Source organism: Delphinus delphis, chromosome 15 (assembly GCF_949987515.2).
Source record: "Delphinus delphis chromosome 15, mDelDel1.2, whole genome shotgun sequence".
Lineage (NCBI taxonomy): Eukaryota > Metazoa > Chordata > Mammalia > Artiodactyla > Delphinidae > Delphinus > Delphinus delphis.
The window spans coordinates 78,321,717-78,462,799 of record NC_082697.1 but is presented as its reverse complement, the minus strand read 5'-3'; the positions used below and the strand labels follow the sequence as shown (position 1 = coordinate 78,462,799).

General features: G+C 48.9%; 4 protein-coding genes and 2 non-coding genes across 9 annotated transcripts; 4 read left to right on the top strand and 2 right to left on the bottom strand.

Annotated features, from left to right (window-relative positions):
- The first annotated feature begins 8,241 nt into the window (after positions 1-8,241).
- Positions 8,242-33,118, top strand: LIMK1 (LIM domain kinase 1). The gene is made up of 16 exons (XM_060033136.1): positions 8,242-8,469; positions 10,174-10,270; positions 16,730-16,868; positions 17,224-17,333; positions 18,810-19,016; positions 23,677-23,782; positions 23,870-24,036; positions 25,127-25,310; positions 26,146-26,232; positions 26,558-26,689; positions 27,997-28,056; positions 28,429-28,494; positions 28,847-29,003; positions 31,252-31,307; positions 31,529-31,686; positions 31,764-33,118. The coding sequence occupies exons 1-16, from the start codon at positions 8,415-8,417 to the stop codon at positions 31,924-31,926; spliced, it is 1,944 nt and encodes a 647-aa protein (XP_059889119.1). The 5' UTR covers positions 8,242-8,414; the 3' UTR covers positions 31,927-33,118.
- A 17,826-nt stretch (positions 33,119-50,944) lies between these two features.
- Positions 50,945-51,017, bottom strand: TRNAG-CCC (transfer RNA glycine (anticodon CCC)). The gene has a single exon. It is a non-coding gene; the product is annotated as a tRNA-Gly (tRNA).
- A 19,581-nt stretch (positions 51,018-70,598) lies between these two features.
- Positions 70,599-95,052, top strand: EIF4H (eukaryotic translation initiation factor 4H). Of its 2 annotated transcripts, XM_060032228.1 has the most exons (7): positions 70,599-70,741; positions 85,753-85,940; positions 87,969-88,033; positions 88,117-88,213; positions 88,530-88,589; positions 92,892-93,029; positions 93,120-95,052. In XM_060032228.1, the coding sequence occupies exons 1-7, from the start codon at positions 70,683-70,685 to the stop codon at positions 93,257-93,259; spliced, it is 747 nt and encodes a 248-aa protein (XP_059888211.1). In that variant the 5' UTR covers positions 70,599-70,682; the 3' UTR covers positions 93,260-95,052. The 2 variants fall into 2 exon arrangements, with proteins under 2 accessions (XP_059888211.1, XP_059888212.1); XM_060032229.1 differs by lacking the exon at positions 88,530-88,589.
- A 6,481-nt stretch (positions 95,053-101,533) lies between these two features.
- On the top strand, positions 101,534-117,493 carry LAT2 (linker for activation of T cells family member 2). 3 transcript variants are annotated; one of them, XM_060032226.1, is made up of 13 exons: positions 101,534-101,677; positions 106,064-106,192; positions 106,655-106,694; positions 110,247-110,290; positions 110,474-110,534; positions 110,762-110,799; positions 111,090-111,125; positions 111,206-111,236; positions 111,797-111,852; positions 112,928-112,990; positions 113,275-113,346; positions 113,803-113,923; positions 116,107-117,493. In XM_060032226.1, the coding sequence occupies exons 2-12, from the start codon at positions 106,093-106,095 to the stop codon at positions 113,904-113,906; spliced, it is 645 nt and encodes a 214-aa protein (XP_059888209.1). In that variant the 5' UTR covers positions 101,534-101,677; positions 106,064-106,092; the 3' UTR covers positions 113,907-113,923; positions 116,107-117,493. The 3 variants fall into 3 exon arrangements, with proteins under 3 accessions (XP_059888209.1, XP_059888210.1, XP_069397521.1); XM_069541420.1 differs by lacking the exon at positions 101,534-101,677 and adding an exon at positions 104,313-104,501; XM_060032227.1 differs by lacking the exon at positions 111,206-111,236 and having other exon boundaries at positions 111,090-111,105; positions 111,827-111,852.
- Positions 117,494-117,640: 147 nt separating this feature from the next.
- RFC2 (replication factor C subunit 2) lies at positions 117,641-140,425 on the bottom strand. The gene is made up of 11 exons (XM_060032225.1): positions 140,289-140,425; positions 137,571-137,640; positions 135,346-135,387; positions 134,940-135,046; positions 131,303-131,404; positions 129,906-130,006; positions 122,605-122,762; positions 122,290-122,355; positions 121,485-121,565; positions 120,175-120,288; positions 117,641-118,595 (listed from the first exon to the last, which is right to left on the bottom strand). The coding sequence occupies exons 1-11, from the start codon at positions 140,393-140,395 to the stop codon at positions 118,485-118,487; spliced, it is 1,059 nt and encodes a 352-aa protein (XP_059888208.1). The 5' UTR covers positions 140,396-140,425; the 3' UTR covers positions 117,641-118,484.
- On the top strand, positions 124,674-124,746 carry TRNAG-GCC (transfer RNA glycine (anticodon GCC)). Its single transcript has one exon. It is a non-coding gene; the product is annotated as a tRNA-Gly (tRNA).
- Positions 140,426-141,083: the final 658 nt, after the last annotated feature.

Sequence of the window (141,083 nt, the reverse complement as noted above, 5' to 3'; positions counted from 1 at the left end):
GTGCTCCGCAATGGGAGAGGCTACAGCAGCGAGAGGCCCGCGTACCGCAAGAAAATAAAAAGTTTAAACTCCCTGCTTTCATTAGTTATACACCCTGGTAGAAAGATGGTAATGGCAAGCAAATGTGCTAGGCTGATAATAGCTTCAAAGATATCCAGGTCCTAATCCCTGAAACCTTGTAAATATTACTGTTATTAGTCTGCTCAGGCTGTCATAGCAAATTGCCACAGACTGGGAGGCAGAAATTTGTTTTCTCACAGTTCTGGAGGCTGGAAGTCCAAGATCAAGGTGTCCACAGGGTTGGTTTCTCCTGAGGGCTCTCTCCTTGGCATGTAGGTGGCTGTCTTCTCCCTGTGTCCTCACACGGTCTTTCCTCTGTGCATATAAGTCTCTTACTCTCCTCTTCTTATAAGGACGCCAGTCATAGTGGATTAGGGCCCATTCTGATGACCTTGTTTTAACCTGATTGCCTCTTTAAAGATTCTATCTCCAAATACAGTGACATTCTGAAGTGTTGGGGGCTGGGACTTCGACGTACAATTTTAGGGGGGATGCAGTTTAGCCCCTAATAGTTACCTTATATGGAGAAAGAGTCTTTGCAGATGTGGTTAAGTTAAGGATCTTGAGATGGGAGATTATCCTGCTGGGCCCTAAATGCTATCACAAGTATCCTTAAAAGAAGCTGGAAGAATTGTATGCCAACAAATTGAATAACCTAAAGAAATGAATAAATTCCTAAAAACACACAACCTGCCAAGACTGAATTGTGAAAAAATGGAAAATCTGAAGAGACCAATGACAAGAAAGGAGAATGAATCAGTAGTCAATCCTCCCAACAAAGAAAAGTCAGGACCAGATGGTTTCCACTGGTGAATTCTACCAAATATTTAAAGAAGAATTTATACCAATTCTCCTGAAACTCTTCCAAAAGATTGAGGAGGAGAAACAGTTCCAAGTTCATTCCAAGAGGCCAGCATTACCCTGATAGCAAAGCCAGACAAAGACACTACAAGAAGAGGGCTTCCCTGGTGGTGGAGTGGTTAAGAATCCGCCTGCCAATGCAGGGGACACGGGTTCGAGCCCTGGTCCGGGAAGATCCCACATGCCGCGGAGCAACGAAGCCCGTGTGCCACAACTACTGAGCCTGCGCTCTAGAACCCACGAGCCACAACTACTGAAGCCCGCGCACCTAGAGCCTGTGCTCCATAACAAGAGAAGCCACCGCAATGAGAAGCCTGTGCACTGCAACGAATGTAGCCCCTGCTCGCCGCAACTAGAGAAAGTCCGTGTGCAGCAGCGAAGACCCAACACAGCCAAAAATAAAATAAATTAATTAAAGAAAAAACATCAAGACACTACAAAAAGAGAAAACTACAGAGAAATGACATTAGTAAGATGGCAGAATAGGAGGTCTTCAGTCCATATCCTCCCACAAACGATCCTAAATTTCATGTAGAACCACAAAAGACCTAAAATAACAAAAACAATCTTGAACAGGAAGAATAAAGCTGGAGGCATCACACTTCCTGATTTCAAAATATATTACAAAGCTACAGTAATAAAGAGAGAGAGAGACCAATGAACAGAATAGAGAGCTCAGAAGTAAATCCATGCATTTACAATCAACTGATTTTCAACAAGTGCACCAAAAACACACAATGGGGTAAGGATAGTCTCTTCAATAAATGGTGCTGGAAAAACTGAATATCCAGATGCAGAAGAAGGAACCTAAACCCTTGTCTCGCACCATAACACGAAAATCGACTCAAAATGGATTAAAGACAAACATAAGACCTGAAACTATAAAACTACTAGAAGAAAGCACAGGGAAAAAGCTTCTTGACATTGGTCTGGGCAATGATTTTTTGCATATGACTCTAGGAGCACAGATGACAAAAGTGAAAATGGACAAGTGGGACAGCATAAAACTGAAAAGTTTCCACCGAGCAAAGGAAACCATCAACAGAGTGAAGAGACCACCTATGAAATGGGAGAAAATCTTTTCAGACCATACATTTGATACAGGTTAATATCCAAAACATATCTGGAACTCAAGAAACTCAACATTTAAAAAGAAAAAGAACTAATTTTAAAATAAGCAAAGAACTTAGGCAGACATTTCTCAGGAGAACACATATGAAGGGCCAATAGGTATATGAAAAGGTGCTCAGTATCACCAGTCACCAGGTCATGCAAATACAAATCAAAACCACAATGAGGGCTTCCCTGGAGGCGCAGTGGTTGAGAGTCCGCCTGCCGATGCAGGGGACACGGGTTCGTGCCCCGGTCCGGGAAGATCCCACATGCCGCAGAGGGGCTGGACCCGTGAGCCATGGCCGCTGAGCCTGTGCGTCCGGAGCCTGTGCTCCGCAACGGGAGAGGCCACAGCAGTGAGAGGCCCGCGTACCGCCAAAAAAAAAAAAAAAAAAACCACAATGAGATATCACCCCCTACCTGTTTAAATGGCTATTATCAAAAAAAAAAAAAAAAAAAGATAAGCATTGGAGAGGATGTGGAGAAAAGGGCACCCTTGTATACTGCTAGTGGGAATGTAAGTTGGAGCAACCATCATGGAAAACAGTGTGGAGGTTCCTCAAAAATATTAAAATAGAGCTATCATATGATCCAGCAATTCCACTTCTGGTATATAACCGAAGGAAATGAAATCACTCTCTTGAAGAGATATTTGTACTCTCGTGTTTATTGCAGCATTATCCACAATAGCCAAGCTGTGGAAACAACCTACGTATCCAACAACAGATGAATGAATAAAGAAAATGTGTTGTATATCTACAGTGGAATATTATTCAACCTTATAAAGGAAGGAAATCCTAAATAAATAAATAAATACAGGAAGGAAGGAAGGAAGGAAATCCTGCCACATGCTACAACATGGATGAACCCAGGGGACGTTATGCTAAGTGAAATAAGGAAGTCACAGACAAATACTGTGTGATCCCACTTATATGAAGCATCTAAAGTAGTCGAATTCATGGAAACAGAAAGTAGAATGGTGGTCACCAGGGCCTGGGGGAGGGGAAGAAGGGAGTTTGTTTAATGGGTACAGAGATTCAGATTTGCAAGATGAAAAATTTGGGGACTCTGTAATGACCTGTATGGGAAAACAATCTTTTAAAAAAGTGGATAATGGGGCTTCCCTGGTGGCGCAGTGGTTGGGAGTCCGCCTGCCGATGCAGGGGACACGGGTTCGTGCCCCGGTCTGGGAAGATCCCACATGCCACGGAGCGGCTGGGCCCGTGAGCCATGGCCACTGAGTCTGCGCGTCCGGAGCCTGTGCTCCACAACGCGAGAGGCCACAACAGTAAGAGGCCCGCGTACCACAAAAAAAAAAAAAAAAAAAAGTGGATAATGTATATGTATAACTGATTCACTGTGCTGTACGCCTGAAACTAACACAACACTGTAAGGCAACTATATTCCATATAAAGGAAGAACTAAAGAAAAGGTTAAAAAACAAGTTTTGGAGATCTGTTTCACAACAGTGTGAATATACAGTTTACCCTTGAACAACGCTGGTTTGAACCGGGAGAGTTCACTTATATGCAGATTGTTTTTCAATAAATATAACACTTGTATTTTCATTTTACAGGTCTTTAAGTGTGGGGAAAAGTTTGTGTGTGATTAGAGATCACAATACGTAGAATCAAAAGAACGGGGGGTTGAGTCCTGATTCTCTCCAAACGGTTTCTGCTTCCTGGTCTTGGGTGAGTCATTTATCAATTCCTTTGTTTTTGAGGCAGAGACAGCAGCGTTCAGATTTTCCACTGTGTGTGTGTGTGTGTGTGTGTGTGTGTGTGTGTGTGTGTGTGTGTATGTGTTGAGGGCAGCGGTGGGAGGGGAGCGTGTGTTGGTTCCCTTAACCCCTGAATCATTCAAAGGTCAACTGTACTTAACACTATTGAAACGTACACTTAAAAATGGTTAAGATGATAAATTTATATTATGTGTTTTGATGACACAGTTTTAAAAAAAAAAGAAGCCGGAAGGGAGAAGGAACTGATTTCTCCTCTAGAGACTCCGGAATGAATGCAGCCGTTGTTTTTAGCCCAAAGCCACTGGGTTAGGACTTCTGGCCTCCAAAACTGTGAGCAAAATAATTTGTGACCACAGCCACAGGAAACGAATACAGTGAATAAATGATTAATTCTAACATCAGGTGAATCAGTGCTATGAGGATTAAAAGCCAGGGAAGGAGACGGAGAGTGAGACAGGATGTTAAGTTAGCTGGGATGGTTGGGGACATCTAATGTCAGGTCAAAGGCCCTGTGATGAACACATGCTTGGGAAGTTAGAAGAGCAGAGAGGTGCACCGTAGTTAACTAGAAAGAGCAAAAGAGAGAAGAAATATAAGCAAAGAAGTAGCGAGGGACTAGGTCCCATAAAGGTTGCAGTAAGGGCTTCGGGTTTGAAAGCTAGGAAATGTCACACTTTGACCCTTCAGAGGCTCTGGAGGGTCACAGGGGTGCATGACTCAGGGGCTGTCATACTGTACACCCAGCTAGACCAGGGAGGAGAGAAGAGTGGAGGGAGAAGTGGTAGAATTCTAGATCTGCTTTGTACAGGGAGCCAATAGGATCTGCCAGTAGGATTTGCTGATTGATCGATCAAGCACAAGGAAAAGGAATAGGGAGAGAGGAGAGAAGTCGAGGATGCCTTCAAATTTTGGCTGAACCACTAAAGGACGGGGATGTCATTTACTGAGATGAGAAACACTGGGGGAGGAGCAGATCCAGGCACAAATTAAGAGCTCTGATCTGGATGCATTAAGTTTGGGGTGCCCGTTTGCCATCCAAGTGGAGATGCCGAGTAGATATTTGGGTTCTTGCATCTGCAGCTCAAGGAGAGGGCAGGGGAGTCAACGAGCCACGTGTCTGGGTGATGTCACGCAGAGTGGGCAAGGAGGGGGCAGGCTGCATCTGACAGCAGGGATCCCGTGATGCCAGCTCTCTTTTCCTCCTTAGGCTAGGACAGTTCAGGCTCTGGTCCCTGCCCTGGGTCACAGTCTTGGGCTAATCCAGTGAGTATCCCCACGGAGCCTCTTGTCACCAGCCTGTGTTCAGCCAGGTATCAATTTGGCAATTTGGACAAATCCTAACCATTGACCTGGAATGAGTCTTTCCCAAAGGGCTCTGGACCCCTCATCTAGAAAACTTGTATCATGAACCCCATCAGTAAAATATTTTTGAGCAAATATCACATATATTTGCCACTTGGATGGCAGACAGGCACCTAAAACAACGCATCCAAGCCAGAGCTCTTAATTTGCACCCAAATTATTATTATTATTTTTTTGCGTTGCGCGGGCCTCTCACTGCTGTGGCCTCTCCCGTTGTGGAGCACAGGCTCCAGACACGCAGGCTCAGCAGCCATGGCTCACGGGCCCAGCCGCTCCGCGGCATGTGGGATCTTCCCGGACCGGGGCACGAACCCATGTCCCCTGCATCGGCAGGCGGACTCCCAACCACTGCGCCACCAGGGAAGCCCACACCCAAATTATTATTTGTTCCCCAACACACACATAGACACATTCACTTATAAATTACATACATAATTGACTATACAAATAATAAAAAATGTTCATCACATAACAATGCAAAAGCAGAGTTTAAGAAGAATGTTCGAAAGATGAAATGAACAACAGTTGAATGCTTTTATTTATTAAAAGTACAAAATTGCTTTTTTGCTTTCAGTTAAAAAAAGACTTAATAACTTGGATGAGCAATGTGACCGAATATGTCAGATCTGATGAGTTGGTCTTTGGTTTCACCAGGAAACGGGAAACGTGTCTGACAAGGAGCTCCGACAAGAGAGGGAAGTACCAGCTCTGTCTTTTCGCTCGTCTTGCAGTATCAGCATCATCTTCAACCTGCTTTCTTTTCAAGACTCTTTTGCAGCCACAAGTCTACTCTGTAAGGGTTAGTTGTGTTATAAAAGTGGGTGAGAGGGGCTTCCCTGGTGGCGCAGTGGTTGGGACTCCACCTGCCAATGCAGGGGACACAGGTTCGAGCCCTGGTCCGGGAGGATCCCGCGTGCCGCGGAGCAACGGAGCCCGTGCACCACCGCTGCTGAGCCTGCGCTCTGGAGCCTGCGAGCCACAACTGCTGAGCCCGCGTGCCACGGCTGCTGAGGCCCGCGCACCTGGAGCCCGTGCTCCGCAGTGGGAGAGGCTGCCGCGGTGAGGGGCCCGCACGCCACGGCGAGGAGTGGCCCCTGCTCACTGCAACTGGAGAGGGCCCACATGAAGCAAATATATATATAAATGAATAAATTTTTTTAAATAAATAAATTTTAAAACAAAAAAAAACCTGTGTGAGTTCCTCTACCTAACAGGCACAGGCCCACAGCCCCTCTAGGTCCACTCAGTATCCCCCCGCACCCTGCACTGGGGCCCTCTCTCAAGCCCCTTCACCCAGGGGTGCTACCTGCTGCCACCTCCTGAGGCCGTGAGTGTCCTCATGGGTTTCCCTTAATGCTGCCCAGTCCGTTGTAAAATCCCCTTTATTAAACTCTGCTCAGTAATCCCTGCTGAGTGCTTCTCTGTTTCGTGCCAGGACCCTGCCTGATATATACCCTATAGGAAAGCAACAAACAAGCAAAAAACGTTGCTGTCCAGCCTCCGAGGACCTCCACACCTCCTTGGGACACTTTACTATAAGTGCTTTAGGGCCATCTGACCAGCAGACAGAATGAGGGCACCAGCATCAATCTGAATATTAAGAAAGGAGGGAGTGGGCTTCCCTGGTGGCGCAGTGGTTGAGAGTCCGCCTGCCGATGCAGGGGACACGGGTTCGTGCCCCGGTCCGGGAAGATCCCACATGCCACGGAGCGGCTGGGCCTGTGAGCCATGGCCGCTGAGCCTGCGCATCCGGAGCCTGCGCTCCGCAACGGGAGAGGCCACAACAGTGAGGGGCCCGCATATCGCAAAAAAAATAAATAAATAAAGGAAGGGAGGGAGGGAGGGAAGAAAGAAGGAGGGAAGGAGGGAGGGAAGGAGGGAAGGAGGGAGGGAGGGAGGGAGGGAGGGAAGAAAGAAGGAGGGAGGGAGGGAGGGAAGAAAGAAGGAGGGAGGGAGGGAGGGAAGAAAGAAGGAGGGAGGGAGGGAGGGAGGGAAGAAAGAAGGAGGGAGGGAGGGAGGGAGGGAGGGAGGGAGGGAAGAAAGAAGGAGGGAGGGAGGGAGGAAGAAAAATTATATTTTGTTCCCTCCCCCAGGTAATTGTTTTGCACCCAGGGATGAATGCCCACCTTGTAGGCCACTGGACCCAAGCCCTGACTAGAGAAAAATCTATACAAACTTGATGGCTGGAGCTGGAGTGTGGGCAGTTCTGTCCCTTGTTCACTGGGTGAACTTAAGCATGTGGCTCAACCTCTCCCCGAATAGGCTCCCAGGCAGTAGGACGACGAAGTGGGCGGTGGGCCTCGCGGAGATAGGATTCTCCACTTGTTGGCAGGGTGCTCCACGCTTCCAGTGCTGGACTGAGCACCTGTGCGTTGGGGACCACCCAATTCCTCTGGCCACTTCCCTCAGCCAAAACCCCATTCAGCCTTGCCTCCTCCGGAACGCCGGGCAGGGCGGCGCCAGCTCCAGGTCTCCAGCACTGGGAGGAGCAAATCCCTGAGCAAGGTTGCTACAGTCTCCCCCAGAGGCTGCTCCTTTAGCGCCCTGCCTAGCTGGTGAGAGCCTGAGACGTGGGCCATCGCCTTCCCCCGCAAACCCTGCTGGGGCCTGCCCTCTCTGCAGGCCTCAGAGAAGGAGAGGACCTGGCCGGCGCCCCTGCCCAAGGCAACCACTATTGTCCTCAGGGTCCATCCACAAAGTCTCCTCCGGGTCGGGTCTCGGTTCTTGGCCCCCATCCAGCAAGCTTGGGTCTAGGGGCTCCCCGCAGGGAAACCGAGGCCCCTAATTGTCGCTTCTACACCCCCTAGGTTGCCGCATCAGAGCACGCATTCCACCTAAGCCGCAGCTTTGGGCTTAGGCGTCTTGGCCAAGTGGCGCGGAGCAGAGTGTTGTCACTCCAGGAAGAATGAATGAAAGGAGGAGCTGAGCGGGGCGGGGCGCCGCCGAGCGCGCGGGGCGGGGCCGCGCAGGGCAGTTCGGCCGCTCGCTCGCGCCCCGCCCCGCCCCCGTGCCGCAGCTCCGAGGCCCCGCCCCGGCCCGCCCCTCCGCTTGCTCCCCAGGCCGCCGCGGCGCGGAGCCGGTGCCGGAACCGGTGTCTGAGAGGCGGCGGCGGCGGCGGCGGCGGCGGCACCGCGAGCCCCGAGCCCATCCCTGCCCGGCCCGCGCTCTCCGCCCCCGCCTCCCGGGCCGGCGGCGGCGGCGGCGACTGCGGGCGAGCTTGCGGGGCCCGGGCCGCCCCCAGCCCCAGCCCCGCCGGGCCCCGCCCCCCGCCGAGTGCATGAGGTTGACGCTACTTTGTTGCACCTGGAGGGAAGAACGTATGGGAGAGGAAGGTGCGCGGGGTGCGGGCCGGCGGGGCGCCGACCAAGGGGCCGGGCGGGCGGGCGCACCGCGCTTGGGGGAGAAGGGGAAGCGGGGAGCACGGGTGGGGGCCGGGCCTGGCCGCCGCGGAGGCTGGGTCTGCCGCGAGGCCGCGCCCCTGTGTCCTCCGGGATGAGCTCGTCCTTCCGAAGCCCGCAGGCCCCTCCCTGAAAAGCTCCCACCCTGTTTCCCCCTCCTCGGCCCCGGTGGGCTGCCCTCCCACAGTCGGAGGGCCCCTCCTCCCTTTCATCCCCGCCTTCTCCCATCCCCCGACCGACGACCACCCGGGAGGAATCCCAGGCACAGCTCGCCCAGTCTTGGCCTCCATCCGCGAGCTGTGTCCACCCGGGGCTCGCCCTTATCCCTTGGAACAGGCCTTGGAAGAAAGAGTCGCTGGGAAAGCCTCAGCCCTGACTCGCAGCCCAGCGTTTGGCCGGCTCCGTGACCTTGAGCCAGGTGCTGCCTGCTGGGCCTCAGTTTCCTCGTTTGTACAGTTGAGGGCCACATAGTTGGCCCGTGGTGCTGGTGTTGGGAGCCTGGGGGCAGAATGGACAGAGCAGAGATGCGCCTCTGGGGAACTTTTGGATGTATGCTGGGGCCCCCACCCCCTCTCCCTGCACCAAACCCAGTGCCTGCCATCAGTCTTGGCTGGGAAGATGACTCTCATCCTAGCCGCCTCTTCTGCCCCTTCCCCCTACTGGGGCCCAAGGCTTGGGTTTGCAGGACAGTTAGGGTTATGAAGACCCCCAGATTCTCTCCCTGGGGTCTCCTTTCCTGGGCTTCCTCATCCAAGCAATCTCATAGGTCCACCAGGTTCAACAAAAGTCCTATTATGCCAGCTCCTCCAGCCCTGCCCTCCCCTGGGGCTACTGCCAACCCTCCCCCAGGTCCCTGAAGGCCCACTTGGAGCAGGGGCCCACCTTATGGTAGCTCCTAGGTCCCTGGGTCCTCATGGAGGGGCAGACTGTGGCCTTGGAGCTTGGCTGGTGACCCCGCAAGCCTTACCTTCTCCAGGGCTCAGTCTCCCCAACTGTACAATGGGAAGGGGCAGGCTGGGAGATCTTCCAGGGCCCACCCAGCTCCAAGGGTGTCAGGCCCCAGGGATGACTAAGCATGCCTAGTGGCCCTCTTGAAGAGGTGCCGGGCCTCCCTGGAGCAGGTGTCTGGGAGCCCAGTCCTACGGCCCTGGCCCCATGTTAGGCCACGGCATAGCCAAGCCTTCCAGGGGGCTTCAGTACAGGACGCACCAACCTAGCCCTGTCCAGTCCCTGCCCTTTGAAGGGACTGGGCAGGCAGGAGAGGAAGGGGGGCTGTGACAAGAGTGTCACCCACTGCCTTATTTCCAAATCGTGCTGCTTTCTTTCTCCGCATTTACCGTGCCAGACCCTGAGTTGAAGGATGCCATTGCTGGGGGTTGGCGGACATCTGCTCCTCCTCTTCAGTTTACAGAGAGAGAAACTGAGGCCCAGAGGAGCTTGGTAGTTCAGCTGTGGTCTCAGCAAGACTCTCAGACGTGCATTCTCTCTCCTGCTCTGTACAGCGACTGCTCAGCCTGGGCGCTGCGTGTGTACAGGAGGGTTTGTGGAGGTGCATGTGGAGTTGGCGCAGGCCAGCGCAGGCCTGCAGCAAACTGCGCCTCCTGAGAATGGTTCCTAACGCCCTTTCCACCCCTGCAGGAAGCGAGTTGCCCGTGTGTGCAAGCTGCGGCCAGAGGATCTACGATGGCCAGTACCTCCAGGCCCTGAATGCTGACTGGCACGCAGACTGCTTCAGGTAGGGCAGGCTGACCTGAGCTCGGGTGCCCTAAGCAAGGCCTGCCAGAGACGTGGCCATCCCTCCTGGTGCCATCTCTGGTTGTGACTTCCAGCAAGTCCTTGGCTTCAGTTTTCCCCATCTGTGAAATGAAGCATCTGGACTAGAAGATCTCTGGAGGCCTTTCTTTTTTGTCATTCTAGACAGAAAAGGAGAGAAAAGGCGAGACTTGCGTTTATGCTCGTAATACCAAGGCCTGTTGGCTCCTTGGTGGGGGAGGAGTGGAGGGTAGTGCGCCCCTGCCTTCCAGGTGCTGGTGCTCCACAGAGAGGCCTTGGGAGGAGCTGGGCCTCCTTCATGGGCCCCAGGCTAGTTTGGAAGATGCATATCCAGTAAGACCGGTCCCTTCCCTCCGGACACCAACTCCCAAGTGTAGGAGAGTAGGACCAGAGCTGTGGTGGAGCACATGGGGACCCAGAGGTGGCCCAGCAATCCAGGAGCACCGTCCTGAGAAGCAGGGGCAGGGGGTAGCCTTAGATAGCTCTGTAGGGCCAGAGCTGGGGATGTGAGATTTCCCACATGGAGAAGTGTGGTAGAAAGCAGCTCCAGACAGAGGGCCCAGCAGGTGCAAAGGGTAGAATGGTGACGGGGCCTGGCCCAGTCAGTAAACGGCAGCGTTCAGGCAGGAAAGCACCCAAAAGGAGGGAAGGTAAAGTGGTGAGGCCCAGCTGGGGTCAGGGCATCAACCACCGGCCGAAGGAGTTTAATTTGGGCAGTGGGAGGCTCCGACAAGGATTTTTTTTTTTCTTTTATAAAAATGTCTTAACATTTTCTACAATTTAGGAAGGGCCAGGCACTGTTTTAAGAACTTTTTATAGTTGGATACGTGTTGTCTCCGTGAATCGGAACACGGAGAGGTTAATTCTCTTGACCGAAGATACACAGCCAGTGAGCGAAATGAACACACAGTACACACACTGGCTGGGGAGCCCAGAGGAGAGGCGGGCTCCGTGTCCTGGGGTTCCCAATCAGGTGTTCAGAAGGAGGCCTTCAGGGAGGAACGGGCCTCTGAACAGGCAGACAGGGAGGTGGGACCGTGCAAACCGTTGAAGGCCCGGGATCAGCTCATCTAGTTGGAACAGAGTGAGTCGAGAGACATGATGATGAGGCAAAGTTAGGATCGATTCAGTGAAGAGCCCTGAATGCCAAGATCAGTAGCTTCTGAGGGCAGTAGGGAGCCAGCAGAGAGGGTAAGAAAGCAGGGGAGGGATGTGGGCAGAAGTGCTATTGAAAAATGCCATCCCGGTGGGCAGATGGTGGTAACATGGCAGGGAAGGGACTGTCAAAAGTTCGGGGCTCTGTGCCCATAAGACCTGACATAGGACAGTGACTAAGAGTGGAGAGAGTTTCAGATCTAGAAGGGACGATATTTGGCAAGGATTAGTCATATTAGCCACTATTCATTGGTGACTCTTGTAATGTCATTTCATTAAACCTTCACCATAACCGTAGGAGGGGCCGTTATTCGCTCGATTTCCACGTAAGAAATGGAGGCTCGGAGAAATCAAGTAACTTGCTGAAAGTTGCAACAGCCAGAGCTGGGACTTGAACCTATGTCTGTCTCACTCCAAGTCACTGCAGAGCTGAAGAAGTCAGGGGCTGTGGGGTGGAGCTGGGGGCTGGTGAGTGGCAGGGGCAGAATCTACAGCAGAGTCTGGTTTTTCACCCCGGGTGCAGAGGAGGCCAGTGGTCTGTTGGCTCTGGTGGAGCTGGGGGCCGTGTTGGTGAGGAGTTGTGCCCTGTCCTTGTTGAGGTACAGGTGCAGTAGGCTAGCCAGGGAGGCAGTGCCCTCCCGAAAGCTGGCCGAGGTGATCTGAGGCCGGTCAGAGGTGGGAAGGGCAGAGACAACAGCCTACTCAGTGCGGGGGGATGGGATTTGAGAAGAGGCCAAGAGAAATCCAGGGAAGAACTTTGGGGGCCCCGGTGCATGGAGTGGGGAGGGAGGTAGAGCCTTGGGAGACATGGGGGAGGGCCAGGCGTGCAGCCACAGAAGCCACAGAAGGGCAGCAGTGGGGCGGGATGCGTGGAACCTAGCTTTGGAGGGGTCCCTGCCCTGTTAACCAGCAGAGGGCTGAGGCCCCGGGAGGGGGCGGTAGGGAGGGGGCATGTTGGGTTAGGCCCCGGTGCGGTGGGGACACAGGGAAGGCTCCCACAGTGAGGGAGGGCCCACAGGCAGTAAGAGCCATGGCTTCCACATGGTTCCACGACTTACACAGTGTTTCTGGCCCCGTGGCGTGTGGTCCTCCCAACAGCCCCCAAACCTGGTTGAGGCCAACGGTGTCCTCACTCCCCTGACAGTCAGGAAAGCAGCTCAGAGAGGAGTCGCTGCTTGCTGGGCCCCTGGAAGCATCTCAGTGCCGTGAAGCGGGGCTGCCACCAGCCCCTGGGCTCCGAGAGCCTTGCAGCGACAGAGTTGCTGTGGGCCCATTGTCACCGCAGAGCCAGCCCCTTTCTCTGTTCCAGCCTCCTGGGAGGTCGTGGCCAGGCTCAGGGGGGTCCAGGCTTCCCTTTGCCCAGCTGCTGCCTCTGGGAGGTCCCTTCCCAGAAGCCTGCAGCTCAGGAGCCCTGGGGCTGCCGTAACTCGGGTAACATCTCCCTGGAGGCTGGTTGGGCTGACCCTGGATGAGGAGGGCTGAGTGCACAGCTGGCACTGGGGGCCGGAGCCTGGGCTGGGATGCCCCCCTCTTTGGGGGACTTGCAGGCAAAGAGGATGGACTGTCCATGGAAGTCAAGCTCTGTTCCCTCGGGGGCAGCACCAGAAGAAGCAGCTGCTCCCTGTCCCCAGAGAGGCTCCAGTGCCTTTGTTACAGCAGAGGCCGGGGGGCACGGAGGGTGCCTTTCTCGGGTGTGCAGGGCTGAGGACACAGTGCCGGCCAAGCTTCCCCGCCTGCACCAGAGCCCAGGCAGTAGGCCCTTCAGCTGCTTCCTGTTGTGAGCTAAGACCAAGTCCTCTTGCACCCACATCACTGCATCCTCCTCCCCTGCCGTGTGGCCACGCTGGCCCCTCCCTCTGCAGCCTCCAATCCTGAGTGCCTGGAGTAGGATAGGGAAACAGCCTGTCCGGCCCACCCCTGCACTCCCCGTAGGCCTCTGGGGCCCCCCTGCGATAGGTAGCAGCAAAGGATGCTGGCCTCGAACCTGAGAAGATGCTGCTTCCTCCGAGGGGCTAAGTAAGTGGAAAGCCCCCTCCCCACCTGTCCCAGGCCTCAGGCGGGGCCCCTGGTGTGAGGGCTGGGGCTGGAGGCCATGGCGGGACAGACCCACCTGAGGCCGGGCAATGGGGCAGGAGAACTGAAACTCCTTGGTCACTGTTGGCCGCCTGTCGAGGGGAAGCAGGCCACCGCTGAGACTCCTGGCCCTTCTGGTACAGGTCTCCCTTAAGGCTGGTCCCCCAGCTGCTCTTTTTCACCCTTGGTGTCCAGGGATGTGGCTCTGGGTAGAGGGCACCCCTGGGAGGGAAGGACCTGTCGCCGTAGGGGTTTCCACTGCTTCCCAGCCTGGCCTGTTCATCCCCCCTCCAGCCCCACAGTGCCCTCCTCTCCTGCTCAAGCCTGGCTCTGCCTTTGCTGCTCTGGGAGAGGGCTACGCTGTACCTGGTATTACTCTCTTGACACCCTTTGTAGGGGCAGGGGCATTGGGGGGCACCCCAAGAGCCAGGCATGTCCTGCCCCACCTGCCTCCTCTGGCTCCTGGCCCGATGCGGGCCTGAGGGGTGAGGGGATGCACAGAGTCAGGGGCGCCTGTGTGCCTTCCATCGGCAAAGGTCCACTGAGGCCCCAGGCGCCAGCCACCAAACTACTATGTGAGCCTGGGCTAGATCCCCTATCTGAGATGGAGGCTGAGCCAGGGCACCCTGGAGCAGTTCTGAGGACGCTGGGGGTGGGAACTGCTCCTGGTTGAGTGCACAGAGTGAACCAGTCTGGCAGGAAGCACTTCTGTTCTCTTCGGGCACCAGCGTTTGTAGGTGCCTGGTCTGGGACCTCGGGGAGCCGGCAGGTTAATGGCAGAGGCTGGCGGTGCAGGCTGCGTGGGGGGCCATGGGCGCATCTGATCAGGCTTCAGGGAAGTGGTTATCAGGGAGCTGACTGCACTCACAGAGCCTGAGTGAAGCAACGTGGGGTCTTCCAGGGCTGCTACAGTGACGAATGTTTGTGCGTGAGAAGGACTAGGAGTTTGCAGGCAGAAGAGCATTCTCTCCCCGGGGGGAAGGCGGCCGCTCCAGAGCCCCGACTGACCCGCCCACCGAGGTGGGGGAGGGGGGCTGCTTCCTGCAGCCTGGGGCTGTGGGGGAGACTCCCGCGGTGACACTCTTGTGACGCGCTTCGTGGCTGGTGGGTCTGGTCAGCGGAAGGGCGAAGTGAATCACCGATCCGCACAGGGAGTGGGGTATCTCCCCAAGGTCACCGTGCGCTGCCTGCGCCCCGCCTGTTTGCGGAGCCTGATCTCCTGCTGCGCACCTTCCTGCTAGGTTAGAGCCCCCTGGGGGCTGCGCCGGGGACCTCCCCGTCCCCGGGTGTCCTCCCTCCTGGCTCGGTGCCTTCCTTGCCTTGTCGCCCGCCCCGTGGTAAGATGCCCACCCACTGCAGTCGGCAGCGATTGTGGGGGCAGGAAGGGCTGCAGGGGCAACAGATGACGTCATGGCTCCCGTCCAGCCGCTGCTTCCGCTGCAGCCTCCCGCATCCCAGCGCTGCCTCCAGAGGCTTTCCCTCCCCACTCGCCATCCCTTTGAGAGAGCTCATCAGACCCCGCCTTCCTGGCTTCCAAAACCCGGGCATTTTGTGTTCCCCTGCCCGCCCCCTGCCCAAAGCCCCAAGCTGTGGTCCCCAGCCCCTTCCCTCAGGCTACCAGACAATGGGGAACTGGCTGGATCCTCTTAAAGGGACAGTGTCCCAGCAGCACTCTTGCTGCTCTGCGCTCCCTCCTTCTCCTCCCTCCTCCCCCTCCTCCTCCCCCCTCCCCTCCCCAGTTCCCTAGTTCAGGAGCAGTCATTGAGTGCAGTCAATGAGTGCTGCCCTGTGCAGGCTACGGTAGAGCGGAGGCTTTCCCGGCTGCCTGGTGCACAGTGCTCTCTGACCCAGCCCCAGTCTTTCCTGCCCTCCTGTCTCCTGGTTTGTTCCCCCACTGAACCATGCGCTCTGAGCCTGGGCCCTCCTATCCCTATGCGACCTTGGTACCTCACCCAGAGCACCCAGACAGCAACAGAGCTGGACGGGTCCCCTAGCCGTTCTCTGCGCAGTGTGTACTCCGGCCCAAACGTACCTGTGCATGCCAGGACCCTGGGTCAGGCTTTGCAGAACCCAGTGGGGCTTGTGCCCGGGGTTGAGGAGGGTGTCAGTCTCTGGGGGTCCCACATTTTAGCATTTGCTTATTACCCTGGCTTAGCTGAGCTGCTGGTCCCCACCCGACCAGGACACTTGACGGGAAAGACGTCAGGCATGTAGGTCTAGCTCCTGGCCTGGGGGGGTGGCACATAGAAAGAAGCCTGTACATCATTTCTCCCCATCTGCCCTTCAGGGGCCCCACCAGCCAGGCCTTCCCGCTGCCTATGCTGAACCCCGTTCTTGTGCCTGGCAGCACTCGTGGGGCTGGCTGAAGCCTAGGGAGCCTGGAGATCCCCTCTCTTAACTGACTGACTGGTCTATACTGAGCTGAACTCCTGCCTTGTATCTTGGTGGAACTGGGAGTATCTTCATGGGGCCTATGGTGCCCATCTCTGTGACCTTGGGCAGGGTAGACCCTCCTAAGTTCATCTGCCTCATCTCTAAAACGAGGGTAGCCATGCCTGCCTCATGGTGGCCTGTGAGAATTAGTAAATTTATTAAGCAAGAAAATGGGAAGGTGCCAGCACTTAGTAGGTCTTCACAGCGCCGAAAGGTTACCACCATCTACATCAGCTGCCAGAGCTGCCTCCACTTTGCTGGGAGTGGGGGGAGGGGGAGGGAGAGGAAGCCGACTAGACTGGAAGAGTGGGGCTCACAGTGTGTTCCAGCCCCGCTCCCCCAAACCTGAATCCTGGGCTCCCAGGTTCCAACCCTCCCTGGGCCTGACTGGTGGGTGACTGAGAGTAACTTGCCTGCCCTCGCTGGCCATCTTCCTTCACGACAAGGGACAGGGGACTCAGATGAGTAGCACCTCTCAGTCCAGGTCTAGCAAGTGGGCCAGACACCCTGGGTGCAGAACTGCTGAGGGTGGTTGTTCAGGCTGCACATAGTACCAAGGCTTCGGGCTGAGGGACCACGGCAGAGGGGGTGGGGGTGGGCGCTGAATCCATCCCCGGCTCCACTTGCCAAGCCCTGTGCCCCGGCACAGGCTGCTCCCGTCCAGAGGGTACACCTTTCTCTAGTGCTGCCTGTAGACTGGAAGGGCCCAGGTGTGTGGGAGGGGTGGGCCCCTCTGAGCCCCAGCTCCCCTTCCACCCAGGTGTTGCGAATGCAGTGCCTCCCTTTCACACCAGTACTATGAGAAGGATGGGCAGCTCTTCTGCAAGAAGGACTACTGGGCCCGCTATGGCGAGTCTTGCCACGGGTGCTCAGAGCACATCACCAAGGGGCTGGTCATGGTAAGCACCCCTCCCCCACTCACACACCTCACGTGTGTGGTGTGTGTGTGTGTGTGTGTGTGTGTGCGCGTGCGTGCACGCGCGTGCGTGCATGTGTATGTGTTTTCACAGGTTTCCCTGCTCCAGATCTCTCTCCCGTCATCTCTCTTGTTCTTTTCACTAGTTCTCTGATTCTCTGTGCCTCCTGAGCCTGTTTCTCTGTCTGTATCCCTCAGCCCGCTATTATGGAGGCAACTCTGTCTGCCCCGAAGTTGGTTTGGGGCTGCCCTTCTGAGAGGAGGCCGAGGGGAGGAGCTATGGGGGCTGAAGGGGCTGCTGAGGTGGCTTGTCCCCACCCCCCCAACTCCCCTTCCAGGTGGCCGGGGAGCTGAAGTACCACCCCGAATGCTTCATCTGCCTCACATGTGGGACCTTCATCGGTGATGGAGACACCTACACTCTGGTGGAGCACTCCAAGCTCTACTGGTGAGTGCCCCGCCCCTCCCTGTGCCTGGCGTGCCCCCACCGTGTCACACGTCTCCCACGCCAGGGCCCTTCCCGTTTCCATGTGGGGGGCAGTCATAGTGACAGTGTAGAAACCACTGGGAAATATAAGACTTAGCAATCAGGTGGAGAAAGCCTCAGACATCAGCTTTCTTTTCTCTTCGTTTTTTTTTTTAATATTTTGGCTGCGTCCGGTCTTAGTTGCGGCACGCGGGATCTTTTGTTGTGGCGCGCGGGCTTCTCTCTAGTTGTGGCGCACGGGCTCTCTAGTTGCGGCGCGTGGGCTCAGTAGTTGCAGTGCACGGGCTTAGTTGCCCTGCGGTATGTGGGATCTTAGTTCCCCGACCAGGGATCAGACCCACATCCCCTGCCTTGGAAGGCTTATTCTCAACCACTGGACCACCAGGGAAGTCCCACAGACATCCGCTTTCTTACTGACATCACTGCTGTGCAGTTCTGGCACCAACCCTCAGAGTTACCACCAACCCTGTGAGCTCAGGACCTGTCCCCAGCAAGTTCACCCTGACTTCAGTCACCGGCCACAAGTTTGGGAGTCCCCAGGCCGCTCGCATTTCTGACCGATTGGCTGCAAAGTCAGGGGTTCCCACAGCTCTCTCAGCTTTGATACTTCGCTCAATGACTGAGAGCTCAAGAGAGCACTATACTCACAATTATAGTTTTTTACTAAAGGCTGCAAATCAGGACCAGCCAGATGAAGAGACGCAAAGGGCGAGGTCCGGGAGGGTCTCGAATGCACAGCTTCTGAGCATTCCACCCATGGAATCAAGACGTGTGACCCGTCCTCCCTGGCATCACCAGAGTTTTTATTGGGGTTTCATTATGTAGCATAATTGATTGAATCACTGGGCATGGATTGAACTCAGTTTCCCCGAGGTCAGGCTGGGTCAGAGCCATAGCCCTCTCATCACGTGGTCAGTCTTTCTGGTGACCGGCACCCACCTCCCTGCTGCCTGAGTCATCTCATTAACATTAGCTCAAGTGTGTGAAGGGCTCAAGAAAAAGGAAGATACTCCTGTTCCAAGGATTTAGAGCCTCTTTCCCGGGAGCCAGGGACAAAGACCAGACAAATTCTTTATTATGGCAACACTGATAAAGCTGGATTTGAGGGCAGCATGACTTTTGAGGATCCCGAATGGACTCTTAATGACTTCCTGCTGAACTGGACTTATCCCCAGGCCTCATCTTGGCTAGCTGACGGAGCATAGACAACCTAGAGTGAGCCCCGGAGAGGGGCAAGGCTGGGCTGAGCATGCCCAGTTCCTGCTCCCAGCCCATCAGGCGGCCAAGCTCCTCCTCTTCCCTTGGGGAGCAGTGAGGGGAGGGTGGGAGGAGAAGAGAGCCTGGGGCTGAGGGATCAGGGTGGGGGTGATGCTGGTGACTGTCCTGACACACTTTTCTTCCCGCTCTTTGGGTCCCCACCGCCTGTGGCTCTTGCAGCGGACACTGCTACTACCAGACTGTGGTGACCCCCGTCATTGAGCAGATCCTGCCTGATTCCCCCAGCTCCCACCTGCCCCACACAGTCACCCTCGTATCCATCCCAGCCTCGGCTCATGGCAAACGTGGTCTCTCGGTCTCCATCGACCCCCCTCACGGCCCGCCAGGCTGCAGCACAGAGCACTCCCACACCGTCCGCGTCCAGGGGTGAGTGGCTGGCCTGCTGAGGCTGCAGCTGGTGCAGCTGTGGGCACGGATGCTCTAGGTGGGTGGCTGACCCTGGGGCAGGGGGGCCCTGAGAATGGGTGAGCACATGGGCCCAGATGGAACCCAGCTCTGACAACTGGTATACCAGATGCCTGGTTCAATCATTCCTCCAAAAAAAGTAACAAATGTTAGATAAAATATTTTAAATGTTTTCTTTAATCCCTGCATGACGCAACAAGAAAGAGAAGTAACCAGGTCAGGAATAAGTGAAGGAAGGAGCCCAGGTGTGTCAGCAGAGCACGGAAGGCAGCCATGACTTAAGGGCAAATCTGAATTGGGTGAATTAGGCTTCAGTTTTCGAGTCTTCTCATGGCTGAGTCTCTCAAAGCCCTGACTTGCTCAAGGAAAGTGAGACTAATAAGAGAACGCCTCCCCACCCCATAAAGCTGCAACCCCCAAAGGGCTCTCAGGGTGAGGAAGAACAAGAAATAAACCACACCTTCCACCAGCCGCCCACCCCGCCGCCCCTGGCAGCCAACTCCCAGAACTAGAAAATAAACTGATTTGAACCTAAATGGAAGGGGAGAGGGGATCTCCCCTGAGAATTCATACACTTGGGTTTGCCAACCAAGTTCACATGCCTGGGTGGTTCAGAAAACCTCCAGGCAAAATTGTAAAAGTTTAAAGTACTTCTCCGCTAGGGGTAATGTCCTCAGGCCATGACAGAATCAGATGCAGATCCTTTCTGGAGGAACCCACCTCCAGGCTTCACAGAATTTCTCGAGATAAGCGTCCCAAGGAAGGTGAGCCATTTGGTCAAAAATCGCAGAGAACAAGGCACTGTGAGCGAGAACCAGCGGAAACAACAGGTGGCAGAAGCAGACCTGCAAAACCTGCAGATAGTAGGATTATCAGAAACAATACAAAATTATGCTCCATATGTTTTAATAAATAAGAGATCCTTGGGAAAAGTGAGTAAAGAGCAAATGAATTTGGAAAAGAACCACATAGAACCCCTAGAAGTGAAAGATGGGTTTAGCAGTAGAGGAGGGTTTTAAACAGCTGAAGGGAGAAGCAAAAACACAGCAAGGTGAAAATAGGGAAAGAGAGGTTAAGACGCACGGAGGGCAGAGTGAGCAGCTCTAATCATCCATCTAGAATCACAGGAGGAGAGAATGGGAGAGAGGCAGTATTTGAAGATACGATGGCGGAGAACTTCCCAGAGCTGATAAAAGACACCAGTCCACAGACTGAAACCCAGTGAATCCCAAACAGGAAAACTAAAAAGAAATTCACCCATAGATTCCCCCACCTGGTGAAACTCTGACACCAAAGGCAAAAGAAAAGACTTTAAAAGTAGCCATAGGGAGGACTTCCCTGGTGGCTCAGTGGTTAAGAATCTGCCTGCCAATGTAGGGGACACGGGTTTGAGCCCTGGTCTGGGAAGATCCCACAGGCCGAGGAGCAACTAAACCTGTGTGCCACAGCTACTGAGCCTGTGCTCTAGAGCCCGCGAGCCACAACTACTGAGCCCCTGTGCCAGAGCTACTGAAGCCCTTGCGTCTAGAGCCCATGCTCCGCAACAAGAGAAGCCACTGCAATGAGAAGCCTGCGCACTGCAATGAAGAGTAGCCCCGACTTGCCGCAATAGAGAGAAAGCCTGCGTGCAGCAGCAACAAAGACCCAACGCAGCCCAAAATAAATAAATTTATTAAAAAAAAAATTTCCTTCAAAAACAGAACAGGCTGACACCTGATTTCTCAACAGAAACAATGAAAGCCAGAAATAGTGAAATGATATATTCAATGCACCCAGCAAAAAAGAACCGTCAGCCTAGAATTCTATACTTGATGTAAATATCCTTCAAGTATGAAGGTGAAATAAAGACATGTTAAGGCAGACAAAATGAGATTTGATACTAGCAGATCATCCCTAAAGAAAATTCTAAAGGTTGTAGAAAAGGTCTGAGATGTAAGAAGAAATGAAGGTTAAGGGGCTGACGCAGTTGATAACATGCTATGAGACGTTGAGCAGTTCCCTTGTCCTCTCGGGTTTTTGGGGTCTCTGTCTGAACAATGAGGAAGTCAGATACCTTGGGGCCTTCTGAGATTTCTCCTGGGCCTTCATGGACCCTTGAGAAATAGTTTTAAACGTTCCCCGTGTCTGGGTGTGGGAGCCACATGCCAGCTTTCTTTGGATTCAGTCAACGTTTCTCACATACCTGCCAGGTACCAGGCCCCATGCCTAAGCACTGGTGAGAAGTGAAGATGGTACTGGCGGGGGGAGGAGGAAGTTGGGCTTGACTCTGCATCTCCACCCCCATCTTGAGCATCAGCCAGGCCAGCAGCTGCCTTCCATACACAAGTGAACAGACAGATTGGTGAGAGAGATGGGGAAACTCCCAGACCAGCTGGTCCCTGACAACTGGGCAGAATTTTAGGAGTAGAGGGTCCACAGCACCTCCTCCCTGCCTCCCTCACTGGGTGAGCATTCTTTCCTGCTTCTTTTCCCCCCTTTGGCCACACTGTGCAGCTTGTGGGATCTTAGTTCCCCCACCAGGGATCGAACCCGGGCCACAGCAGTGAAAGCACCAAGTCCTAACCACTGGACCACCAGGCAGTTCCCTAAGGAATATATATATATATATATATATATATTTTTTTTTTTTTTTTTTTTTTTCCGGTACGCGGGCCTCTCACTGTTGTGGCCTCTCCCGTTGCGGAGCACAGGCTCCGGACGCGCAGGCTCAGCGGCCATGGCTCACGGGCCCAGCCGCTCCGCGGCATGTGAGATCTTCCCGGACCGGGGCACGAACCCGTGTCCCCTGCATTGGCAGGCGGACTCCTAACCACTGCGCCACCAGGGAAGCCCAGGAATATATTTTTAAGGCTATATCCATAAGAAGTCTTTATCCATGAAAATATATTCACTATTTTTTAACTTTTTTAATCCTGAAAATTTCAAATTTACAGAAAAATTACTAAAATAATAAGTATATTGAATACCTGTACACCTTTTACCTAAGTTCACCAATTTTAACTTTCTGCCACACTTGAGGCATGTGTGTCTCTCCCTCTATGTATTTGTGTGTATGTACATATATATACTTGTATATACACACATGTACATATTGCTATTTTTTTACTAAATCATTTGAGTGGAGGTTGTAGGCACCATTGACCCATCCTCCCCCCACATACTTCAGACCTTCTCCTAAGAACAAGGACATTCCCTTACATAATTGTCCATTGTATCTTACAGTGTAATGATGATATTTAGGAAGTTTAACATTGACACTTGTATTCAGTGTACAATCCACATTCGAATTTTGCCAGTTGTCTCAACACTGTCCTTTATGGCAGTTTCCCCCTTGATCCAAGATCCAATCCAGGATCACACATTGCATTGAATCCTCACGTCTCTTCGGTCTCTTTTAATCTGTGCCAGTTCCTCAGCTTTTCATTGTCCTTTATGACCTTGACATGTGTGAAGAGTGCAAGTCAGTTAAGGAAGCATGCCCCTCCATTGGGGTTCTACAGAGGGTTCCTCTTCCTTAGGTTTAAGTCATGCATTTTAACCAGATAACTGATGCTGTGTCCTTCTCTGTGCATCTTACTGGTAGACACAGGATGTCAGTGAAGTGCTCCCTTTATTGGGGATGTCAACTTCGATTATTTGGTTAAAGTGCAGTCCACTCTCTCTGCTGTAAAGGATGTTTTTTCCCCTTTGCAATGTAAGCAGTTTGAGTCATCTGTGAGATATGAGTCTGTAAATATCCTGTTTCCAGCAGCCTTTCACTGACTCTAGCATCCACAGATAATTCTGTGATGGCTACAAAGTGGTGATTTTCTGTGTTCTTCCTGCTGTTTTTATTACCTGACTTTCCTGTGTAAGGAAGCACTTCTCCCCCATGTGAGAATATACTCTCGATAATTGAAAAATTGCTAGCAATCTGTTTTTCTTAAAGCTCTCAGTCTCCTTTCTGTCCTGCCCACCCTCCCCCAGCCCTTCCCCATCTCAGGTCAGAGACAAAGTGACCATTCTTTGCAAAGCTTTTACAAAGACAAAATGACAATCAGACAGTTAACACCAAGGAGTTAAAAGAAGCAAGTAAATTTGGCAAGTTGGCCATTCCGTGAGTTAGTTTATGGCCAAGTAATCCAGGGCACCAGCCCCATCTCCACCCTGCAGCTGTGGCCCAGCCCAGGCTACTGGCTCCTTCCCGCCGATCCCAGAGGAGTGGGAGCCTTAGCTTCATCTTGCAGGGCAAGTTTGGGGGTCAGGTAGGAAGCAGTGGGTCCAGACCCTCTTAGGACTCTTTGACGCTTGTCTGCCCCACACGTACCAGCCAGGTAGAAGGAGAGGTCTGTCCTCCATGGCAGAGACAACGCTCTGTTGAACAGGAGCCTCCGAGCATCTAGTATAGGGGGGCAAACACCTGGAGGGCATGCCACTTTTCTCCAGTTCCACACCCATAGGGGGCAAGCATTGTAATTACTATAGAACTCTTCCCACCAAACCAGAATTCGGTGTTCCCGCCGGTTGCCACCTGCCGATCACACAAGATAGAATGGTTTGCCCCACGCTCCTGATCTGATCCCCTTGGCCTTGGTTTCCTAGTGGGGTGAGCAGGGGTCTGACCACCGCTCTATGCCCACAGAGTGGACCCAGGCTGCATGAGCCCGGATGTGAAGAATTCCATCCACGTTGGAGACCGGATCCTGGAAATCAATGGCACACCCATCCGGAATGTGCCCTTGGACGAGGTATGGGTCCTGAGTCTGGTTGGATGTGGTGCTCCCCTGAGAGCACCACCCCTGAGACTCACCTGTCCACACTCCTGCTCTCCCCAGATTGATCTGCTGATCCAGGAAACCAGCCGCCTGCTCCAGCTGACTCTTGAGCATGACCCCCATGACGCACTGGGCCACGGGCTCGGGCCTGAGTCCAGCCCCCTGGTCTCCCCGGTTCACACTCCCAGCGGGGAAGCGGGCAGCTCCGGCCGGCAGAAGCCTGTCCTGTAAGTCAGCCCTGCACCTTGATGTACTGTATCTTGGTACTTTCACTGACGCTGGGCCTCAGGGGGCATGGGACCTGGTCCCTACCCTCCGGTAGCTCACAGTCTGATGGGGGAGTCAGCCCTGCAAAAAGAAGGAGGCCGGCAAGGGGTGCAGGGGGCTAGAAAGAGGAAGGAGAATGAGGAGCAGACGGGGAAAGCAGCACCCCCAGCTGGGGATGACAGCGCTTCCAGGGTGGACCAGCGCCCTGGCTTCGAGGAGCAGCTGGCCAGCAGCTCAGGATGCTGGGGCATCGGATGTGTTGGGGAGTGACGGGCTCTGAGGCAGAAACTCGTGGCTGGGGTCTTCGGGCTTTGCCCATCCCGGGGCGCCACCGAAGGGTGTTGCAGCACAGTGATGTGTTTCACAGAGACCACTCTGGTCCCCTTTGCGGGGAGGTGCCCAGTACCAGAGACAGCTGGGGGACTGTTGTGGTGGTCCAGGCCAGAGGGGCCAAGTGCCCTGTACCCTCTTAAAGAGAGGTGGGGAGGCACCAGGAAGAAGCCCAGAAGCAGGCTGGTCCTCGTGCCACTCACTGCAGGGGTCTGCTCAGGACTCCTGGTCAAGGCTTTGAGGGGGACACCTGGGATGACAGCCTTTACGCTAAGAAACAGTGATACTGAAGGCATGTGTTTCCTCCTCCCCTGCATTTGTCTGGAGCTCAGGCTACCCTGCAAGGCCACCTGTGGGCATTCTGGGCAGGTAGTCTGCCTCTGCACTCCAAGGCCTGGGACTCAAATGCTGGGAGACAAAGCGTCTGATCCAGGGTCACCAGGCAGAGAAGGCCTAGGGCAAACATTCCTACCTTAACAGGAAGTCCAAGCCAGACAGGGCACTGGGTGCTGGCATCAGGATGGGGCAAGAGCCTTATGACTGCCCCAGAAGAGCTGTCCTCTGCCGCCCTTTCTGACTGTACGGGTGACTACATAGACTGGCATCGATGGGGCATGGCAGGTAGGGGGAAGGGGGCAGGGCCAAGACCTGGCCTCCCCCCAAGGGGGCCTCGTCCGGGTGCCCACCTGGTGGCAGCGGGCACTGGGTGTGTCCCCCCAGGAGGAGCTGCAGCATCGACAGGTCCCCGGGCGCCGGCTCGCTGGGCTCCCCGGCCTCCCAGCGCAAGGACCTGGGTCGCTCCGAGTCCCTCCGTGTGGTCTGCCGGCCGCACCGCATCTTCCGGCCTTCGGACCTCATCCACGGGGAGGTGTTGGGCAAGGGCTGCTTCGGCCAGGCCATCAAGGTACAGGGCACGCCAGGCAGGGATGGGGCCGTGGGTGGGAGCAGGGGGGCAGCCTGTGTGTGACCCGTTGGTCCTCCACCCTCCTCCCACCAGTGTCCCCAGGAAGCCCCAGTGGACGGGTATCTGGCTTCCAGACTCGCTGGCCAGAGCTCTCCTCCACCTGGACCTCCCTGAGCTAGTTAGGGGGAGGGGACTTACTATAGATAGACCACGAAAAGTGGCTCCTCGGGGTGGGGGATGGGAGGGCAGCCCGGACTGACCCTGAAGGCTCCCTCCCCCAGGCCCCCTTACTGAGCCCAATACCAGCCCCCTCCTGGCCTCTGGGCTGCTCACCCCCTTCACACTCTCCCACAGCAAGACACGAGCCCTTCCCTGGCTCTGATGTCACCTGGCTATGACCAGACTGGAAGGTTCAGAGTTATACAAAAGGCACCAGCCAGGTTGCCCACGTGTGCAGACAGGCCCCAGCCCCTGTCCCTCGTCAGAATCTCTGGTAGAGCTACCATTTGACTTCCAGGAGACAGCCCAGCAGAGCAGAGGAAAGAGAACTGGCCTCTGGGTCAGGCGGTCCTGGACCCAAGCCCTGGCCACCCCCCTTCCTGCCACTTGGGTGACCGTGGACCCTGGTGGGAAACCTTCTTGAGTCTCAGTTTCCTCACCTGTAAAAGACTTAAGCCCCACCCCCTCGGGGGCTGCGAGCATCCCATGAAAAGTTTGCGAAGGGCTTGAAGCCGTCTGTCCATCTGCCTGGGGTGGGGATGGGCCTCCTGCAGGGCGGGCCTAGAGCAGAGCACGTGCCTGTGCTGAGTCTCAACCCCTGGGCGTCCCCACGCAGGTGACACACCGGGAGACAGGCGAGGTGATGGTGATGAAGGAGCTGATCCGCTTCGATGAGGAGACCCAGCGGACGTTCCTCAAGGAGGTGGGTGAGGGGCCTGCTGTACCCTCTGCACCAGACTCCTAGGACCTGCCCCACCCTTCGCCATTGAGAGGGGATGGGGTGGCAGAGGGCTCCAGGAGGATGTGTCGCTCAAGCCCACGCTGGAAGAAGAGAAACTATCTGCCAGGAGGGCGAGAGGGGCAAGGACGTCGCTGGGGGTGGGAGCAGCCCAAGCAAAGAGCACGGCAGCCGGCAGGTGTGACCCCGGGGGCTTGAAGGCTCCTCCATCTTTGGAACTGTCCGTGGTGGCCTCTGGTGGGAAACGGGGAGAAGGAGACATGGGCCCAGCCTGTTTGCACCCCACCAGGTGAAGGTCATGCGATGCCTGGAGCACCCCAACGTGCTCAAGTTCATTGGGGTGCTCTACAAGGACAAGAGGCTCAACTTCATCACCGAGTACATCAAGGGTGGCACGCTCCGGGCCCTCATCAAGGGCATGGTGAGTGCCGGGCAGAGCCCCTGCCTGAGACCCGTCCCAGCCGCTCCTGCCCTAGGACCCTGGGCCCAGCGGCTCCTCTGTTGGTCCCAGTCTCCTCCCAGGCTCTTCACTGGGGATCGGCCTCTGGTGTCAGAGGCCCTCCAGACCCTGATTCTGAATCAAATAAGGGAGCAACTGACTCCATCTAAGGTGGGGGGGGGAAGCTGGGGCCCAGAGAAGGGTGGCAGCTTTGCTGAGGGGATGCACAGGCTGTCAGGTTAACCCCGTGCACCTGCCATAGGTTACCTCTCCCAGAGGGTCTTTGTTTTGCTTCTAAGCAAAACCAAGTCACTTACTGTTTGCCATGACGTATAAAATTCAGAACTCGCTGTGACAGCTTGGATGAAATTACCGATCCTCCTCTAAAAAAGAAGCGTTTGCGGGGGAGCTTCCAGCTCTCCTGGGATGCTGACGGTGCCCCGGGATCCGACGCTCAGCATCACCACCCCAGCATCACCCTCAGACCCGGAGACCCTGTTCCCTTCCGTCGCCGCTGAGTCCTCAGTCCCTTAGGTTGGATTACCTGCTGTCACCAGAGTATGGTCCCTGCGGGCTCCGGACAGGTGTAACTTCTCAGAGGGATTCTATGGTCCAGTGCAACTCAGAAATGCTGGGCTGCACCAGCGCAGGCTTCCTGGCTGCACCTGAATCTTTAATACGTTCTGATGTCCTTGCTCTCCCACTTGAGGTCTCCAAGGAGATGGGGGGAGAGCATGGGGTGTTTCCCCAAATGATTTGAGCCAGAGCCCTGTTCTCCAGAGTGACTCACCGCAGCTCTCTGCAGGTGACCTTGCCAGGCCCGTCTCTGCTGGACCATGAAAGCAGGTTCAGGTTTTTTAAAAACTCGAAAAAATGGGATTTAGTAGAAGAGAGTTTTTGTTCTCAGAGGAGGTGGGTCAGGAACTATAGAAGAGTATCTCCCACCCCGTCACTGTTTGGAACCAGTTCTGTTAGAAAATTGTTTTGAATTATTCACCCACAGCCCTTAGAGGGGACAGTTGTGAGGGACTTCCTTGGCAGTCCAGTGGTTAGGACTCAGCACTCTCACTGCCGGGGCCGCAGGTTCAATCACTGGTTGGGGAGCTAAGATCCCACAAGCCACATGGCAAAAAAAAAAAAAAAAAGAAGGGACAGTTGTGGGTGTAGAAGAGAGTTGGGGGTGCGTCATCAGACCCTACAGGACAGTCGCCCCTTCCTGTCTCTCTCTCACCCAATGTCCTGCAACTGTGGCCCCGTTGGCTCATCCTGGTCATTCTCCCCACCTCCAGGACAGCCAGTACCCGTGGAGTCAGAGGGTGAGCTTTGCCAAGGACATCGCTTCGGGGATGGTGAGTAGGCTCCGATTGCCGCGGGGCGTGTGGGCTGGGTGATCAGGCCCCACTTATAAAAGCATCTCGGGGCTTCCCTGGTGGTCCAGTGGCTAAGACTCCGCGCTTCCACTGCAGGGGCGCGGGTTCCATCCCCAGTCGGGGAAGTAAGATCCCACAGGCCACGCGGTGCGGCAAAAAACGAAAACCAAAACACGTTCTCCAGCGCTCACCTAAACTTCACAAGTTTAGAAATGGAAGGCACAGGAAGCTTTGAGAGAGGACAGAGGGGATCCAGTGGGAGGGGGGAAGGTGGGAGCCTTGGGGTGACCAGGGCGGGGCTGGGGGCCCTCAGCACGGCTGCCCCCTGACCCCCGTGCCCCCCACCCTCAGGCCTACCTCCACTCCATGAACATCATCCACCGGGACCTGAACTCCCACAACTGCCTGGTTCGTGAGGTGAGCGGGCCGGGCCGGGAAGGGACAGCAGGGGGCCCCGCCCACCACGCCGCTAGACGTGCGGGGGCGGGGGCTCTGCTGTCAGCGTGGCCTTGACGGAGAGCCGCCCACACCAGGCTGCACCAGGGGCTGCGGGCCCGGAGGAGGGCCCGGGTGTGTGGACTGGGGTGGTCAGGGCAGGCTTCCTGAAAGAAGCTTTTGGGGGGGATGTATTTCAATGGGGGACAAGTGGGCCCAGGGAGCCCGGCTCTAAGGGGCAGTGACTGAGGGACCACAGGCTGTGGTCGAGGAGGGAGTGGGCAGGTGGTGCCAGGGGCGTGTCTCAGTGTGGCTCTACTTCCGGGTCACCCAGAACAAGAACGTGGTGGTGGCCGACTTCGGGCTGGCGCGGCTTATGGTGGACGAGAAGACGCAGCCCGAGGACCTGCGGAGCCTCAAGAAGCCAGACCGGAAAAAGCGTTACACGGTGGTGGGCAACCCCTACTGGATGGCGCCCGAGATGATCCACGGTGAGTCGGCAGCCCCGCCTGGCACATCCCCCAGGGCCCCGCGGTCCCAGGCGGAGCTGCAGGAGGCGGAGGTCCTGCCCTGCCCCTCTTTGAGTCCTGTCGTTGGTTTCCTTGTGCTGCTGCAACCAGTCATCACACACTTGGCTTAAAAAACACAAATTAGGGCTTCCCTGTGATGCAGTGGTTGGGAATCCGCCTGCCAATGCAGGGGACACGGGTTCGAGCTCTGGTCCGGGAAGATCCCACATGCCGCGCGGAGCAACCAAGTCCGTGCGCCACAACTACTGAGCCTGCGCTCTGGAGCCCGCAAGCCACAGCTGCTGAACCCCACGCGCCTAGAGCCCGTGCACCGCAGCAAGAGAAACCACCGCAAATGAGAAGCCCGTGCACCGCAACGAAGAGTAGCCTCCGCTCACCGCAACTAGAGAAAGCCTGCGCGCAGCAACGAAGACCCAGTGCAGCCAAAAACAAAATAAATAAGTAAATACATTTATTTAAAAAACCCCACAAATTATCCCGTAGTTCTGGAGGTCAGGAGTCCAGTATCAGGCTCACTGAAGTCTGAAGTCTGGTGTCAGCAGGGCTGCATTCCTTCTGGAGGCTCAAGGCGAGAGGATCTGTTTCCTTTCCTTTTCCAGTTTCTAGAGGCTGCCTCATTCCCTGGCTCCTGGTCCCTCCTCCAGCAAGGCCAGCAACGTAGCCTCTTCTCTCTGACATCTGTGTCCATTGTCACGTCTCCTTCCCTGACCCTGACCCTCCACCCTCCTTCATAAAGACCTTTGTGATCCCATAGGGCTCAGCTGAATGATCCAAGATAATCTCATCTCGAGATCCCTAACTGAGTCACACCTGCAAAGTCCTGTATAAGGCAGCGTGTTCACAGGGTCCAGGAGTTAGGATGGGGACACCTCCAGGACCGTTATTCAGCCTCCCACAGATCCCCTTTCTCCCACTCCATTTCTTTTTTTTTCAGGCCTGTTACACAGCGGTCCCATGTGTGCCCAGACTGGGGCTTTATAAAGCCTCTGCACAGGCAGGGGACACGCAGACACAGGGTCAGGGCAGCAGAGCCAGGGTCATCTCAACGCCAGCTCTGACCAAAGTTAACCCCCCCCAATAGCTAAACCTGTAAATTGGGGTTAATGGTCCCTATCTCTAAGGAGTAATGTGAGAATTAGATAAGGTTTGTAAGCTAGTCAGAATTCAATAGAGAGTGGCTGTCCTGATTTTTTTTTTTTTTTTTTTTTTTTTTCCGGTACGCGGGCCTCTCACTGTTGTGGCCTCTCCCCGTGCGGAGCACAGGCTCCGGACGCGCAGGCTCAGCGGCCATGGCTCACGGGCCCAGCCGCTCTGCGGCATGTGGGATCCTCCCGGACCGGGGCACGAACCCGTGTCCCCTGCATCGGCAGGCGGACTCTCAACCACTGCGCCACCAGGGAAGCCCTGTCCTGATTATTTTTAAAGTCGTCAGAGAGAAGGTATTGTTTCCATTTTACAGCTGAGGCAACTGAGGCTCAGAGAGTCTGTATCAGTCCCTGAGGCTGCTGCAACAAATTTCCACAAACCAGGTGGCTTAACAACAGACACTTATTCTCTTATAGTTCTGGAAGCCAGAAGTCTGAAATCCAGTAGAGCCGTGCTCCCTCCGGGGATTTTAAGGGAGAGTCCATTCCTTGCTGCTTATAGGTTCTGATCCTGGCGTGTCCGGACTTGTGGCCACATCAGTCCAATCTCTGCCTCTGTCTTCATGTGACTGCCTCCTCCTCTGTGTCTTTTCCTTTTCAGTCTCTTTTTTAAGGACAACTGTGATGGCATTTAGGGCCCACCCGGATAATCCAGGATTGTCTCATCTCAGGATCTTTAACTTAATCGTAACTTCAAAGACCCTTTTTCCAATAACATTCACAGGTTCCAGGGGTCTGACGCAGTTCTCTTTCGGGGTCACCACTAGGTCCATGACCTGCCCAGAGTCACATCGCTGGTTAGTGACCGAGCTGGGCCTGGAACCCCTTGCCCAGGGCTTTCACCTTTACCCACTGCCTACCCCCGCCAACAGGTTGGCTCAGACTGGGTGGGCTCGGGTAGTGTCAGAGCCTAAGGCCTGATGCTACAGAGGTTTCCAGCATCTGCCTCCTGTCCTGACCTGCTGGCCAGGGCATCCCCCCAGTGGGCGGGTCCCTGGCCCGGCACCCTCACCAGCTGACATCCCTGGCCCCATGCACTTGCTGACAGTGGTCTCTTCATCCAGGCCGCAGCTACGACGAGAAGGTGGATGTGTTTTCCTTTGGAATCGTCCTGTGCGAGGTAGGTCCAGGGTGGGCTCACACTCCCAGGCTGCAGGCTGAAGTCTGCAGGGGCCCCAGGCCAGGGAGGCTCTGGGAACGGGGCTGCCCACAGCCACCTGCATTCCCAGGGGTGTGGTGGTCCAGGGGGCGCCAGGCCCGGGTGTGACCTGCCCTCGAACCCACCTGGGTGGTGCCCAGTCCCAGGGGCCCTGGGTAACTGCTGGGCTTCGTGCTGGACAGATCATCGGGCGGGTGAACGCTGACCCAGACTACCTGCCGCGCACCATGGATTTTGGCCTCAATGTGCGAGGCTTCCTGGACCGCTACTGCCCCCCAAACTGCCCCCCAAGCTTCTTCCCCATTACTGTGTGCTGCTGTGATCTGGACCCTGAGAAGAGGTGAGTGGGTTGGGGGCTTAGGGTGGGGTGGTCCCCAGCAGAGCCCGAACCCACCATTCCCCTGCCTGTCTCCCCAGGCCCTCTTTCGTGAAGCTGGAGCAGTGGCTGGAGACGCTCCGCATGCACTTGGCTGGCCACCTGCCACTGGGCCCACAGCTGGAGCAGCTAGACAGGGGCTTCTGGGAGACCTACCGGCGCGGCGAGAGTGGACTGCCCGCCCACCCCGAGGTCCCCGACTGAGACCGGCCCGCCCAGCTGCCCCTGTCCCCGACTCGGGAGAATCCACCCTGCACCAGATTCCTCTGTGTGCGGTGGCCAGGTGTGGCACCCTCAGCGGGGCAGCGGACACCCAGACCCCTCCCCAGTGCCAGGCCCTAACTTGCCTTCTACCCTGTGGGCCGTGGCCCCTGCCCTTCCTCTGCCCCCGGCCCCAGAGCTGGCCTGGCTGCACAGACACCATCACCTCGCCCTGCCTTACCTCTGTCTTGGTGGGACCACCCCCTCACGCTTCTCCTTGCATGAGCTGGAGGACCCGTGTGAGCTGTACCCCATCCCATACCCGGTACCCTACCCCACACCCGCTGCCCCGGCTGTCCTATGCACACTCTACCCGTCTGCAGCTCCTCTGAGGCTGGGCCAGAGGACAGACAGCCTCAGACCGTGGCTCATCACTATTCCCAGGAGCCAAACAGGGAGTCTGGGGCCCATCACCCCCCCAGGGGGTGTCTAGGTAGCGTCAGGTATTGATAATTATCCAAACCCCCAAAGCAGAGAGAGGTCGTCTCCTGTGGAGTGGAAATCCCCGTGGCTGGGCAACAGCCCTCCCTCGCTTTGGGTCTTTTTGTTTCTTTATTGAAGCCACTTTAGTGAGAAGCAGGTACCAGGCCTCAGGGTGAAGGGTGGGTCCCTGGAGGGAGAGGGGGGCTGTGGTCCCAGGGCCAGAGCTGCTGGGAGGAGCAGCAGAGGGAGGCTGGGCAGAGTGGACGAGGCAGTGTCCACCAGCATCCCAGCCCCCTGAAGTTCATCTCAGCACCATCCCGGGACTCTCCCCGAGGCTCCCTGCCAGTGGCCAGAGCAGCCCCTGCCCCTCCCCATGCCCCTCTGTCCTCTGGGTTCTTTCTGTGTAATCTATTTTTTAAGAAGAGTTTGTATTATTTTTTCATACGGCTGCAGCAGCAGCAGCTGCTGGGGGCTTGGGGTTTTATTTTTTTGGCGGGCGGGGGTGGGGGGGCCATTTTGTCACTTTGCCTCAGTTGAGCATCTAGAAGTATTAAGACTGTGAAGCCTTCTCAGTGCACTTTGAACCTGGAAAGCAATTGAAACAGGCCCATGGGACTATGACTCAGGGAGGTGGGACACAGTCACCTCCATCTAGGAATCACGATGTCTAAGGAACAAAACCCAGACTCAGAATAATAAAATAAATTCTGTACTCCCCACCAGATCCCGCTTTGTGACATGTGTCTGGGGGCCCTGAGGAAACAGGAGGAGAGAGGAACTTTTTGGATTAGAAGCCTTGTGGGAAGACAGGAATGGAGGTGTGGGAATGGAGGTGTGGACGGAGGGCCTAGAGGGTGGGGATGGAGGTGGTGGCCCAGCTGGGACAAGTGAGGACTTTCCAAAGCTGGGTTTGGTGGTGGGGGGAGGATTGGGGAAGAGTGGGAGAGACTAGGGAATGGATTGCTCTTATATCATGCTTGCTTTTTTTCTAAAATGTAAAGGGTCCAATCAGGAAAGCAGAAACCACGCTAGTTATTTCAAATATAGGTCATTTAATCCAGGGAATTGTTTATACAGGTGGCGAAAACACAGTGGAAGGGCGAAAAGTGGATACTGAGATAACCATTTCTGAGGAACTGCAGGAAGCAGCTGCTACCCCTTGGCTGGGGCACTTAAGGAAAGAGGAGGTTAGTTTAGTTATCTGGTGTCGGGTAACACTTCATCCCTTAAATTTGGTGGCTTGAAATAACAGTGATCACTCATGGATCACAACCGCTCTGTCAAGGATATGGGAGCAGCTTGGGTGGGTGGTTCTGGTCTGGGTTCTCTCCTAGGGTTGTGTTGGTGTTTGGGGTCTGGGGTCTCTCCTAAGTTTGTGGTCAGATACTGCCTGGGGCTACAGACATTTGAGGGCTCGAGTGGGACCAGAGGGTCCACTTCCAGGGGCCCTCTGTATGTGGCTCACACCCGTGGCCGCAAATTGATGCTGGCTGTTGATGAGAAGCCTCAGTCCCTGTCAGGAGCCTCGCCATAGGGCTCCTTGAATGTCCCTACAGCATCCTCTAGGCGTGAGTATCCCCTAGGGTGAGCGCCAAGAGACGAAAGCAGAGGCTTCACTGCCTTTTAGGACCTGCTCTCAGAAGCCACACAGGGTCACTTCCACCGTACTTCACTGGTCACACAGACCAACCCTGATTCAACGTGGGAAGTGTCTACACAAGGCCACAAGTAACGGTCCAGGAGATACCACTGGGGTCTTCTTGGACACTGGCTAGAGACGTGGAGGGTGGAGCCCCAGGAGACCAGTGCTTGGATTTTTGATTTTATGGGGGAAAGGGTTGGATTCCAGTTGGTGCTGGAACTTCTAAGAAGGTAGATGCAGAAATAGTGCTAGAGCTAAACATTTGCTCCTGCTGGACTGGAGGGCATTAGAAAGTCCCTCCTCCACATTCCAGTCTCCCTCAGCTGGTCCCTATTAGCAGGCCCACCGCAACAGGAATCCAGTTGCAAGGGAGCCTGGGAAATGTAGTTTTCAGTGGTCCAGCAACTGTTTCACAGAACAGAAAGTGGACTGGGCTTGAGGCTGAGATACCACAAGCAAGCAGCACAACCCACCCCTTTGGCTACTCATCACCCACGCACATCTTTCTACCATATTTGATATCCCTACAACTCTAACAGCTTCATGCCTCCACCTAACAAGACGCAAGTATCCTTTGTGCACAGATGTGTCATTCTCTTCCTAATACTGAAATCAGAAATAGTACAAGAAGAGGAAAATCACACACCATTATCATTCTAGAAATATCTAAAAAGAATAATATACTATGACCAAGTAGGGTTTATCCCAGGAATGTAATAGTGTTTCAGTATTTCAAAAGTAAATCCGTGGAAAACCACAGTGAGATACCACTTAACACCCACAAGGATGGCAGTAATTTTTTTTTAATTTTATTTATTTATTTATTTTTGGCTGCATTGGGTCTTTGTTGCTGTGCGTGGGCTTTCTCTAGTTGCAGAGAGCGGGGGCTACTCTTTGTTGCAGTGTGCGGGGCTTCTCATTACGGTGGCTTCTCGTTGTGGAGCACAGGCTATGGGCGTGCAGGCTCTAGAGCACAGGCTCAGTAGTTGTGGCGCACAGGCTTAGTTGCTCCGCAGCATGTGGGCTCTTCCCAGACCAGGGATTGAACCCGTGTCTCCTGCATTGGCAGGCGGATTCTCAACCACTGTGCCACCAGGGAAGTCCCCATAATTTGTAAAAAGAAAGAAAAAATGTGTTGGTGAGGATGTGGAGAAATTGGAAACTTCATTCTCTGCTAACGGGAATATAAAATGGTGCAGCTGCTGTGCAAAACAGTCTGGCAGTTCCTCAAAATGTTAAACAGAGTTCTGACCCAGCCATTCCACTCTCAGGTATATAAACAGGAGGAATGGAAACGTACACACAGAAACTTGTACATGAAGGTGCATAGCAACATCATTCATAACAGCCCAAAAGTGGGAATGACCCAAATGTCCACCACCTGCTGAATGGATAAACAAAATCTGGTCTGTATGCACAATGGAATATTACTCAGCCCTGAAAAGGAATGGAATACTGATACGTGCTACAACATGGATGAACCTTGAAAACATTATGCTAAGAGAAAGAAGCCAGACAGAAAAGGTCACATGTTGATGATTCTGTGTACATGAAATGTCCAGAATAAGCAAATTCATAGAGACAGAAAGGAGATTCGTTGGGCGGAAGAAGGGTGCATAGGGAGTGATTGCTAATGGGTATGGAGTTTATTTGGGAGATGAAGAAAATGTTCTGGAATTGGGCAGTGGTGATGGTTGCACAACTCTGTGAGCATGTTAAAAACCACTGAATTGTACATTTTAAAATGGTGAATTTTAAGGTATGTGAATTACCTCAATTTTTAATCCATCAATGAAATCCATCATATGACCAGATCATATCACATGATGTTGATAGTGTCTGACAAAAATTCAACATCCATTCCTGGTTTAAAAAAAAAAAAATCTCAGCAAACTAAAAATAGAAGGTAACTTCCTTAAGCTGAGTGAAGGCAGCTACAAAAAAAAAAAAAACAACCAAAAAAACCCCACAGCTCACACTATACTTAATGGTAAAATAATGCACGCTTTCTTCCTAAGATCAGGAAAAAAGGCAAGGAGGTGTAGCCTCACCACTCCTATTCACCATTGAACTGAAGTCCTGGTCACTGCAGGAAGAGAAGGAAACAGACAAGAAGTAAGATGTGTACAGATTGGGAAGGAAGAAATAAAACTGTTCCTATTTCAGAAGACATGATTGTCTAGGTAGACAATACTAACAAATCTACCAAAACAAACAAACAAACACCCTCCTAAGAACTAACTTCAGCAAAGTCAGAAAATAAAAAGGTCAAAGTCAGCGTGAAAAATCAGTCTACATACTACCAATGCACAATTGGAAACCAAATTTTTTTTTTTCATTTATTTTGGGCCATGCCACGTGGCTTGCGGAATCTTAGTTCCCCAACCAGGGATCGAACCTGTGCCCTCTGCAATGGAAGCGTGGAGTCCTAACCACTGGACCGCCAGGGAATTCCAAAATATTTTTAAAGCACCATTCACAATAGTCCCTCCCAAAAGGAAATAGATCTAACAAAATCTAAAAGTTACAGATCTAACAAAATATGTGTAAGATCTGTATGCTGAAAACTGTAAAATGCTGAAGAAAGAACTCAAAGAAGACCTAAATAAATAGACATAGTGCTCATGAACTGGATTACTCAATACAATTAAGATGTTAATTCTCCCCAAATTGATCTGTTGATTTCACACAATTCCAATAAAAATCCCAAGAACATTTTTTTGTAGAAATAGACAAGCTGAGTCTAAAATTTATATGCAATAGCAAAAGGACTAGAAAAGTTAAAGTACTTTTGAAAAAAGAAAAAGTTGAAAGACACACACTACCCAATTTCATGACCTGTAGGAACTATAGTAATCATGACAGGTTTGGTGAAGAGATAGACGTGTGCACCAATGGAACAGAAGAGAGTCCAGAAATAGACCCACGTGTATATAGCCAATTGCTTTTTTTTTTAATTAATTAATTTCTTTACTTTTGGCTGTGTTGGGTCTTCGTTGCTGCGTGCAGGCTTTCTCTAGTTGTGGCGAGCGGGGGCTACTCTTCATTGTGGTAGGCAGGCTTCTCATCGCAGTGGCTTCTCTTGTTGCAGACCACGGGCTCTAGGCATGTGGGCTTCAGTAGTTGTGGCACATGGACTTAGTTGCTCTGCGGCATGTGGGATCTTCCCGGACCAGGGATCGAACCCGTGTCCCCTGCACTGGCAGGCGGATTCTCAACCACTACACCACCAGGGAAGTCCAGTTGCTTTTGACAAAGATGCAAAGGCAATTCAGTGAAGGAAGGCTAGTCTTTCTAACAAATGGTGTTGGAAAAGTTAGACATCCATAATATCCTAAGTAAATAAAGATCCCAACCTAAACCTCAAACTCTATAGAAAAATTAACTCAAAATGGATCATAGAGGGACTTCCCTGGTGGTCCAGTGGCTAAGACTCTGCACTCCCAATGCCGGGGGCCCAGGGTTCGATCCCTGGTCAGGGAACTAGATCCCACATGCCACAGCTAAGAGTTCACATGCCGCAACTAAAGATCCCGCATTGCCGCAATGAAGATCCCGCATGCAGCAATGAAGATCCCACTGAGACCCAGCACAGCCAAATAAATAAATAAATATATTTTAAAAATGGATCATAGATCTAAATGTAAAATGTGAAAGTATAAAATGTTTATACGAAAACGAAGAAGAAAATCTGCGTGACTTGGGTTAAACAAAGATTTCTTAGACGTGACACCAAAAGCACAATCAAAAAAAAAAAAGGTTGATAAATTAGACTTCATCAAAATTAAAACACTTCCTCTGTAAAATACAATGATTGTGGTGGTGGTTATATGTATCTATAAATGTGTTAAAACACCTAGAACTGTCAGTGGAAAAAGAAGGTAATTTTACTCTGTGTACATTTTTAAAATAATTTTAAAAAATCATACCAAAGCAGATGGCAAGCCAGAAGAAATATTTGCAACATACAGAAAATATTTGCAAACCATGTAATAGTCAAAGAATTCTATAATATATTGAATATAAAGTGTTCCTACAAAAGAAAAAAAAGATTGTCAGATGGGATTCAAAAAATAATTTATATGCTGCTTACAAGAAACCAACCTGAGGGCTTCCCTGGTGGCGCAGTGGTTGAGAGTCCGCCTGCCGATGCAGGGGACACGGGTTCATGCCCCGGTCTGGGAAAATCCCACATGCCGTGGAGCGGCTGGGCCCGTGAGCCATGGCCACTGAGCCTGCGCTTCCGGAGCCTGTGCTCCGCAATGGGAGAGACCACAACAGTGAGAGGCCCGCGTACCGCAAAAAAAAAAAAAAAGAAAGAAACCAACCTGAAATGTAATTATATAGATAAAGTAAAAGGATGAAACGATACACCACACAAACACTAGTTTTTTTTTAAAGCTGGACTGGCTATATTTAGATTAGATGAGATAGATTAGATTAATATCAATCAAAGTAGACTTCAGAACTGGGAAGATGATTAGGGATAAAGAGAATTACATGATAATAAGAGAATCAACTAGCCAAGAAGACACAAAATGTGTATGCATCTAAAAACATTGTTTTGAAATACATAAAGCAAAAATTCCTAGAACTGAAAGGAAAAATAGATATTATAGAAGTACCACCTTTACAGCCATGTGAAGTAGTACCTTTGAAGTGGATTCACCAGCCCTAGATTGGTGACTGTGGTCCCAGTCAATATCTTGACTGCAACCTTATCAGAGACGCTGAGCCAGAACTGTCCGGATAAGTCACTCCTGAATTCCAGACCATCAGAAACTGATAAGTGTTTATTAATATTTTAAGACACTAACTTCTAGATGAATTTGTTACACAGCAATAGATACCTAATAAAGCCACCATAAAACCTCTCTGGTTCTTTGACCATGACTTAAGCTGAGAATTAAAGCCCTAAGCTAGTCCCTTTCTTCCTGTAACTCTGCAGTGCAGTCAGAAATAGCCAGCCCACCTCACCATTCTTATAGTTTTCCGTAGCTATTTGTTTTCACGTGGCACTGGGCACTTCTCAAGCAACCACGAGTGGTAATCAGTTTATCTGAGATGTCTCTTTATGCCAGGGGACATGAGAATCCCATTTACATTGGCAAGGTGCTCAGCACTGAGTTCAAGGTCGGGGGCGTAACCAAATCAGTTTCATGGTCCCACCTTTTAAAGTCTACTTCTCTTGCCAGCTGGCTTCCTTCTAACTTCTGACAACGGGAATCACTAAAGGGACCTTGGAAGATGGACAAAGGGGAAAAAGGACTCCTTCCAGCTTTCCGGGAATTGTCTGTATTTCTCAAGCAACAGCAAACACTTGACTTCTGCCCCCAACTACTTGCAGCAGGCATAGCCCAGGCTGCCCATAGCTCTCTCTTCACAGGTCTGAGTACCAGCCACATGACACAGCCTCCGCAGTAGTCTGGGTACCACCCAAGGGCTCCCTTTCCTCAGGGTTCTGAACACCAGCTACATGGAGATACAATGTAGAGCTCCTAGGTCTTGGTAAATTATAAGGTTTGGTTCCCATTATCCTGACTAGTCCCTGATTGATATAGTACTTGGTACTGGAGTGGGGTTGAAATATTTGCTGGATAGGGCTTCCCTGGTGGCGCAGTGGTTGAGAGTCCACCTGCCGATGCAGGGGACACGGGTTCGTGCCCCGGTCCGGGAAGATCCCACATGCCACGGAGCGGCTGGGCCCGTGAGCCATGGCCGCTGAGCCTGCGCATCCGGAGCCTGTGCTCCGCAACGGGAGAGGCCACAACAGTGAGAGGCCCGCGTACCGCAAAAAAAAAAAAAAGAAATATTTGCTGGATAAATGAACAGAATAATGAATAATTGAGCTTGTAAGATCTAGGACTCCCAGCTGCCATCTTACTCTCAGGAGGAGCAACTAAATTATTCCTTCAGTAATTAAATCATTCAACATCTGCTCTTTGTCTATGTTAACCTCTTTACCACTCCATCAAATGAGTCCATCAACGCCTTTCTGCTTCCACCTCTTGGCCCGATAAATTTATTTTTTTTAATTTATTTTACTGAAGTAGAGTTGATTTACAACGTGTTGATTTCTGCTGTAGAGCAAAGTGAGTCAGTTATACATGTATATGCATTCTTTTTCATATTATTTTCCATTGTGGTTTATCAGAGGATATTGAATATAGCTCCCTGTGCTATACAGTAGGACCTTGTTGTTTAATCCGTTCTATATATAATAGTTTGCATCTGCTAATCCCAAGCTCCCACTCCATCCCTCAACTACCCCCCTCCCCCTTGGCAACCACAAGTCTGTTCTCTATGTCTGTGAGTCTGTTCCTGTTTCATAGATATGTTCATTTGTGTTGTATTTTAGGTTCCACATATAAGTGATATCATATGGTATTTGTCTTTCTCTGTCTGGCTTACTTCACTTAGTATGATAATCTCTAGGTTCATCCATGTTGCTGCAAATGGCATTTTTTCATTCTTTTTTATGGCTGAGTAGTATTCCACTGTATATATGTACCACATCTTCTTTATCCATTCATCTGTCGATGAACATTTAGGTTGTTTCCATGTCTTGGCTATTGTGAATACTGCTGCTATGAATATAGAGATGCAGGTATCTTTTTGAAGTATAGTTTTGTCCATATATATGCCCAGGAGTGGGATTGCTGGATCATATGGCAACTCCATTTTTAGTTTTTTGAGGAACATCCATACTGTTTCCATAGTGGCTGCATCAATTTACATTCCCACCAACAATATAGGAAGGTTCCCTTTTTTCCACACCCTCTCCAGCATTTGTTATTGGTAAATTTTTTAAAAGATGGCCATTCTGACCAGTGTGAGGTAGTACCTCATTGTACTTTTGATTTGCATTTCTCTAACAGTTAGTGATGTTGAGCATCTTTTCATGTGCCTGTTGGCCATCTGTATGTCTTCTTTGGAGAAATGTCTATTTAAGTCTTCTGCCCATTTTTTTTTTTCTTTTTTTTTTTTGCGGTATGCGGGCCTCTCACTGCTGTGGCCTCTCCCGTTGCGGAGCACAGGCTCCGGACACACAGGCTCAGCGGCCATGGCTCACGGGCCCAGCCGCTCCACGGCATGTGGGATCTTCCCGGCCTGGGGCACAAACCCGTGTGCCCTGCATCGGCAGGCGGACTCTCGACCACTGCGCCACCAGGGAAGCCCTTCTGCCCATTTTTTGATTGGGTTGTTTGTTTTTTGTTGTTGTTGAGTTGTATGAGCTGTTGTTGTATATTTTGGAAATTAAGCCCTTGTCGGTCACATCATTTGCAAATATTTGCTCCCAGTCTGTAGGTTGTCTTTTTGTTTTATTTATGGTTTCCTTTGCTATACAAGAACTTGCAAGTTTGATTAGGTCCCATTTGTTTATTTTTGCTTTATCTCTGTTGCTTTGGGAGATTGACCTAAAAAAACATTGGTACAATTTATGTCAGAGAATGTTTTGCCTATGTTCTCTTCTAGGAGTTTCATGATGTCATGTCTTATATTTAAGTCGTTAAGCCATTTTGAATTTATTTTTGTGTGTGGCATAAGGGAGTGTTCTAACTTCACTGATTTACATGAGGCTGTCCAGCTTTCCCAACACCACTTGCTGAAGTGACTGCCTTTTTTCCATAGTATATTGTCGGCTCCTTTGTTGAAGATTAATTGACCACAGGTGAGTCGGTTTATTTCTGGTTAGCCCAATAAATTTAAATAAGACTCAGACTCTGCAACCCTCTGTTTGAATAAGAAATCCAATAGGTTTGGAGTTTTATTAAATTTTTGCAGGTAGGGAAAGGAAAAAATTGCCAATGATCCTTTCTTGACTTAATAAAAAGATTAATTATGTATATCTTTCAGAAAGCATATATACATCAAATTAAACACTATTATAAGCGCAACAAATTATTAAATGAGATAACCAGAGGACTTTCCTGGTGGCGCAGTGGTTGAGAGTCCGCCTGCCGATGCAGGGGATGCGGGTTCGAGCCCTGCTCCAGGAAGATCCCACATTCAATGGAGCAGCTAAGCCTGTGCACCACAGCTACTGAGCCTGCGCTCTAGAGCCCACGAGCCACAACTACTGAGCCCACGTGCCACAACTACTGAAGCCCCCGCACCTAGAACCTGTGCTTCGCAACAAGAAATGCCACCGTAATGAGAAGCCTGTGCACCACAATGAAGAGTAGCCCCCCCTTGCTGCAACTAGAGAAAGCTGGTGTGCAGCAATGAAGACCCAATGCAGCCAAAAATTAATTAATTAATTATTTTAAAAAGGTAACCAGAATGTAGACTTTCAGGGATTATTGGTTACAGTTCACACAATATAGTGAAAGACCCTGAAGTCTGAGTGTCTTAAAAGACTCATTTGGGACTTCCCTGGTGGCACAGTGGTTAAGAATCCACCTGCCAATGCAGGGGGACATGGGTTCGAACCCTGGTCTGGGAAGATCCCATATGCTGTGGGGCAACTAAGCCCATGCACCACAACTACTGAGCCCACATGCCACAACTACTGAAGCCCGCGTGCCTAGAGCCTGTGCCCCACAACAAGAGGAGCCACCGCAATGAGAAGCCCGCGCACCACAACAAAGAGTAGCTCCCACTCGCTGCAACTAGAGAAAGCCCGTGCACAGCAGTGAAGACCAAACACAGGCAAAAATAATAAATAAATTTAAAAAGTAAAAAAAACTCATTTGAACAAATACCATTTCTAGAAGAAGATTATACATTTGCAAACTGTCACATCAGATAGGAGTGCAGAACTGATACTTTGGTGAATGCTCTATCAGAAATAGCTTTATGATCCTCAGTGATGGTCTGCATCTCTGCAGCTGTAGGACAAGGCAACATATACTTCTCTTACATTTTCTTTACTAGCAGCATTTTCAAACGTACTCCCCAGAATTCCATTAATTAGCACCGAAAAACAGAAGAGACCTAATAAACCTAAAACATAAAGTAGGGAAAAGAACTGCCGAGATAATTTTTAGATAAAATCTACACACAAGGGCTTCCCTGGTGTCGCAGTGGTTGAGAGTCCGCCTGCCGATGCAGGGGACACGGGTTCGTGCCCCAGTCCGGGAAGATCCCACATGCCGCGGAGCGGCTGGGCCCGCGAGCCATGGCCACTGAGCCTGCGCGTCCGGAGCCTGTGCTCCGCAACGGGAGAGGCCACAACAGTGAGAGGCCCGCGTACCGCAAAAAAAAAAAAAAAAAATCAACACAGGGTTATATAAAAGAATCTAGAGGGGCTTCCCTGGTGGCGCAGGGGTTAAGAATCCGCCTGCCAAAAAAAAAAAAAAAAAAAAAGAATCCGCCTGCCAATGCAGGGGACACAGGTTCGAGCCCTGGTCCGGGAAGATCCCACATGCCACGGAGCAACTAAGCCCGTGAGCCACAATTACTGAGCCTGTGCTCTAGAGTCTGCAAGCCACAACTACGGAAGCCCACACGCCCAGAGCCCGTGCTCCGCAACAAGAGAAGCCACCACAATTAGAAGGCCATGCACTGCAACGAAGAGTAGCCCCCGCTCGCCTCAATTAGAGAAAGCCCGCACCCAGTAACAAAGACCCAACACAGCCAAAAGTAAATAAATAAGAATCTAGAATCTCTTCAACATAATATTCACAAGGTTCAGGATAAAATCCAAAATCTTTAATATAAAACCAGTAGGAAAATGTGACCAATCTCGACAGAAAAGAAAGTCAATCATCCAAGGCCAATCCCCAAATAATCCAAATGTCGACATTAGCACTATGGAATTTTATTTTAAAGTAGCTATTATAATTATGCCAATGAAGTAAAGGAAAATTTTTTCATGATGAATTAGGAAATCTTAGTGGAGAAATAGAAACTATGAAAAAGAAGCAAATTGAAATTCTAGAACTTAAAATATCTAACATAAAAAATTTGGGAATTCCCGGGTGGTCCAGCAGTTAGGACTCCGCGCTTCCACTGCAGGGAGGCTGGGTTCAGTCCCTGGTCGGGGAACAGAGATCCTGCAAGCCATGCAGTGAGGCCAAAAAAAGGGGAAAAAAGGAATTGAATTCAGAAGGAGTTGCATTGTAGCCTTGGTTACTTTGGCTTCACTTTTTTTTTTTTTTTTTTTTTTTTTTTTTTTGCGGTACGCGGGCCTCTCACTGTTGTGGTCTCTCCGGTTGCGGAGCACAGGCTCCGGACGCGCAGGTTCAGCGGCCACGGCTCACGGGCCCAGCCGCTCCGCGGCATGTGGGATCTTCCCAGACCGAGGCACGAACCCGTGACCCCTGCATCGGCAGGTGGACTCTCAACCACTGCGCCACCAGGGAAGCCCTGGCTTCACTTTTATATTTAACTCTAGTAGTGTCCTAGAATCTAAGCACCACGAGACTGTGCCACCTCTCTCTGCTTTGTAGCCTCAATCCCATCACCCCATACCCAGCAAATTCCCCGAGAAAGTAGGGGCTGTAGGCTTGTCAGGTTGTTCAACCTATTTATCTGTTTTTAAGAAATGTATAATCATTAGAACATAACACTTTTTCAGGAACAAATCTACCTTACACATATTCTACACACCAACTTGTTTCCAAATATAAATAGTTACCCACATTTTGTTTAGTTAAAATGTTGTTTTGGGGACTTCCCTGGCGGTCCAGTGGTTAGGACTCCGTGCTTCCATTGCAGGGGGCACGGGTTCCATCCCTGGTCGGGGAACTAAGATCACACATGCCGCGAGGTGTGGCCAAAAATTAAAAAAAAAAAAGTTGTTTTGGTTGTAAAACCAATCTTCTGTTTCCAGAAATAATCAAATACTTCATGTGTCTGAACTGCTTTTACAAATGGACTAATAAACCTTAAGCTAAACAAGATTTTATACATGTATTTTCATTAAGATATAATTCACATAAAATTCATTCTTCTACAGATAATCAAGCATTTTTTTAAGTGAATCATGTTTTTTAAAAATTCCATCGGTATTTTTATTTGTTTGGTTGTTTATTTATTTATTTTTGGCTGTGCTGGGTCTTTGCTGCGCGCAGGTTTTCTCTAGTTGCGGCGAGCGGGGGCTACTCTTCCTTGTGGTGTGCAGGCTTCTCATTGCGGTGGCTTCTCTTGTTGCAGAGCACGGGCTCTAGGCGCACAGGCTTCAGTAGTTGTGGCATGTGGACTCAGTAGTTGTGGCTCGCGGGCTTAGTTGCTCCGCAGCATGTGGGATCTTCCCAGACCAGGGCTTGAACCCGTGTCCCCTGCATTGGCAGGCGGATTCTTAACCACTGTGCCACCAGAGAAGTCCCTCAAGCAGTTTTTAATGTATTTACAAAGTTATATTTACAACCATCAGCACGATCAAATCACAGAACATTTCATCACCCCTAAAAGAAATCCCATCCGCACTAGTAGACACTCCCCATTCCCCTGCTCCACAGCCTCTGAAAACCACGAATCTACTTTCCGTTTCTGTGGATTTTCCTATTCTGGACATTCCAGAATCATACAGTGTGTGGACTTTTGTGTCTGGCTTCTTCCATTTAGAATAATGTTTTCAAGTTTCATCCATCTTGTAGCATGATTCATCCATTCCTCTTTAGGGCTGAATAATGTTCCATTGTATTCATGTACTGCATTTTGTTTATCCATTCATGAGCTGATGGACATTTGGATTGTTTCCACCTTTTGACTATTATAATACTGCTATGGACATCTGTTTGAACATGCATTTTCAGTTCTCTTCAGCATATACCTAAGAGTGGATTGCTGGCAGATATGGCAACTCTATGTTTAACTTTTTGAAGAACTGCCAAACTGTTTTTCAAAGTGCCAAGAGTTTTCTAGTTTCAGATCTTACATTTAGACCTGTGATTTGAGTTAATTTTTGTATATGACATGAGGTAGGGGTCCAGCTTCATTCTTTTGCATGTGGATAGTGAGTTGTCCCACTACCATTTGTTGAAGAGACTATTCTTCCCCCATTGAATGATCTTGGCACTCTTGTCAAAAATCGATTGACCATATTCGTATGGGTTTATTTCTGAACTTTCCATTCTATTCTATTGATTAATATGTTTATCTTTATGCCAGTATCAACAGTCTTGATCTCTGCTAATTTGTAGTAACCTTTGGCATCAGGAAAGGTGAACCCTCCAACTTTGTTCTTCTTTTTCAAGATTGTTTCCATATGAATTTTAGGAACAGCTTGTCTGTTTCTGGGGCAAAAAAAAAAAACCCAGCTAGGGTTTTTTTGTTTTGGTTTTTCGGTCTGTTTTGCGGGGGGGGGGGGTTGTTTTTTGTTTGGGGGTTTTTGTTGTTGTTTTTTGGGGGTTTTCTGTTTGTGTTTTTTTGGCTGCTTTGGGTCTTCATTGCTGTGCGCAGGCTTTCTTTAGTTGCGGCGAGCGGGGGCTACTCTTGGTCGCAGTGCGTGGGCTTCTCATTGCAGTGGCTTCTCTTGTTGTGGAGCACAGGCTCTGGGCACGCGGGCTTCAGTAGTTGTGGCACTTGGGTTCAGTAGTTGTGGCTCCTCGGCTGTAGAGCACAGGCTCAGTAGTTGTGGCTCGAGGGCTTAGTTGCTCCGTGGCACGTGGGATCTTCCCGGACCAGGGCTTGAACATGTGTCCCCTGCATTGGCAGGTGGATTCTTAACCACTGTGCCACCGGAGAAGTCCCCTAGCTAGGGTTTTTGATAGAGATTGCTTTGAATCTGTAGATCAATTGAGGAGTATTGGAGTATTGATATCTTAACAATATTGTCTCTTCTAATCCGTGAACATGTCTTTCCGTTTATTTGAGTCTTAAATTTCTTTCAATGACGTTTTGAAGTTTTCATTGTATAAGTTGTGCACTTCTTTTGTTACATTTATTCCTAAGCACTTTGTTCTTTTAATGAGATTGTTCATTTTGGCGGGGGGTGTTGTTCATTGCTAGTGAATGCAAATACAATTGATTTTTGTATATTAATCTTGTTTCCTTGCTGAACTCTTTTATTAGCTCTACTAATTTTTTGTGGATTTCTCAGGATTTTCTATATACAAGATCATGTCATCTGCAAATAAAGATAGTTTTTATTTTTCCCTTCCAGTCTGAATGCCTTTATCTGCCTTTCTTCCCTAATTGCCCTGACTAGAACCTCCAGTACAATGTTGAACAGATGTGGCAAGGGAAGACACCCTTGTCTTGTTCCTAATCTTAGAAACCTTTCAGTCTTTCACCATTACATATGATGTTAAGCTGTGGGTTTATGCCGTTTATCAGGCTGAGGAAGTTTCTTGCTGTTCTTAGTTTGTTGAGTGCTATCATGACAGGGTGTTGAATTTTGTCAAATGCTTCTTCTGCATCTATTGAGATGATCACGTGGGTTTTGTAACCAATATTCTAAGTAGAAAGAACTCTATTTTTCAAATAAGTTAGTATCTGTTTCTGTGGTTTACATGCATACATTAACTTTCTCTTTTATAAGAAACTTTAAGTTGATCACTTACATTAAGCATTATAAAATAAAGGCAAAGTGGGCTTCCCTGGCAGCACAGTGGATAAGAATCTGCCTGCCAATGCAGGAGACACAGATTAGATCCCTGGTCCGGGAAGATCCCACATGCTGCAGAGCAACTAAGCCCGTGCATCACAACTACTGAGCCTGCGCTCTAAGAGCCTGTGAGCCATAACTACTGAAGTCCGTATGCTTAGAGCCCGTGCACCGCCATGAAAAGAAGCCCCCACTCGCCACAACTAGAAAAAGCCCGCGCGCAGCAGCTAAGACCCAACGCAGCCAAAAATAAATAAATTTATAAATTTAAAAAAAATTTTTTTAAACTTTTAATTAAAAAAAACTATTAAAAATATAAATAAATAAAGGCAAAGCTAATTGCCTATTAGCAAACTACTCTGTATGCAACAACTGCCAATATCAGAAATACTATTTAGTGGTTGTCAATTACATGCCCTGAAATAGGAAACAAAATTCACTTACTGTATTGTTTTTCAGATAGCCCCTGGCCTTCAGAATCAGAAATTGGGACTTGCCTGTCCGTCCAGGGGTTAAGACTCCGCACTTCCACTGCAGGGGTCAGGTTCGATCCCTGATTGGGGAACTAAGATCCCACATGCCACATGGTGCAGCAAAAAAATATATATATATATATATATATACATACATATATATATACATATATATATGTATACACACACACACATACATACAGAATCAGAAATAAGGATTTCCCATAAATAAGAACCACTGCAGTGCATCTAATGGTTAAGTCAGTTGTTGTTTTCCCAGCTGTGGCACCACATTATTAAAAGCGTTATGCACCTAGGAATTATGCTGCAGTTAGTTGATAAGTCAAATAATGCCTGTCTCCTTTTAAAAAGAGTGTTCTGTGTTCACAATTACTTCAAAATGTGATTACATTCAAATAATTGATATATCATGCTCTAGCAATTACAGAAGTGTGATTTTTGACACACGGCAATTTTATAAATTAGGCAAATGTAAAATGCTAAAAGATGTGAACAGCTGTTCTGTTTAAAACTTAGAGTGCTTCGAAATGTAGGTAATAGATTTCAGTTAACATAATCAGCCTATAATACAGCCTTCTAAATCATAAAGACTTTTGGAAATACAAATATAAACAAGGGAATTACTTTTCCAAGTTACAAAATTTTGGCAAATCAATACACTACTTTGTAATACAGTAAAACTGTGTTGTATTTGTTGGAATCATATATCACTTTAACAGTAATTCCCACCACAAAAATACTATTTAAGTATGAAATCAAATTACTAAGTCTTTTTATCAGAGTTTATAGCAGAACCAGCTGTTTTATATAGATTAATATGGCTTTTAAAATTATATACTTTCCTTCTTTTAGAGTGCATTCCTTCTTGTAAGCTGCTGAGTTAATACAGCAAAGCAATCACATGTATGTAAAATGGGCTCTGTTTCCTTCTGAGGTTGGCCCCAAACCATTCATGAAAAGGTTTAAAATTCTACTTTAAGAAGCTCAAACATGCCAATAACTAATTTTGCAAATATTGTTAATTCTTCCATAAATAGGAAAACCCTCAATGATAGATGATCACATATATAGTTTTTTTTTTTTTAATTGTGAACCAACATGACCTATTTCAAGCCCAATATCCTTAGATTATTTTTCTGGTTTCGATGTACTGGCTAGTACCACCTATACAGTGTTGAACAGAAGTGGATATTGGACAAGCTTTTCTTGTTCCTAATTTTAAAAGGATACTTTCAATATTTCTCTTTTGAAAATTATTTTTATTATAGGATTTTGGTAAATACTCTGTATCCAGTTAAAGAAGTTCCCTGCTTTCATTGTTTGCTAAGAGGTTGTAACATGAATAGATTTTGAAAAGTATGAAATATTTCCTATTCATCTATTGGGGTGCTTATGGTTTTTCTTTCTAAAACTGACAATGTGATAACTTACATTAATTTTTTAAGATTATTTTATTTTATTTTATTTTGGCCACACCACGCGGCATGCAGGATCTTAGTTCCCCGACCAGAGATCGAACCCACGCCCCCTGCAGTGGAAGCACAGAGGCTTAACCACCGGACTGCCAGAGAAGTCCCTACATTAATTTTTTTAAATGTTAAAAACTTTGCATTCTTGGAACGAACCCAATTTTGCTATAATGTGTTCAGTTTTGTACATACTGTTGGATTTTATTGGCTAAGATTTTTTTATGATACTTACACCCATAATTCAGAGGAAGATGGTCCTCTAGCTTTCCATTCCCCTGTTATCCTTTTTTTGTTTTGGCATTGAGCTTATACTAGCCTCATATAATATTTGGGTACTATTCTTTTTGTTTTTTCTTTTTCTATTCTCTAGAAGACTATGTATTACGCTCTTGTGGAATTCCTTGAATGTTTGGCAGAAGTCACCTATAAGGCTGCTGTGAATGTTGTCATTTTTTAAAGACTTAACATACCGTTCAATTTCTTTCATTGACTGAAAGAAAAGCACACAACGTTAAGAGCTGTGAGTTGAGTTTTATTCAGTGTTTTGCTAAGGACTATAGCCCAGGAGACAGCCTCTCAGACAGCTCTGAGAAACTGCTCTGAAGATGTGGGGGGAGAAGCCAGTATATATATAATTTTGGCTAAGGAGCACATGCAATCAGGCATACATCTCAGTAGGAAGTTACTGCTAGTCACAAGGAACAGATATCCCAGTTAATGATTCTAGTGCTTTTCTAAGTATGGGAAGATGCAAGAATCTGGGTTCATAAAAATGTTTCCCGAAGTATAGCTAAGTATCTAAGGGCCTGTTTTCCCAGAGTACAAAGTGCCTCGTCCTGTTCTTGGTCTTGAATTCCTTTCAGGCTGCGCTGTAGGTCAGCGACTGCAGTGGCTAATGACTTGATTCTTGGAAAACTGTATGGTATGCAACATTTTTGTTTTACACTTTGATGATTTTCTACGTCATCTTGAGTCAGTTTTGATAATTTGCATTTTTCTAGAAAACTCACCATTCGACTTAAGATTTTAAATTATTGTTAGAAAATGATAGTTTAAATCTCTCTGTCCTCTTTATCATTTCTGAAAATGTTAATTTGTGCCTCTTTTTCTTCTTGAAAATTTTCCCACAGGTTTCTTTTTATAGATCTTCTTTATTATTTATTTGTTTGATGGTTCATTAATTTTTGCTCTTATTTAGGTTCCTTCCTTCCTTCTGATTTCATTTGCTCCATTTTTCTTTTTCTACATTTCTGAGATTATTTGCTCTTTCTTATTTTATATATAATTTATTTTTAAATAGAGGTATTTATGGTTGTACATTGAACTCCTATAGCCACATCCTGCAGTTTTTTTTAATATTAATTAATTAATTTATTTGGCTGCGCTGGGTCTTAGTTGTGGCATGCGGGATCTTTTAGTTGCAGCATGTGGGATCTAGTTCCCTGACCAGGGATCGAACCTGGGCCCCCTGCATTGGGAGTGCAGCGTCTTAACCACTGGACCACCAGGGAAGTCCCTACAGATATTTAGTGTTTGTATTAGTTTCCTATGGCTGCTATAACAAATTGCCACAAACTTGGTGGCTTAAAACAACAGAAATATTTTCTCTCACTGTTTTGGAAATCTGAAAATCAGTGTCACTGGGCCAAAATCAGGGTGTCAGCAGGTTTCCGTATAACACTTACAGGTCCCACAAGTATCTCCAAGCCTGTAAGTGCACAACATTAAATAGCAAATTAAAAACACCATGAAAAGTCAACACATTTTCATGGAATAAAGAAAAAGTCCTCACATTTTCATTTTGCACTGGGATCCACACATTACATAGCTGGCCCTGCTTCTGGGACTCCCGTTACATGTATGTTGATATACTCGATAGCGTTCCACTCAACAATTTTTCTTTATTTTCTGTCTAGTCTTCAGACTGGATCATCCGTATGGACCTATGTATCTTCAAATTTGCTAATGCCTTCTTCTGTCCACTCAAATCTGTTGTTGAGTCTCTCTAGTGAATTTTTTATTTCAGTTACTGTACTTTTCAACTCCAGAATTCCTATCTGGTTCTTTTTAAGCCATTTCCATTTCTTTATTGATGTTCTTTATTTGATAATTGTCATACTTTCCTTTAATTCAATAAACATGTATTCTTTAGTTCTTTGAACATATTTATAATAGCTGATTTAAAGTCTTTGTCTACTAAGTCCAGTGTCTGGGCCCCTTCAGACAGTTTCTTATTACTTCTTTTCCCCCTGTGTTTGGGCAATACTTTCCTGTTCCTTTGCATGTCAGTCAGACCAAAATTTGTGTGTCAGTGCAGCCGTGTCCTAGCTGTGTGAAATTTGTGTGTCGGTGCAGCCGTGTCCTAGCTGTGTGATTTGGAGCAAGCTACTTTATCAGTCTGAGCCTCATTTTCCACAAATGTAAGTTAGAAATAGCTCTGTTGGGAGGATTAAATGAGATCTGCCTCATAATTTTTTACTGAAAACTGAACATTTTAGAGAATATATTGTAACTCTGGATCCTGATCTCCCAGGGACTGTTGTTGTTGATTCTATCGTTGTTGTTGTTTGCTGCTTGGCCGGTTGGTTGACTTAGTGACTTGTCTGGACTAATTCTTTATAGTTTGTCTTCCCCACAGTGTGCAGCCACCGAAGTCTCTGTTCAGTTTTATTCTGGTGTGGTGTTTTGTTGTTGTTGTTGTTGTTTTTGCATCTTGTTTTTACTTTTAAGCTTGACTTCCTAGGTATCACCCCTGGGTCAGCATAGCTTAGTGGCCAGCCAGTGGTTGGTCAGAAGTTTTTCTTAAACACCTTGAGCCCGTGCCTTCCGCCCTTTGCCAAGTGGGTCTGTGTGTGGACTGGGGCACACAAAGTTCAGGCAGGTTACAAGTCTGCCTTGGTTTTTACTTTCTGCTTTTGCACAAGGCCTGATGTTCAGCCAGGGATCTGGAGTGGGGGTCCTCAACTGCACGCACATGTGTGTGCACACCTCTAGATCCCCAGGAATATGTCAGAGCTTCTCGAAGCCCCCTGTGGCTATCTGGTGCCCTACATCTCCTTTTCAAACTTTTGACTGCTCTCTTGCTTGCCCCAGGCAGCACTGTAGCCTTAGGCAAATGTGACGGTGGCCTTTCCCAATTGTTTGCCACCAATCGGTATTATTTTCAACATCACCCCTCACCATGAGCTTTTTTGCAGAGCTCCAAATCAGGTCAGCTCCTCCAGCAGCAGAAGTGAGGCTGCCAGTTTTCATGGCTACCATGTCTTGGCATTGTGGGTGGGGGAGGGGAAATGGAAGCAGCCTGGAGATAAAATGCCACAGACCCACTGTTATTACCGAGGTTCAATTTTTCTTGAATAAATGCCTTTCAATTTGCTGTATGCCTTTAGTTATCTTCCAGAGCACCGAAATAGTTGTATTGGATAATTTTGCCAGTTTTATCATTGCTTTTTCTGAGGAGAGGATTTGCCAAGGTCACTTCCCTCTGTCACTTCCCCTCCTCATTCTTCACTGCTTCTTATAATGCTCTAAGTAGAAATTTCTTCTTCCTGAAGTACATCCATTAGGAATTCTTTCAGAAAGGATCTGTGAGAAATAAAATCTTTTTTCTTTTTAACCTTTATCTGCTTTTTATTACCATGGGAATCTATTTGGACCTAGTTTAAATTATATTTAGTGTTCATAGTGTTTCTTCATTCTTGAGAATCGTGTCTCAACAATTCTGGAAAATTCTTAGTCATTATATCTTCAGATATCTCTACTTCATTCTTTTCATACTCTTTCTGGAATCTCTATTAGACATATGTTGAATATTCTGATTCTATTATCTGTGTCTCCTAACTTCTTTTTCACCATTTCAGTTCTCTATGCTTCTTCAACTCTCTTTTCCAGTTCATTAATCCTCTCTTCTACTGTGTTCAATCTGCTGTTAAATCTACCCCTTGAGGGCTTTATTGTGCTGTTTGTTCCAGTGACTACATTTTCTGTTTTTAGAAACTGTTTCTTTGTCAAATTCTGGGGGTTTTATTGTTCGTTTTCTTAGAGTTTGGATTTCTAACATTGAATTTTATGTTCTCTTCCATGCTGTTGTTGTATAATCTCAAGATCTAGGGGCTCTGATTGTCCTAATTGTCATTTTTAGTCTCATATGTGACAAATTGTGTCAGGGCTTTGACATTAATTGTAATAATGGGTACAATTTCCATTGTAGGTGGGTCCAACTGCCATACTTAGCCCCCCCCCAAAAAATATATATATGCTTGTTTATACATATATATTTTATATTTTATATATATATACACACACACACACACATAATACAGGATGCCTATATACATGTATATATATATGTACATATATATAGGCATCCTGTATTGTTCTGTATTTTTTTTCTTGTAACCCTAGTGCAGGGCCTCATCTCCTGTCACTCCTGGTTATTGACCCTCACTGACACTTAAGGGAAGACACATTATCAACTCATCGACTGTCATCTATGCTGTTTAGTCCCCTCTTTGTTTCTGGACTCCTGAGTTTTCTCTTTCTTCCATGGGAACTCAGCTGTGCATCTAAAATCATTTTTAATTTAATCAAACATTTCAAACAATTTTGCTAGTAGAGTTTTCTGGTTATCCTAGCTGACAAATCAGAAACATATGGGGAGATTTTTCAGAACATGTTTCACAGTCCTTCTTCCCCTGCCAAAATTCTGATACCACCTCCTAGAGAGTCTGCCAAAATCTGGGTGGAGCTGGGACCAGAAATGGGGTGGCGGTGGGGATCATTCCTGTATAATTTGAAAAACAACACAACTCACTTCCTTAGTGTTCTGATTCAGTTCCTGGTGTCTTAGACTTCTGTGCCTAATGCAGTTTCACGGCCCACAGGAGATACGGGGTAAAGATATGCTGAATACATGAATGCATGACTGATTACTGACTGATACTTGTGCAGGTCCGACATGTGATTAAACTAGATAGTAACTGCTCGATAAAGATCATTTTCCCTTCCCCTAAAACAGGAAAGAGGAGCTTACCAGCACCCCATGGGCGTGGCAGGCTCAGGTTAGACTACTCTTAAGGTGGACAGCCTGCATTCCAGCCTTGGTCCAGGTCTCTGAGGACTGTGATGGAGGGCACGAGGGAAGCACGTGAGTTGGCCTGGATTCCATTCTGTGGATTTTCACCCTCATGCACTGGATGAATGGGCCAATCAGCCTGGAGGACAGGCCCTAGGGGGTGCCTCACAGGTCTGTATTAGGCCCTACCTATTTATCTGTTTGGGGGGTGACACAGAGTTGAGAAGGATCAGGACACCTTAGGTGACAGTCAGGACCCTGGATCCCCTCTTTTGCCCCTTAAAGCCTCAGCTTTCCTTCTCCATCCCCTCCCTACTCTTCCAATCTGTCCCCAGCCCTTTCCTGACTCTGTCTCTCTGCAGACGACTCCTCCTTCAGCAGGGCTGCCCACACCAGCGCCTCCAGCTCATCTCTCCAGGTCACCAACCCATTGCAGGAAGACCCAAAGGCTCTTCAAAGGCCAAGTGCACAGACACAGACTCCCCTTTCCCCCAGCATCCTGCCCTCCTTCTGTGATCCCAACTCCAGGGTGTCATCCAACCCACGCAGGCACCTGTGAGTCACCCTGGACTCCGTCCTCCTCTTTCCAAATCTGTTTAGACCAAGTCTCCTGGATGGAATCCACTTCTGGGTATGTCTGCAATCAGGCCTCTGCCTTCCACCTTCCCTCCGCACCATCACCTGAGGTCAGCCACCAGCATGGCCCTCGGGATCATCACACCTCCTAACTCACCTGCAGCCTCTAGTCCGGGGTTGGTGGCCCCTGAGCCTGATCAGGGCCTCAGACTTGTTTTGTCTGCCTCCAACTGTGGTTTGCTTTGCTTCTGCTTTTAAATGAGCTAACACTATCAACTAGAAGATCTCACATACAAGGAAAGAATTCTGGCTGCTCTTGAGTAATTTGCGGGGCCCAAATGCGTGCTGTCCCCTTGGAGGGGCTGTTAGCTGTCCCCAAGTGGCAGCTGTTCCCTGATGATCACAGACCCCTAACCAGTCTGCCTTGCCCCTCAGGGCACTTGAGATTAAGGCTTTTCTCCGGTCTGTAATCATCCTCACTGCTCCCAGCTAAAACTCAAAGTTGACGCTGTCATTCAGCAGTTTGTCCAACGTCCTGCAGAGGAAATCAGCCTCTTTAACCTGGCATTCGAGTCCCTTCCCCAGTCCACCCAGGCCAACCCTCCAGCCTCACCCCAGTCCTTCTCCCCTGGAGAAGCACAGCTTACCCATCTCACAATTCCCATACACATCCCGCTTTCCCAAACCTTTCTGCCTGTAATTGGGCTTTTGTTCCTACTTAGTTTACTTAAGAATGATTGTACTGGACCATATACACAAAAGTGAGTACACTGAGTATAAAACACTGTCTCAGTGAATGAGAGCTGTCTTGGAGGAAAGGCTCTTTTTTTTTTTGCAAACTTTTCATCAGGATAAATTTCAAATACTAAGAAATAATAAGTTAATGAGTCCCTTCTGCCCACTACCTATATTCAACAATTATTAACATTTGTTGATGTATGTATAGGGTTAGCTAGTTGGTTGGTTGGTTTTGCTGAACTATTTGAAATCAGTTTGCAAATATCATTACATTTCACTTCCTGAATATATCAAATACCTAAGCATGCATCTCCTAAAAGCACATTTTCTTCAAAACCACAAAACCATTATTAGACTCAAGAAAATTAACAATAATTCCCAGTATTATCTAACATCTAGTCCATAGTCAGTTTCCCCAGTTTTCTCAGCTAAGCATTTCTCAGCTGTGTTGTCACTGTTGTTTTGTTGGTCACATCAGGATTCAGTTGAGGCTTTAGGGCAACTTTGCATGTTGTGTCTCTTTGTTCTTGTGCCCCCACCAATCCTTTTGTCCCTGACATTTTTTTGTCCCAGGCCAATCATCTTGTATAAATCCTACCTTCTGGATTTGTCATGTTTCCTTGAGGTGTCATTTAACCTTGTTCCTCTATCCCCTTTACTTCCTGTAAATGGGGAGGGAGGTTAAATATAAAGGCTTGACTGGGCTTAGTTAAACATTTTGACAGGAACATCTCATGGGTGATGCGGTGTAAATAGGGGAAAGGAGTTTGATTTAGTCTCCATGGTTTTCTGCTGTTGTTGTTGTTTTTGTGGCAGTGGCGCACAGCATGTGGGACCTTAGTTCCCCAACCAGGGTCCAAACCCATGCCCCCTTCCATGGAAGCACAGAGTCTTAACCACTGGACTGCCAGGGAAGTCCCAAGTCTCCATGTTTAGACTGATGTCTGGAACTGGTGGACATTACAGGGAAAAAGGGAGCTGTGTACAAACATCAGAGCTGCTGAATGTGGCATGGGCTGCCTTGTGAGGTGGTGAGCCCTCATCACCAGGCGCATCCCAGCAGGCGCTGGTGGACCATCAAGTACATTGGTGAGGAGTCTGCTGTTTTGGTTAGAGTGCCAGACCCCCTCACCCGCTGGATACTTTAAGGGGTGCTTTTGCTCGTCACAATGACTGCAAATGTTGTTGATAGACAGTGGACGCTGAGAGCCTTGCAACTTGTGGGACAGTCCCATAAAAAGAGCTGTGTACCCAAGATGCTGTTGAGAACCCTGGGCAAGGGCTTGGTTAGAAAAGGGGCTTTCGAACCACTTTTAGCGATGGAGCTATTTTTCAAACAATAGCTTCACAGAACTGAGTATACAGAATAGAATCACGGTGCTTAAGGCTGGGGTGGCTGCGCTGTGGCCCTTCTCCAGAACCCTAAGGCACCAGAGAACACATGTGAAAACCACAGAGCTGGGTAACCTGAGATCCAGATGCTTCTGAAATTCTCTATCACAGGAGTGGGGTGGTCCATTCCAGGCCCCACGGCCACCATCACTCACGCTGTGGGTACCTGCAGGCAAGTGCTGGCCCTCTCAGGCTCAGGTGAGGGGACAGCAGTGCCCACTTGCCCTTACAAGGACTGCAGGAAGCGTGGTCCAGCCAATGCCTGGCTTGTGGCGGGGGCTCCATAATGTTTGTTAAAGCTTAATCTGAAACTCATTTGTTTTCTTGAATAAGAAATACATTCACATGGTAGGAAATTCAGAAGGCACACACAATTATACTGTGGCTTCCCCAGCGGACGAAGGTTAATGCTCTTCCCAGCACACACTTCTTTTTAATGGGCGTGTACTCCTCTGTGTTTTTCTTTCCATCTCAGAATCTCAGAGATCATTTCATTCCAGTTACATGGAAAGGTTTCTCATTCCTTTTCTGTAACTTCTTTTTTTAAGTATAATATACATATATAAAAGTGAACGTAAGGGAAAAAGCTCAATGAATTTTCACACACCCAAGAGACCAGCGCCCAGATGAAGAGGCAGATTCCAGCCTCCCAATGCCAGCATGTGCTACCCCAAAAGTAACCGCTATCCTGACTTCTAACACTGGAGTTTCGTTTTGCCTGCTTTTGGACTTTTATTATAGAAATAGACTCAGTATGTTCTCTTTTGTGTCTGGCTTCTTTCATTCAACATTACGTCTGTGAAATTCATCCACACCGTGTGTAGTTGTAGCTGATTCATTCTCACATTTGTGAGCTACTCTGTTGAATGACGTGACTATTTATTCATCTATTCTACTGTTGCTGGGCTTCTGGGTGTGTTCCAAGGTTTTGTTGTACCTAATAGTGCTGTTTGTGGATCAGGCACTGCCCAGGAACAAATCCAGCTCCCACCCTTGGTGCCCTGGGGAAGCTGGTGGGTGCATTTTGCAGTTGCACTGTCATTCATTCCTGTGGCAGGGGTCCATGAGTTTGAGTTTCGGCCCAGACCCCTCATTACAGCTCCTTTATATTCCCTCTTACTATCCCTGTCCTCAGGCGGCCGTGGTTTACCCAAGCCTCAAATCTTTCTGTAGTTCCCAGAGAGCTTGCAGAGAACAAGATTATCCTGCCCTCCAGGCACTCCCTGTGAAACCCACATAGCCCTTGAGGAAGGGCGTTCACAGCCTGAGGCACAGCAGTTGTCTTTGGGAAGGGGAATTGGGCGGCCTGAAGCCCAGAGTGCCCGGATGGGGAGGACAGACCTCTCACCTTAAACCCCTGGATGAATTTTAAATATTGTGTGTCATGCATATAAAACTTACTCTTTTTTTTTTTTTTTTTTGTGGTACACGGGCCTCTCACCGCTGTGGCCTCTCCCATTGCGGAGCACAGGCTCCGACGTGCAGGCTCAGCGGCCATGGCTCACGGGCCCAGCAGCTCCGCGGCATGTGGGATCCTCCCGGACCGGGGCACGAACCCGCGTCCCCTGCATCGGCAGGCGGACTCCCAACCACTGCGCCACCAGGGAAGTCCTATAAAGCTTACTCTTAAAAACAAATGTTATACATGTGTGTACATATACACATAGAATACATATATTAGAGTGTTTGGGGAACATAGACGGCGGGCTTTCTAGGGGAGGTGACATTTGAGATTTTGGCTTTTAAAGAAAATGAGCCCATCAGGAAAGCGGGTTGGGGGTGATAGAGAGGGCCTGCGAGGAAGAGGGAATGGCTAGCGTGGGCAAAGGCCTTCAGGCTTGGGAAAGCGGGAAGAGTTTGGGGAATCCCAAGATGCGTGAGGCTGTAACGGAGGCACCCAGCGGAGCTGGAGCCCCTGGAGGAAGAGCTCTCCAGGGAGAGTCTGGGGTCAGGAAAGGGCTGAGGACAGAATGGAGGAGTGGGGAGGGGATGGAGAAGGAAAGCTGAAATTTTTAAGGGGCAAAAGAGGTCATCCAGGGTCCTGTCACCTAAGGTGTCCCTGATCCTTCTCAACTTTGTGTCACCCCTCAAATAGATAAATAGACGGGGCCTAATACAGACCCCTGAGGCACCCCCTAGGGCCTGTCCTCCAGGCTGACTGGCTCTTTCCTCAAGCACGTATGGGTCCAAATTCACAGAATGGAATCCAGGCCAACCCACATGCTTCCCATGTGACCTCCATCAGGGTCCTCAGAGACCTGGACCAAGGCTGGAATGCAGGTTGTCCATGCCCTAGGATTAGTCTGACCTGAGCCTGGGGAGGTGGTGAGCTCCTGCTTCCTTTCCAAGGCTGCACTGTCCAATATGGGAGCCACCAGCCACATCTGGCTATTTAAATCTCAACGTCCACTGGTTAAAATTAAATAAAAATCAGTTCCACAGCCACACGAGCTGCCTTTCAAATGCTCAATACCTCCTCAAGGTGTACAGAACAGAAATTATATCAAATGCTCAGCTGAGGTCCCAGGAAAGAAAGAGAAATCCCAAATGCCAGAAACAAGAGGGGACTGACCCCAACAGACGACAGCTAATGAGCTCACCCTGCTTCTGGGGTGAGGATGGGGTGAGAAGCAGGGGCTTGTGCTTAAGCGCATGTGGGGACAGAAGACAGCCTTGGGAGCACACTTAAGGTCAGGGCAGATCCTGAGATCTCTGTATAAGGCTGGACCCTTGAAAAGCTGCACTCTGGGCAAAAGGGCGAACTTGAGAAAAAACGCCCATCTACAAGGAGGTGACAAGCAAGCCTGTCTGTTTCAGCCTGAGAATCCAAAGCTCCCAACTCAGCATCGCACGGTTTGGGATGTCAATTTACTGGACAGGAATGGTCCAGAAACTCCCAACTCTAAGCAATGACATAAACACTGAACATAGTCTGGTGATACTTCTGGGAGATAAGCAAAAAGGGAAAAGCTTTGAAGCCATGCTCCCAAGACCCAGGCTGCAACAGGCTCTATTGGAGGAAAAAAATAAAAGAACCCACCACCCTAAGGGTGAGCTCATAGCAAGAAATGTCACAATCCCTGGGGGAACATTCCATGAGGATTGAAAGTCAGAAGACACAACAAATACAAGATAACAGGCCCACGGTCTCCAGAACACACAAGGGTCTGACAGAGAACACAAAGTAAGTCTGTTAGAGATGAGTGGTTGCCTTTGGGGGGAAGGAGTGGGCATGAGAGAGGCTTCTGGGGGTACTGAATGTTCTGTGTCCCGACCCAAGTGCTGGTTACATGCGTTTGTTCAGTTTTGAAAATTTACTGAGGTACATACCTATGATTTGTGTACTTTTTCGGATGTATGTTATAATTCAATAAAGTGACATAATAAATAATTAAAGGAAAAATATTAGGAATCAGAATTCTAAAGAATAAGACATTATGGGGGTGGAAACAGAGGAGGCAGGTTTTAAGAAGAATCAAATAGAACTTTTAAAGATGAAAAATGGGGACTTCCCTGGTGGCGCAGTGGTTAAGAATCCGCCTGCCAATGCAGGGGACACGGGTTCGAGCCCTGGTCCAGGAAGATCCCACATGCCGCGGAGCAACTAAGCCTGTGCGCCACAACTACTGAGCCTGCTCTCTAGAGCCCGCAAGCCACAACTACTGAGCCCATGCGCTACAACTACTGAAGCCCGCGCAGCTAGAGCCCGTGCTCCGCAATGAGAGAAGCCACTGCAATGAGAAGCCTGTGCATCGCAACAAAGAGTAGCCCCCACTCGCCGCAACTAGAGAAAGCCCACGCACAGCAATGAAAACCCAACACTGCCAAAAATAAGTAAATATTAAAATAAATAAATTTTAAAAATAAAGATGAAAAATGCACTCAATGAAACAAATTTTTATAAGGGAAATGAGTTATGTAACAGGTTAAATGTACCTGAAATGAAAATTACTGACCTGGGAGACATATCTGAGGAACAGATTAAATGTGCCCAGAAAGCACAGAAAGCCAAAATGGTGGAAAATATAAAAGAAAAGTTAGGGGACATAGAAAAGAGAATAACAAATTCGACACAGGTCTAATAGGTTCTATAAGGAGAAAGAAAGAATGTGGGGAAGACAATATTTAAAGAGAGAATGATTACTAATTTTCCAGAGTTGATCAAAGACACAATTTTAAAGATTCAAGAAGCAGAAACTCTACCCCTGCTCAGAAACAATAAGTCCACATTAATTTTAATAAGTATTTTATTTATTTAGCCGCTCCTTGCAGCTTTCGGGAACTTAACTCCCCAACCAGGGATTGAACCCAGGCCACAGCAGTGAAAGCACCAAGTCCTAACCACTGGACCACCAGGGAATTCCCAATAAGTCCACATTTAGAACCATCATAGTGAAAAGGCAGAACAAAGGCCAAAAGAAAAACTGTTTAAAGCTACCAGAGGGGAAAATGCTGATAATCTGACAGTGAGATTGACAGCAAAACAACAGCAACATCAGAAGACAAAAAGGGCAAATGGAACATCATCATTAGATTCTACAGGAAAATAATTCCCAACCGTGGAATCGATACCCACCTTAGTCATCATTCAATATTGAAAGTAAAATAAAATTTTTTTCAGAAACGACTCAGAGAATTCTCTCTCATAAATCCTTTCTGAGAGTATTATAAAGGATGTACTCCAGGAAGAAAGAACTAGAATTCAGAACAAAGTGGTCAGTTGCAAGAAGTGATGAGAACAAAGACATGATTAGTACACATGTGGACAAATCTAAACAAGCCTGGACTTTTAAGAAGACTAATTTTGGTGTTGAAAATAAAATACTGGAAATTGATAACTTTTGAGATGTTGTATTTGTTTTTTTATAAATTTATTTATTTATTTATTTTTGGCTGAGTTGTGTCTTTGTTGCTGTGCACTGGCTTTCTCTTGTTGCAGTGAGCGGGGGCTACTCTTCATTGCAGTGGCTTCTCTTGTTGCAGAGAATGGGCTGTAAGCGCATGGGCATCAGTAGTTGTGGCACACAGGCTCAGTAGTTGTGGCTCATGGGCTCTAGAGCGCAGGCTCCGTAGTTGTGGCACACGGGCTTAGTTGCTCCGCGGCATATGGGATCTTCCCGGACCAAGGATCGAACCCCTCTCCCCTGCATTGGCAGGTGGATTCTCAGCCACTGCGCCACCAGGGAAGCCCCTGTATTTGTTTTTTTAGGTGTGCCCTAACCTAGGTGCCACGAACTGGGTGGCCTAAAACAACAGAAGTTTATTATCTTGCAGTTCTGGAGGCCAGAAATCAAGGTGTCAGCAGGGTTGATTCCTTCTGGAGGTTCTGAGGGAGAATCCACTTCACACCTCTCTCCTGGCTTCTGGTAGCTGTTGGCATTCCTTGGCGTTCCTTGGCTTGTAGCTGCATCACTCCAGTCTCTGCCTCCATCCTTACATGGCCTTCCCCTCTGTTCTTTTTTTTTTTAATATTTATTTATTTTATTTATTTATTTTCTTTATTTTTTTGGCTGCACTGGGTCTTAGTTGCAGCATGTGGGATCTTTCATTGCGGCACGGGCTCTTCATTGTGGCGCACCAGGGTTCTCTCTAGTTGTGGTGTGCGGATTTTCTCTCTCTAGTTGTGGTACAGGGGCTCCAGGGCGTGTGGGCTCCAGAGCACGTGGGCTCAGTAGTTGTGGCACATGGGCTTAGTTGACCTGCGGCATGTGGGATCTCAGTTCCCCAACCAGGGATAGAACCTGTGTTGGAAGGAAGATTCTTTTTTTTTATCAATTATTTATTACTATTATTATTTTTTTATTTTTATTTTTTAAATTTTTGGCTGCACTGGGTCTTCATTGCTGCGCGGGCTTTCTCTAGTTGCAGCGAGCGGGGGCTACTCTTTGTTGCGGTGTACGGGCCTCTCATTGCAGTGGCTTCTCTTGTTGCAGAGCACAGGCTCTAGGTGCACAGGCTTCAGTAGCTGTGGCACATGGACTCAGTAGTTGTGGTGCACGGTCTTAGTTGCTCCACAGCATGTGGGATCTTCCCAGACCACGGCTCGAATGTCCCCTGCATTGGCAGGCGGATTCTTAACCACTGCGCCACCAGGGACTCCCTGGAAGGCAGATCCTTTACCACTGGACCACCAGGGAATTCCCTCCTCTGTGTTTCTATCTCACATCTCCCTCTGCCTTTCTCTTCTAAGAATCCCTGTCATTGGATTTAGGGCTCGCCCTAAACCCAGGATGATCTCATCTCTAGATCCTTAACTTAACTACATCTACAAACACCCTTTTTCCTAACAAGATCACATTCACTTGGTTCAGAGGATTAAGACTTGTTTTGGGGGACTACTATTCAACTTACTACAGATGGCTAGAGAGTTATTAAAGAGTTGTAGGGTCCTTGTTTTGTTTTGGATTGATTTTAGACTTTGTGAAATCAAATATGTGTGCTGGAAACTAAATGACAATTTCCCAAATATCTGAAATAAAATTATTATAAGTTGGGAAGGAATAAAAAATTTTGACCGATTTAATAGAAGATAGAACCAAAGAAAGGCAAAGAAAAAGCACAGTATATAGAAAGCACGAAATAGGATGACATAAATAATCCAAATATAGCAGGACTCACAATAAATGAAAATGCACTAACTCACCAATTAACAGGTAGACATTACCTGGTTACATGCTGTTCATACTGTTTAACCATATACTATTTATGAGGCCCACCTCAAAATATAAAGATTCAGAAAGGCTAAATATAAAGGGATGAAAGAAAATGTGCTAAGCAAAGAAAGCTGGTGTGCTTCTGTGTGTCCTACACATTAGTAAAGACATTTAAATAGACTTTGAGCCCTCCCCACCCCCCAAAAAAAATTAGGAATAGAGAGAAGGCTCACTACATAATGTTAAAGGATTAGCAGACCAAGAAGATAAGATTATTTAAACTCGTATGCAATAGCAACAAAGAGTCTCCAAATATACAGTGCCAAAATTACAGAGAATAAATTGACAAGTCCACAACCACAGTGTGGAGATTTTAATATACGTCTCCCATTAGTTGAGAGCTAGCTCAAGCGGACAAAAATTAGTGAGGACACAGAAGAGTTAACCTACCTTCACAAAACTCCATATTCAACAATTAGAGACTACACATGGAACACTTTCAAAAACTGACCACATGATAAGTCAGAAATAAGCCTTAGGGACTTTCCTGGTGGCACAGTGGTTAAGAATCCGCCTGCCAATGCAGGAGCCATGGGTTCGAGCCCTGATCCGGCAAGATCCCATATGCCGCGGAGCAACTAAGCCCATGTGCCACAACTACTGAGCCTGTGCCCTACAGCCCGCGAGCCACAACTACTGAGCCCACATGCCGCAACTACTGAAGCCCGCGCGCCTAGAGCCCATGCTCCACAACAAGAGAAGCCACCACAATGAGAAGCCCACGCACCGCAATGAAGAGTAGCGCACGCTTGCTGCAACTAGAGAAAGCCCACACAGAGCAACGAAGACCCAACGCAGCCAAAAAATTAATAAATAAATAAATTTTAAAAAAAAGAAATAAGCCTTAATAAATGCCAAAAATTTAATACCATACATACCATCTTCTCTGGTGATAATAAAATGAGGAATCAGTAAGAGAAAACATACGCAAGTCCATGCACATTTGAAATTTTAAAATACACTTCTGAGTATTTTACCGATCAAAGAAATGAAAATACCATGTAACAAAACTGGTAGGATGTGGCTATAAAAATATATACTAATACTTAGGGGAAATTTTTTAACCTTAAATGTATATGTTAGAAATAAAGACCAAAAGTCAGTGAGCTGGGCATCCAAGTCAAGAAGTTAGAGGGAAAAAAACAAAATAGAAAAACCCCAAAGGAAAAAAAAAGGAAACAATAAAATTGAGAACAAAGAAACAAGATAGAAAACCCATAAACCCAAAACTGGTTCTTTTAAAAGTCTAATAAATCCCCTGATGAAAGAAAGAGAGAGAGAGGGAGGAGAAAAACTATTGGAAAGAAAAAGGCCATATTATAGATACAGCAGAGACTGTACTGTGAACCACTTTATAACATTAAATTTGAAATTTTAGATGGAATAGATAATTTATCTTAAAAATATAACTTACCAAAATGTATTCAAAAATGTATTGAAGAAGAAATAGAAACCCCTAATAAACCTATAACCTTTTTTTTTTTTTTTTTTTTTTTTTTTTTTGCGGTACGCAGGCCTCTCACTGATGTGGCCTCTCCCGTTGCGGAGCACAGGCTCCAGACGCACAGGCTCAGCGGCCATGGCTCACGGGCCCAGCCGCTCCGCGGCATGTGGGATCTTCCTGGACCAGGGCACAAACCCGTGTCCCCTGCGTCGGCAGGCGGACTCTAAACCACTGCGCCACCAGGGAAGCCCCCTATAACCATTTTTTAAATGGGTCGTTTAATACCCAACCACCAATTGGTCCTAATAGGAAAATAAATAAATAGAGGTTCAGGCACATAATGGAATACCATAGAGGCGCTAAAAAGAATGAACTAGTTTCACAAACGTCCACACGAATACAAGTAAGAAACAATTTGGAATGGAATCATGTGCAAAAGGAATTGTAAAGTCTGATGACATTTCATAAAATGGTAAAATACAAACAATAATCATATCTATTCCTTAGAGATGAAGGGATTGACTGTTAAGTCAATGGCAAGTGGTGAGAGTCTGCAGGCCAGGAGGACTTGGGGGCCCAGCTGGCCTGGTGGGGGTCCATACTCAGCTCCAGTGCCTGGTACCATGGAGAAATGAAGGCCCGGGGTCACCAGATCTTCCCAGTTTTTGAAAGTGAACAAGAAATCAAGGCATTTATGTGAATTATGTTCCAATTCTTTGAAAGGCTGAACTTGGGGAGGGGAGATCCTCCATAGGAGGATCACATTTGGTCTGTGGCCCCCCCAGTTTCTGGCTTTTGGCCCAGGCCACAAGAAGTTGGGTCTGGGTTTGAACAGGAGCTCTGGGGAGAACAGGCTAGATCAGCCACCCCGGAAGCAGCCTAGATTCTGCCCAATGAAAGCTCCCTGGCTTAGGCAACAGGCTCTTAGATATGACATTTAAAGCATAAACAACTAAAGAAAAAAAATAAATTGGACATCATTAAAATTTTAATGTTTCAAACACCACCATAATGAAAGTGGAAAAAAAACACCCCACAAAACTGGAGAACATTTTTGCAAATCATATCTGATAAGGGTCTTGTATCTAGAATAAAGAATTCTTACAGCTCAATAATAACAAGACCAATAATTCAATTTAAAAACAACGGCTCTGATTACACATTTCTCCAAATAAGATATACAAATGACCAATAAGCACATGAAAAGATGTTCATAGCCATCAGGAAAATGCAGATCAAAACAACAACGAGCTCCCACTTCATAACCACAAGATGGTCATAATCAAAAAGATAAGTGTTGGGGAGGAAGGGGAGACATCGGAACCCTTATATACTGCTGGTAAGAATGTGAAATGGTGCAGCCACTTTGGAAAACAGTCCACAAGTTCCTCAAATAGTTAAACGTAGAGTTAACCATATGATCCACCATTTTCACTTCCAGGCCTATACCCAAGAGAAGGGAAGACACACAAAATCTTGTACACAATATTCATAGCAGCATTATTCATACTGACCCCAAATGGAAACAATGCAAATGTCCATTAGCTGATGAATGGATAAATAAAATACGGCATACCCACACAATGGAATTTTATTTCACAATAACAAAGAATGAAGTACTGCATGGATGTACTACATGATACAGCATGGATGAACCTTGAAAATATTATGCTAAATGAAAGAAGCCAGTCACAAAGGATCACATATTGAATGATTCCACTTACATGGAATGTCCAGAATGGACAACTCTATAGACAGTAGATTAGTTGGTCTCTGACTCTGGGAGAGCATATGGGGGTTGGGGAGTTAGGCTAAGGGGAGCAGAGTTTCTTCTGGGTATTGAAAATGTTCTGAATTGATAGTGTTGATGGTTGCACAATTCTGTGACTATCCTACAAACCACTGAATTATACACTAAATGGGTGAATGGCATGGTATGTGAATTATATCTCAATAAAACTATTAAAAATAGTACTAATGAAGCACATGAATGGTGCCATTGTTGAATCACAGGGTCTTTTTGTCCACAGAGCACCAGTGGCTGCGGAAGCTCTTTGCAATGCTACCCAAGTTGAGGCATGGGAGGAAATGGGATGATGAAGAAAGGGTTTTAATCAAACTCCAAATATTTTCATCTGATTCCCAGTTTTCATAGAAGCAACCAGTATTTATTGAACTTCCTCTATGAGACAGTCCCTGCTTTAGGTGCCAAGACTTCATCAGCCAGCAAAACAAATTCCCTGCTCTCGGGGAAGATGGACTTTAAATAAGAAAACAATAAATAGATTAGAAGTCAGGTGCGACAAGTGCTGGGAGAAAGAACCACCAGGGCAGGAAAGAGAAAACTGGAGGCTGTTGCTATTTCGAACAGAGCAGTTAGGAAGGCTCCTTTAAGCAGAAGCCCAAAGGAAGCAAAGGTGCATGCCATGTGGGTGTCAGGGGGACAGGCAAAGCAAAGGCTTGAAGTGGTGAAGTGATCAGGGTGCTAGAGGAAGAGGAAAGCAAACAGGGTGGCTGGGCAGACAAGTGATGGGAAAGACAGGGAGGAGGGGCTGGGAGGGGACAGAATAGGGCCTTTAGGCCATAGTAAGGGCACTGGCTCCTACCCAGGAAGATGGGAGGGTTGGAGCAGAGAAAATGACATGCCCTGATTTAGGGTTTAGAAAAAACACTATGACTGCTTTGTGAAAAATGGACCAAGGGGGCAGAGTTGAAGCATCCTTCTTCTCCAAATAGTTTCACCGCTTATTTGATATATTTGAGATCTTTTTAAACAGTTTTTTGAGTTACTTCACAAAGTCTGCACAGTTTTAGTGCTAGTAAGCTATAGTTTTGGTTACAAAGAAAGCATATTCAGTACTCTTTTTCTTCTTTATTTTCATCATGTATAGATAGAGATTTCATTTTTAATTTTTCTCATATTCACATTCACTTGTTTGGAAAGCCTTTGACCTAGAGTAACACGTGCTTGTAACAGAAGCTTTGCAGTAGCTCAATACAGATGCTTACTGAGATTCACGCAGGGCCAGATCTGCGTAGATTTGTAGAGTATCAGTATGTCTTTTCACATAAATTGACTAAGTCATTGATCTTAATCTCAACATAAAAGTGATTCATATTTGAGGTTATTTTAGATAGGTTAACAGCATTTCACCAACAAAACATCGTTTCGAAACTTAAAAACAGCTGAATACTGAAAACTGTTATCACAAGGACTATCGTTCTTTTATAGGCAAAGAATTGATAGATTAAACAATTTGAGGTCACACAGCTAGCAGTTAAGTGGGTTGGCCAGGATTTAAACACAGGCAGTTTGAAATGCAACCCACAAGCTTCACTACACTATAGGTATCTCAAAGAAAGTGGCATCTGAGATGGGTCCTCTAGCAGGTTACACCCCCAACTCCCAGGATTAAAGAGAACTGGTAAAGGCTGGGATATCCACTCTTGGGAAGGAGTTAGGGAACAAATTAGGATCAAAGCTCATGAGGACAATCTCAGGAGAGGTTGGGCATCTAGCTTTGCCATGGAGGCAGTCAGCACATTTATGGAACTTTCTAGGGTTGGTCTCAATCCTCTGGATCCTGTGTGGGACACAGGTTGTGTGCTAGAGACCAACAGAAGGGGAAAGGGCCTATGGATAGTAAAGCTTAAGAGTGTGGCCTGAGACTGGCCCCGGGTGTTGCCCAAGTAGAGAAAAGGCCATTAAGCCTGGTGGGAGGGGATGGCCCCTGGATGGGCCTGGTGCTGGGAAAGCCCCAGACATACACCTTCCTATTAGTCTTCCCTCCTTTTACTTCATTCATGATAAATCACTCTCTTCTCCCTCACGCAGGGCCCTGTAGGATGACAGACCTCTCTCAACACAGGTTCCTATCCTCCAGAATCTCACCTTGGGGTGACTTTGGACTGGGAGACTTTGCTTCTTATTTAATCTTTACAATCTGAGGAGGTGGGTGATATCCTCCTCTTATGATAAAATGATAAAATTGAGACATTAAGGAGGTTAAGTAACTTGCTTGAGGTCACACAACTAGTAAGAGGCAGGGCCCAGATTACTTTGGGTCTATTGGATAGTAAAGTGGTTTTATTATCAATACTTAACAAAGATAGAGACAGAAAAGCAAACACCGAGTTAACAGCTGCCCTGTGAATGCCAGCACTGGGATAAAGTAGCAGAAGTGCTTAAATATAACAGTACTGGGCATACGTTGCAAAAATTCTGAGGTTCTTCTAAACTCTTCCTAGACACGGAAGGGTTTGGAGGATCCAATATTACCACAATCTCAATCACAAACTGGAGAAATTACCAGTGTAATGAATTCTCATTGCACATCCATTCTTTGCGATTGCTAGATGGACTTCACGTCAGGATAGAATTTTCTTCCAAAAGCAAGATGCACCAACTCGCTCGCAGGTTCAACGACAAGCTATACTCCAATCTCAACACCCCTTCCCCACCACCAATACCCAGGCGGCAAGTAGATCCTTGAAGGCAGGATTCAATAAGGGCATCCCCATTGCCTCGCACGCTCAGATGCTGACCCCAATCTCACCCTTCCCGGCCTTTCGCCCCCTGTGCATTCTCAACAAATGCTCAGCTCTGCGGGGTCTCCGTCCTGGGGGAGGTAGACCTTTCTTTGGTGTTAGCAAGCGAGGCCCTGGCCGTGTAGGTGTCGGAGTGGGACCTCCCCGCCCCCACCGTGTAAGTGTCGGAGTGGGACCTCCCCGCCACCTCCCCACCCCCCACCCCCCCACCAAGCGGAGGAGACCTCTGGCGTCCCTGCCAGGTCTGGAGTTCGGAAGCTAGGCGACAGAAAACACCGCGAGCCCGGCGCAGATTCCAAGGCCAGCCCGGGGCGAGGCCTTCGCAGCGCGCGGAGGGAGCCACAGGAGGTTCGGCTGGTAGGGCAAGGCTCACGTCCAAGGGTGGGGCGGGGCGGGGCAGGGGCAGGAGGCGGCCGCGGGTGAAGCCTCAGAGCTAGCACACAATGGGCCGGAGCGCCAGGGCAGGAGCCGAGCCAACGCGCCGCCGCACCACGTGGGCCGCAAAACGCGCCGGGCTGCCAAAGGCCAGCCAGCCCAGACCCGGCGCGGCGTACGTGCGCGCACGCGAGCGTGCGTGCGTGCGATTTGCGATCAGGCGGTGCGGCGGACAGCCCCGGCGGCGGGGCGGGGGGAGTTATATTGCGGGGTCCTTCCTCGCTCACCCTGGTTCCTCTCGGAGCGGAGACGGCAAATGGCGGACTTCGATACCTACGACGATCGGGCCTACAGCAGCTTCGGCGGCGGCAGAGGGTGAGGCGGGCGTGCGCGGGCCCCGGCCGGGCGCGAGAGGCGGGCGGAGTCAGGGGCCCCTGGCCCGCGGCCTTCTCGCGCGCACAGCAAGGGGCGGCGAGCGGTAGGGGCCCGGCTGGGCCGACTGAGGCCTCGTAGAGGCGCCGGGAGGAGTGGGGTCTGGAAATGGCGCGCTCGGGGAGGGTGCGGCGGCGGTTAGGCTACCCGGGTTTTGCTCGCGGGACAGATCCCTCTCTGTGCCACCCCTCCCCCGCCGCCTACGATGTGTCTTTCCTCTGCCTCGGTCGCAGGGCCAGGCCGCAGCGGCGCTGAGTGCCCGGTAGGACGAGCTCCCGCTTCCAGCCCCATCCCCCAGTACGGCGGGGCCGGCGCGGGGCTGTGCTGCAGCGCGGGGGTGGGGGCCGCGGCCTGCCCCGCTCCAGTCCCGGTCCCGGCCGCGGCTTCCTGTTGTCAGCCTGCGCTGCAGGCCCCCTGGCCCCTTTCACCAGGAGACCAGCGGGCTTGGTATGATCGGAAGGCCGAGAGAGGGGCGATTCCCATCCCTTTACGGGTGTGAGGCTGGGATTTGGCAGCTGGAGCCCTGGAATAGTTCGATTCACCCCGGGGTCGGGGGAGACCAACCAGAACATACACATCATAGCATTGTATTTATCCTTTCTTAGATCAGAGTGCCTTGTTGACAAGTGCTACGTGCCTACTGGCAGAAGATGTTATTCTCCCTGGTTTCTCCAGACCTGGAGAAGGAATCGCATTTAGCTTCGTTCTGATTCTGGTCATACACAGGCTATATGTAATTGAGGCACCTTGTTTAAAAGAAAGATCCCTGACTAGTGAAGGAAAAGCTTATGGTGTTCAATTCCAGGAACCCGCCCTAGATTATTTCTTTTTAGCCACAAGTTACCTCATACAGAATTTAGAAGATAGGCTGTAAACATCTTGTTGTTTGTCAAGGGCACACTTGGCCTTTGTGTGATTCACAGAAAGGATTACTTTCCCAGGATAACACCACAATAGTACCTACTGAGGTGTCCAGTCTCCTGGGTTTCAATCCTAAAAGTACCTTTGTTTGGTGAAGAATGATCTTTTAATACCTTGGTTTGGGAATGGCTCAAATAAAAGCTTGTTTGGGTGCGGGAGTGTACCCAGTATCATTCATGAAAGTTGGGGACATGGAAGTTGGGGGAGGTGGAGCCACCTGTTACTTCAAAGAATACTTTATTTACTAATAAAAAAGAAATAGATGTTGGATTACATGTAAAGTTAATGCTTTTGGGGGTAGGTTTCTAGACATCAAATTTGTACTTCAGTCATCTTGAAATTTAATAACTAGGATTTTTTTTTCCTTCCTAGTTTCAAAAAGCATTTGGAAGTACCCAGGAAAACTCTTAAACAGAGTAGTTCAGATTAAGGCAGTTCCAAGGAATTTTAGTTGGTTTGGAACTACAGTGTTAGTCATATTATACAGAGCCTGGGGATTTTTTTTATTATTATTTTTTAATTCTGCCTTTTGACAAATTTACCAGCTGTTCTGGTGACTAGAGGTGTTCGAGTTAGACTTTCGGTGGATATCAAATTTTGACAGTTGGAGTACCTTGAACAATAGAAGTTGATCAAAAGTAAAATTCTCTTTTAAGATGCCATTTATTTATCAGAATATCAAAAGACGAGGACACTGTTAGCCATTTACCCAGATGTACTCCAAAAACTTGTATAAGAGAATAGTAGCTGGCATGATACATCTCCTAAGCTTCCTCATAAAAAGTCCTTTTACTATTAAGCACCTTCTACATCTTACCTTCTCAGAATTTTCCACTTCATCTTCATGTAAAAGTACATAGGAAATACTGCTCAGATTGCCAAAAAGTAGTTTTTAGAACCTGTCGGTGAATTTGTGTGTTCTTTGAGGCGGTGTCACAGGTGAGTCAGGAAACTTCACAGAGGACTAGACATGTAGTGGTGTGATCTGTGCCAAAGCTTTCCTATTCCAGATAGTTAATATTATTTTAACTTCATCAGGTCGAAAGTTATCAGTTATTGGAATCTTTGAAATTTAGCAAGGTGATAGGATAGTTGACCAGATATTCTTCAATGATAATTTTGAGTTTTGAATTATGTTCACATCAGTACGTGTCTCAGTGCTGTTTGTTTATGTTCAGATAGAAGCTTAAGCATTATAGACGATTACCACCTATGGAAAGCTGGTCTTGTATTGCTTTGTTTGGTGCTTTTTGTTTTTTAATTTATTTATTTATTTTTGGTTGCATTGGGTCTTCGTTGCTGCGCGCGGGCTTTCTGTGGTTGCGGCGAGTGAGGGCTGCTCTTCATTGCAGTGCGTGGGCTCCTCACTGCGGTGGCTTCTCTTGTTGCAGAGCACGGGCTCTAGGCACGTGGGCTTCAGTAGTTGTGGCACACAGGCTCAGTAGTTGTGGCTCTAGGGCTCTAGAGTGCAGGCTCCGTAGTTGTGGCGCACGGGCTTAGTTGCTCTGTGGCATGTGGGATCTTCCCGGCCCAGGGCTCGAACCCGTGTCCCCTGCATTGGCAGGTGGATTCTTAACCACCGCGCCACCAGGGAAGTCCCTGTTTGGTACTTTTGTAAGGCAACTTCTCACTAGTCTAAAACACCTTAGCTAGATAAGATGTCTCAGCTCTAAGCAACTTGGGTCACAGGTGAAAGGAATGGCAGGTTTGAAATATAGAGTCAAGGGGCTTCCCTGCAGTGGTTAAGAATCCACCTGCCAATGCAGGGGACATGGGTTCAAGCCCTGGCCTGGGAAGATCCCACATGCCGCGGAGCAACTAAGTCCTTGGGCCACAACTACTGAGCCTGCACTCTAGAGCCTGCGAGCCATAACTACTGAAGCCCACGCGCCTAGAGCCTGTGCTCCACAACAAGAGAAGCCACCGCAATGAGAAGCCTGCACACTGCAAGGAAGGTAGCCCCTGCTCACTGCAACTAGAGAAAGCCCGTGTGCAGAAACAAAGACCCAACGCAGCCAAAAATAAAATAAATAAAAATAAATTAATTAAAAAAAAGAAGGGTCTTCTCATTTAATTAAAAAAAAACCAAGAACTTGGGTTTTAATAATTATACATTCCCCGTAAGTTTATTTTGTAGTTGTGTGTAATAACCAGTACGGTTGTCAGGAAGCAATACTGAACAACTGCTTTATTTCCCCAGCCTATAGAGGCATGTCGCCTGCAGCAGAGGAGAGAACCAGGGACTGCATTGTTGCTCAGAAAGCAAGTCAAAACAAAATTCCAAATTATCAGGAGTTGATTGTACCATATCTTGAATGTATTTGGTTTTTCACTTTGCTAAATTATCTTTGTGGGGTTCCAGTTTTTCATTTGCTATTGACAGTAAAGTGGAGAGTAACACTGATTTTATATTTTTAACTGCAAAAGGCCTTTTGAGTGCTTAACCTAAAAGTAGCATCAATCCTGAGAATTAGATTGGAACTTGGAATTAGCAAGAATTGATATTACTGAAATGGTACCTGCTAAAAATTGATTAAGCTACAAAATTAAATATTCTTTATTAGGTTCCAGTTAGGGGATTTAGAATTCTAATCTTCGAGTCTTATAGGATTTAAGCTTGGCATCTCTGTCTAAATTTCTAAGGATATTTTAAGCCTTAAAATGGGGAAGAAAGTGTATAAAAGCTAGCTAGTTTCACTTATAACAGGATCTGTAAAGATGTTGAAAGGCATATTCTAAAATCCTGTTTACCTATCAGATGGCAAGTTGTTTGGGTTTACTGTCATCCTTCTCTCCACTCAGTCTCCCAGTGCTTGATTCCAAGTCATTGTCCTCTTTGCGAAGTGTTGTTACCACAAATACTTGGTTTTACCAAGAGATCTCTGAGATGTCAGATGTTCAGGCAGAAGCCCTGGCTTTAGAATCAGGCAGACCAGAGCTTAAATGTCCTCTTGGCTGTGTATGAGCAGTATGATCTGGACAAGTTTCTTTACCTCTCTGAGCCTCACTTTCCCTGCATATAAGATAGAAACTTCTCTATAGGGCTGTTGGGGAGTATTAAATGAGATGTTAAACTGTGCAGCACAGTATTTGGTCCATTAAAAATGCTTAATATTTGATAGCTGTTGATTTATAATTTTTAAAAATTTATTTATTTTTGGCTGCGTTGGGTCTTCATTGCTGCGCACGGGCTTTCTCTAGTTGCGGCGAGAGGGGGCTACTCTTTTGTTGCGGTGCGTGGGCTTCTCTTGTGGAGCACAGGCTCTAGGCGTGCGGGTTTAGTAGTTGTGGCACATGGGCTCTGTAGTTGTGGCTTGCAGGCTCTAGAGCACAGACTTAGTAGTTGTGGCCCACGGGCTTAGTTGCTCTGCGGCATGTGGGATCTTCCCAGACCAGGGCTCAAACCTGTGTCCCCTGCATTGGCAGGCAGATTCTTAACCACTGCACCACGAGGGAAGTCCAATTTATAATTTTTTAATTCTTAAAATAATTCCTTTGGAGTTAGAGTGGGAAAATTTCTGTTGAGGGTTAGATGGAGTGAGTTTTTATTTTCCTGTCTATATTTCTAAAGCCAATAAAGGGAAAGCTGTTCAGTTTATAGGCATAAAGCATTTATAATGTAATACCATAAGTATGGTAAATTAGTACCAAGTAATTCATTCTTTTTATTCATTTATTTATTGGCTGCTTTGGCTCTTAGTTGCTGAGCACAGGCTTTCTCTTTCATTGCAGTGCGCGGGCTTCTCATTGCGGTAGCTTGTTGCGGAGCATGGGCTCTAGGCGCATGGGCTTCAGTAGTTGTGGCACTCCGGCTCAATAGTTGTGGCTCGAGGGCTCTAGACTGCAGGTGCACGGGCTTAGTTGCTCCATGGCTTGTGGGATCTTCCCGGACCAGGGCTCAAACGCGTGTCTTCTGCATTGGCAAGCAGATTCTTAACCACTGTGCCACCAGGGAAGTCCCACCAAGTAATTCATTCTTTTTTTTTTTTTTTTTTTTTTTTTTTTTGCAGTACGCGGGCCTCTCACTGCTGTGGCCTCTCCCGTTGCGGAGCACAGGCTCCGGACGCGCGGGCTCAGCGGCCATGGCTTACGGGCCCAGCCGCTCCCCGGCATGTGGGATCTTCCCGGACTGGGGCACGAACCTGTGTCCCCTGCATTGGCAGGTGGACTCTCAACCACTGCGCCACCAGGGAAGCCCAAGTAATTCATCCTTGTACATTATTGGTTTGTAACAGAACTCATGCTTGGAATATTTAAATGCTTCTGAGATTTCTAAAAAAAAAATTTTTTTCGCATACTTTCAAAATTTATATTTCTGTTTGAAATTAACCTTAGTGTTCTGGAAAGACTTTACACAAATTCAAGAAGTCTTCCCAGAAACTTGGAACATACAAAGCAGAATGTTTGGCTGGGGGTGTGGGGGGGCATGGTCAGTCCTAGATCAGATCCACCTTCCAGTTTCCAGCTTCTGCTAGAAATGGAAGAGTGTTGGGCAAAAGACCATGCCATGCATCTTTACCTTTTCATCATTTGTGCAGCTGGTTAGACCTGCACACTCGGCACGAAGTAAGTGACCACTTGATTTTGATTGCACTTAGCAGCTGTAATGTCTAGGTTGTCTTTTTAAATAATTGAACATCCTATTTTTTTTAAGTTTGCCAACCATATGATGGTTTTTAAAATGTTCTTGATAGGACCCTCTGGATGTGCTTCAGTATGTTGATACTCTACTGAAAACATAGTACCTTCATTGCACTCCAGTATAGGATAGATGTAGCTGGTGATCTCCCTCGCTCTGCACACTGTTCTCTAATTGAAATAATCAGTTGCATTTTTGGAGCCACCCACCCACCCCCTTTTTTTTTTTTTGGCCGCACCGCGGGGCTTCTGGTATCTTAGTTCCCCTGACTATGAATTGAACCTGGGCCCTTGGCAGTGAAAGCAAGGAGTCCTAACAACTGGACCGCCAGGGAATTCCCTGGAGCCTTTTGAATATCTGGCTGAGTAGAAGACAGCTCGTTTCTCAGAGCTGCTTCTGTATTCACTCTTGAGGTAGGTTGTTTGGTTGACATATATGAAGAAAATCCAGCCTTACATAGGTAAGTAGTTGGAAGTGGGAGGACTTTTTAATAGCCTTTTCAGATAATTGTAGATACTCTTGTGACTGTACCAAAACTTGACAGGTGGTAATTTCCATAAAAGTTAGTTGTAACAATAAACTTTTAAAATCCATAGATCTATCTTATATTTTGAGTGGATCTTTTACTGTGCTTTTTTTTTTTTTTTTTTTTTTTTTGGCTGTATTGGGTCTTTGTTGCTGTGCGCAAGCTTTCTCTAGTTGCGATGAGCAGGGGCTACTCTTCGTTGTGGTGCGTGAGCTTCTCATTGTCGTGGCTTCTCTTGTTGTGGAGCGTGGGCTTCAGTAGTTGGGGCACACGGGCTTAGTTGCTCCGTGGCATGTGGGATCTTCCCCGGCCAGGGCTCAAACCTGTGTCCCTTGCATTGGCAGGCAGATTCTTAACCACTGCGCCACCAGGGAAGCCCAGCTGTACATTGGTTTTTTTTTTTTTTTTTTTGGTAACATGATACTTTGGTCATTTGGAAAATACCAGTTCACTGAGTTATGTAGCTCTTCCAAATGTTGAAGCATTTCACTATACAGTATCAAAAATCATGTTCATTAATGTCACCATCAGTTTCATCAGAAAATTTTCAGGTATTGGGAGACTGTCAAGCTTATATTGATAGATAAAAGTTTTCTAAAATTCTGGTTTTTGCTTGAAAGCCTGCGTTTTGTCATTCGCAGCAGACAATACTGTTGTTTTCCTTGAAGTGACAGGCTCACTTCATTTACAAGAAAATGTCTATGTAGCATCCGAGTCTGAACCATAGTTAGTCAGTTCTTTCAGGTAAAAATGGTGTTCCATGAAAAGAATAGCTAGTTCAGCTTGTAACTCACTTGCAGGAGTGCCTTTCCTGGAGATAACCATGTACTTCTGTAAGCAGCAGAAGTGCTTCATTCCCATTTTGTAACGGAATATTTTAAAAGTGGGTCAGTATTTAATAAAATTAATCATTTTTACCACTTTATCAAAAACATTCTTTGCAGAAGGTGGCTTTTTTTTTTTTTGGCTGCGCCATGAGGCTTGTCGGATCTTTGTTCCTCCACCAGGGATTGAACCTGGGTGAAAGCGTGGACTGCTAACCACTGGACCATTAGGGAATCCACCACCCCCCCTTTTTTTTTAATACTGCAAATGCATGAGTAATAGTGCAGTTTGGTGCCCCGGCCTGATTCATGCGAAGGCCAATGGCAGGATCGGTGTATGTGTTTGCTCTCTTTGACTTAACAGGGATACTACAGCCAGAAAGGTTTGGCTCTGCGGGGGCAGAGCCAGAACCAAAGGAAGTACATTTTGGTGCTTTTAGAGGCCGTCTGAAAATGCAAAGAATTGTTACTTTAACTGATTTTCTGTTAACGGAGGAACCTCAGTATGGTCTAGATTGGAATTTACCAGTTGCTCATTTTACCTAATAGTTAAAGATTTTTAAAATAAATGTATTTATTATTTTTTATATTTTTATTTTTGGTTGCATTGGGTCTTCGTTGCTGCGCACAGGTTTTCTCTAGTTGCGGTGAGCGGAGGTGACTCTTGCGGTGCGCGGGCTTCTCATTGCAGTGGCTTCTCATGATGCGGAGCATGGGCTCAGTAGTTGTGGCATGCGGGCTCTAGAGCGCACGCTCAGTAGTTGTGGCACACGGGCTTAGTTGCTCTGTGGCATGTGGGATCTTCCCGGACCAGGGCTCGAACCCATGTCCCCTGCATTGGCAGGCAGATTCTCAACCAATGCGCCACCAGGGAAGTCCAAATCTGGAACTTTTGGATTGAGTAACCTTTTTCACCCATATGAAGTTATTAAATTACTAAGCGCATTTCTTTCCTTTCATGTTAGGAGTCCAGAATTTTAGTTCATTATGATAAGTACCTTTTCCCAGTAAGAAAAGTTCCCTAAAAGACTCTGTAAACCAGAAGTCCCTTTCGTGTTCACTATTCATCTAAAACAAGGCTTTCAAACTGCCTGTTGTGTCCTGTTGGGAGATGATGAAATCAACTTAGTGTGGGTCCTGGTAAGCATCTTTTAAGGTGAAATAGAATAGACAATAGTGTGCATTATACTATGAGTTAGTACTGTTGGCAAGCTTTTTAAAATTAATTTGTGTAGTTAACATGCAGGAATGTATGCATGTATTAAGTTGTGATGTAAAATGTATTTCTTGTTGTTGTACACAGCCTGAAAATTTTTTGAAAAATACTTAAATACAGGGCTTCCCTGGTGGCGCAGTGGTTGAGAGTCTGCCTGCCGATGCAGGGGACGCGGGTTTGTGCCCCAGTCCAGGAGGATCCCACATACCGCGGAGTGGCTGGGCCTGTGAGCCATGGCCGCTGAGCCTGCGCTTCCGGAGCCTGTGCTCCGCAATGGGAGAAGCCACAGCGGTGAGAGGCCCCCATACCGCAAAAAAAAAAAAAAAAAAAAAAAAAAAAACTTAAGTACATAATTGGGGATGTCTTCTGAATACATGTAACCCTCTCTTATAATCTAAATTTTTTTCCAAATAAGCGTACCCACATTGGTGAAGAAGTTACTGGCAACCCTAAAGTAGTTGGTAGGCCTGTGGCTTCATTCCTTCCACCCTCAGTCTCAGATATTGTAATAGTTTTGGAGATAAAGCAGTGAACAAGACAGGAGCTCCTGCCTCAGAACAACTTTGCATTTCTCTGCATTGCTTTTTATATCTTACCGATGTGATTGAATTATTAAGTTCCCATTCACAGCAGAAAAGAGCTCCTTGAAATAGGGCTCATTGAAGAATTCACCATAGACACTGCTCCCTCCCCACCCCCAGTGTTTACCAGAAACTTTCAGAGGCTTTCATGCACATCCTGTAGGAATGACAGTTGTCAAGATAAAGGGATTTAATTTTGAGTGCTAATTGAAGGCCTTGGAAAATACATACACTTAGAGGAAGATCTGCTTGGAACTGAAGGGTCTTTAATCCAAGTTCATTGGACTAGTTTTTTAAAACCTAAGTTACAACTAAAATGTAATGTGGCATCTTGGATGGGATCATCTGAATAAACTGAACTAGTTAGTAATGAATTAGTTGGTAATGTATTGATGTTGGTTCTGTGATTGTAACCAGTGTATCTTCCTAATGTAAGATGTTAATAGGTAGTGTAAAAGGGTGTTTATGAAATAAGGGCTTGGCTTTTGAGAGCCTAACCTTTTTTGATTATTGTCTAGAAACCAAGTAGGTTACACATTTTGATCTTTCTTTCTTTCTGCATGCTCAGAGGATTTTGTCTTTGTTGCTTACTTGGATTTTATTCTCATAAAGGTAGTCTTACTGTGATTTTATGTAGGATCTAGGATAGTGCCTCAGGCCATGTGATATATGCTAATAAGCTCTAGGTGGCGCATGAAAGACCAAAGTTGTTGATCAGCCCCAATGAAACGAACTCAGTTATCACCTAGAAGTAATAGAGGGAAAGCACCTAATGTTCCAAATACCAAAGAGAGGTTAATACTCTATAGTCATGGTATCTTGGCACTGGTCTTAAAGTTTTAAGAATAACAGCAACAGTACTTAAATTCTGTATAGTTTCTAATGCACCGAGGAATCTTCGTAAAATTCTTGTCCAGAAATAATAGCATGTGGCCTTCATTTTTTATTATCTTTTACACTTTGGAAGCAAGTCTTGAGCACTTAATTTTGTTTCATCCACTTACTGACTCTAATCCCAGCCCTAATAATCTCTTCTCTTCTTTTTTCTTATAGTTGCCATTCCTCCAGTTTCCTCTCACTCCTATATATCTTTGCTTATTCACACATTATCATCTTAAGAGTTCAGTGTTTTGTCTGCTGCCTGGAAAATAGAGTCCAAGTGCCTTTTGCTCCACCCTGCAGAGACAGTGCTTGTTGCTGTCTCCTGAATTTTCTGCAGTCTTTTACTTGGGATGTGATTTCTCCTTTCTAGATGCCTGGACCCCCTTAGCTGAATTATAAGCTCCTTGAGGGTAGGAACAAGTCTTAGGTTTGTGCCCTCAATATGGTGCTCTGTATTTAATAGACATTCAGATACTTTGTTGATTTGAGTGAAGAAACGTGATTTGTCTGTAGCTCCAGGTGTGATTTTGGTCACACCTGGAGTTGAAAGTTGGATTTCCTAAATGACTGAGGATGTGATTATTACTTTAAAACTTTCGTATTTTTTTTTTAAATCAATAGACTGTCCCTTTGTGCAGCAGTAATGAGCGGGCAAGCCCATTGCTCAGTGGGAGCGATATGGCCTGGGAGTTTGCAGCACAGCCCTTCAGGTCTCTATTCTGAATTGCAGGGTGGTGGGGAGGTGGGGGTGTGTGCCCAGGCCTGCAGCTTTGCCTCATCTGTTGCCTGCTTTACATCCATGGCTTGTTAGTCAGCCTCCTTCTGTATAAGCAGTGTATCCTGTAGCGTGTTTAATTTACCCATAACACTTTAGAATTATTAAACTTTTGTAAAGCAATCAGTCTCTGTGAAGTGTTTTTATGGTCAATTTCAAACTCCTTTATAACATAGAAATTTGAAATATTTATAAAGTAACAGGTGAGAAAACCGAGGTACAGAGGTGATTTGAAAGAGGTCCTACACCAAGCTAAGTAAGGTGCCAGGTGTGTCTTCTGTGTTTTTAACCTGTTTTAGAAAGTGCTTTCATGTAACATAGCTTATTTAGATAATAGTCCCCTCTAAACTTAAATTAGTGTCAGAAGTATCTCATAAGAATTTTAGCTCAAAGAATTTCTGACATTTGACATTTTTATTTGATTGATGACAGAATGTATCCTTTTATTACGTCCATATGCATTCTCTGGGGTTTGTCTTCTTCACCCTTGTCTCTCAAGTTGCTGGCACACTGCAGACTCTTCATAGAGTGAATAAATTGAAATCTACCAGGCTGGCCCCAGTCCCACTGCATTGTAATGTCTTCAGTGAACTACTCAAGGAAAAGCTAAAAACCACTCAAGTCCTGTAGAACTGACCAGATCAGGTAGGGCAGTATTGAGGACTGCATCGGTTAGTCTTGAAAAAATCTAGAGTGTTAAGCCACTGGCAGTTTTGTGAGGCTAGGGTGAAATGAGCAAGTTGATGGGCTTGGGTTAGCTCTTTCCACATCTCCAGCTCTTAAAGTACTGCTTGCCTGAAGCAGGATTTTTCTATCTTTGCAAAGACAGATCTGGCTTCTGATCCTGCTGCATTCTTGCTAGTGCCCCCCCCTCAGTAGCATTCACCTGGGCAGCGGTCCTTATCAAGGCTTGCTTACATGGCTTTCTGTACTCAGTCAGAGGTCGATTGACCCTATCTTTTCAGTCCTCTGTCCAGCACCCCACAGAAGTTCTCATGTGCCCTTTTAGCAAGACTTCCTACCTCCATTTTCTTGCTTCATCAAACAGACACCTGCCAAATTTATCATTTCTTCATCCTCACCTTCATGTTGAATTTTTAAAAAATCATTGTAGCCTTTGCTTTTTTACATGTCTATGTAAATGTATACACAAACATGCATGTATGCATTTACAGTTATTTATGTTTTATATGTGCTACTCAGGTGTAAGCTATTCCAGGACAAGGGGCTGTTTTCCACCAGATGTTTAATGTTGAGTAGATGAATTTAAAGTGTTTTTAATTATAGTTGGTCCCCTGTTTTGACAGTTTTCCAAGTGTTTATACTGTATTTTATATGTTCAGTACCCAGCCCCAAAGAGTATCTTACTGAGAATATTTTAGGTTTTATGGGGTTTTTTTGTTGTTGGTGGGTTTTTTTGTTTGTTTGGCTGCATTGGGTCTTCGTTGCTGCGCGTGGGCTTTCTCTAGTTGCGGCGAGCGGGGGCTACTCTTCATTGCAGTGGTTTCTCTTGTTGCAGAGCACAGGCTCTAGGCGTGTGGGCTTCAGTAGTTGTGGCACGCAGGCTCGGTAGTTGTGGCGCACGGCTTAGTTGCTCCGCGGCATGTGGGATCTTCCCCAGCTAGGGCTCGAGCCCTAGTTCCCTGCACTGGCAAGAGGATTCTTAACCACTGCGCCACCAGGGAAGTCCCAGTTTTATGGTTATTGAAATGCAAAATAAGTCACATTCACTTGTAAGCCTATTTTTCTGGTATTAGGACAGAATGCAGGATTTTTCTGTTGGGAAGCAGCAGTTCTGAGGTAATTAAACTTAAAATTTTTAGCCATCTAATAATTACTTCATAGCCTGGTTCTTCTGCTTAAAAAAAAAAAAAAGAAAGCGTTGTCTTAAAGACTGGTATTTATTATCAAATATTTGAGATATCTGGAATTTGTGTCAGGCAAGATGTGGAATCTCTTTCATGATATTTCTAGCAATATATGAATTTTAAAAATCAAGTTACTTTCGAAGACCTGGTATTAATATATATTCTGCCAAAAGAAAGGAAGGTTGACTTTAAGCAGATTTTTGACTGATGTGAGGAGACTCTTTTGCTTTAAATGTCTCTTAAAGAAAAACAACACCTCCCCCTTTTAAATTTGTTTTCTCCTGTGTTCTGCAAACATTTTATTTTGAAATTTTTCAAGTCTTCAGTAAAGTTGAAAGAATGCAATACGATGGACACTGGTAGATGTCACAAGTTTCACACTTGCTTTATCTTTATATATTCGTGCATGCACACATGGCTTTATGCTGAACCCTTTGAAAATAAATGGCTGTCCTGACACTTCACTCCTAAGTACTTTGTCTCTCCTGAGAACAGAGGCATCCTACTAACTTCAGTACCAATTAATCACTCCTAAGAAATTTAATGCTCACAATAATATTTATACTCATCAGATTCAGATTTCTCCATCTGCTTTTTCTTTTATGGCTGTGTGTTCCAGGATCCAAAGATCACATGTAGCATTGGTTATCATTTCGTTAGTTCCCCTGCCTTTTTTGTCTTTCATGACTTTTACATATTTGAAGAATCTGTGCCAAAATAGAAGGCACATTTAAATTTCTCCCATCATTAGTGATACTAAGTTCAGTTACCTGGTTGCAGTAGTGACTGGCAGATTCATTTTATCAGTGTTTTGGCATCCTTTGAGCCTTGCCTGAATCAGTCACTACTACATTGGTGGTTGCAGAGTAGAGGTTTTCTAATTACATGATTCCTCCTACATTTTTTAGCTGACAGCCTTATTGATGTAAAGAAGAGCTCCCTTCCCATTAATTTAGTAGACCATCTATTAGAGCAATGTAGGTTCAGAGCAGAATTGATCAGAAAGTATAGAGTTCCCATATGCCCTCTGCCCTCACAAATGCACAGGGGCACAGCTTCCCCTGCTGCCAACATCTGCACCAGAGTAGTACATTTGTTCCAATCAATGAATCTGCATTGACAATGTCATTATCACCCAATGTCCATAGTTAACATTAGGGTTCACTCTTGGTGTTGTCCATTCTGTGCTATGGGTTTTGACAAATGTATAATGGCCCCATTTATTTTTTTGTTTGTTTTTAAAATATTTATTTGGCTGCAGTTGGTCTTAGTTGAGGCACGCAGGATCCTCAGTTGCGTCATGCAGGCTCTTAGTTGCATTATGTGGGATCTAGTTCCCTGACCAGGGATCAAACCTGGGCCCCCTGCGTTGGGAGCGTGGAGTCTTAACCACTGGACCACCAGGGGGAAGTCCCGTGGCCCTATTTATTTATTTGTTTGTTTGCTTTTTGTGGTTTTTTTTTTTTTGGCTGAGTTGGGTCTTCGTTGCTGCGCATGGGCCTCCTCTAGTTGCGGCGAGCGGGGGCTACTGTTTGCTGCGGTACGCGGGCTTGTCATTGCAGTGGCTTCTCTTGTTGCGGAGCACAGGCTCTAGGCGTGTGGGCTCAGTAGTTGCGGCACGTGGGCTCAGTAGTTGTGACTCGCAGGCTCTAGAGTGCAGGCTCAGCAGTTGTGGCACACGGGCTTAGTTGTTCCACGGCATGTGGGATCTTCCCAGACCAGGGCTCGAACCCATGTCCCCTGAATTGGCAGGCGGATTCCCAACCGCTGCGCCACCAGGGAAGCTGGTCCCATTTATTTTTAAATTATCTATAAAACATTGTAAACCTCAGGTGTTAGACGGCAGTTACTATGGTCATTGTTACTCTACACATGTGAACTATGTGACAGGCAGTGTATGACGCACCATATGTTATTTCTCAATAATTCAAGGTCTCTCTTAGTATTAACCCAGTTTTCCAAATAAGGCTTAGAGAAATTGAGTAACTCCTCAAGATTATATGGTGGAGTAAGTATGTGGTAGAGCTCGGATTTAAACCAGTGCGTACGCAGATTAGCCATGATATGGTGGAGTCAGGGTCCTGCCACTTTTAAGCTCTGTAACCATAGACAAGCTAAACACCTCTTGACTTAGCTGAGGAAATGACATTGACGTTTAAATGAATTAGTAATATGCACCTTGTGTTTGAGGATCCAGTGAGGTAGTGCATGGGGGAGTGGAGAGTAATATGTACAATACATAGTACTTGCTGCACAAAATCTAAAATTTTTATTAGAGCATATTATCTATAATCAGCAAGAAACAATTGTATTGTGAATGAGTTAAACTTCAGCTTCAGGGTAATAAGTGGACACTCCATTTCTGTGTGTGTTAGTGTTATCGGGTGTGAAGGAGGGCATTGGCTTAGGTTCTTTTCTCCTATTCTTAGTGGATAGGAGAGAACCACTTGTCTGTAGGAGGATGTTAATGTTTGGATTCGATTCTCCGGGGAAATGTACGTTCACAGAGATTCTGTGTTTCTGTGGACATTTCTGTCATCCAGAAATAAGCATGTTTTTCATAAATATTTTGGAATACTCTATTATTTCAAGGAGATGTTACTGTACACATTATATAGGATTATTTTGCCTGAGTGGTGTGGCTGAGTGGGAGACATTTTCCTTGGCCCTCTGGGGCAAGTACACAGGGGCAGAGTTGAATCCTGTCTGTTTCCCCTCCTAGGTCCCGTGGCAGTGCTGGTGGCCATGGTTCCCGTAGCCAGAAGGAGCTGCCCACAGAGCCCCCCTACACAGCATATGTAGGAAATCTACCTTTTAATACGGTGCAGGGCGACATAGACGCTATCTTTAAGGATCTCAGCATAAGGAGTGTACGGCTAGTCAGAGACAAAGACACAGACAAATTTAAAGGTGAGTTTGGGGGATTTTTACTGTGCATTATTGTAAGGGGAGGAGGGTCTAAACCAGAGGGCTCTAATTATGAAAGTGTTTCAATGAAAGTGTTCCGAACGTTTGCCCACTCCACGCAGTTGAAATAAACATTTATTAGCGCTTTAACGCATAGGCCTTCAGTTCTATTTGGGGGGGAAAGTGTTATACATAATCTAGTTTGTAGAAATATGTGGCATATGCCCAAGTAAATCTGGCGTTTTCCTGAGCTATATAGCAATCCTGTCTCTGCCAGAAAAGGAGTTACCAGAAAAGAAATGAACAGATAAAACTCAGGACTTTTCAGGTGCATATCACCTTGGCCGACTCCTGCATTTTTAGGGGGTAGTTTTTCTGTAATCTAGTTTATTATGAAATCCAAAAGGTAACCTAGTACTTGTCACTGTACATTTGTGATTTCAGAGCATGTGTTTAGGGAAATGATTGGCTCAAATTTCAGATAAAGTTAGTGTCTGTAGGTTAGTCTTTCAGGTTCTTGAGCAGAGGAGTAAGAATGAGGAACCAGATGGGCATTATCCAACTTCCAAGGCTTCCTAAAGGGAAATGTGCCCTGTATTTAAGTGCGTGATGCCAGATACAAGGGCATTTGGTTTGCTTTATTTACCCAGAAGTACATCCATGAAAGGCACACAGGCTGTGGGGCTGTAGAAGAAGCAGGGGTGCTGCTCAGCAGAGCGGTTCCATAGTTTTGTTGTTCTGAAAGCCTTCTGACTTAAGAACCTGGAGCCTTGTTATAGTAAGTGATCAAACAGTGAAAAAGAATGTATCAGTTAAGCTTGGAGCAGTAAGTCCTGCTGCTAGGAAGCGTTAGGAATGCAAATTTAAGGTAAAAATGTGTGGGTGAAGCCAGCCTTTGGGCTGAGTCAGCAGCAGCAGAGATTGTCTCATAGAAGGGCATCTTTAGTTTCAGCAGCTCTGGAGTGTGAGATGAGTGGGAGCTCTGGAGTGACTAGGCTCTTGTTGCCTCTTTGAACTTGCAAGTAGTTTTCTCAGTTCTTCTAAGCATTGAATCCACTTAGGGGAAAAGGCATGGATGGGGAGGTGGAGTATGGTTGGGGGTGGAGGACGGGGAACTCTACAGCCAAGCAGTACATTCTTTGTGTAAGCAAATGGCGAACAGGAAAAGTTTGGACCCAGGCTTTAGAAGCACTTGCAGTCTAGTGGGCTTTGAAGGTGAAGTGTAATCGTCATACAGGATGGGGATCGGGAGGGTGGTGATACAGGGTGCAGTGTGAGCATACGGGGCAGGGGGAGTGCTTAACCCAGATTTAACCGAGAGGGCATGGACAAGAGTGTTGCAGCTAGAAGGAAAAGCTTATTCAGAGGTTGGAGGTGAGAGAGAGGGTGTGGTTTCTTCTGCCTGGAGTGTCCTCTGCTTACAGGCCTGTGTCAGAATCTAGCGTTAGAGACTCAAGTTGTCAATAAAGCATGCTGCACCAAGGCCATCTGTCTTTAATTAATTAGCATCCTGAGGAGGATGTGCTTGTGGCCGAGGGTATGTTTTTTAGCTTTGTAAAACAAGTTTTATACCAGCTACCTGAGTAGTAAGTAATGGCGCCCCCAGCCTGTTCCATCAAAGCATGTTTGGTATCGAATTTGAAGTCTGTGTCTTAAAGCCCCTGTTAGGTTATATGAAAGTCGTTCAGAAGTCAGAACTAACAGCTCTTCAGTGACCCAAGAAGGTTTTAATATTATGGTTAAAACATAAAGCTTTATAAAAACACAGCTACTATTTCAGTACCTATTTGATTAGCACTTTCTGTTAGAATATAATTAAGAGGGGAAAAAATATAATTAAGAGGGAGGAATACCAGTCACGTTCTATTTATTAGAAAGTAAAATATGCTCTTTCAGGTTCTGCAAGTCTGCTACCATCTCGATGCAACAGAAGTGGTAGTTATGATGTAGGGAAATGGTACAGACAGGGATCCCACCTTATCTTTAACCCGGAATTCCTTGAGGAAATCGGGGGTTTGTTTTCTCTTACAGGATTCTGCTATGTAGAATTTGATGAAGTGGATTCCCTTAAGGAAGCCTTGACATACGATGGTGCAGTAAGTATATTCAGGTTTTCTCTGTGGTGGTAGTAGTTGAGATTTTTTTCTTGCCAGTACTTACAGTGTTTTCCACTTATTAGCTCTTGGGTGACCGGTCACTTCGTGTGGACATTGCAGAAGGCAGAAAGCAAGATAAAGGCGGCTTTGGATTCAGGAAAGGTGGACCAGATGACAGAGGTGATTGGTTCTTCTACAACTGAGCATAAAACTTGCTGTATGCCCACTGATTACAGCTCTTGAAGGTTACCAGAAGAACTCTTATCTTGTAGGTCTGATAGGTGTTTATGAGCTTTTAAAAATGTGTAAAATCTTAGAAAGAATGGATGATGCTTCTGCAAGCCTGGGTTTTTTTCTTCCTGTTGGCAGCAAAAACTCTTATAATTTCATTGAACTTCCCATCACATGAGTTGTACGTCTTCCCAATGAATTTTTCCATGTTTGTGCAGCAAGGTAATGATACGACCTCAACTTTATCTTTTTTGTGTATCCTCAGGAATGGGTGGCTCTCAAGAATCTAGAGGTGGATGGGATTCCCGGGATGACTGCAATTCCGGTATCAGTATTTAAAGTATCACCACTTACCCTTTTCAGTGGCCTTGCTGCTATTGTACATTTCTTGTGAGTAGCCCGCCTGGCCGGACTACTTTAGTTCCTTTCACAAATGAAACTTTCCGAAAAGGTACCCAGGCATGCAATAAGCCTCTGTTAGAACCTCAGTGTTTGGGGTAGGACTTGAAAGCTTCCACATCGTGGGCAAGTTGGACTGATCCGCCTTATTTTGTTACCTTTTCTTAGTCTGCTGTTCTTATATGTGCCTGTGTCTCATGCTGAGTCTTTCTCAGGGTTTGGCCCAGGGGAGCCCCTTGATGATGCTTGTGTGTATGGCATGAATAGAAGTACTATTATTTCTAGAAGTCTGAAGGTTCTAGAAGCTTACAGAAAGCCTCATACTAATGGTTCCTGGTGGCTCCCTCTTAGATGGTAATAGGTAGTCCTGATGACCTCTTTGTCTCTTAAAGGGCGTGGAGCACCTGTCCCTTAAGTGGACATAATCCACTTTATCATTGCTTTTCTTAACTCATCAAAGCATACCAGTGGGTGCCTCCTTGTGTCAACTCAAGAGGTCAGTTTGCATGCCAGGCTTTGAAGGGTTGATCTCCTAAACATCTCTTCATCTCTTTACTTGTTTTTTTTTTAATTATCAAGGTAAATCATATGGTAAAAATGTCCATTGTAACCATGAGGTAGAGAATGAAAAACAAGTCTGTTTTCTTTCCTACAAACTTGAGGTTGTCTCTGCATTTGCCACCACATAAGATGAGATCATTAGTGCCCGCCCCCCATCACCCCCCCCAGTCAAAACAAAAATCAGTAGAAAGTAACTGGTAAGTATGGGAGGAACTTGTCTTGTGAGTCGAAATTTTTTAAAAGTTCATTCCAGTACTGTGTTAGCTAAACAGATTACTGCTTATATCTGTTGAATAATTTAATTCCTAAAAGTCCTATAGCCAATCAGAAATGAGCTTATTCATAAAAGTACAGTATAATCCAGTAAACCTGTAATTTTATGTATAAGCTAGTCTCTGATTGAAAAATGCAACAGATGTCATCTCAAAGCCACCTCAGGTGTAGTAGTTAGTGACTTGATGAGTGATGGTCTCCAATCTGCCAGTTTTGCCTTTCCTAGTACTGTAGAAATAGTACAGTGAGCTCACAGCTTTGGAGGTTACCAAAGGAACTGATGTCTTTCTACTGCTGGCTTAGCTTGGGCTTTTTTACTCTGAAGCAAGACATATAGTGAACATAGCCAGAGAAGCTACCTTGCCACCAACCAGTGTAAACTACAGTATTCTGGTAATAATCTAAAACCAGCAGTGCGCACATGGTGGGGTACGGCCTATATACATTATTTGTATAGGTAGACCATTTTTACTGTTTAGAATAATGCCTTTTTTTAAAGGACATACTCTCATTGTAAAAAAAATTTTTTTAAGCAGTAAAAAAAAATATATAAAGAAGAAAACAAATAAGAAAGTCCCTGTCAACCAGAAATAGGCAGTGTGCTTTTATTTATTTTTTATCTTTTTTTTTTTTTGGCCGTGCCATGCAGCATGCAGGATCTTAGTTTCCCACTAGGGATCGAACCCGCGCCCCCTGCAGTGGAAGTGCGGAGTCTTAACCACTGGACCACCAGGGAAGTCCCTAGGCGGTGTGTTAAACTAAACTTCGTGAAGAAAGCTCAGAAGATTTTCATGAATACTGTGCCTCCTAGAAATCTGTCATCAAACTTGATGAAAAGATAATTGTTAGTGTCAAACCTTGGTTTCCGCCCCCCCCATAATCTTCCCATCGCTCATATCGTAAGAGTTTTGAAATGAGGTGGTCACTTGATGTTAATGTACACTAGGTTTTGGGGTTTTTCCCCACTATACTTTGTCTCATGGACCTGGACAAAGTAGCAGTTGTGTTTATGTGCCTTGTCAGTGTGGGTGTGAGCTAATTTGTTTTATGCTAAACACTGGTAGCAAAAATTAATCTCATTAAGAGGGAAGTAACTTTACTTTCATAATCAGTGTGGAAAGATACACACAGTTTAGTTTGGGGGAAATGTCAGGTTAAATGTTTGAATACTAATTAAGCTTGTTTAATGAATGGTGTATCCTCTCTGTTTGATAGAAAAGATTTTGTAAAGAAACTTATACTTGATGATATGCTTCCAAAATGGGTTTTCCCCCAAAGCAGTGCTCCTGTTGGTCTGAACCTTCTTAGAATTGTTTTCATTACTTGTTTTGTTAAAATTGAAATTGTTCGATTTAGTCTCTGAACTGAGTTTCAGATAACTTGATCAATTTAAAAATTCCTTGCTACCCTTAAAGAACAAAAGAACCCCACCATTGCAGATAGTTAATTCTCCATATTCACAGTAGTTAGGTTCTTTAAAACCACTGCAAACAGCAAATTGGCGGATACGGAGCCATCGCGCATAGAGGAAATACACAGGCTCCTGTGAGCCTCTGGTCATATTTTTGTCAGCCATTCAATACATAACCTTGCTTTATGTGTTTGTGTTTAAAGACGCCTTGTTTAATATATATAGTTGATTGATTAACAATGAACTCACGGCCAGCAGCACTGTAACTCATGCCTGCGTGAGGCTTCTCTAACAAGGCACATCCCAGCCTTGCACTTAGGAGTACTAGACAGCACTTCAGCATGACGTTTGGGTGCTGTTTTATTTTAACAGCAAAATCACTAACAAAAAGCACAAAAGAGCAGAAAGCCTGGCACTAAATAGATTGTGAAAAGGACACTTGTTTACTGTTTGAGCTGAGACAAGGCAGAGTGTTGGCTCATTCAACCCTCAGCTGGGAATGTATGTGTCAGGTGACAGACGTTTCACTGCTCTGTGCATGTCTGAATGACAGCGAAAGGCCCCAAGTATTGATTTCAGGGTTACAAATAAATTTTAGTGAGTAGACAAATTTGCAAACGTGAAATCTATGAATAATGGGAATCAACTATTTAGTAGAAGAATATTTCTCAAGCTCAGGATCCTTCTTCAAGGATAAGTTCCTGCAAAGCTTTGAGCAATCGCACTGTCCTTGGAGTGAGTAAAAATAGTCACCTTCAGGAGCTTAAACAGAGGGGGCAAGCTCATTTGTTTAATTATAGTCTTATTGCTTACATTTTTACTGAAAGTTAAGTTGGTTATACTGTTAAAAGGTTAATTATCTTAACCTCCCCCTATGACTTTCAGTTAAATGCAAAACTAAATAAGGCTTAAGGTTCTTAAAGTCCATTGAGAAGATATTCTTCACACTGATGAGAATTGTAACTTTTTTAATATAAATTTACTTATTTATTTATTTTTCGCTGCGTTGGGTCTTTGTTGCTGTGCATGGGTTTTCTCTAGTTGTGGTGAGCAGGGGCTTCTCTTCGTTGCGGTGCGTGGGCTTCTCGTTGCGGTGGCTTCTCTTGTTGCGGAGCACAGGCTCTAGGCGCGTGGGCGTCAGTAGTTGTGGCTCGTGGGCTCTTGAGCTCAGGCTCAGTAGTTGTGGCGCATGGGCTTAGGTGCTCCGCGGCATGTGGGATCTTCCCAGACCAGGGCTCGAACCCGTGTCTCCTGCATTGGCAGGAGGATTCTTAACTACTGCGCCACCAGGGAAGTCCAAATTGCAACTTACTTTTTAATTCTAAATGAGATGCAGTTTACTTCTGTTGGTAATTATTTTAGCGGTGCACAAATGAATGGGGTGTGGGAACCCTTTGCAGCCAGAGGAGGTGTGGGTTGGGTCTGCGGTTCCTGCTCTCTGGCGCCCTCTCTGGGAAGGGAGTGGGCCTGATCACAGCTTTGTTTACACACAGGTGCTTTGCTTTTAGAATGATCCACACCCGAATCGCAGCAGAAACAGAAAAATGGGGGATGTCACCCAGAGGTGACTTTGTATTTTTATTTTGTCTTCATATCTAGCTTTTTCCTTTTGATTTTGTGTTCTAAATTATAACTTCTAAATTTCAGGTTTATCTTTTTTAATAACTGTATAGATTGTATTAGAAAACAATAAAACGTGCTTTGAGCATTTTTGTGTTAAGCCATATTAGAATATTATGGACTTTTCCTGCAAGCTAAGAATTTACAGCTCGTTTTATTTTTCTCTCCTAAGATTCTTTTTTTATTTTAGAAGTCTGTTAGCATTGAAATTACCCAACAGATTCACGTTTGGACTCATTTTGTATGCACTTTTGATGCTGGACAAACTAAAGAATTTAAAATTAAACTTAATTCACACAAGCTATGTTATCAGCTTTGAGACAGTAGTTTAAAAGATAATTCAATGTCATCTTCCTCCTTCAGGCTTCAGGGATGACTTCTTAGGAGGCAGGGGAGGGAGTCGCCCAGGTGACCGGCGAACAGGCCCCCCAATGGGAAGTCGTTTCAGAGATGGCCCTCCCCTTCGAGGGCCCAATATGGATTTCAGAGAACCAACAGAAGGTATGACGATAACGTGAACGTGTAAATGGAGCTCTGAAGGGTGTCTTTTCGTGACACATTTGTAAGCCATGTTGTGTTTCCCTCCCCCAGAGGAAAGAGCACAGAGACCACGGCTCCAGCTTAAACCTCGAACAGTTGCAACGCCCCTCAATCAAGTAGCCAACCCCAACTCTGCTATCTTCGGGGGAGCCAGGCCCAGAGAGGAAGTCGTTCACAAGGAGCAAGAATGAGCTTGCGGTTGGGAGGGAATGGGATGTGGGGGGGGGGTTCGAGCGAGAGCACAGCCTGGCTGCCCCCCAGACCGGCAGTCCTGCAGTTACCATTCCTGCGCCTGACCTTTGTCCTCCTTTCTTACAATGGAAACACAGAGCTTGTGAGTGCATGTCAGCAGTTAACAAGTGGTTTTTAGTACATTCTTGGCTTTGCTGAATCTACCTAGTGCCTGTTTTGTGCTTTTTTTTTTTTTTCTTTTTTTCCTTCCTGCCACTCCTTTCCTATTTTCCTTCTGTCCTTTTTCCTTCTCGCTCCTTGTTTCTTTCCAGCACATGAGTTTCTCTAGAGGGACAGAGGCAGCTGCCATGCGGGAGTTCTTTATATTGAAATGCTGCTTCATTTCTCTCCTTTGCTTTTCTGTTTTGCCTTTAGCCACACTGGGCGTTTCCTTTGATTTTTCTCAGCAACCTGCATGTTGAGTTCTGTATTGCTGTGGCTTCCAAGAAAAAAAAAACAAGTCACAAATTGGATAGCATCTTGTTTTTATTCAGCTGTTATCAACATACAGAATTTGGGACACATTGCTTTCAAAACAAGGATAAAATATCTGTTGATCTTTGCAAATTCCTTCCTGTAACTATTTATAGATAGTCCTGACTCCATTACTCCCTCCCCAGATGGGAGAATAGGCTTACATTTCAAACAGCAAAACCTAAAAAGATAATGTGAACTGCTGGCAGGGTGCACATAGGAGATAAATTGAATACACTGCTGTGTTCACATGCTTTATTATTGCTCTTTCAATACCGTGTCCAAACTGGTTCCCTTCTTTCACTGGCCGTTTTAGAGGCTCCTCTGTGGCTGGATGTAGCGAACTGCTGTCTGGTTTCCTTTCTGCTGGCTGCAGAGGTGCATTGGGCACTGCAGGTGGTAGCGCGGTGCTGGGCTCACTTCCTAGTGCGGACGCTGCTTCCTCTCAAACCCCTGTTGTCGTGTGTTCTGCATCACTCCCTGTGTTTATCTGTTCCCTGATACAAGTAATAGTGAGATACTGCGCTTCCCACCTTCTCTTAATTTTAGAGTGAAAGAATGGGCCTAGAATGACTCTCTTTCACTTGATGAATTGAGAATTTGACTATGCAGAGCTGTCAGGTAACTGGTAGGTGGCTTGAGGTCACTAGTTCTCAGCTTCAGGACGTTCACTGCCACGTACAGTGTTCAGCACTCACCCAGGCTAGGCAGCAGCTTTTGAGCTTGAACACCTCTGTGTGAACAAATTCTTGAGCGCCCGAGTCCCACTTCATCCAATTGGGAGCAGTTCAGGGTCAGCTAGAGCCCCGGAAAAGAGAGACCCTCACCAGCATGACTGGAGGGCCGGGGGCAGGCTGGCCCACGCAGTGTGCTTAGAAAGTAGCTCCTCACTAGCTGCCATCCTCGGCCCCTCTTACTTTGTCTTTGTCACCAGGTCTCAGCAATTTACAGAACTCTCCCTCCTTTCCTTCCTTCCACCTGTCATGTTTGCTTCTGAAATAAGAACCATTTGTGTAACACCAATACTTACCTTAAGAAAGACATGCATTATGTGGTTGTAATCAAACCTGATGCTTTCAGATGACCTACTTACATCTTCAGTGTGGAAAAGATTAAGAACAAAACAAATTCATCTAAACTTCTGGGCAATCCAGTTGACTTTTAAATGTAAGAATGGAATTCCAAACACTTAACACATTCAGCTATATGACAGAAAGTAAATCTATGGATATGGTATTTTGTGAATGATCTTTTAAATAAAAGAAAACCTTACGTAATATTTAATGCTTGTCTTTATTTTTGGGTTGTTTTTTAGCTGCTTGTGAAGTTAATTTTAAATTTGGAAAGTAGTGTCCAAATTTAGTGGAATGTACTGCGGAGTGAGCAAAGCGTCTTGCTTTCGGAAGTTACAAGATTTGTGAAATTATTTTAGAAGCTGGTGATGATCAGAGATGGGATGCCAACTTTCTTCCTGTTTTTTTTTTCCCCAAAAAACTAATTTCTCTTTTTTTGAGGGGGGGGGTTAAATTTATTTTTGGCTGCGTTGGGTCTTCATTGCTGCGCACGGGCTTTCTCTAGTTGGGGCGAGCGGGGGCTACTCTTTGTTGCAGTGTGTGGGCTTTTCATTGCAGTGGCTTCTCTTGTTGTGGAGCATGGGCTCTAGGCGCGCGGGCTTCAGCAGTTGTGGCATGTGGACTCGGTAGTTGTGGCTCGCAGGCTCTAGAGCACAGGCTCAGTAGTTGTGGCACACGGGCTTAGCTGCTCCGCAGTATGTGGGATCTTCCCAGACCAGGGCTTGAACCTACGTCCCCTGCATTGGCAGGCGGATTCTTAGCCACTGTGCCACCAGGGAAGTCCCCAAACTAATTTTTCTAACAAATGTTACATGGTGCGGTCATAGTTTTTGGTTGGGTAAAGGAACTTTTAAAAATAACTGCTTGTTTGAGAAGAAATCCTAGGTGCTCCTCGTGTGCATGATGGGTGCTACTTCATGGCAAGCAGATTGTGTGTTTGAGGAGGCACTGCTGTGTAGTTGAGTGATTTTATGACCCAGTGGGGCAAGGGGCAGGGCTTTGAGCTACGTGTGGGAGAGGCCAGGCTGGTGGGGAGGGTGCAGAAGTTGCTTACCTTGCGGTCAGAGCCTGACTGCAGCTTAATCTGGAGAAACAAGGCGGGGAGGATGGGTGCTGTTCCGGCCAAGTGCGTGAGGGACTGATGACTGCAGCTGCTTCTCGGCCGCGGGCTTGGAGGAGAGGACTTGATGCCGACGGGTGTTTCCTTAAAAGAGTGGGAGCATTCCTGAGGCTGGAAACCCTCTGCCCAAAGTTAAGGCGTTGGAACTTGGTCTCCTGGAGGGTTTTCCTGGGACTGGTGGCCAGAGGCTTGAAATCCAACTCCATGAGCCTTTTTTCCAAAGGTTCTTTGGATTCCGTCTTAAAGGGCCTGTGGAATGTTCAGACCCTTGGAAGGATCATCTATGTCTCCCAGTAATTCAGAGGTTTCTTATGATTGAAATGAGACTGCAGCTGTCTTTCTGCCTCCCCCAGATGTTGCTGTTACTATGCAGTGGTTGCTTCTCACAAGCACCTCTTCCCTTGGCCTGTAATACTTTCGTAATATTAAGACATCACAGTGTTTTAGTACCTGTGTCTCATCCATAAGTAACTGAATTGAGACGGGAAGGTACGTCTTTCTCCAAATAAGCACCTAAATAAACAGGGTCATTTTCATAAAAGTGTGTACCACCTATGTGAGTGTTCCAGAGATAGGTTTAGACAGATAGTTGACATCTGGTTTCTCTCTGCTATTCTTGAACTGGTTTCAGAGAAACATTTTAGTGGAGTGCCAAGTGAGGCCCTTTTAATAAGGGGTTCAGGTTTCTAAGAATGTTCTTTCCTCGGAGTCCATTTTGTCCAAAGCCAGATTGTTTCTCCAGGTCCCGGAAGAGGACAGGTTTCCACAGCAGGCTTCCAGAAGCCTGGGTTTCCCCTCATGACTCAAATGTCTTGTTTCTTCAGGGAGGTCTTGGTGAGCTCGAGGCAGAAAGGGGGCAGTAGTCAGGAGGGGCGTACGTGCGGGTGAGGAAGGAAGGTGTTGCCATTGTTACCTAGCATCCCCTTTCCATTCGTCATTGCTTAGGGGTAGCCTGCTTTTCTCAGTGAAGGAAGTTACTTGGTAGAGATCAAGTCTAGAAGAAGAAAAACTGATTGACTTGAGTTTGTTAAAGCCACTCTGGCTTGAGATGCGTTAGAAACAGCATTGCTTTGCTATGTCTTGAGTTGGTGCAAGGCAGCCTCTAGAGATTCCTGTGCCTGATTTTTTAAACAACCTTATTATAATCTCTCTTCACGAGTTATGCTTCAGATACGCTTTTGCTTCCTCTCAGTCCTCTTCTCAAATTCCAAATGGCTGTTGAGGTCATGCGGGGTCACTAGTACCGCGACAAGGTTCACTCTTTAGAATGACCACCTCAGTAGGACCTGAGGGGGCCCAGTGCTGTCTGTGGGGCTACTTGGTCCCGTGGAGGATGGGGTCAGTGGCCTGTTTGCAGTTCAGCTGCTGCTTGATGTCTGCACAGTGGGATTTCTCCCCACTGTTTCTGTAGGGAAATTGGGAAGGGAGATGGGTCACGTCCTGAACTTTCTGAAGGATCATCTGTACCGGAAGTCTGTGGCGCATGTCACAGATGGCTGTCTCCTGGCTCTCCCCACCCTCCCCAAACAGTTTGTCTGGCATGTAGGGTAGTGAACCATCCTAAAAGGTCCCCCTGAAGGGAGGCTGTGTGGACGGCAGGCTGGGCCCCTTGTGCTTCTTTCCAGGAACAGCTGGCCTGGGCCTGGCCACATCTGCCCTTGTTGGTGAGGAGCTTTGCTCTGTCTTTTGCATTTTCTTGGCCAGTCTTTAACAACATTGAGATGTTTGAGTTACTTTCTCGCTTGGGAGAGGTTCACAGGCTTATAAACACATCTAGTATCTGAGAGTTTTCCTTTTGCAGTTTTTTGTCATGAAAATGAGCCGAAATAATGAAAGTTCTGTACTTAATTATAGCCTCCTACTAATCTCTTCCTCCATCTGTAACCACACTCTAACTGTAGAATATTAAATATACAAACAGAAGCGCACTCCTTTGCAGCGGCAGGCTGTTTGGTTTTCAGTTCAGGCACTTAGAAAAAATCTGTTTCCTGTACCTGTTCTTCCGTTCACTGTGGGAGACAAGGTAAATGGTAATAAAATTACTGGCCTAGAAGCTTATCTTTCCAAACGGGATTGGGAGGGAGGGAGATCAGAGAAGCTTTCCAGGTAGCCCACAGGTTCTGTAAATAGCACCAAGACTCCTCGGAATTGGTAGAAGTCTCTCACATGCGTTATACTCTTGAAAGTAAGGATATGCTCACTAGATTTTTTTTAAAGTAATGTATCAAAATATAGATAAAACGGAGGTATTATATTCTAAAAATACATGAAGGGTATATGATGATTTCCTGCAGATCTGTAAGAGAAAAACAGTAGGAAACTAAGCAACACGTGAACAGGCATTTCACAGGAGAGGAAATATGGCCCCACAATGGTCAGCCTCATTAGCAGTCAAGGAGCTGTAAATCAAGACTACAAAGAAAATACTTTTCTACACCCCTCCACACGGCAAGAAGCCTGACAGACCGGTTGCTGGCAAGTTTGTGGGTCTCTCAACATGTTACAAATGAGACTGTGAGTACAGCCGCTGTGGGAATTCATTGGAAATTAGCATTAACCTGAAAATTGAATGTTCCCACACTCTAGCCCAGCAGTTCCCCTCCCAGATATGTACCCAAGAGAAATAACAGCCACGCAGCATGATAATTTTATATATAAAAGACACTTGAGAAATACACATAGATGACAAAAAAGTCACGTAGGTCGGGGGAGGCAGAAGAATTGGGAGGATATTCTAGGTTCCGTTGGGTAGTGAGGTCATGACCAAAGATAAATCATAAATGGCTGGAGATGAGGGACAGGAATGATGCTTGTCTGTACCTTGAGAGTTGAGGGTGGCAGACAGCTTTATAGACAGGCTCCAGGGGCTTCTAGAATGTTGTATACGCTTCTCAAGGTGCATTTTTCTGAAGAAAATCCCTCCCTTCACGCTAGCCTTTAAGGCATGTATGATGCCGGAATAGTCTGAGCCTTGGAGTTGTTGAGTTCTTAGAACTGCTGCATGACTACCTAGATATCTCGCTTCTGTAACGTGTACATAACTGACACTCAGCTGTGAGCTGAAAAGCCAACTAGCCCTGTTTGGAGTGATGAAAACTTTGAAAATAGACTGGTGACGGTTGTACAACGTGAATAATTAAGGCTGCTGAATTGCACACAAAAGTGGCTAAAGTGGTAACTTTGTTATATATGTTTTGTCACAACTTTTTAAAATGTAATATACCAGCAACCATTGAATTGAAAACAAAAAAACAATAAAAAAACCCCCGGGACTTCCCTTGTGGGCCAGTGGTTAAGACTCCACACTTCCAAGGCAGGGGTTGCAGGTTTGATCCCTGGTCAGGGAACTAGGATTCCACATGCTGCGAGCACAAAGCAAAACCCAAGTGCACTAGCGTTTACACAACCGGACATGAAATATCTAATTTGGGTTTTTGGTTTTTTTTTTTTTTTTGAAAACTGGTCTATAAATGAAATAGAACTTGGAGGAATTTGAGAATTGCCCAAAAGGGGACAGGATCCTCCTTCCACTCAAGTCCAAAAAGGGTTTTTAGGTTGACAGGGCCCTGTTTTTTGTTTTTTGAGTAACTTTATTTATTTAATTTATTTATTTTGTGCTGTGTAGGGTCTTCGTTTCTGTGCGAGGGCTTTCTCTAGTTGTGGCAAGCGGGGGCCACTCTTTATCGCGGTGCGCGGGTCTCTCACTATCGCGGCCTCTTTTGTTGCGGAGCACGGGCTCCAGATGCGCAGGCTCAGTAGTTGTGGCTCGTGGGTGTAGTTGCTCCGCGGCATGTGGGATCTTCCCAGACCAGGGCTCGAACCCTTGTCCCCTGCATTAGCAGGCAGATTCTCAACCACTGCACCACCAGGGAAGCCCAACAGGCCCCTGTTTTTATAGATGGAAAATGGGCTCAGAGAGGGTGCAAGAGGGCTCCTAGGTGCCACTGTAGATGGGCCCTGAGACTTTGCCGGTGGTTGGCGGTCACTTCTCCAGCATCTGCCATCGCTAAGGCCGCGACAGAAGCCAGCATGTAGAACAGAGCGCCATTCCCACTGGACATGTTGGAGCTTCTGTCCGTCTCTGCGGGCAGGAAACCCTGGGCAGGTACCTAGTCCAGGGTTGGATGGAAACCAACACAGGCTTGTCCCAGTGGGTGAGGAGAAGCCAGGCAGGCGGTCCCAGAGAGCACCTGCGCTCAAGGGTGGTGAAAAGACGACAGGCTTTGGAGGCTTTGGAGTATGGGTTCAAATCCAGCTTAGCCTCTGAGCCTCAGTCGGCTCACCTGTATAAGAAAAGTAAGGTCTCCCCCCAAGAGTTGCCGTGGGACTTGAACGTAGCACTGCCCCACGTGGGATGAGGGAGGCAGCAGTGATTCTCAGGCTTGGGAGTCACGTGATGTCGGCTTTAGTCCTGGCGCCACCACTTGCGGGGATGCGGATTGCTGTTGATGCTCAGGGCCCACGGGCTCTCCCATAAGCTCCAGTCCCTGCACCACCCTTCTCCCCCGCGGGGGGGCAGCAGCGGGCGCCCAGCCCTTGCATTTCTCTTTTGGTTGCCGCTGGGCTTCCTGGCGGCACTTCCGCTGTCGCCTGGCTGGGTCTGGGAAGCCTGTGGACCCTGGACTGGGGCTGAAAGAAAAACCTTGTCCCAGCAGAGAGGGGCCCAGAGCTGGGGAGCCCAGGCTCTGGGATGCCAGACAGATGGGGGTTGGGGTGGCCCCTGTGGACTTCCTGGTCTCTAGCTGGTGGGGCGCCACTAAGAGTTCAGCGGCCTTGGGCAAGTTATTTAATGGCCAGTAACGGGAGGCACTGGGGAACATTTTTGCTGCGTGCGTGCGGCGCACCCGTCTCTCTAGCGCCATCCTCACCTCTGAGGGAAGGGCCCAGGCACCAGGGCAGCAGGTGGAGGGAGTGGGGGCTGAGCTCTAGCCGCCCTGGCTGGCTCCACGCCTCTGTGAGCCTCATCTGGAAAATGGGTGTGTGGAGGCTCCCAGGCCTGGCAGAGGAGTCATGGTTGTCCTTCCTTCTGTCCTTCAGCTTGGTCCCTTCCTCTGCTGCCAGGGACTGTCCACTCCTTTGTCCATCTGTCTTTGTCTCTGCCCATTCGTTTGTGATGTCTGCCCTGATATATGTCCGTCTGTGCCCATCCACCCACATCCGATGTTGTGTGTGTGTGTGTGTGTGTATGTGTGTTTCTCATTCTCTCCCTGCACGTATATCTGTGTGTGTGTGTTTTTTCATTGTGGATGTGTATTTCTATGTGTGTGTGTGTGTGTTTTCAGTGTGTCTCTCCGTGTCTTCCTACTCTCTCGCTGCCTGTGCGTGTCTGTGTGCGCTCCCCCATTTCGTTCCCTTTGTCCCTGTCCCGCAGTGTGTGTCACTTCCTCTTTGTGAGACATGTGTTTGTGTGTGTGTATTTAGTGTGAATTTTGTGTGTGTTTGTGTGTCCATGTCTTTCTTTTCTCTCTGTGCCTGTTTGTGTGTGTCTCTCTGTCTCTCTGTCTCTGTCTGTTTGTCTGTCTCTCTGCCTCTGTCTGTTAAGAGCAGAGCCTGTCCGGCAGAGCAGCGGATGTATGAGGGATGATTCAGTGGCTGACAGGAAGCTCGCCGCCTTGCATCCTGCCTGCCAGTGTCTGTGGCACTGACATCGGATCAGGCAGGTGTGTGGGCTCAGGATGAGGTGGCCGCAGTGAGGAGACCCCCGCTCTCAGGTAAGCCTTTTCCAGGGGTGCCTGGAGCCTGGCCCCCAAGGCAGGGGTCCTGAGGCTGTCCCCCCGACACCCCACGGGGTTGGGAGTGGCCCTGCTGGCCCAGCAGGAGCGCTTGGCTGCCCGGCGGGTGGGCTGGAAAGAAGCCGGGATGCCCGGCACCCCCTCCCTTGGCCCCAGCCCTGTCCTGGCGCCCCCAGCTAGCAAGCCCTCGCCCCAGACCCTGTGGCACTAGAGGGGCAGCTGATTCTGGGGCTCTGGCCCCTCTCCCGCCCCGCCTTCCCCGGCCTAGCCTGCACAGCCCTGGGAAGCCCCCCAGGGCGGGTTCCATCACTTCCAGAGTCGGGTGAGGGTCGAGGACAGCAGCTCCGCAGGCCCAGACCCGTGAGCCTTGGTTTCTTCATCTGTAGAATGGGGCTGTAACAACCCTGCCCCAGGGCTGTGGGAGGATGGGAGAGATGCTACAGATAAGCAGAGCCAGGTCCTGCCCCTGGCCTGGAGGAAGAAGCTGTCCCGGCCACCCCGCCCAGCCCCCAGGCTGGCCACCAGCTCTCTGCTGGGGGGCTGAGAAACTGTAGGCCCTGGGGTGCTCTTTGTTTGTTTTTTTAAATTCTATTTTATTTATTTTTTTATACAGCAGTTTCTTATTAGTTATCCATTTTATCCACATCAGTGTATACATGTCAATCCCAATCTCCCAATTCATCCCACCACCACCACCACCACCGCTTTCCCCCCTCGGTGTCCATACGTTTGTTCTCTACATCTGTGTCTCTATTTCTACCCTGCAGACCGGTTCACCTGTACCATTTTTCTAGGTTCTGCATATATGCGTTAATATACGATATTTGTTTTTCTCTTTCTGACTTACTTCGCTCTGTGTGACAGTCTCCAGATGCATCCACATCTCTACAAATGACCTGGGGTGCTCTTGGCACCCTGCTCTGCCTACGGGTGGCCCTGGCCTTCACCATCCCGCACCCGTGCCCGGAACAAGGGCTGCCCCGGTCCCTACCCCGGCCGCCTGAGCATAAGAGCCTCCATTAGAGACCTCTCGGTCAGCCTCATCTGAAAGCCAAGGTTATTTGGGAAAACGGAGCAGAGCCCAGCGGATAAGCCTTTCCAGGGGTCGGACGGGGACCTCTGGGTCCACCCCTACCCCCGCAGCCTGACCTTCGGCCCTGGTGGGCCTCAGTTTCCCCATGTAATACATGAGGAGGGCTGGGAGGCTGGGCAGCAGGGTTGCCAAGGGCCTTTCAGGGTGAGAGGCTGGGTGCAGAGGGTTGCTCAGCCCAGCCCTGAGAGCTTTTCCGCCGTCAGCTTGTTGCAAAACTTGTTCATATGAAAACTGCCCACTTCCCTTTCTGCTATTTTGGCCTGCAGGCCACGGTCTGTGGCGGCCTCCCCTCCCCTCCCCACCCGACTCAGCCCTGTCTGGCCCCTTGGGGCCCTCCTGGGGCTGCCGGGCCTGCCTGCGCCAGGGGCCCAGCCCCTCTCCCTCCGCCCTCCCCTGCCCCACTTGTTCTCAGGCCTGGTTGGGAAAGCAAGGAGAGAGGACAGATTGATTCAGTCTGGGGGGCAGCCACAGAGTTTTCCTCAAATGAGCCTCTCTTTTAAAAAATATTGCATGATTCTTAAAAATGTAATATAAGCAAATATATATATATATATATATATATATATATATATATAATATAAGAAAGGATTTACGTAAAGGAGTGTAGGCCTTGGAGTCAGCCTGCCCTGGGTGTAGATCTTGGTTCTGTGACTGGTCAGCTGTGTGACCTTGGGCAGAATACTCACCTCTCTGGGCCTCCCTCTCCTCCCTTGGAAGAAAGGAGCTGGCATCTCCAAGGTGATGCTACCCGCGTCTGTGACAACCGAAGGGCTGGGGCAACAGCGCTGCTCTCCTTCAGATCCCAGCCCCTCCCAGGGTCCCACCACGATGCCCTGCGTGGTGCAGTAGAGGGGGGTCTCAGGCCTGCATGTCTGGGGGACCCGGCAGGGAGGGCTTCAGGTAGGGTTGACCCACACTGCTCAGTGCGGGCCGTCCAGCCAGCTCTGGCCCCGACAGGATGCGGCTGTCTCTTCCCATCCCACAGGGACCGTGATGATGGCAAGTCACAGTGGTCACAGGCAACCATGTCCCACCGGCCAGCACTAGCACCTTACAGGCATCCTCTCAATGCTGGGCCTCAGGTGGCAACCTGAGTGTTGAGTGTCATTCTTTCCCTCATTTAACAGAGGGGTGACCGAAGGCTGGTGACACTGGGATTCAACAGCTGGGGCAGAATTTGTGTTCTCATACTCCCCTCCCTTCCCTCACCCGGTGCCAGGTCGGTGGAGATGGACCAGGGCTGGGGGCATCCCGAGCGTCTGCAGGGCCAGGAAGCAAGAGGGCTTTCTGATGGTCGGGGTCCTCTGGGAGGGAGGGCAGCAGAGGTCAGCAGCCCAGGTCCCAGGGCCTTGAATGCCAAGCTGAGAGTGTGGACTTGAACCTAGGGTCTTAAGCAGACCCCGGCGGTGGCCAGTGCTGGACCATTGTCCCATGGGTGCAACTCTCCCATGTGTCTGTGCCTGAACCTCCTCTGGGGCAGAAAGAGTCTCTGTCTTGACCAAAGGACAAAGACGTCAAGGGTGGGAGCCCAAGGGAACTGTCCAGACCAGCCAGCTGGAAATAACACCCTCAGCAAGTTTCTCTTCCGGAAACCCCAACCGTGATCCAGGCTGGACGTGCTTGTCCACCCAACGACTCTTTGAGGAACGGCCTGGGTTGATCCCAGTCTTATAGATGAGAAAACTGACGCCAAGAGACCCCGAGGCACAGGCAAGCTTCCCTGCTTCAAGGCCAGATGCTCCCAACCTCACCAGCCTGAGATGGACTTGGGCCTTGGCTGGAGGCCCGGGAGGGAGGCAGCCCCGGGGCAGAACGAGGTGGGGGGGAGGGCGGAGGGTATGCAGCCTGGGAGGGCAGTGCCCAGGCTCGTAGATCCCCTCGGACAACCTCCTGGGGTGATCAGGTCATCCTCTCTCCTCGTGTGGAGGCCGCTGGGTCATGAGGTTTGGGAATGGTCATGTTTCCGCTGACTCACTTGGAGTTTGGGGGAAGGAGAGGTGACTTCTTCATGACGGGCCCCTGACTGGGGCTCAGCCCTGCACGGAGATTCCTTGTCATCTTTGCCACAGGGAATCAGGAAGCTCAGAGCGGCGAGGGGGACGGCCGGGTGCAGTGCAGGCCTCTGGGGAGCCCGGAGCAGGAGGCGGGCAGCACAGAGCTCAGGTCTCCCCAAGCCTTGCTTTCCCCAGCTGGGAAGCAGGGAGAAGGCTCCTCCCAGGTGGGCCGCGGCAGGAGGAACAGGTGTTCACCGAGGGGACACTCAGTAGCGTGGGCTCCACGTGCCCACCACGGGGCACTGCCCTCTCAGGACCCCTGGTTGCCCTCAGCTCTGTCACTGGCATTTGCAAGGGGGGAGCTGAGTCTCTTTATAGTTGTAATGATTCTCCTTGGAGGGCCCCTCAAGAGGGCTGTACTCACCAGGCCCTCCTGTGTGGGTGCCTGTGGCTTTGCTGAGGCCTGGCAGTCACAGCGGGGCCCCGAGGCTGGGACCGGCCACTGACCAAGAAGCAGCCTTTTAGCCCCACCTCCCAGCACATCCCACCACCAGCCACCAAGGTCCATCTGCCCAGGCGCCCTTCTTCCCCTCCTGGTCTCAGGCCCACCTCCTCCAGGAAGCCTTCCTGACCTCCCTCCTTCCATCACCCAGGGCAGGAGGAATCTGGGCAGATGGGTGTTTTAGGAATGGAAATCCCACCCCCAGCTTCCCCAGAGGCCATGGGTGGGAGCGGAGAACCACCCAAGGGTGGATGGGGGCTGCCAGGGGCTCCCAGGCAGAAGGGGCCATGGACTCTGAGGTTGGGGAATAAAGCTGGGCTGGCAGGAGGCAACAGGATGCAGTGGGCGGAGCCAGCGTTAGGGTCTGGAGGCTGGAGTTCAAATCCTGTTTTTCCCCTTAGCAGCTGTGGGATCTCTGGCTTTTGTTTTTCTGTTTGTGAAATGGCTCGAGCCTCTCCCTCAACGGGCAGTTGGGGGGTAAGCGAAGACGTGTGTGGGAGTGTGCACATACATGTGGTGCTGTCTGGCGGGTCTCCAGAACCTTCCAGCACTTAACCAAGAGTTGATGATGGCCCTGGGAGCCCGGGGTGCAGGTTGGGGGTCAGATGGGGGAACAGGGCTGGTTCTGTCCCTGCCTGGTCCCAGAGCAGGCAGGGGAGGTGATGCTGGGCTCAGCTGTGGGGTTGGCAGGGGACAGTGGGGGCCAGAAACCTGGGGTTCCTGGAGGGGGCGGCCCTGCAGCCTCCACCCCAGCTCACAGTGCCCCCACGTTGCAGCCCTGCAGGAAGAGTGGCCAGGAGTGGACATGAGTGTGGACACGGAGCTGCTGTGGTCGGGGGCGGCCCTACTGCTGCTGCTGCTGGGGGCGGCGGCCGGCCTGTGTGTGCGCTGCTCCCCCCGTGCAGGTAAAGGCTGGGGTCACAGGTGCGAGGGAGGGGCGTGCGGTGTACCCAGCGAGCCACTCAGGCCCAGACCTGGCTGCAGTCGGAAGGGGCAGTCAGATAAGCCTCAGGAGGCAGAAGTGAACCCCAGGGGCCTGGGTTTCTCCTCTGAAGACAATGGGTCTGGCTCGCTGGGGGCTTTGGTTCTGCTGGGTCAAGGGCGTGTGTCTGGGGCCGATGGACTGCGCTGGACAAGCGTGGGGAGGGGGGCTGGGCTGCCTGCGTCCGCCTTCTCCACGCTCCGCGTTCCTAAATAAATGGTGAGCAACCCCTGCCAGTGTCAGGTGGCCCCCAGTGATCGGTGGCTTAGCCCGCACGTCCGGTCTGAGGCCTGCACAGGGCACAGGGGAGACACGATGGTTGGGCCTCAGATCTCAGTTCCCACCTGGCCCCGGGACGCTTGCTAATCTGGTCCTGTTCTTGCAGGTGCAAAGAGGTCCGAGAAAATCTATGAGCAGAGGAGCCTGTGAGTGTCTCAGTGTCCCCAGCACGGTGACACTGTGTGCCCTGGGCATGGGTGTCCATGTGGGCATCCCCTCGGGCACCGCCACGCCCCACCCCTAACCCTTCACTCACACCTCCTCCGTGCCGGGCTCTAGTGGGTTCTAAGCAGTTAGGGGAGGGCGAGGGGGTGCCCAGGGGCTGTTCGGACCTGGCCCCAGCCTGGTCGGGGAGGGCTGGGGATGCCACAGGAGGGGAGGAGGGGATGCCACTCTCCAGCTAGCCCAGGAGCATCTCCAGAAATCCCCGCAGTGACCCCAGCCCTGGGGAGCGTGCTGTGCCGGTGCTGGAGGTCGACAGAGGAATCCCACCCTCCCGGGGCAGTGAGGGGAACAGAGACCGGGCGCTGTGTCCGAGTCTCCCCTGGAAAACACTAAAGGACCTCAGGGGAGGATATGGGTGTGAAACTTGGGGGACCAGGGAAGGCCTCCTGGAGGAGGCGGGAGGGATTTTAAGAGAGAAAGAAGGCGAAAGGGGACATCCAGAGAGAGAGGAAATGGTGTGGGCATTTGCCGATGTCGGGCCGGGGTGGACACTGTCTTGGGGATGAGGTGGTCGCTGTGAGCATGTCTTGAGAGAGATCAGCTGAATGCGGAGAAAGAAGAGTCTTGACTGTGGAGAGAGACCTTGGCCTTTGTCCTAAGGGCCAAAGGGAGCCACGGGAGAGCTGGAAGCAGGGCAGTGGGGGTGAGATGAAACGGGGCCACTGACCCCAGGCAGAGTTGCAGGACCTGGGCAGGAGGGAGTTCCAGGCACCTTGGGGACAGGCTGGCCGTTCTGTGAGCCGTGGGAGGGTCAGCAGTGCTGGGCACTGCAGATCGGGGGGCAACCCAAGAACAACTCGAGGCAGGAGGGCAGCAGCCAGTGGTGTCCTTACAGTGCCTGGTGGAGGGCTCTGAGACCCGCGTGCACACACGTGCACAGGCCTGCATGCCCACTCGCACCCACAGGCTCCCCCAGCACTCGCTCATGCGTGCACTTCTCACACGCACGGCACTCGCTTGCACGCCTGGGCAGGCACTCACATACAAACTCACACACACACCCTCTCTCATTTCCTTTTGCAACTGAAAAACCACAGAGATTTGAAAATAGAATTTTCCCATCCATGCCCACTCCTGGGGCCGGGGCTGGACTTTCCAAGGCTTTTGGGGCCACTTGGTCCTCTGGCTCGCCAGCCCATAACCTCCACCAGGGCTGGGCTGGGCTCCCCTAGTGCCCACCCACACCCCTGCCCCAGGGCAAGTTCCTCAGTATCTTCCCTCTCCCCTCCTCCCTTAGTCCCTGCCCACTCCAGGCCCCTGATTAATCTTAGAACCGAAGATAGTCAGAGGCACAAGTTAAACCTCCTCACGTGGGAGGTGGGAAAACTAGGCCTAAGTGGGAGGAGCTGGGAGGGGAGACTTGGGCTCTCCCCACCTCACTTGGGTTCAGTCCTATCAGCCTGTGTGTGCCAGGCCCAGCTCCTGCTTCATTTCCTCTGGGAAGCCATGCCTGACTCTCTTCTGTGGTTTTAGGGCATCATTCCTAAATCAGATCACTCTGACCCCCAGGCTGGAAGGCTGGGGCAGGTCACCATTCTGGTCCAGGGGAGGAACCCAAAATGGTTTAATGATTAGCTAATCTGATCCACTATCCTTAGCAGTGGCTTTCATTCCCAAGGGCATTTCATGGTCCAAAGTGGCAGCTAGAGCTCCAGCCCTCATCTCTGCCTTCCAGGCAGTAAGTAGTAAGAATGAAGGAAAAGGACAGAAATGGGGCATCCCAGTTAGCAGTGCCTCCTTAAAGGAGTTTTCCTGAAGGCCCAACAACCTTGGCTTTGCATGTCATTAACCAGAATTATATGGTCACACATAAATGCAAGGGAGGCTGGGAAATATAGCCTTTTATTAAAAATTGAGGTAACACTGGTTTATAACATTATATAAGTTTCATGTGTACGACATTATATTTCTACTTCTGTATACCCTACATTGAGCTCACCAACAAAAATTTAGTTTCCATCTATCCCTTCACCCATTTTGCTCTCCCCACCCCTGGTAACCACAGGTAACCACTATTCTGTTCTCTGTATCTATGTGTTTGTTTTTGTTTGGTTTAGTCATTTATTTTGGGCTTTTTTGTTTGTTTCTTTTTTATATTCCACATATGAATGAAATCATACAGAATTTTTCTTTCTCTGTTTGACTTATTTTACTTAGCATAATTCCCTCAAGGTCCATCCATGTTGTCACAAATGGCAAGGTTTCGTCTTTTTTATGGCTGAATCGTATTCCAGTGTGTATATATATACCACATCCTCTTTATCCATTCATCTGTTGATGGGCACCTAGGTTGTTTCCATGTCTTGACTATTGTAAATAGTGCTGCAATGAACATACGGGTGCATATATCTTTTCAAATTAGTTATTTTGTATTCTTTAGATAAATACCCAGGAGTGGGATTGCTGGCTCATATGGTAGCTCTATTCTTAGTTTTTTGAGGAATCTCTATACTGTGTTTATCGTGGCTGCACCAATTTACATTCCCCTCAACAGTGCCCAAGGGTTTCCTTTCCTCCACATCCTCACCAACCCTTGTTATTTCTTCTCTTTTTGATAATGGTCGTCCTAACAGGTGTGAGGTGTTACTTCATCACGGTTCTGATTTGCATTTATTTCCCTCATAATTAGTGATGGTGAGCAGCTTTTCACGTGTCTGTTGGCCATCTGTATGTCTTCTTTGGAAAAGTGTCTATTCAGTTCCTCTGCCCATTTTTTAATCAGGTTGTTTTTTTGTTGTTGAGTTAATTATATATTATGTTATAAGGGGTATTAACCCCGTATTGGATATATCATTTGCAAATACCTTCTCCCAATCGGTACGTTGTCTTTTTGTTCTGTCGATGATTTCCTTTGTTGAGCAGAAGGTTTCTAGTTTGAGGTAGTCCCATTTATTGGGAAGTACAGTCCTTTGGATGGGTATGTGGCTGTCTAAATGAAAATCAGGGTTCTGTTTCAAAGGAAGAAGGTGATGGTTAGATACCTGGCTGTGTCTGCTAAGCCTTGAAGTTGCCTCATCAGGTACTGGGGAGTAAATGGCGTGTGTGAACAACTTAAGAGGACCGTGCTCTCTTAGGAACGTTAAACACTCCTGGGATGGCAGGTGGTGGGAGCAGCCTCTTTGTTGCTCCTGGCTGACGTCACTGCCAGGTCCCTGAGCAGCTGCCCCAGCCCTGCCCACAGACTCTCCTGGGCATCCCCAGGGGTCCTGGGGAGGCTCTGTGGGGGCATATGTCTGGCTGGCAGCTGGCTTCAGCGCAGGGCCATGTGAGAAGTGTGGGCGCGCGGTGGGCAGGCAGGGAAGCACTCTAGAGAAGGGGTGCATCAGGAAGCCCTGGATCTGAGTCCTGGGGGGCTGGCAGCCCCTCCTCACTCTCGCCCTGGTCTGTCCCTCCCTGTCCGTCTGTCCTGCCCCTCTGTCCCTGGGGCTGTGGGAGGCCAGGCCCTGGCTCAGCACAGCTCCATGTGTTTCCAGGCAAGAGAATCAGCAGAACTTTGCAGTGGCCCGGACCTATACCCGTGAGTCCCCAGACAGAAGGGTCCAGGGCTGGGCTTGGGATTGGGAGTGTCCACATCAAAGTCCCTTTCGTCCCCATTGTTCTGAGGCTGTGGCCAGGCCTGATCTAGTGGGGTGATGGGGTGAGGGGGCTGTGCTGGGCAGCTGGCCTGGGGGCCCAGCCAACACCCCGTCAACCTTTGCAGTGGTCAGGGAGCCCTGGCCAGGGCCCCTGGTGGACACGGCCTCCAACGCGGCATCAGCAAGGTAGGAAGGAGCCCCTGTCCCAGCCCCACGGGAGGCAATGAGGTGGGCCCCAGGGTCCCCACCTGGCTGAGCCCAGGCCAAGACCTTGCTCCTTCCTCGGACCTCAGAGCCCCAGTTCTGATTCTGAGGGCCCTACCGGGGGGCTGTGGGACTGTGGCCTCCAGACCCCCAGGAAACCCGGGGCCTTCTCCCAGCCCCTCCTTAGCCTCTGCCCCACTCCCGTGCAGGAAGGACAAGCTGCTGCAGTTCTCCCCCAGCCTCGAGGGTGAGTGCCCTGGGACACAGGGTTGGGGGCAGGGGCGAGGTGGGACGGAGATGGGTGAATACCTGGTGGGACAGGTACTGAGCAGGAAGCCTTCCCAGAGGAGAGACGCTGTGAGCTGGGCTGGGAGGCCCAATGGGGCTGGCCCAGCAGGGGGAGGGGACGGAGAGCAGGTGTGAGGGCGTGAAGATTGGAAACACCTAGGCTTCTTCCTCCCGTGGTCACAGCTGGGAGGAGGCGGGGGCTGGGGAACCAGCATTGAGCCAACCCAACAGGCCTGGCCTTTCTTCCAGAGTCTTCATCCTCCAGGTACCAGAACTTCAGCAAAGGTAGGTGGGCTCCATGGAGGAGGGCGCCGCAGTGGGGCATACAGCCCGCGCTCAGGCCTGATTCTCGCCTCCTCCTGCAGGAAGTAGACGCACATCAGATGCATCCTACATGTGAGCGGGCTTCTCCGGGCCCTGGCCACCCCCTCGCCCCGCCGCCCGCCCTGCCTGCCCTGCCCGCAGCCTCCTTACGTGAGAAAGGCCTCCTGCCCTGGAACCCGCTGGCCCAGGCAGGCTCTCTGTAGCTGTTTCCCTCAGATGACCGTAGCTTTGGGGGGGCTGAGGACAGGGACAGGAAGGAGCCCTGCTCTGTTTGGGGGTGGGGGAGGCCGTTGGGGGACCTCATCCTGCACCACCCGGTCAGAGACGAGTTCCACCGACCCTCAGATAGGAAGGGCCCCCAGGACGTCTCCTCATCTCACGGTTGGGCAAACTGTGGCCCAGGGCAGGAGGTAACTTGCATAAGGCCACACGGTGAGGTGGCTGGAGCCAGGGCAGCTCAGGGGTGCAGGGAAGCAGGGTGGGAGGATCGGGGGAGACCCTGGCAGGGCCCTCCGCAGGCTCTGGGGCAGTGACGGCCGGAGCAGCCCTGGCCTCACTGCCTGCTCAGGAAGCTCCCGGCCCGACCATGGGCCTGCCCAGCAGTTGGTGCTGTGTCTATGTTTTCTTGCCAGACACCCCTTCGCCATGGACTATTTTGATAGTGGGCGGTTCCAGAAGCCCCCGGAAGGTGAGGCAAAGGTCGATGAAGGGGAGAGGGAGGCGGTGGCCTGGGAGCGCAGCTTCAGAAGTCACACCCCCGGGGCGGGGCCAGAGGTGGCGGGAGGATGTAAAGCAGGAGGCCAGGCCCAGGTTTAGGTGGCTGGAGGGGGCTGGGCGGGGGGACCTGGGGGAGGCTGGCCCTGTGGAGGGAAGGAGGGAAGGGATGGGCGGGAAGAGAGGGTAGGGGGGCCAGAAGGGGAGCTGAGGGCAGGCGCAGGGGGCAGGCTGGTCCCCTTGTCATCCAGGCCCCTCTCAAGGCTGGGCACACAGGGGACCTTGAAGAAAGGCCCTGGACCGGTCAGCCTTGTTGACAAACGCTGAGCCCTCCAGGCTCCGAGGATACTGGCACCCTTTGTGAAGAGCAAAGGTGCTCCTAACACCTTTGCTCTACAGAAACTGAGAACTGAGGGTGGGCAGTGCCTGCTGAGAGGTGCACAGGGCTGGGCTCCTGCCTGGGCCGGGCTGGGGTGAGAGGTGGGGGGGTCCTTTTCTCCCCGCTGCGTTTCTAAATTGGGGAGAGGCCCTCACTTCTCAGAGCCTCTTCGACACAGATGGACGCAGGGTGGGGTGGCGTTTAGAGCTCAGCTTCCCCGTTGGGGGGTTGGGGGGGGAATACCGGGGTACCAGGCTCTGATATGCCACAACCAGCCTAGGCCCCCGGACAAAGGACCCTCAGCCCACCCCACTGCCTGAAGGGTTAGGCAGGTTCCTGTCCCCTGGGCCCCCAGCGGCTCTCCCTGCCCCTCTTTGCCCCATAGAGATGGGCCTCCCTTCTCTGACTGTCCCTCGTGGGCCTGACTGCACCCCCCCACACCCCCTAATCTCCCCTCCCCAGGGCATTCAGGGGAAGACAGAGAAGGAGCCCAGGGTGGAGGCTGCTGGAGCCAGGCCAGCACCCATTAAGAAGCTTGTCCAGGAGAATGTTCGAGGCCCCGGGGGACCCAGAGGGCTGGGGGCTTGATGAGACAGAGGGAGAGAGGAAGGGCCAGGCCTGTCGGGCAGGGCCCACCAGCATCCGGCGCCCTCTCCTCTCTCCCTGGCAGATGAAGATGACACCAATTCCTATGAGAACGTGCTCATCTGTGAGCCAAAGAAAACCGAATCAGGTGAGGCTGCCCTCCCCGGAGCAGGGCAGGGAGGCCCTGCTAGGCCAGGCCCGCCTGCCCCGCTGAGCTCTGAAGTCCCCGCTGCACGGTTCACCAATATCAGACCCTGTGTCCGGGAGGAGTCCCCATCAGTCCTGGACTCTCCCTCCCTCCCTCGAGGGGCCTGCCCAGCACGAGGACACAGGCTGCCCCTCGGGAGGGGTGGACGTGGCACCTCTCTGGCCTAAGGGCTGGCCATGGTGGCTGCCCCTCTGCCAGCCCCTCCCCCGGTGTCCTCCCTGCAGGGGACGAGGAGTCTGAGGGTTATCAGAACTCAGCATCCATCCGGCAGTGGCGGGAGTCCAGGAGAGTCGTGGGTATGCGGCCGGAGCCCCGGTGCTTCCAAACGGTCACCTTCAGCAGGCTCAGAGGGGCCAGGCCTGGGACAGACAGTCGAGGGGAGGGGGAGAGAGGGGAGCTTAGGGGATCTGGCTGGGAGGGCAAGGCCGGGTGGGCTCCCCTACGGCCAGTCCAGCTGATTCCACAGCGAAGCTTCTGGCACATCAGCGGCTGCAGAGGCTCGAACTGTGCCAGGACCCCCCTCAGCAACACCATGGCCTCCTGAGGTTGGGTCCTCCTGGCCGGCTGCCCATCCAGCCGCACGCACGGCATCGCACTTGCCCTGCTCCCCGCAGGACGCACCTCTGGCAAATCCCAGAGAGGACGGGACAGACACACCATCCAGTGTAGCCTTTCCTGCGGGCGGTGTGGGGGCGGGAACAGGGCTGGGCATGTGCGTGTGAACCCTCTGACCATCTGCCCGCGGGTCGCAGAGCCGGTCCCGAGGGAAGCACCTCCCTACCCGGTAGGAAGCCCAGACGAGGACGACGGGGAGCCCGATTACGTGAATGGGGACGTGGCAGCCATCAAAGCCTAGAGAAGCCCTGGAGGAAGGTACGGTCCAGGGTGGGGGCTGCACGGGCCTAAGGGGCTGCGCTCCCAGGGAGAAGCAGAGCTGGGGCGGGAGGAGCCACAGCAGGGACCATGGGGCAGCACCCACGGATGCTGAAACGGGGTGGTTCCTCGGGGCGCTGGGACGCCGCCCTGGGTGCTGGGCCTCTCGAGCGGTCCCTGCCCACCCCCCGCTCCTGTGGCTGGTGTGGGGAGGTGACAGACCCACGGTGGACACAAAGTCTCAGGCCCAGGGCGTGTCAGGCAGGGCAGGCTGGTGAGTCATGGGGTGAGAAGGTGGGCTCTGGGTGGGCCTCTGCAACCTTGGGCGAGAGACTTCACCTCCCTCGACCCATTTCCTTGCTTGCAACCTGCAGCTACTGGGACCCGTGTCTTGACAACACGCACAAGGCATAGCACGGAAAACAGGACGAGTTGGACTCAGGGATGGGGCGGGATCGGGAGGAAATGGTGCCAAGTGCTCACACGCACCGTCTCTTGGCGCCCCCAAGGCTCAGAGTGGACAAGCCACCTGCCCGAGGCCCCACTTAGAGCGAGTGGAGGAGGGAACGGTCCCCCAGGCGCTCAGATGTCGGAGCCCAGGCCCTGCCTCACGGGGAGCAGGTCCCGATGTGGGGGACACGGGCAGTCCTCTCAGCGGGCGGCCGGTCTGGGCCGTTTGAGAACGAGCAGCAGGATCGGTGGTAGCAGTTTAAGCCCAGCGGGCAGAGCCCGGGGTTCATTCATTCACCCAGTAGCTAGAGGGCCCCTGCCAGGGGCAAGTCCTGCCTTAGGGGCTGGGGACACAGTGATGAACAGAAGACACACAATCCCTGTCCGATTAGAACTTCCGTTCTGGTGGGAGAGAGAGAACATAACCAGCTGGAAGAGAAGAGGAGAGAAATGCAGCGCGTTAGGACTGCAGGCGTGGGAAGGGGCAGGGAGCAACGTGGGGTGGGGAGAGGTGGTGCCGTGATTCAAGCCGGGAGACAGCGCAGCTTTTCTGAGCTCCACTCCTCGCCCCTCTGGGGACAGGAAGGACACCCAGGCAGAGGGACTGGCAAAGACCCCCGGCAGGAATCTGCGTCTGATAATGTGTGTGGGCAGACAGAGTGATGGGGGAGCATCGGCAGAGGTGGAGGGCGGCGGCGGGAGGTGTGCAGGGCCAGCACCTGGGTTTTCCTGAGATGGGGCAGGCGAAGGTCTGGAACAGAAGAATGACTTGTTTCTAAAGGATCGCTGGCCTCCGCGTAGAGGGGATGCGGTGGAGGCAGGGAGACCGGTGCGCTCAGGCAGGAATCCAGCGACTGTTTGTGGAGCGATGGGGCTCACTGATGCGCGGCGTGTCGGCTGCCCGGTAGAGCGAGGACTTGAGGAGGCCTGCAGGGGTTTGCCTGAGTAATGAGAGGGTATCGCTGCCAGCAACTGAGATCAGGGAGGCTACAGGCGGGGCGGGTTTTGTGGGCAAGGCCGGTTTATTTCTGGGCCTGTTAAATTGGAGATGCCGTGCAGGAGGATGTATGAAATGGGCAGTTAGAGATCTGCGCCTGGATTCAGGGACAGGCAGGAGTGGAGAGGCTGTGCAGGTTCTTCAGACGAAAGAAACTGAGTATGTTGTACGCTGACAAACGATATGGGAGGTTCGAGTCTGGGTCGGCTACGGCTGGCTGGAATTTACACCTGGGACCCCGCACACAGAAGGGACTGAACTCCACGGGCTGGGGCCCACAGCAGCCCGACAGGACTGCAGAGGCCCAATCCCTATATTCTAGCAGGTGGAAGGGCTGCCAGGCAAGGGGAAAGGCGGAGTGGAGTTAGGGCCCAGTACCCCAGTCAGGTCCCTTCTGGGTTCGAGGGGAGAGGACGCAGCTCAATGGTACTGGTCCCAGGACACGTGCGGGGGAAAGCCACCAGCTGCTGTGCAGAGGGTGTTCCTGCACCCAAGGCATGTCAGAATAACTCGGGCCTCGGCCAGAACCGAGCAGTCAGGACTTCAAACAAAAAGCAGACGCTCCTGGAATAAGAAACATGCTTAAGGCTGCTTGACGGCGGGTTCTCTGCTCACTGGACTCTGACCAATGTGCATCCTCCCCGACCCGTGCCGGCTGCTCCGGGGCTGAGGGGACAAAGCGTCAGGCCAGGCAAACCTTTCCCTCTTTAACAAATACTTTTCCTTTTCATTGAAGGAGCCAGGGAACCATATACTGCCTCCCCAGGGTCCCTTCTCCAGAGCTGCTCAACTTCTAGACCCCCTACGGCTACTCCTGGGAGGGGCACCAATGCACCCTGAGGACCAGCCAGCCAGCCACGGGGTACCCAGCCCGGGAAAGGACAGTTACGCATGGAGCCGCCCTCTGACCGGCTCCCACGGGCAAGGCAGGAGCCTGGGGCCGAGGGCAGCTCCCGCTGTGGTCAGATGCCCAGGACTCAGGGCAGTCGCATCCCTTTAACCGCATTTAAAACATCATACTACATGGGTGTTCGTGTCCTTTTTTGCTTTGGATTTTGATCCCAAATTGCTTACTAATGTTGGTTGCTGGGATCCTTGTGCGTGGTGGATAAGCTTGTACAGTTAATTTATATAGGTGGAGTTGTATTTAATATTCTGCGTTTCAGAGTAGAGGTTGTGTCCATCTTGTCTCCTGTAAGCATTACACGTACTTAACTTCAGCAGAGTTACGGGGAGCCTTGGCGCTCCTTTCTTTGGCCCTCCGTTGACCGAATCAGAGATGATGCCACGGCCACCTTCATGACCCTTCAGCAGGAGTGTCTGCTGTGGACGGAGCACGTCACGGTTCTGGGGAAGGGGCAGGCGGAGTGGAGTGGCCTGGAGCCTCAGCTGATTGGGCAGAAACAGGACCGTCTCATGGGAAGGACGGGGTCCAAGGGACCTCCTGAGTCAGAGAAGCCAGAGTCAGGGAAACAAAATGCCTCCTCCAACCGAAACATCTCAATAAACCGTTCCAGTTCAAGGGCAGCGATTCTCCCGTCTGCTTTCCCTGCTTCACGTAGAACCTTCTAAGGCAATGAAAGTCAGGCTTCTTGTTTCATAGAAAGGGACCCTGAGGCCTAGAGAGACAGAAGGCTGGGGACAAGAACTTGGTCCCTGAGTCCAACCCTCTTTCCAGAGGCTGCACCGATTCTATGAGACGAAGTTAATGCTGCAAGTTAGGAAGTTAGAAGAGAAAACATCTAGAACACAGCTGTTGGCCACTTGTCTCTTCACACCCCGCAGTCCTGGCCTCACGACGTGGAGAGGACAGCTTAGGCCTGAGCACAGGTGTGGTGGGGCTGCAGTGAGGCTCCAGCGGGAGGGGGTCCTGCCCCGCTGTCACTGAGTGTGGGAAGCTGGGGTCTCACTTTGCACCATGGGCACGAGCATCCCTTCGCCTCACAAGGGTCCCAAGGCTCCAGACAAAAGATAAGAGTGAGAAGGTAGGGAATTCCCCTGGCGGCCCAGTGGTTAGGACTCGGTGCCTTCACTGCAGGGGCCTGGGTGAGAGCCCTGGTTGGGGAAGTAAGATCCCGCAAGCCGCTTGCCAAAAAACAAAACAAAACAAACAATTGAGACGGTATGCCGAAGTATTTTTGTAAACCTTCACCCTGCAGTTTCTGAGGACCTTAATTTTTTTTCCCCCTCTTAATCAAAACCCTAACCGCAAAGAACCAGTGACCCTGGAGCCTTTCCTGTATCCATTCAACCACATGGTCTGGACACGTGTCTAACCCTGCCTGGGATTTGCTTCAGAACAATCTGGGAGTGGGGTAGGATGCTGGTGCTGGTGTCGGGTACAGAGGAAACAAGACTGGCCACGTGTTGGTAAAACTGCTAAGATGGATGATGAGTATGTGGAAGTTCACTGTATCATTCTCTGTTTTACGTACAATTGATATTTTTCATAATTTTTAAACGTGGAAAAAAATAACACCTTGCCAAAAAGGAAAAAGCGATTCCACAAATTAATGCAAAATTCACTGGGAAATTCTAAAGCGAATGAGTACACCCGTTTGCACAGAAAAGGCGACCTGGTGGGACGGTCCCCTATGCCTGTGATTCTTGCCAAGTCCTTTCTGAAGGGCTCAGGGCCCTGGGCTGTTCTGAGAAGCTGATAAATGACAACAAACCCTGCCTCACCCTGTGGGACTGTCCTCTAGGCCTCTAGAAAGATTGAGATTAGCCTGTCCAGTCTATTATCGAAATCACCTTTCTACCTGTAGGACACTAGGGGCGTAAACACAGAGACGGGAAGCCAGCTTTCCTTGTGGCCTTGCACTGCCACCTTTCTGCTGACAAAGCTGTACGGTTTTATTACTAAAATGCCAACACGTGCACAGATCAGGCACTGGGCCCTGGAGGGTCTCTGGGGCCTTTCCATGCTGTCACCCCACCACGAGTCTGAGGCTGAGGGTAAACACTCCAGGAGCAGGGGAGACGTACTGGAAGGCGACGGCAAGGAAGATGCACTCCAGGGCCATCCAAGGCAGCACTTTTTCCACATCAGAAGGCTATGACTCCTGCCTCTCAGTGACGAGGACTCATAACCCAGCGAACGAGTTCTCTGCTCTAACTGGCCACCGGGGCCATTGTCTTCTGACACAGCCTGGCCAGGAGCCCTGCCATCTGCAGAAGGGAGTTCACACCTTCTGCTATTTTCATATGAGTGTATCCAATTTCCTGAAAAAAAAAAAAAAAATCAAATTTAAATCTGGTTAATAAGTGAGGGAAGAAGTTTAGTTTTTAAAATCTGAACATCTAAACAAATGGTTTGCTCAAAATTGATGCAGTGAACTCAAACTCCAGCTGGAAAATGAACTCTGAGGAGTTCAATTTATTTCCTAAAAGGTTGCTGATATTTCTTTGACAGGTACTGCTAAGAAAATGAAAAAGAAAAAAAAAGCCAGACTGGGAAAAAACATTTGTAACACACATATCTGACAGAGGACTTGTAACCAGAATATACAAAGAACTCTCAAAACGCAATAATAAGAACGCGAACAACCCAATTTAAAAATGGGTAGGGCCTCCCTGGTGGCGCAGTGGCTGAGCGTCTGCCTGCCGATGCAGGGGACACGGGTTCGTGCCCTGGTCCGGGAAGATCCCACATGCCACGGAGCGGCTGGGCCCGTGAGCCATGGCCGCTGAGCCTGCGCGTCCGGAGCCTGTGCTCCACAACGGGAGAGGCCACAACAGTGAAAGGCCTGCGTACCACAAAAAAAAAAAAAAAAAAAAGGGTAGACTTAGACACTTCCTCAAAGAAGATCATGGATGTCAAATGAGCCACATGAAAAAGTACTTGACATCATTAGTTATTAGGAGATGCAAATTAAATCCATAATGAGATACTACTATACACCTATTAGAATGGCTTAAAAAAGACCAACTGAGCATTCCAAGTGCTGACCAGAAGGGGCATTGTCTGGAATGCTCACATATTGCTGACACAAAGGCAAAGTTCTATAGCCACTTTGGAAAAGTTTGGAAGTTTCCTATAAAGTTAACCCTTCGATTACCATTCAACCAAGGAATCTCACTCCTGGGAAGTTACCCAAGAGAAATGAAAACTGGGGTTCATGTTCACACCAGTTCACGTACACAAATGTTTACAGTGGTTCTATTCACTGTCACCAAAATCTGGAAACTCAAGTGTCCTTCAACTGGTGAACAACAGTGGGACGTCCACACAAGGGAACACGACTCAGCAATGAAAAGGAAGGACCCACCGACATAGGCAACAACGTGAACAAATCCAAAATGCATTAAGTGAAGTGAGAGAAGCCAGACGTAAAAGGTTACGTTCTGCTTGATTCCACTTGTATGGCCTTCTGGAACATTCTGTCCCCCAAAGAGAAAAGAGATCGGTGGTTTCCAGGTGCTAGGGGGACAAGCTGACTACAAAGCAGCCCATACATTTGGGGAGATGACACAGCTGTTCATATCTTGACTGTAGTGGTGTTTACAAGACTGAATGCTTTTGTCAACAGAATGCACCCAAGAGGCTGAATTTTACTCTATTTAAATTACACCTCAGTTAATCTCACTTAAACAACAAACAAATAAATACCTCTCTCATAAAGAGAGTCATTCCAAGGAACACTAGGTCACTGCCTGGCAGGACTGACTTAAACAAACCCCCAGCCCCCAGGATGACCGGCCACTGACTGAGCATCTTCCAGGCACCTGGTCTGCGAGTAAAACAAAACCTCAGCGTGGCCCACGTTCTTGACGAGAGAAGCACTGCTCTACTCTCACTGACCTTAATAAACTCCAGTTTCAAGTATTCTGCCATTTGGAAGGTTTTACACACTCGAAAAATGTTGCCAATGATGTCTTCTGGGGAATAGCCAAGATGCCACAGGTGAGCGAGGATCTAGACAAAAGAAAACACACGGAGGCCGCGTAACGGTGTGAACAAGGATGCTGGGGGCAGTGAGGTCAAACCCACACCAGTCTCAGGCCCGTCACACAGCTGGGAGCAGACAGGCCATCTGAGACAGCACGAGTGCTTCTAAGAATCGGCCCAACGCAGCGGCCCTGCTGGTGGGCCGCACCCTTTAGGTCATGTGGGGTGATCGATCTTCCCAGCAGGCAGAGAGATAGTATCGCAAATGTTTTAAACCATACTGCAAGACGGTCTACCACCATACCCTGTAACGTCTTTATCCAAGGCTCTTAAAAAGACTTTTTAATCGTCCCAGTAAGCACCCCAGAGTGTCTGCTACGCTCTCTGAGCTGCCACTCTTATAAATGAACACCCCCGGGACGATTAGGCCTGAACAAATCCTGACCAGGGCAGAGATGACCGCAGTGGTCTCAGCCTCCTGCCTTCTCAACCCCAGGCCCCAGTTCCAACGCTCACCCCACCCCAACTGCAGGGCCTGGAGTCCTTGGCTCCCTGGGGCAAACGCAGGGGGTGGGGTTAGCCCCGTGTCCATAAATCTGACGGCGTCCTTCAGGCCACGTGCCTGGGTCTCCCTGCCTTGCACGCCAGTTTCACGAGAGGTCGAGCTCTGCCCTAAACCCACTCAGCTTGTAGCTTAGTTTGGTGGCAGCATGGGGGAGGGAAACCGGCTGCAATCAGAGCAATGGCCTCAGATCACATCAGTGCCCCCCACGTGGACTTGAGGGTCACCTACACCCCAACGATGCCCACTGGAATCTGCTCATAGGACCAGGCTCTGGGTCCCATGATGCCCATTCCCAGGTTCTTCAGGAAGATAGAGGGGGACAGCTCCCCTCCACAAAGAGAAAGATGGCTTTTCTCTATAAAGCAAGGAATTGGGCTGTTCTTTCCTCATGTCCTAGGAGGACAAATTCCTCTTGCAGAGAATATAATTCGAGTAGAAAGGCATGACTTTGAATTCCAGGTCTATTACTTTCAAGCAGTGTGATTTAGAGCAACGAGTTTAGCCTCTGAGCCAGTTTTCTCACCTGTAGAGGGTACCCAACTCCCAGCATCAGTTAAGAATGAGATGGAGCAAAGTCCCCAGCACAGGGAGCGCCCTCTCTGCCCGGCTCAAGAAGCGAGAGGTTCCCCCCGCGTCAGAAAAGGGGGAGGAGACCCACCTTGTAGGCCTCATCGATACTGGCGCTCACACAGTGCTGGATCATCTCCTTCACCAGCAAGGGGTGGGGCTCGTCACAGACCTGAGCAAACAGAAAAGAGAGGCCGGTCTGGGGCTGAGGGGGGCCATCCGAGGAGGAGCCCTGGCAGACCCACGTCTGGGTAACCTAGATACCCACCGTCTTCACTTGCTGTTTACATTGAATTCTCCAGCAAACAGAACAAGGTTTGGGAATGCCTCTCTCACCACCAGAGTCGTCACCAAATAGAGTTCGGTGTCGACCTAGTGCGGTGAGGGAAAGCCTCTGACATCATCATTACAGATTTCTCACACCAGATGAATTCACAAGAGCCAATAAGGAATGTACACGCAAGGGGCAGCTTCAAAGCCACGAGTCACCTGTCTTACATCACTGGGAAGATGACCTGCCCAGTGGACTCTCTGAACCCACTTAAGAACTGGGAGGTCTTTGGGGGCCAATCTCCCACCTGGAAGAGGAACAGGCTTGCCCTGGACAGGGCCCCCAGCCTCAGCGTGATCTCGGGCCTGTTTCCTCAGCCCCAAAATGATGAGAACATCTGCGGGCAGGGACGTGTGAGGACCAAACAGGACACACGTGGAAGCCCTGGGCCTGCCGCAGCAGCGGGGCTCGTCCACCACCCACACCACGCCACAGCCGAGCCCCTCCCACTCTCCACGGGGGTGAGTCTGTGCCCCTCCTCCCAACGCCGCCCGCCCGCCCTCCTCTGCTGGCCCCGGCAGGTGCACGACGCTCTGTCGACTGTGATGCCCACACCAGCTTTTACCTTGAACACATTCTCACTGTTGATGAAGCCGAATCCCGCGAAAGTGGACTGCAAGTTGTTCAACGCCTGCCGAGGAGCAGAAACAAGGCCAGGGTGATCTTCGGTCTCTGCCCGCCCCATCTCCCCTCTTGGGATCCGAACTTACCCCCCTACTTGCAGGCCTGCTCCCCACTGGCCCGAGGCCCCACCAGTGTATCTGGTCAACGTTCCCCAGTCTGGCTACACTCATCCCCAGGCAGCAGTCGCCCCCCTCTCCCCCCAAACGAGGGGTGCAGCAAGCCCGGGAGGCCGGCGCCCAAGCGGTGGCGCACGCACCTGCCTCATGTCGCCCTGGGCGGTGAAGAGGATGGCTTCCAGGCCGTCGTCCGTGTGCGGCACCTTCTCCTGCTCGATGACGCAAAGCAGCCTGGCAAGAATCTGGGCGTCGGTCAGCTTGGTGTAGCGGAGGACCGCGCACCGGGACTGAATGGGCTCTGCACGGGATAGGAAGGGAGTGAGGCTCCCCAGCAAAGCACGGCGTGACCCCGTCGGTCCTTCAGTTACTCGGAAGCAGCCGCAAGAGCCACGAGGCCCAGCCATGCTGACGCCACAGCCCCTGCCCAGCAGTGCCCAAGAGGGACCCGGCAAACAGGCTCAATTTCAAAATACCAACCAATAGTGGCCTCAGCTAGGACTGCCCAGGCTGACCTTGGCTGGCCAGGGCTTCCAGAAGGGGAAAAGATCCTCCAGGATAGAGACAGCCACGTGCCACAGCCCACAGGAGTCAGTGCGCGCCCAGGTGGCCTCCTGAACCACCGGGTAGGAGGTACGTCTGGGCCCTTCTGGGCAGGTCACGACCCAGCCAGTCTGGGGTGAGAACAGGGCACCTGCGTGGCTTCTTTAAGCTTCCACAGGAGATTCTGAGGCACATGAGAACCACCAGATGGACAAATGCCGGACTCTGGGTGCTATCCCTGACCTTCAGTTCAGACCATGACCACAGCATCTCCATGATCTCCACGCCCCGAGTGGGTCTCTGATCCATCCTGCTCTGCTGCCCCACTGGCTTTCCTCAAAATGTGTTGATCCGTCATCACCTCTGCCTTTCTAGGCAAACCCTGTGCCCACCAAGGTCACAGCACAGACCACCTCTGACCCTCCTACATAAAATCTTCCGCAAACCTCACCTGTCTCTCCTCTCCTAAGCCCGCGTGCCTCCCGTGGAAAAATCGACCTGTGCTCTCCTGGCAGCTCTTCCCACCAAGGACGTCCTTTCCCAGCTTCTCCCCACTTAAATCACAGCCGTCATTGAAAAAGCTCTTCTCCCACCCTCCTCCTCGCGGAGCCGGCCCAGACCACCCCAGACCGAAGTGACCGCCCCTCCTTTGCTCTCACATACACTTTCAAGGAACATGTTCCTGTTCGTTTATTTGCATTAAAGAAACCAGTTACCTCCCCCAGGGATGCAGTGGACGAACACCACGACCAGGCCCCGGCCCCTCAGAGCTTAGGTTTGCCGGGGTAGAGGAGTGAGCATCAACAGGGACGTTCCCACACCCCGGGACAGGGCCATGGAAGAGGTTTGTAGGAACGGCTCCAGGAGCCCAGCCGGAGAGCCATCAGCTCAGTGGAGGTGAGTTCTGAGCTGGGCCTTCAGGGACGAGCTTTCCAGGCCGGAAAGGCAAAAGGAACAGCACATTCAGAGGCAAGAGTGATGAAAGGGCACAGGGGCTCTGGGGAGCCGTGAGGCACTGTGCAGCTGCGTCACACAGGGTAGAAGGAGATGAGGCTGCGGGTAATGGGCTCCTGTGTGCTAGGATGGGGGCGGGCGTGGCTGTGTGGGCCATGAGGGACCACTGAAGGGCTCAGTGGGGGAGTGGCAGGGTCAGACCTGTGCTGAGAAGACCCCGGCAGCCAGCTGGTGACTCAGGTGCAGGGAAGCTGCAGGGACACGGCACCAGTGAAGGGGAGAAACTGAGGCCAGACCTAGAGTGAGGGAAGGAGGGGTAGGGGCTCAAGACACTGGGGAGGTGGGATGACCTTGGACCTGATTCTGGTGAGGGGCTGGCTGTGGTGGTGAGCAGAAAAGGGAGGACCTGAGATGGCTCAGGGCTTGCTGGCTTTGGGACACACCCCCTGCCTTGTGTGAGCCCCTGATGGGCAGGGACAGAGCCTCATACAGGTCTGTAGCCTCCACTGTGCCTTGGGTGGAGGAGATGCTGTGCACATAAAACACTGTGTTCAACATCTGCCCAATGGATGAGACGTTTCAAAGAACGGCTTTCCTAAGAGTTCATTTCAATTTGTCTGAAATCAGGAAGATTCACGACAGAACCTTCTTTACATATTTGGCTTAACAGCACAGACAAGAGAAAGACCAATTCGAAACGGGAGTTCTTGGGACTTCCCTGGTGGTCCCGTGGTTAGGACTCCGCACTGCCAATGCGGGGGGCCTGGGTTCGATCCCTGGTCGGGGAACTAGGATCCCACGTGCCACGCGGTGCGGCCAAAAAATAAATAAAATAAAACAAAACAAAACAAAAAAAACACAATGGAATTCTTATCTAAAAGCAATTAATATGCAAACTACACTAGAAGTTTCCTTTCATAGATTTTTCTCTTTGGAGAAGTACCAAAAGCTGCGAATTCAGATACACGTCAGAATAAAGCAGTCCTAGCCTTCCTCCAAGAAAGCAGAGCTCTCCCTTAACTGGTGTAGCTCCAGGAGCTAAGGTGAGGTTGTTACTGACAGTTTCAAAAATCAGCTCTGCAGTGATTTGATCATGAACCATCTCCTCTAAAGCTAAGCAATACATTTCTTTACAGATTTGGTTTACATGGTTCTTATATCCCTTTAGAAATTAAAAAATAATCAGAATGCTACCGATATATACCAGAAAAATTAATTTCATGAAAAGGGAGGGCCAGACCTTTCTCTACCAATAACTGCAGTTTCAAATCACAAAACAGACCCATCCACGTATAGCCCTATGCAAAATGCACTGGGGGGATGGCTTCACAGGCGAAGTCTATCAAACATTTAGAGAAGAGCTAACACCCATCCTTCTCAAACTCTTCCAAAATACAGCAGAGGGAGGAACACTCCCAAACTCATTCTACGAGGCCGCCATCACCCTGATACCAAAACCAGACAAAGATGTCACAAAGAAAGAAAACTACGGGCCAATATCACTGATGAATATAGATGCAAAAATCCTCAACAGAATACAACCAAACAGGGCTTCCCTGGTGGCGCAGTGGTTGAGAATCTGCCTGCCAGTGCAGGGGACACGGGTTCGAGCCCTGGTCTGGGAAGATCCCACATGCCACGGAGCAGCTGGGCCCGTGAGCCACAATTACTGAGCCTGCACCTCTGGAGCCTGTGCTCCACAACAAGAGAGGCCGCGATAGTGAGAGGCCCGCGCACCGCGATAAAGAGTGGCCCCCGCTTGCCACAACTAGAGAGAGCCCTCGCACAGAAACGAGGACCCAACACAGCCATAAATAAATAAATTTAAAAATTCACGACATATGTCAATATTAAAAAAAAAAAATACGAGCAAACAGAATCCAACAGCACATTAAAAGGACCATACACCATGATCAAGTGGGGTTTATCCCAGGAATGCAAGGATTCTTCAATATACGCAAATCAATCAGTGTGATACACCATATCAACAAACCGAAAGAGAAAAACCATATGATAGGGGCTTCCCTGGTGGTGCAGTGGTTGAGAGTCCGCCTGCCGATGCAGGGGACATGGGTTCGTGCCCCGGTCTGGGAAGATCCCACGTGCCGTGTAGCGGCTAGGCCCGTGAGCCATGGCCACTAAGCCTGTGCATCTGGAGCCTGTGCTCCGCAGCAGGAGAGGCCACAACAGGGAGAGGCCCACGTACCGCAAAAAAAAAAAAAATGATAATCTCAATAGATGAAGAAAAAGCTTCTGACAAAACTCAACACCGATTTATGATCAAAACTCATCATAGAGGGAACCTACCTCAACATAATAAAGGCCATATATGACAAACCCACAGCCAACATCATTCTCAATGGTGAAAAACTGAAACCATTTCCTCTAAGATCAGGAACAAGACAAGGTTGCCCACTCTCACCACTATCATTCTACATAGTTTTGGAAGTTTTATCTACAACAGTCAGAGAGGAAAAAGAAATAAAAGGAATCCAAATTGGAAAAGAAGAAGTAAAATTGTCACTGTTTGCAGATGACAATACTATGCATAGAGAATCCTAAAGATGCTACCAGAAAACTACTAGAGCTAATCAATGAATTTGGTAGAGTAGCAGGATACAAAATTAATGAACAGAAATCTCTTGCATTCCTCTACACTAATGATGAAAAATCAGAAAGAGAAATTAAGGAAACACTCCCATTTACCACTGCAACAAAAAGAATAAAATACCTAGGAATGAACCTACCTAAGGAGACAAAAGACCTGTATGCAGAAAACTATAAGACACTGATGAAAGAAATTAATGATAATACAAACAGATGGAAAGATATACCATGTTCTTGGATTGGAAGAATCAACATTGTGAAAACGACTATACTACCCAAAGCAATCTACAGATTCAATGCAATCCCTATCAAACTACCAATGGCATTTTTCACAGAACTAGAACAAAAAATTTCACTATTTGTATGGAAACACAAAAGACCCCAAATAACCAAAGCAATCTTGAGAAAGAAAAATGGAGCTGGAGGAATCAGGCTCCCGGACTCCAGACTATTCTACAAAGCTACAGTAATCAAGACAGTATGGTACTGGCACAAAAACAGAAATATAGATCAATGGAACAGGATAGAAAGCCCAGAGATAAACCCATGCACATATGGTCACCTTATCTTTGATAAAGGAGGCAAGAATATACAATGGAGAAAAGACAGCCTCTTCAGTAAGTGGCACTGGGAAACTGGACAGCTACATGTAAAAGAATGAAATTAGAACACTCCCTAACACCATACACAAAAATAAACTCAAAATGGATTAAAGACCTAAATGTAAGGCCAGACACTATAAAACTCTTAGAGGAAGACATAGGCAGAACACTCTATGGCATAAATCACAGCAAGATCCTTTTTGACCCACCTCCTAGAGAAATGGAAATAAAAACAAAAATAAACAAATGGGACCTAATGAAACTTAAAAGCTTTTGCACAGCAAAGGAAACCATAAACAAGACGAAAAGACAACCCTCAGAATGGGAGAAAATATTTGCAAACGAAGCAACTGACAAAAGATTAATCTCCAAAATATATAAGCAGCTCATGCAGCTCAATATCAAAAAGACAAACAACCCAATCCAAAAATGGTCAGAAGACCTAAATAGACATTTCTCCAAAGAAGATATACAGATTGCCAACAAACACATGAAAGGGTGCTCCACATCACTAATCATTGGAGAAATGCAAATCAAAACTACAATGAGGTATCACCTCACACCAGTCAGAATGGCTATCATCAAAAAATCTACAAACAATAAACGCTGGAGAGGGTGTGGAGAAAAGGGAATCCTCTTGCACTGTTGGTGGGAATGTAAATTGATACAGCCACTACAGAGAACAGTATGGAGGTTCCTAAAAAAACTAAAAATAGAATTATCATATGACCCAGATATCCCACTACTGGACATATACCCTGAGAAAACCATGATTCAAAAAGAGTCATGTACCACAATGTTCACTGCAGCTCTATTTACAATAGCCAGGACACGGAAGCAACCTAAGTGTCCACTGACAGATGAATGGATAAAGATGTGGCACATATATACAGTGGAATATTACTCAGCCATAAAAAGGAACGAAATTGAGTTATTTGCAGTGAGATGGATGGACCTAGGGTCTGTCATACAGAGTGAAGTAAGTCAGAAAGAGAAAAACAAATACCGTATGCTAACACATATATATGGAATCTAAAAAAGAAAAAAAAATGGTTCTGATGAACCTAGGGGCAGGACAGGAATAAAGACGCAGACGTAGAGAATGGACTTGAGGACACGGGGAGGGGGAAGGGTAAGCTGGGACAAAGTGAGAGAGTAGCACTGACATGTATACACTACCAAATGTAAAATAGATAGCTAGTGGGAAGCAGCTGCATAGCACAGGGAGATCAACTCCGTGCTTTGTGACCACCTAGAGGGGTGAGATAGGGAGGGTGGGAGGGAGATGCAAGAGGGAGGGGATATGGGGATATATGTATACATATAGCTGATTCACTTTGTTATACAGCGGAAGCTAACACAACATTGTAAAGCAATTATATACTCCAATAAAGATGTTTTAAAAAAAAAGATAGCACAGCTACCTTGTTTGATACCACTCAGTTGTTAGTTAGGGGAGCAGGGATTTGATTTGAAATCTGTTTGCTTACAAAGTTCGTGTTGTTTCCAGTTAAGCTGCTGATCTGGAAAGTTGAACATTATTTGGTAAAATCTGGACTCTGTAGTTTCCCTACTCTTGCCATTACCTGTAGATAGAATTTTGACTTCTAGGATATTGTTCATTTCACTTTTACAGTAAAATTTATAATAAAAATTTAAATTAAAAAAAAATGCACTGGGGGGTGGGGGCAGTTCTTTAAGTATAACACAGCTCCCGCCCTCCCAGACCTGTCCTACCACTGGTAAGGAGACAAGCATCATACGCGGCCATAAATCAAGACCTTTTAGCACAGTTTCCTCCACTGCACCATGGGTGTCTTGAAGGTAGAGAACGTTTCCTGTTAAACTCTGTCTGCTCTGCACTAGCCTAGTGCCCGACGCCTACTAGGAACAGAGTAGATGTTTGTGGAATAGATTCATGACCTGGGGAAGGTCAAGGGCCACGAGCCCACTGGGGCTGGAGACAATGACTTTGGGGGGCATCATGGTTGGTACCACGCTTGTCTGGGTGGAGGAGCCGGACGGCTGAGCTTACACAGGCTGGGGGTTAGCGGGGCGGATGTGAGGCAAGGACAGAGGGACAAGAGAGCTGTGAGAAATAGTCAGAGAGAGAGTGAAAAAAAGCTGGGCTGTGCTCACAGTCTGTATCAGAAAGGGAAGGGTGTGAAACCAGCAGGAAGTTGAGACACTGAGGTGGGAGGGCTCAAAGCAGTGAGGAAGAAGACAGACTGCTGGGAGGGAAGGAGGGAGGGAGGGAGGGGGCTGGAAGGACCAACGCCAGGTCAGGAAGATGAGCGTGTGAGGTTTCACAGGGGAGGCAACTCCTGGTAATGACAAAACCCAGCGTGCAAACACACTGTATGCCAAGCGCTCCAGACACACAGAAAGCGCAAGAGCGCATCTGCACAGGGGCCGTGACCGTGACACTGCGCACAGGATACCAAAACATCACACGCGCCTGTGATGCAAGAGTCAGACAGACCTGGGGCTCCAATCCCAGCTCTTCGGCTTGCCGTGAGACTTTGGGCAAACTATTCGACCTCTCTGAGCTCCATGTTTTTTTCATCTCTAAGGTGGAACTAATAATACCTCCTCATAGAATTATATAAGATTAAATGAGAAAGCAGATTATATAGTGCTCAGCCCACGGCAGGCGATCAAAAGCCCCTTCTCTTCTGCTGCTAAAGAGCCAACGTGAACGGCACGTGGACCCCGAGCCATGCAGAGCTGACCCTCACCTATGATTTTATCCGAAGCGTTACAAGCAAGAGCGAAGCGGGTCGTTTTGGAGTAGATTTCCATCGTTCTCCTCAAGGCTTGCTGGGCTCCATCAGTCATGCTGAGAAGAAAAACACAAGGGGCGGTTTGCAGCTGGGACCCAAGGTCCATGGGACACAAATCCCCTCCTACGGACCCTGGGAAGCCTACACTCCTGATTGGGCATGCTCAGTCTCTCTCTGGGACCCCGTGTGGGCCTCACGCAGACAGGCTGCACATGGACAGAGCAGAGGCCCTGCAGGCAGGCTGCCTGGGCTCACCTCAAAGCTCCTTCATCCACTCCTGTGGGACCTTTAGGCAAATTATCTGAGCCTCAATGTCATCGCCTATAAGGAGATAATGCTACTGCCCACCTCAGAGGGTTGTTATGACAGTTAAATAAAACAATAACATGTAAAGTGTGTAGCAGAGCACCTAGCATAATGCAAATGCTTACAGATACGTGCTGGATAAACGTTAGCGGCTATTACTGCTGTAAATAATGTTACAGTAAAATGGTTAAGGTGTATCCCCACTATGGAACAAAATGGCACAGAATACAGCAATTAAAACCTATGTTCAGGGCTTCCCTGGTGGCGCAGTGGTTGAGAGTCCGCCTGCCGATGCAGGGGACGGGGGCTCGTGCCCCGGTCCAGGAAGATCCCACATGCCGCGGAGCGGCTGGGCCCGTGAGCCATAGCCACTGGGCCTGCACGTGCGGAGCCTGTGCTCGGCAACGGGAGAGGGCACAGCGGTAATTACGAGGCCCGCGTACCGCAAAAAAAAAAAAAAACCTATGTTCACAACAAGATTACAATAACATGGAACTCTGCTTTTCGCGTTAAAACGCAAAACCAGGATACAAAAATTATAATTATTATCATCTCAACTATGTAAAAATGCACAGTGTAGAAAAACAGGAGATAAAATAAAGCAAGAAATTACCCATATCTTTAAAAGTTTCTTCAAAGAACATGAATTACTGTTATTTTTCTAAATGGCACCTAACATTTTCTCATTTATGCTGATAATGATCGCACAATGTTGTGAATGTACTAAGTGCCGCTGAATGGTACACTTGAAAATGGCTGAAATGGTAAATTTTCTGTTAGATATATTTCACCACAATTTAAAAAAATCATTTAAATTATGCATGTAAGTGATGCTGGAACAAACACCTTAACTGTCTTAGACAAATGTTTGTAAATTACTTAGTTAAGATCAGGTTCAGGGCTCAGGCCTCTATTAAATCTCTTTTGAAGATGTGATAAGCAAATCTGTCACAGAAGTGCCAAGGTGAGAGCTCTTCCTCCTGATTTAATACAGCCGATAAAAGACTCAGAGATCAAGGTAAAAAATTCCTGGCAAAGCACTCTACCTGTCTGCTTCATCCAGGACGATGATCTTGTGTCGCCCTTTGGGAAGGGTGACTTTCTGTTGGGCAAACATTTTGATTTTGTTCCTCACAACGTCAATGCCCCTGAAACAATGAGCCACAATATTACTGTCACCTTCTGAGACCAATTCACTCACCTTCACGGGGACTGTTAACCCTCAGGACACCATCATGGACCCAACTTTAGTTTTTAAGTTTCTTTTTGGGCACTCTAACTATTTATAAGGATTGTCATTCATTACTTTTATTCCTTCTTGGAGGTCTTCAGAAGAACAAAGGAAAAAATTTAGTTACTTTTTAAAAACAGAATGAAACTCATTTTATCTTGCAACTATCATACGGGTCCACTGGATTCTTTATAATCTAAGATACATTTTGGGGGTCTCAGTAATCTTATGCTTCCTGTATCTTAAAATGTTTGCTACTTCATCATCCTAGTACTTATTTCATCATTACTCATCAATTATTCCCAACTATGCTAAAAAAGACTAAAATAATAAAATGAAAGTGATAGAAATGCTTAGAAGATCGATGCAATATTCGGAAAAACTGTTACTACTGCCTCATCCTTCGGTTTTTTATTGTTTTGTGAGGTACTACATTATCTTTCTGGAAGATACAAAAGTAGTTCAGATACACCATCTGAAAGCTTTCATTGACAACAGCCAAAAATTCAAAATTTTTCATTTTCTACCCATAATGTCACAGAGAAAAGAAATGACAGCGGAAGATGTTTCATCATTATAAGACAAGTCAGAAAATGAAGTAGAGAGACAGCAGGATTCTAGACTCTGATGATGCTGATGGTGAAATAGGTCACATAAACAAAATTTTAGACTACGAGTCTTCAGATGCCAAAATCCTCCATGAATTTTCTCAAACTTAAGAATCAAGGCGTGAACATATTTCTAAGGACAAAAACTAAACATATTTTCACCCAGTTAGTCACTCAACAGGAAGGACTTAGCTCTCCAATGTCTTGTGACAAGAACTTGGACCATCCTGTTTTGCTAAAAGAACATGTGACAGGACTTCCCTGGTGGCACAATGGTTAAGAATCTGCCTGCCAATGCAGGGGACACGGGTTCGAGCTCTGGTCTGGGAAGATCCCACATGTCGTGGAGCAACTAAGCCCTCAAGCCACAACTACTGAGCCTGCGTGCCACAACTACTGAAGCCCATGAGCCTAGAGCCCGTGCTCCATAAGAGAAGCCACTGCAATGAGAAGCCCGAGTGCCACAATGAAGAGTAGCCCCTGCTCGCCGCAACTAGAGAAAGCCTGAGAGCAGCAACAAAGACCCAACACAGCCAATAAATAAATAACTGTATCAAAAAAAAAAAAAGAACATGTGACAGTATTCGTTCATCTTTGATATTCGAACACACACATTTACAGGGTACAGTTTGTAAGTGATCAAAAGCTGAAGGTAGGTGTGTATAATAAGGTTCCTGGAAGGAAATAGATGATAAAGGAACCAAAAAAAGCCATTGTATGGATCACTCTAATAAATCTAAAATTGAAAATATTTGCAATTATGGGCCATTCTCTCTTCAACAAAGTTAAGAGCCACCAAAATTTTCTGCTGGTATCTGTCATCTGGAATCGGCGTTTACAAAACGGCTCAACTGCAGGCGTGTTCATGGCATCCGATGAGCTGTTAGTTGCATTCAAACAACAGAGCCCGTTTCAGGTCTGTATACATCATCAAAACCAGGAAAACGTTGCAGAGTAGAGAACCACGTCCTCAGGGAATAACCAAAGGCAGACTTTGCAGACATTTTATTCAACAGGTCCTCATTTTTTAATCCTCTACTATCCCATGTCTAAAAAGTAAACTGGGGGAGTTCCCTGGCAGTCCAGTGGTTAGGACTCGGCTCTCTCACTGCCATGGGCGGGGGTTCAATCCCTGGTCGGGGAACTAAGATCCCACAAGCCACGCTGTGCAGCCGAAAATAAATAAATAAATAAATAAATTTATAAAAGCAAAAAGGTTAAGATGGTAAATTTAATGTTAAAAAAAATAAAAGTAGTAGGGACTTCCCTCGTGGCGCAGTGGTTAAGAATCCGCCTGCCAAGGCAGGGGACACAGGTTCGATCCCTGGTCCGGGAAGATCCCACGTGCCGTGGAGCAACTAAGCCCGTGTGCCACAACTACTGAGCCCGTGCTCTAGAGCCCATGCTCTGCAACAAGAGAAACCACCGCAGTGAGAAGCCTGTGCACCTCAACGAAGAGTAGCCTCCGCTCGATGTGACTAGAGAAAGCTAGCGGGTAGCAATGAAGATCCAACGCAGCCAAAAATAAATTAAAAAAAAAAAGTAAACTAGCAGCCCACCTCCATTAGGATGGTTACTAACAACAACAGAAAATAACAAGTGTTGGTGAGGATGTGAAGAAAAGGGAGCCCTTGTGTGCTGTCGATGGGAATGTAAAATGGTGCAGCCACTATGGAAAACAGTACGGCGGTCCCACAAAAATTGAAACATAGAATTACCAAATAATCCAGTGATTCCATTTCTGAGTCTATATCTGAAAGAATTGAAAGCGGGGTCTCAAAGAGATATTTGTGCACTCCTGCTCATAGCAGTATTATTCACAGTTCACAATATTCAAAAGATAAAAGCAACGCAAGTGTCCATTGTCAGCTGAATGGATAAACAAAACATAGTGGTATATACCACTCAGCCTGAAAAAGGAGGGACATTCTGACACGTGCTACAACATGGAGGAACCTGAAATATGCGTGAAATAAGCCATCACAAAAGCACAAATGCTGTATGATTCTACTTGTGTGCGGTTCCTAGAACAGTCAATTCATAGAGACACAAAGTCACATGCTGGGTGCCAAGGGCTAGGGGAGGGGAATGGGGAGTTGTTGTTTAATGGGTGCAGAGTTTCCGTTTGGGAAGAAGAAAACAGTTCTGGAGATCTGTTGCACAATAATGTGAATGTACCCAACGCCACTGAACTGTACACTTAAAGATGGTTAAGATGGTAAATTTTTTTTTTAATAAATTTATTTATTTTATTTATTTATTTTTGGCTGTGTTGGGTCTTCATCACCGCGCACGGGCTTTCTCTAGTTGCAACGAACGGGGGCTACTCTTCGTTGCGGCAGGCAGGCTTCTCATTGCGGTGGCTTCTCTTGTTGCAGAGCACGGGCTCTAGGCATGCGGGCTCAGTAGTTGTGGCTCGCGGGCTCTAGAGTGCGGACTCAGTAGTTGTGGCGCACGGGCTTAGTTGCTCTGCGGCATGTGGGATCTTCCCGGACCAGGGCTTGAACCCGTGTCCCCTGCATTGGCAGGCGGATCCTTAGCCACTGCGCCGCCAGGGAAGCCCCAAGATGGTAAATTTTATGCGATGTGTATTTCAGCACAATTAAAAGTAATTTTTAAACTCTCCATTAAAAAAAAAAAAAACTAAACCAACAAGTCAAGTGCTTATGATGCCACATCAACAAGCCAGCAATCCCCATTCTCTTTCATTGGAAAGATTAAAGGAAAACACAAAGCCAGCAAAACAAGCTCTATAAGTGCTACAGAGACCTGAAAAATGTTGTTTCTATAACAGCTCAAAAGGTAAAACACTTGCCACCCTTCAGGCCTAACTCCCAGGTGTACCTGTCATTTGAGGCATTGAGCTCCAAAACGGCATCCTTGAAGGCCGGGCCCAGCAGGGCTCGTGCCAAACACAGGATGCTGGTAGTTTTGCCGGTTCCTGGGGGGCCCTAGGAATGAGATCTCCAGTAAGTGCTTCAAGCCAACAGAATGAACGTAATGAGAACTCCCGATTTACTGCTCACCACTCTTTGTGCTCAGGCCCCGCCTAGAGCCCTCCCAACCCATAGCACACACCAGATCAATACAGCAACCAACCCACAGGCCTCACCAGTGGGAGGTGGGAATGGTATGGGCTCTGGTGGTCATGGGCTTCTCTGAGGAGGAACCTCTGTACGTGAGAAAGCGCTTAAGAGGGGGCGAAAACGAGCCTCCAAGATGTCCGACAGGGCCAGGACCCAGTACTCACAGCAATGATGATATTGGGCACATTCCCTTCTCTTGAAAAGACCTGAAGGAAGAAATGCTCGTTAAAACTGGTTCATCTGCAAACTTGAGGAGCCAGGTCTCCCCAACCACACAGGCCCGTGTAGCAAACATGGCTACAAACTGTTCCATGTGGATGCCCCATGGAACACTCAGGTCAACACACTCTAACCTGAATTCAACACTTTCCCCTATAAACCTGAGGTCCCCCCATGTTTCCCCTTCCGTGGACTGTCAACGGCGTCAACCCTCCCGCCCACACCAGGAACCTGGAGGTCACCGTCATCCCTGATTGGCCTTCTCCCTCACCCCATGCAGCCCCTCAGTGACAAAGGCTGGGCCCCCCTTTCTCCTTTATCTGGAGACCACTTCCTTCTCTTCAGCCCACTGCCACTTTCTTAGCCCAGGACCTCTTTTTAAAAAATTATTATTTTTTTACATTTTTATTGGAGTCTAGTTGATTTACAATGTTGTGTTAGTTTCAGGTGTACAGCAAAGTGAATCAGTTATACATGTACATATATGCACTCTTTTTTAGATTCTTCTTAGCCCATTACCTCTTGCCTGCATTGCTTTCAACAGGCCATTGGCTGGTCTCCTTGCATCTAATCTTGCCCCACTCCAATCCATTTCCCATATGGTAACATAACCAATTTTCTAAAATACATATCTCTGAAAACACTCTTACCTGACTGGAACTCTTGGATGACTCAAACCCTTAAACCTGGCTCACAAGGCCCTGCCCACCTCACCAGCTCACCCCTCCCACCCCTCCCACCCCCCAGGACATGTGCTCTACAGCCTCGTTACTTGGTAGGCTCCACAGACCAGCAGCATCGGCATCTCCTGGGAGCTTGTCAGAAATGCAGACTCTCTGACCCCACTCCAGAACTACCAGATCCGAACCTGCATTTTGACAGCATCCCCAGGCGATTCGTATGCCATCCATGTCGGGAAAGCACTACTCTGTATTCCACTCAGATGGCATTCCCCACCCCCCACCCCCGCCATAGAATAAACCATGCTCTCTCTCACCTCCGGGCCTTTGCACATGCTGTTCCTGCTGCCTCCCCTCTCTCCACCCCCGACCCCCCAAGTCTGGCTGACTCCCACTCACTTAGCTTTGGTGTCACTTCTTCCATTTGGGAATTAGGACTCTGTAAACAGGTTAACTCTTCCCTGAACTAACCCACATGCCCCCACAGCCCCTGTACGTCGTCCCCTGGCAGAGTGCTTATCACATGGCCTGATGACTTTAATGCTGCCCCAGTTCGACTGTAAATCCCACGCAGAGCTGGGCTCAGGTCTAGTCTGTTCACCATTATATCAACCGTTCCTAAAACCGCACCATAACTAGCCCAGAGAAGATATTCAAATATTTGCCACATGAATAAGTCTGTAAAATAAATAAATACCTTGGTAGCTATTGAAGTCTAAGCCCCAGTTACTACAGAGACTGCCTCTGTCATGTCTCAGATAGCTGGGCTTCTAGATTCTGCCTAAAGACCTCTAGGGCTGGGAATTCAAAGCTTCCTCTACTGCTGACTGTTTCTGCTTGCTCCCGGTTTGTGTCATCCTGAAGTCGGCTGCCTTGTCACTTAGTTGCTTTAGGCAGGGCTTAGCAATTATGATGGAGAGGAAGGTGGGGGGAGTGGGGGGAGTCCACCCTGAGACCCATTTTTATAAGCTCCCTAGCTAAGAATGGTTTTCACATTTTTAAAGGGTTGTTTAAAAAATAAACAAAGGGACTTCCCCTGGGGGTCCAGTGGTTAAGACTGCGCTTCCACTGCAGGGGGCGCGGGTTCAGGGGGCGCGGGTTCAATCCCTGGTCAGGGAACTAAGACCCCATGAGCTGCACACGCGGCACGGCCAAAAAAAAATACAGAGAATATGTGACAAAGACTTTATATGGTTTGCAAAGCCTAAAATATCTATTCATCGACTTTTGCAGACAAAGTTTGCCACCTCTGCTCTTGAAGAATACAAAACAAGTCTGATAAGCCCTCTCCAATGAGCCAGTCCTTCAAACATCTGAAGTTACCCACCCTGTCTTCTAGATTCCTCTCCAAACTGAATGTCTCCCATTCCCTTAATTCTTCTGGATTTGTGGCCAGCCCCCAGCTCGCTACCTTGGCTGTCTTCCTCCAAATGCCTTGAGCTTATCAAAGTCACAATAATGAGATGTAAGATCCTCTTTTAAAAACTCACCTCCAGCCTGCTCACTGTGTCTTCATTCCCGACAATTTCATTCAGCTTTACTGGTCTATATTTTTCAACCCTGTTTTTAAGAAAATGCATAAAGATGTTGACACGGCTATTTTCACGCTACCCAAAAGAAAGCACTAAAGGGCAATTCTGGGAGCTTTGTCAGAAGATGATATACATTCAATAAAAATACATCAAATGGTTGCAGGTTTTAAATTTAAAGAGATGCCCGAGTGCCATTTGAAAAGTCAAGTGCATGAGAATTGTGCACCAAAGACTTCAAACCCGCCACAGCAGAGAAACACCTGCTGGTGCTGGAGAAGGGCCAGAGCAGGCCATCTGGAGAAATGTGACACTGTGTGGCCACACAGTCTGCCCATCACAACAGAGGTCCAGCGCACGCAGCACTGACACCATTTGCTCTGACAGACATGGATGCAACTGGGCCCCTTCTCATCCTTTAACTGCCAGTGTCTGCAGACTTGTGCCAGGTGCCCAGCACGGCTGACTAGACAGAAACCGCAGGCCTATCCTGTGATCCTACTAGGCTGTGTGGACTGGACAGCCTAGTGGCCTTTTCAGACCAATACTTCTTCTACTAAGCAAGCTATGCTATGAGAGAAAGTGACTTTCTCTGGCTCTGAGAATAGAACAGGAAGTAGATTTGCAATGATTTGACCATCAGGACTTCCTCTGCCTTTATGATAGTCCCTGATTTACTCTTAGCTTGTATTCCCTCCAGGTACTGGTTTTGCACCAGAAGGAGCTGCATGCAAAGCTTTTTTGCCACATACTGCAGAAAACAGAGACAGCTCTCTTCCAAGGTCCGCAGATGCAGCATGCTTGTTCCTCCTCATTTATTCTTCATGCTCAGCCCCCTCCAGGTGCCAAGCGGTGTGTAAGGAGCTAGCACACTCAACGGGAAGAAGGTAGCAGGTGCAGACACGAGCAAAACATAGTTCTTGCTCTCAAGGGCTTTCCCACTAGCGGGGAGACACAGCTTGGCAAATCCCACTACAATGCTAAACTGCTTATGAAAACCACGGGCTGTGGAAGCCCAGAGGAGGGAGGAATCGCCACCTGGGAATGTTTGCAGCTGAAATCTCAGCTAGATTTTGTTCTGTTTTAATAAATTTATTTTATTTATTTATTTTTGGCTGCATTGGGTCTTCGTTGCACGGGCTTTCTCTAGTCGCGGTGAGCGGGGGCTACTCTTCGTTGTGGTCCATGGGCTTCTCATTTGCGGTGGCTTCTCTTGTTGCAGAGCACGGGCTCTAGGCGCCAGGACTTCAGTAGTTGTGGCACACGGCCTCAGTAGTTGTGGCTCGCAAGCCCTAGAGCGCAGGCTCAGTAGTTGTGGCGCATGGGATTAGTTGCTCCACGGCATGTGGGTTCTTCCTGGACCACGGCTCGAACCCGTGTCCCCCGTATTGGCAGGCAGGTTCTTAACCACTGAGCCACCAGGGAAGTCCCTCTCAGCTAGACTTTGAACAAGGCAAACATACTCCTCCTTCAGGACCTTCATAGCTGCTCCCTGACTGAAAGCTCTCTCTGCCTCCATGGCCACATGGCTTCTTCCCTGAATTCAGGTCTTTACTCAAATATCATCTCATCAGAGGCCTTCCCGGACCACCATAGCGATTTACTCCACAGAAGCTGTCACCATCAAATATATTATATGTCTACTTGTTCATTTTTTACTTTGTCTTTCTCTATCAAATGTAAGCTCTGTGACAACAGAATTTGTTTTGCACACTGAAGTATCTTAAGCATCTAAAATAGGGTCGTGTGTGAAAATTATAATGCAAACCACATGTAATCTTAAACTTTCTCATAGTCACATTTAAAAAGGTAAAAAGAAAATGGGTGAAGTTATTTTACTAATATGATTTAGAGAACCTAATATATTCAAAATATTATCATTTTCAACATGTAATCAATATAAAAATTACTGAGTTTTTTTAAAACTAAGTCCTTGAAATACGGCGTGTATTGTACACTTACAAGTCCATCTCAATTCGGACTAGCATCAGACTCATGTGGCTAGTGGCGGGGGGACTGGATAGCGCAGCGTAGATATTCCAGTAAGCTATACTGCCCATCATTTAGGTATCTGGTCTCGCCAAGAAGAGGGGTGGGCTGGAGGGATGGGAATACGCAGCGGACAGGGAGGAAACCATTCCCACGCCCAGTGGAGAGTTCCGAGAGGTGCGCACAGGGAGTGGAAACCGAGTGGAGAGCCTGCCCTACACCTGCGCCTGTTGGCAGGTGACTTCCCAAGTCACCTGTCCTCCCAGCTGCCCAGGATGTTGCTATTTAAAGTGAGCAAGCCACGGAAAACAGGCGGGGGCCTTCACACCATCCCGATTCCGGATCTGCGTCCGACACTTCCCGCCGAGCGACCATTAGAGTCGCGGCTGGCACAGCGCCTGGTGCACAGTGCGTGGTCGCAGCGGACGGCTATTATCACAACTAGCATTGTTCTGACCAAGACCCCGCTTCCAGAGTTCAGACTGGTCACTCTCCACCCCAGGTGGGCTTAGCGACCCACATCCCTTGCCTTCTTCAAATAATAATCTACTGGACACCACCCCGGGGCCTCCTGCTCCGCTCAGGTGACCCCCAAATGAGCTCCCGCCCCTGGTTACCCTGGGACACACGGCCCGCCACTCGCCCACCCACATGTCCAGAGAACCCATCGTTGATGGCCTGGATCCTCACCACGGCAGCTCGTACTGGCCGGCACTGCCGGGGGCCTTGCTGGGGGCCGGGTCAGGGTCCTGGGCCCCGCACTCGCCACTGCCACCGCCACTCTCCTGCGCCTCCATTCTCCCGCCGCCTCTTCCCGCCTCCAGAGACCTCACCCCATGACGCCATCACGCAGGCACCGCCCCATGCTTGCGAGGGACTCTGGGCGCGAGCGGAAGCCTTCTGCCCGCCCCTTTCTGCGCCTGCGCAGAGGGCACAGGCCTGGCGGGGGAGCTAGTTGCTATTGACGGCAGTTGCTATGGGAGACCTGGTGTACAGTCTGGGTAGTGAGTGGAAGGCGAGACCGGACCGCATCGCCTTCCGAGAAGGCTGGTCGCTCCAATAAGGGACGTTCGTTGGTTTTCGTTTTTGTGAGATTTGTCGGGGAGGCCCTGTCTGTGCGGCCCGTGGGGAACCGCTGCACGGAGGTGGGGCCGCACGCCAGACAGACCTGGCAGGGTAGGAGCATCCTGCCCGGTGCAGGGAGAAGCCGGAGCCTGTGGACATTCCGCCCAAACGCAGGACCTGACGGCGGACACAGACAGGGACTGATGTCCAGCGGTCCTGGACGGCGGAAGGCCGGAGCCGACGTCTGGGACCTGCCCTTGCCCACTTTTCTCGATTGCTCAGAATGTCCCCATGCAGAACACTAGCTCCCATTGCAGGTGGGCTCCTGCACCCTGGAACCTGACGTTTATTATCAGGAAATTCTCATAATGCTACAAAATGGGAATTCTCTCATTTTGCAGAGGAGGAACTGCCCCTCTG

Coding starts and splice junctions, on each gene's coding strand:
- RFC2 (XM_060032225.1), bottom strand. CDS start 140,395: ATGGAGGCGCAGGAGAGTGGCGGTGGCAGTGGCGAGTGCGGGGCCCAG. Junction 135,047..135,345: donor TGCCCAATATCATCATTGCT/GTGAGTACTGGG, acceptor TCTCATTCCTAG/GGCCCCCCAGGAACCGGCAA. Junction 122,356..122,604: donor CCCAGGGCGACATGAGGCAG/GTGCGTGCGCCA, acceptor GCTCCTCGGCAG/GCGTTGAACAACTTGCAGTC.
- LAT2 (XM_060032226.1), top strand. CDS start 106,093: ATGAGTGTGGACACGGAGCTGCTGTGGTCGGGGGCGGCCCTACTGCTG. Junction 106,193..106,654: donor GCGCTGCTCCCCCCGTGCAG/GTAAAGGCTGGG, acceptor CTGTTCTTGCAG/GTGCAAAGAGGTCCGAGAAA. Junction 112,991..113,274: donor GCCAAAGAAAACCGAATCAG/GTGAGGCTGCCC, acceptor TCCTCCCTGCAG/GGGACGAGGAGTCTGAGGGT.
- EIF4H (XM_060032228.1), top strand. CDS start 70,683: ATGGCGGACTTCGATACCTACGACGATCGGGCCTACAGCAGCTTCGGC. Junction 70,742..85,752: donor AGCTTCGGCGGCGGCAGAGG/GTGAGGCGGGCG, acceptor TTCCCCTCCTAG/GTCCCGTGGCAGTGCTGGTG. Junction 88,590..92,891: donor CCGGGATGACTGCAATTCCG/GTATCAGTATTT, acceptor TTCCTCCTTCAG/GCTTCAGGGATGACTTCTTA.
- LIMK1 (XM_060033136.1), top strand. CDS start 8,415: ATGAGGTTGACGCTACTTTGTTGCACCTGGAGGGAAGAACGTATGGGA. Junction 23,783..23,869: donor GGAATGTGCCCTTGGACGAG/GTATGGGTCCTG, acceptor TGCTCTCCCCAG/ATTGATCTGCTGATCCAGGA. Junction 26,233..26,557: donor AGCGGACGTTCCTCAAGGAG/GTGGGTGAGGGG, acceptor GCACCCCACCAG/GTGAAGGTCATGCGATGCCT.